Source organism: Andrographis paniculata, unplaced genomic scaffold (genome assembly GCF_009805555.1).
Source record: "Andrographis paniculata isolate CXL003 unplaced genomic scaffold, ASM980555v1 Contig53END, whole genome shotgun sequence".
Classification (NCBI taxonomy): domain Eukaryota; kingdom Viridiplantae; phylum Streptophyta; class Magnoliopsida; order Lamiales; family Acanthaceae; genus Andrographis; species Andrographis paniculata.
Genome location: NW_026137588.1, coordinates 962,993 through 1,075,438, shown reverse-complemented (window position 1 = coordinate 1,075,438; position 112,446 = coordinate 962,993). Strand labels below are relative to the sequence as shown.

The window sequence follows — 112,446 nt, the reverse complement described above, 5'->3', positions numbered from 1 at the left end:
ATCAACAGAAATTAATACAAAAGTAATGCTTATTAGTACGGACAATGACAATATTAAAATACAGTAATGAATACTTTTAATTTTTAATTTTATTTTTCAATCTTACAATAAATCTACACATTAAATGCTCCCTTAAATAACAATTTAGTAATTCTGAAATTAATTAAATTAGCATAACCTAAGCGTTACATTATTTGCAAATCGATTTAACTTTGAAAATCATAGCCACTTTTGATAATAGATCATTTTTAAAATTTAGTTTTCGAAAGTAGAAAAAAAAGATGTATATATATATATATTCATTTTATATTATTTACTACAGTTGTTTCTTTTATAAATTTGTGTAAATAATATGACTGGTGACGATCATTTTATACCCCTCGATCATTTAAATCCGTACTTTTATATGTGGTTGAACATAAATTTTAATATAAATGGATAGTAATTATTATTTTTTATTATTTATAGTAAAAAAATAGAAAAATAGTATATATTTTATTAACCAAAAAAATAAAAAGAAAATGAACATCAATTTGAATAACATAAAGAGTTTTATATTGTTCAATTGTCAATTTAAATTAATTTGAAAAGAATGTTGATTTGAAATTAAAATATTTAATTAAAATAGTATTTAAAAAATATTCTACGAAATGTTTTATGAGAAAAATTAATTTATTTTTATTAAAAAATATATGGTGAACCTATTGACTAAATAATATTAATTTTGATGTAATTATGAATTCTATAATCTTCTAATTTGTTAAATTAAATGCAATTAAAAATATATTGAATCATAACATACCACAACGAACATATATAAATAAAGAAATAAATTGAAATTTGAATTGAATGTATATTTTTAACTGTAGTACTCCCTCCATCCCACATACCATGTCCACGTTGCCGTTTCTGTTCGTCCCGCATGCCATGTCACTTTTATTTTTTTGAAAAATGATTACACACTTTAATTTCATTTTAAACCTTTTAATTTATTTTTTTTTTAAATTTTAATTAAACTAATTAGTTATCTTAATCTTAATTTATAATTATTTATATTATAAGATGATTATTTTTACTAATATATTCTTAATTATCTACTAATTACATCCCTTCTAAAATACCGTGTCTACAGTGTAGCAGACACGGTACGTGGGACGAAGGGAGTATCATATATGTTAAAATAATTTTTTCGTAGAATTTCTAAATTATATTTGAATTTTAAGACATAATTTACAATTGTTGTTTCTTATATAAATTTGTGTAAATGATATATATGGTAACAATCATTTTATGTTATATTTGAACTGTCTATATTGCATAAGAGGCATATTAGTAATTATAGATTTATTAATCTTTGAATTTATTAAATTATATGTGATTAAATATGTTGACTAAAAAATTGACATATTGTAACGAATATATATATATATATATATATTGAACTTTGGATGGATAGTGTTTAACTATATATATTCATGACGTGAAAATCCTGAACAGTTACTCTTTGAATGTGTTTTGGTAAATTCCGATTGAATCTAATAGTTTGCGTGATTAACTATATCTTGTATATGTGAAGTTATAACTTCCTAAAATTTCGAATAATATTTGAATAATAAAGTCACTATTTATTCATAGGTAGGACATAGTGGATATATGAAAATGTATATATTTTTTTTTATTTTTTTATGACGTGGGAATTCGCAGTCGCTACCCAAAAGTGCACACTGGGTAAACCCTCGGTCGAACCCAATACCCTGAAAACCAGGTTCGACGAGAAAGTCACACTAGGCGAACCATGTGTAGCAGGTAACTTGAGGCGTCGGGGTTATGAAAATATTTCTTTTGTTCCAATTCAAAGAGGTTCTTAAGGGTTTTAGAGTAGATTTAAAAATAATAATATTTTATTAATTAATGAAAGCGTATAGATAATTTTGATATTTTTGTCATTTATATTTGATGTATAAATTAATTGTATGTGTAATAATAGTATGCTTGTAATTTATGTAAAAAAATTTTAAAAAAATTTTTATTATTAGTATATGATTACTTTTATTATAATAAGAAAGATACTTTTTGAGTGAAATAAACAAAAAAAAGTTAAAAAGATACTTTAAGTTGGAACAAAGGAAATATACTTATACATCTCAACAAAATTATGGACGGAACATATTAAATTTATGAGACATATGTATTGAATAATGACGAAAGATATATGTTGAAATGAGACCGATAGATTGTTAGTTAGGCTAGTCAACATGAGTAACTACTTTTTAGTAGTACAGTTGGATAAATGAATTATTTTGCTCGTAAATTTGGTTCAGTTCGACTTGGTTTAACTTGGCTTAAACTCATTCGTTAATGTAAACGATTCGAGGCGAACAATATAAATATGTTCATTTTACTAACGAACGAGCTCGAGGTTTGTTCATAAATATTTGTTACAAAGACATATTTTTAATATTATATGAAATTATTAATTGAAAAATAAACAAATAAAATAAAATTGCTTAACGAATCAACACAAACGAGCTTAAATGAGTCGAACACGAACATGAGTTCGAACAATAAAATTGCTTAACGAATGAACACAAATCTTGTTTACGAAGATTAACGAACGATATAAACACCTAAAATTCTGATCAATCTGACTCGTTAATAACTCTAATGTTTAGTGCATGAATTGAATTAAATCAATGTATGTTATATGAATTGTTATTATGTATTGTCAATTCGTATAATGTATTTGTATTGTTGTACTAATGTACATATTGCATTGAAATCAATCATGACATGTATTTTATATATAAATTATTATTATGTATTTTTATACAAAAATTACTTCCTTCGTCCCTTAAAGATCTATCTATTTTTCTATTTTGGTTCGTCCAATAACGAAGTATCAATTTTTTTTAGTAATTGTACTTTCTACTAATATTAAAAATACTCTTGCAACTTACAATATATTACACAAGGGTCATTACTTTTATATAACACAATACTAATAAGGTTATTTTAGTCTTTATTCTATTTTATTCATACTACACCCCAATATAATACTAATATTCATAAAATTTTGTACAAAAAATAAAAGGATACTTAAATAAGGGACGGAGGGAGTATTTAATTTTCTTCTACAAAATATTACATCCAATAATTAAGTAAACAAAAAAAAAAATGAATAAAGAACAAAGGTTGTTTCTTGGAATTTGAATTTTTTATATTAAAATTTTAAAATAAAATAATTATGTTATATGATATCAATAGATATTTATGTGATATTTCTAATATATATATATTTAAGTATAATATAAAATAAAATGATAAGTAGTAATATTTATTTTAAAATAGCTTATTTATTTATTTATTTGGGTCGAGCTACTTTTAAACCCGTGAAAATACAATTATATTAATATATAAATGTACACACAGATATACAACTTCTAATCCTGTTATCTTATCATGAAAATGAAAGTTACATTAAAAAAATAATGGATAAAGAAAACATGTAATAACAATATACCACGTGAAAAAATAATAATTTTTAAAAGTTACAAAAGTAGAATGAATTTCGAAAATATAAAAAGGGCTTTTAAGAATTTATTTTAAGAATGTGGCTCCAATTTTTATTTCTTAGTTTTTTTTTTTGCTTTTAAGAATTTATTTTAAGAATGTGGCTCCAATTTTTATTTCTTAATTTTTTTTTTTTTTTTCTTTAATATTAGGTATGTAAAGAGTTTGTTTGGTTTTGATTTGAAATTAGATACTTACTCCCAGGGATATTAATGGGGCGGGTTTGAAATGAGTTTTGCGGACAGACCCCAGGACCCGTCCCCCTAGAAAATATTAGGACCCAAGACCCGTCCGCCCCGTTTCAACCCGGCCCTAGGACCCGTCTGGCCTCGAACACTCCGGATTCGGGGCCAATTCGACAAACTCGTTTTATTATTAAAAAAAGAATAAAATAATTTTAAAAATAATAATTTAATACTACTAAAAAAAGCATGCGCTAAAGTACCAAAAAATTATAGTTTTAAAAATAAGAATAATCACAATATTGACAATAGTACGTAGTGATGACGGTAAGCAGTAGTCCCGATTATAAAAAGAATTGTAAAAAAACAAATGTGAAGATAAATTTGATTTAGAATTAAGGTTATATTTTATATTTAATTTTTTTTAAATAAATAAATAATAGTATAATTTATATTGTATAAAAATATAACTAAATTATAATAATTATTAACATATCTGTGTTCGAGTCCGGGTCCGGGATAGGACGGATTTCTAGTAAAACCCGTAACCCGCCCTGAACCCGGCCGGGTCTAAAACTCAAAATCCACAACCCGCCCCAAACCAAATTTTTTATACCCGAACCCGCCCCATTAAGGCCGAGTCCGGGGCGGGTCGGGGCTAACCCGCCCCATTTGACATCCCTACTTACTCCGTCCACTTCTAAATGTCATATTTACTTTTTGCGTCATTGTACTTAAAATTAAAAATAGGGTAAACTGTTTTTTTTGTCCTGTAACTGGACCCCTTTATCATTTTAGTCCCGTAAGTGGATCCTGTCGTAAACTAGTCCCATAAATGAAAATTTTTCGCTGTTTTAGTCCTCTGGCGCCGGAGCCGCCCGCGTGGCTCGCGGGTGGTGACGTGTTTATTTATTTATTTTCATTTTTTTAATCTTTTTAATTGGACCAAATAAAAAAATACAAATAAAATTAAAAATAAATTAAAAATAAGTTTTTTAAAAAATATTTAATGAAAAAAAGAAAATAAAAAATCCACGTGTCCGCCAGGTCAGCGACACCTGACGGACACGTCACCTCTGGCGAACCACGCTGGCATCTCCGGCGCCGGAGGACTAAAACAACGAAAAATTTTCACTTATGGGACTAGTTTGCGACATGCTCCACTTATGGGACTAAAATGATAAGGGGGTCCAGTTATGGGACTAAAAAAACAGTTTACCCTTAAAAATATTCTTATATTTGCATAATTTTTTTTGTACAAATGTCTTTCTATTAGTATTATAAGATACTAATGAAAGTATTTTTGCAATTTTTTATTAATTTGTACTACGTTTTGATATAATAATTAATATTTAAAGATCACGCAAAAAGTAAATGGAACCCTTAAATCCGAACGAAAATGTATTTTTTATTTGAATTTTGATTTGAATAATATTTTAATATAATATTTTTTTATAAAATAAAATAGTAATATATTTTATTTAAAATAAAAAAACCACACACACACACACGTATTGTTATTATTATTATTTTAAAAAAATGAACCAAATTTAGGAGACTAATGAAAATCTATCATCGGATACTTTTCTTTCAGGTCAAATGTGTTGCTACATTAATTTCAATCATAAATTGTCTAATTTGAATTATAAATTTATTGACTGCTAAACGAATTCAAATATAATATTCATTGCATGGTCAAATAATCTTCTTCCCTAATACCCTTTTATAATAATACTCACTCCATCCCACCTACTACGTCATATTGCCGTTTATGTCCGTCTCATATCTCATATCACTTTTCTTTTTGGAAAGATGATTACACACTTTAATCTGATTTTAAATTTTTTAATTTATTTTTAAAAATTTTTTAATTAAAGTAATTAGTTATCTTAATCTTAATTTATAATTATTTATATTATATGATAATTAATTTTATTAATATATATTTAATTATCTTTTAATTATACTTATCCTAAATTCTCGTATCTATAGTAATAATAATATAAGCATAACCCAAGGAAAGTGTGTGCTTGTGTTTCAATCTTGTTTTTATATATATAATTTACAAAGAGAAAAGAAAAAGAAATTTTCTACTTTTAAAAATTATTCAATATTTATTCTTCATTAAGAATATTATAGTAAATATATTTCTTTATACATAATATTACATTCAACATCAATTTTTTTTTTTTTTTTTATAAATACAAGCACACCTTTGTATTATATAAAAAATAAAATACAAATGCAAAAATGCATGGAAAACATGAAAATTAAAAATCTAAATAGTCCCTTCATCGTATATCTATATATCAATTTGCTTTTTACACAGAGTTTTAGAAATATTAGTATTATATTGGGATAAAGTAGAAATAAATGTGAAAAGACTAAATTAATCCTATTAGTATTATATGATATAAAGATAATGACATTTGTGTAATATATTGTAAATTAGAAGGGTATTTGTAATGTTAGGTAAATAGTACAATTACTAAAAAATAAAATAGATACAGACGGATCAAAATAAAAAGATAGATAAATTGTTAAGGAACGGAGATAGTATAAAAAGAGATGTGCTTGTATCTTTAATCTCATTCTCGCCCATGGAATCTACACTAAAATATACTTATTACGCAAAAATTATGTAATTATCACAATTCATTTATAATAAAAATATTTATTTACTTATAATTTTATTATTTTTAATTTAACAAATAATCACTTTGTCATTATATTTTCTACTTATTCAACTATTTTTTATCAATCTTTTACTCATTTCTTTTTTCTTTTTTTTTTTTTTTTATAATACTTCTACTTTATTTTATCCACCTTATTATTTTTAGCATTAAAATATCATTATTTTTTAATTTCTATGTCCAATTAAACCTACAGAATTTTACCGGATGAAAACAATATATTTTCTTAAATATTATATCATTTTTTTATTTCTTTTTATCTATAATATAAAATTCAACACATATTTTCTGTTAACAAACAATTGAATTCATATTCTAATTCATTTGCTTTGTTAGAATCTCAACTAACTTTTTATCAAAATATCACGTAAAAATATTATTTAAATTAAACAAACATACAAAATCACAGTCAAAATATATGAAACAAAAAGATTGTTTGCTTTCAATTTTTTATTATACTAATATATAATAAAAATTGTTGATAAAAATTGTTGATGGATTTTTTCAACAAACAAAAAGTAAAATTCAAAGATATGGAAATATCTTCATATTTGATTAATTAGTGCGATTAGGAATCTCTAAACACTGTACGGTACATAAGAAAATTAACTGAAAAATAAAACGCTGAAAATTTAAAGTGGTGATCCCCGAATCTGACTTTGCTTTTGTTGAAGTTGATTGAAGATACATTCTCCAGAAAAATCCAACTCCTTAAATATTCCTTGAAGAAAACGCTTGGAACCGTCGCCTGGTTGGTTACAGCAACCGCCGTCAACCGCCCAAAAGAAACGTTTTGAAACGTCGCATGGTCAGTTATAGCAACCGTCTCGTCAACTGCATAATCCAATCGACTAATCCAGCGACTAACTGGTCGCTAGACCAAAAGACTCCTTGGCCGCCCACCAAGCGACCAAACTACTGTTCACTTAAGTGGGCAATCAAATACCAGACCTTACTTCGCCCGACCTCCGTAGTAGCCGACTTTACTTGGTCCGACTTTAATTGGTCCGACCACGGACCAACCGATTACAGACCATCCGACTGCAAACCATCCGACTTATTGATCCAACCTGCTGACCTTCTGACCTGCGTACCGTCCGACTCGCAGACTATCTGACCTGCGGACCTTCCGACCTGCGGACCTTCCGACCTGCGAACTGTCCGACTCGCAGACTATCCGACCTGGGACCTTCCGACCTGCGGACCTTCCGACCCGCGAACCAACCAACCGAAGACCAACCGACCTGACCAACTGATCTGAGCGCAAATTTTTTTCTCCTTTTCCACCCGACTTCGTGTCTAACTTCCTTTAAGATCCTGCTATCATTATTTTTATTATTATTATTATTTTTTGTGCGTAACAATAAGCCTCCCCCTCAAGACTCCTAAGCGTCACTTTCAGTGATGTTTTAGGAGTTTGCAGGCCGTCATCCGAGACCACATCAGCCTCAGATCTGACCTCCTTCTCTCGAGGCTATGTTGGACCCGACCTCCATTGATCGTAGACTGGCGGTGGCCTGCGCGTTGGTCGACCTTGCACTACCATTTCTTCAATACCTCCCCCCTGACCGAAGCCGCGATCATTCTCTTTAAAAAATGATTCTAACATTCCTGCCTTGGATGCTAAACTAGCCAGATCTCAAACATCGTGGGCTGTCAAAGCCTCCCGAAGGTTGGTGTGCATTTTCCTGACCACCAAAGTGGTCATTTCACTTTATTCAATGATTTTCGGGCAACGTCCCTTCATTAATTGCATCCGTTCTATGAACTGGGAGGCGGTCTCCTCCGGCATCTGCTCGATCTCAAAAAGGTCTGTGAGTGAGACTGTTGGAAGAGGAATAAAGAACCTTGCATGAAAGGCCGCTTCCAAACCTTCTCAGGTTTGTATTTGTCCAGGTGGTAGATCGACAAACCATGAAAAAGTTGTTCTGATAAGAGACAAACCAAATAGTTGCAGTTTATAAAAAAGGGTTGCTACCGATCTCTCCTAACTGTGCTGTGAACCGATCAACATGCTTTATGGTGGAGGATCCGTCTTCTCTTGAGAAAACATAAAAGTCTGGCGGTCGATAATTCCTCGGGAGAGGATACTCATTGATGATTATTTCTGGAAATGGCCTTTGACACACTGGTCAGTTCACCGTTTGCGTGTTTATTCCGAAATGCACCCGCAAAACTTGCGCGATATCTTCTGGATCTATCCTGGGTGGAACAGAATCTTCCCTAGAGAAGGCTGGCTCGGCTGGGATGGGATTATGAATCTGATCTCCCAATCTTTCTTCTCTGGGGACGGTTGGCTCGTCTGGGATAGGATTATGAGCTTGTCCTCCCAAAATCTCTTCCCTTACGATATTCGGCTGAGTATTATCAACTCTTGGTCCCAAAGGAGCATTATCTTGGAAATTTAGAGGAATCTTCCCCATATCTGGTCGGTTGAAAGTTGTGACGCTTGGAAATGTACTGTCAACGTACATTGGCCCTGCGAACGTTGATCCTGGAAAAGTCTCCTGAAAACGAGAAGGTGACACGGCTGGAAGCATGCTTGGATACAAGGTGAATCTGGAGAACGCCTGATCCAACATGTTCTGCATTAGATTTTGTTGTTCACGCAACATGTTCTGTTGCTCACGCAACATATTCTTCATAGCCAAAGTTTGCTGATTGTTCAATTGTTGAACATAAGACAACCAATCGGTAGGTGGTTGGGGAATCTCCCCTGGATTTGACATGCCAGGTGGTGAAATATATTATCCCACCGGTACTGATGATGATTGAGATTGTGAGCCTGCCATAGTGATCTTTCTGATGATTCGGCCAGACCTCAGTTGTATGACATTTTCTGATGATGTAGGATCAACAATCTTGCCTTTCTCCCACTGTGGTCGCCAATTTGTTGATGTATTTTTTCAACAAACAAAAAGTAAAATTCAAAGATATGGAAATATCCTCAAATTTGATTAATTAGTGCCTGAAATTAGGAATCTCTAAATGTTGTACGGTACATAAGAAAATTAACTAGAAAATAAAACGCTGGAAATTTAAAGTGGTGATCCCCAAATCTGACTTTGCTATTGTTGAAGTTGATTGAAGATGTCTTCTCCAGAAAAATCCAACTCCTTAAATATTCCTCGAAGAAAATGCTTGGAACCGTCGCCTAGTTGGTTACAGCAACCGCCGTCAACCGCCCAAAAGAAACGTTTTGAAATGTCGCCTGGTCAGTTACAGCAACCGTCTCGCCAACTGCATAACCCAACCGACTAATCCAGCGGCTAACTGGTCGCTAGACCAAAAGACTCCTTGACCGCCCCCACCAAGCGACCAAACTATTGTTCACTTAAGTGGGCAATCAATTACCATATCTTACTTCGCCCGACCTCCGTAGTAGCCGACTTTACTTGGTCCGACTTTAATTGGTCCGACCACGGACCAACCGACTACAGACCATCCGACTGCAAACCATCCGACTTATTGATCCGACCTGCGTACCGTCCGACTCGCAGACTATCCGACCTGCGGACCTTCCGACCTGCGAACCATCCGACTCGCAGACTATCCGACCTGCGGACCTTCCAACTCGCAGACTATCCGACCTGCGGACCTTCCGACCTGCGAACCAACCGACTGGAGCAATCGACCGAGGACCAACCGACCAGACCAACCAACCGAGGACCAACCGACCTGAGCGTAAATTTTTTTCTTCTTTTCCACCCGACTTCGTGTCTAACTTCCTTTAAGATCCTGCTATCATTATTTTTATTATTATTATTATTTTTTGTGCGTAACAAAAATATAAAAATATTATTTTTTTCTTTAAAAAAAATAAAATTATAAAAATAAATATTTTGATAATATTGTTGCAGTTCTTAGTAATTACAACATAGATTACAAAAACTCCTAAACATTCTAGAAGAACACAATCAAACTTATCAATTTTTTTTTTCAAAAATAAAATAAAATTGCAAAATAGTAAAAATTCATTAGTAGATTATATTACATACAATTCCATTTTAAAAAGAAAAAATATGTAATATTTGAAATGAAAAAAAAAAACCTTTTAACCCTAGCAAGTAAAGTGTGTATTTTATTTTATTCTATTTTTTCAATTTCCCTAGTTTTGTTGCATGAAAAATCTGTCATAAATTTGATGAAACCGATAAGTTCCCCAGCAAATTAAATTCCTTTTATATGTCTCAATAAATACAGACTTAAACCAAAATGTTTAGAGTGACAGACAAAGATTTCTAAGTACCATTTCAATCGACTCTTTGAGAGCTTCCTCAGGTGCTCCAATGGAGTCTGGAAATGTCTATAATGCCCCTGCTCTTCATCCCCTAGGGCTGCTACCCAACCACACTCATCATCAAGAATCTTTGAGTTTTCTTCAACAATTTCCATTGATGAACACTGTTGTACCATCAAAGCCCTTCGATCCCTACTTTTCGATGACCGGATTAGGGTTTCCGGGGCTCGATGATCCGTATGAAGGGATTGCTGTTCATGCTACACCCTTGCAGGGCTTCCATGGGAGTGAGTTCTTGAATTTTTCGAATGCTAAGGATGTTTGGATGGATGTCGGGATGGGTTTGGGCGAGACCGATCTTAAGCCCGATGCGAAGTTTGTTATTCCCGATGAGAGTTCATGTGTGACGAATGCTAAGAACAATGGTGGCGGTGGAAGAAATGGCGTCAAAAGAAGCAAAAGTGTGAATAAGAATAATTTGAGTATTCGGGCGCGATCTTCATTGGCTAGAATGACTAATAGAGGGTCAAAGAAGTCGAAATCGATGAAGGGGCAATGGACTATTGAAGAGGACAAGTGAGAAAAGAAAAATGAGAAAAACCACACACACAAAGATACAAATTTTATTTATTTATTTATTGATTTTTATTTTATGATGTGAGAATAATAGTTGTTACTCTTCGAGTACTGGATAAACCCCTGGTCGAGCGTAATATAGCCTGTAAATCGAAATTTTTTTTATTTTGTTTGCTTTTTAGTTTTGATTTTATGGTTTAAAATGACATATTTTTCGATTCGTAGGCTTTTGATCCGTCTAGTTGAGATATACGGAGTGAGGAAATGGTCGCATATCGCGCAAATGATGAAGGGAAGGATCGGGAAACAATGCCGCGAGCGATGGCATAATCATCTTCGACCCGACATAAAGGTTTGACTCTTCATCGATCTACAATTTCTTTCGAGTACAAAACATTATTTGTGTATTTTTATCTAGTTCTATTTGGCTCTTGATCTAGAACTTCTTTCGAGTACATAACAACATTCTCGTATTTTTATCTAGTTCTATTCAATCTCATTTATTTTGAGATACCATTTAATATTTAGCAAACGCGTTTCTTATAGATCATGTAGGAGATATATGCAACTAAATGAAAAACAAGACTAAAACAATCAAGAAAATTGAAGTTGTTTTGTGTTGTCACAATGATTTAATTTAACCATTGGAAACGTCAAGATTAGGTTTATTTCGAAGAAAAAAAAAAACTTGTGGATCTCTAGAACTATTAGGGTTGTTTAAAGGCATGAGTTATTGTTCTTATTCTGAACCCTAAACCCTAAATCCCGAACCTAAAAAAAATGTACTCATTGATTCGGTACTATATTTCCTTATAGAAAGATCAATGGACCGAGGAAGAGGATCGGATCCTAATCGAGGCTCACTCACAAATCGGAAATAAATGGGCCGAGATTGCGAAGAGACTTGCCGGGAGAACGGAGAATTCAATCAAGAACCATTGGAACGCCACAAAGAGAAGGCAATTTTCGCGGAGAAAATGCCGAACCAAATGGCCAAAACCTAGTTACATTCTCCAAAACTACATCAAAAGCCTCTATTCGGAGAAAGAAGGGGAAAAAAAATTGAAAAATGGCGAAACTCCACCACCGGAGACTGGAGATCTCGAAACCCTAAATGATGCCCTAGCCAATGTCACCGAGTTCGGCTTAACATGTGAGAACGAGTACGATAACCTTGATGATGTCCTCAATTTCACCTTCGACGATTTTCAAGTGTTCGATGGCGCCGGGAGCAGCATTGACTCGTCCTTAGGTGATGCTCCTCGCGGTCTTCTTCCCTCTACCGTCGACGAAAACGATGAAAAATCGTACTTTCTTCTTGAATTCCCTTTCGATGTGGCCTCCATTGTCGATCCTATGTGAAGAAGTAAGAATTTCGAAAATCGACTATATAATATATACATATACATATATATATATATTTATGTTATAGCATGAAGAATGTGAATGTTTGTGTGTTGAGATAAGACCTTGGAACATTGGGATTCATATGATATGATATATATGATGATTGTTTGTTGCAATATATATATATATATATATATATTTCGTTATAATTATGCAGTCTTTGATTCATCACTTTAGTAAATAAAATTATGTATGTATGCATGCGGACACAAGGTCTTGTATAGATTGTTAGTATGAGCTGTTTAGTTTATTTTATATATATAATATGTTAATATACAATATGTTTGAGATCACTTATACTAAGGGCAGTCTTGAAATCTTTTTAAGAGCTGAGCAAAAAAAAATAAATTATAAGTCCTATAAACATATTATTAAATTTATTTTTAAAAGAATATTAACTATAAATATAATAATAAATTCTAAAAAATAAAATTATTTTAATCGTTTATCCAATAAAAGGGCATAAGTACAAAGTCTATCATTAGTGAAAAATAAATAATATATCATGATTATTGTAAAACCATTAGTATAATAATAATAACAACAACACTAATAATAACGGTATGAACTCCAAATATATTTTAATTGCAAAATATTTGTACAAATAAAGACAAATAAAAATAAATTTAAGTTAAATTTTAATGGGTTGGCCATGGAGGTGAGAAAGAATAGAGGTGGAGAGAAAACATAAGTTGTTAAAGTTTAATTTTAGAATTAAAATTAGACAAATGTAAAAAAAAAAATTAATTAAAATATCTAATTTAAAATTTAATTAATCTATTGGTCTAAATTCTAAAATTATGTACCCTCTTACATTAGGGGCCCTGAACACTTGCTCATATTGCTCCCTTAAAGAACCAGACATGACTGTAGTAAATTATAATATATGTTACGTGGACTACTCTCGTGTGCAAGCCTAAATATATATTAAAAGAATATCTGATTAGGACTAATTACCATGGTGCTGATTAGGGTGGATCCATTGGATTAAATTTTAATTTAATGATTAATATTAAATTAAAGAGGTACCATCTAAAATTAACTGTCCGAACGTATTAAGCAAGCGCTTTATGTCCGAATGTGTGAACATGGAAAGAGTGCCCTCGACTTTCAAAATAGGAGCGCCCCGGATTCTTAGAGATAAAATTGTCCCGAATTGTTAGAGCTAAGGGTGCCCTGGATTTTCAAGATAGGAGTGCCCCAGATTCTTAAAGATAAAGATTTTCCCAAATTGTTAAGCTAAATGCGCCCTGGAATTTTCGAAGTAAGGGTGCCCAAACGTGTTGGATGTATTACCGTGATGCATGAGGTATAGTTTAGACTGAGCATCAGACTCAATAAATATGAAAAGTCAAAAGAAATTTGGACGTACTGAGACCAAGAGTAATGTATGCATAGGCGTGTCGAAGAAGGAAGCCCAGACGACCAGAATTCATGTCGGGTAAATTTTTTTTGGCTGCTAGATCAATGAATAGATCCGGAGGATATAGACGAATGACGTATCAGATCAGAAGATCGGCCGCCTAACTTGCTTGATGAACGGTCTCACAAGTTCATTTGTGATTGCCTCTCAAACTTATTTGTGAGACGGCTGTCAAATTTATTTACTTGACCATCAGAAAAAACTTTTAACGGACTGTCGGATAAAATTGGTAGGTTGATCAATCAATGAAAGGGGAGGCGTGCAAGTCCTTATCTTCCGTTGTCGATAAAACTACTGAATCTTGATTTTAGATAAAACATTTGGTTATATTGCCGGTATTTGGATTTGAAAATCTTGATTATTCAATAATAATATTGGATTTGGTTGACAAAATATCAAAATTTGTTACCATGATTAAATATTGTCTAATTTGGGTATTTGAATAAAATCTCAAAATTAGATATATTTAAAGTTAGAAAATAAATGAATTAATTAGCTTTAATTTCTATGAGTTATTATTTTTATGCCGAAGGTTGCATCACTTCAGATTCTTAGTAGATTAGAAACGTCTTGTCGGTTCGCAAGTACCATTTGGATTCTATAAATAAGTTCGTGTAATTGTTGTAAAGGCAGATTTCAACGTCTCAATCAAAGTATTATTATTTTTTCATTCAAAGTAATTTACTTAATTTTATGCACTTCCTTCTTCTCTCTAATTTTTTTGCTATCAAATGTCTTGGCACTGCATTTGATATAAATTTAAGATTTAAGTATTCTAAATTCTCCAAAAGAAGAACTTGCTTATCATCTAATTTGAAAATTTTTAACCAACGTACTATATATATATATATATATATATTGTTTTTGATGAATCATCTTACTTATATAAAAGAAATTAATAAATGCGAAGTCGTCAATTTGCATAATTAGGGTATTAAATATATACTCATTTTGTCTTATTTCAAATGACTAATTTGATTTGGAATACAACATTTAAAATAATATAGTTTAATTAGTTAATAATAATGAGTTATTATATTAATTTATTATATTTCCATATACTTAGTATTGTTAGTAGTTTCAAAATAAAAATGAATACATATGATTAATATAAATTTAAAATATGTGTTTAAATATTTTAAATATGATATTTTAAAAAAATACACTACTCCGTCCCACTCCAAAGGGATCATTTGAGATTTTATAATAGATTAACAAATAATATTTTATTGATCATTGAAAATTGGTAAAAGATTTTGACATTTTTACTCTTATGTATAAAATAATTGTATGTGTAATGATATGCTTGTAATTTAGGTAAAAATTAAAGGTATTTTAGTATTAGTGTATGATTACTTTTTACTTAAATAAAAAATAAATACTTTGAAGTGAAATCGACGAAAATGATAAAATAAATATTTTGAGTTAAGATAAACTATGTTTATATAAAAAAAAAAATTTAATGTAGATAAAAATATTTGTTTATTAACGTAGAAATAAAGGAGTTTGAGTGAATCCTATATGATGTATGATCTTATGAATTTGATTAAGTTAGATTTATATTTGTTAAATATATTTTGATTTAGTAAATTTTACCAAAAAAATATAAATATACCAATTGAAGTAACATGGACAAAAAAGGAAAAAAAAAAAAAGACAATTGAAATGAGACATAGAAAATATTAATCATGTTAGTTTTCTATATAAAGCACTATAATTGCATAATTACAGCATAAAATATATTTTCAAAAAATATCACATTATTGTTGTTATAGACTCTTATTATTATTATTATTATTATTATTATTATTATTATTATTTTTTCTGGTATCAGAAACAATGATCTTGCTTTATAAAATTAATTATGTATAAAAACACTGAGATTGAATAATTAAAACATGAAACCCAAAAAGTAAAACATCACTGCTTCCATATGAGTACCTTGTGTTCTTCTAGTTTGGGACAAATTAATTTACACATTAAAGTGTATAGAATAATTATGAAATTAACCCTGTTTACTATTGACTAGTTGAACCCCGGATACCCGCCGTAACATGGTATAAGAGCCATTGTGTCGTATTGATTTTTGATCCTGTATGAATTTCTGAGATTAGGAAGAACGTTGAATATTGTCCCACATTGGTAAACATGTGAAAATTTCTTTGGCTTACAAGGGTGATGACCACCCCGCCTATCACCAATTAGTTATAGATTAAAAGCCCGAATCACCTATGTTTATCGAAATGGATTACCAAATTATCCTTTGTTTCCTCAATTTCTCTTCCTAGTTCCCCTCATCGCCATTTTCGTCTTCACCATGGTTTGGGCGTAAGTTTACCATCTTCAAAATACTTCACATTCCGTACTTCAACTTCAACGCCAACATTTCCAAGCTCCGGTTGTTCGTCGAGTATTTTTTGAGCCGAATGGACCAATCGAGGATCGCAGGAAATCAATGTTATGGTTCGGAGATTTGGTGCATCTCCAATGCCCCAAGGTATCTCCTTCAAACTGTGTTGGTACTTTATAGTTAGGGCCTCAAGACATGGAAAAATGGTTCCTCTCTACTATCCAATGTTCGAGCTCGACTCCATGAATGCACAAAACTCGTAAGGATTGGAATTTTCCATCGACTAACTTCCACACGATTCCTCGACAAGCACTTGAGGTGTGTCAATGAGCCTATCTTTGTTTTATGCATTCCCATTCAAACCGCGAGTATAAATTCAACTTTACGAGGGGATTCAAGTTTTTGTAGGCGGCTGAGATTGTTGAATTCGATTGAGCTCGGTGGCACCGTAAGAATTTTCAATTTCTTGATGTTGGAATCCTTTTTACGACCTCTTCATCACACTTAAAGCATAGAACTGTCGACAAAGTATGTAAATTCTGCAAAACATATTCATCATCTTGGGGAAGATTTGGGAGCCGAAGAAAATAAACCTTGACATGCCCGAGTCAATACTTCCTCCAAATATCGAATAGGATGCTGGATGAAGTATGTCGAAGGATTAAGGTTTGAAGATTCCAACAGGAGTATGTCCAAGTGGGGGGATTCTTAGATATCTTCTTCCTAAAGAGATCGATAGCGAAGAATCGCATGTTGACTGATTGATCGAAAGACCACTCCATACGATGGGATTGAGAAGGATTGTGAGAAAATCTTAGCACACACCAAGGACTTAAAAGAAGATGTTGACTGTACGGCATCAAGAAATCGACAGCGATGCTCTCCCTTAGTCCTCCCATGACAGCAATCGACAACCGAAGTCCTTTGCAATGCCCTGCAATTTTTCTACCACTTCCCTTCAATTCATCAGGGCAATCTTCTTCCCCGAACACAATATTTCTAAGCAAATCCCAACTTTTGTTTTCATCCAAAAAATCCAAGATAATCTTATCGGTGGACAGCTTCGATGCAACAAAAGATATTCTAGTCGTGACCATTATTCTACTTTGATTGTTGTTGCAGGAAAAGTATTGACTTATCTCATCCCATGCCTCCACGCTCCACATATCATCCATTACAACCAAATATGGCCTACCATATAAAGTCTTATATAGCTTCACTCCTAATTCTTCTTTGCTCATAAGTGCATTACTCTCTTTGTTGTTAAGATCAGTAAGAAATATCGAGAGAATATCACACACGTTATAATCTTGAGAAACAACTACCCAAGAACGGACATCAAAATGTTGCACGACAAGCTCATTTTTATAAGCATTATTGGCAAGTGTAGTCTTACCAATACCACCCATGCCATCGATGGCTATGATGTGGTGAGCCAATCGATCTCCAACGAGCTTGCCCAAGAGTTTCTTTGAGACATCCTCGAACCCCACCATGCCCTTCTTCCTCACAACCAAAGGAGAGCTCTTCGAACCACCATCTATTAAGCATTTGTTCCCAATCCTGTCGCTCATCTCCATAGCTTCCATGGTGATAGAATCCATGACCATTGTTACTTTGTGCATATCCTGATCAAAGTTCTTGATGTCCCCCTCACGACTAGTCGATCCACCCTAGATTTCATCGGCTATATGGGATTCAATCAGATCTGCAGCAGCATAGGCCACATCTGCTATGCCACTTTCCAAGGTATCATCAGCTTTTTCGATAGCTTCGTGGGGTTTCAACTCCAGGAACTCTTGCAAGGAAGTGATGCTCTTGATAATAATTTCGGCGTGCTGTTTGTCGAGAAATTATCGGAGGACGTGGATGACTTTGGATCTGATCTATAAGAGTCATAAGAGACACAAGAGACGCATAAGCTGCCATGATTTTGATTTCTTCCCAAATGTGTTTCTTTCGCCACAGAAATTAATTTCAACAAGACTGATGTATAGAAAATGTTTGGTAGATGAACAAATTAAATGTGTTTTTGAGTTTACTAAAACTATTGGATTGCCTTTACAGCTTGCATTGTGTTCTTCTTTGCTTTTTAGTAATGGTGTTTTATGATACTAGTCTCAAGCTTTTACATACAGACAAGTTTTAATGGCGGACCAGATAAGGACATTTTTTTTTTATTTATTTATTTTTGAAAAACCAGAACAATAAGATTGCCTTCCTTGATCTCTGGATAAGCAACAAATCAATTAAAATAATATTCCATGTAATATGGCCTATTAGGTAAATATGAGAATTTAAATGTAAAGTATAATTAATAAGTAATTTAGAAATATATAAAATATAAAATGTGATTAAAATGTATAATTAGAAAAAGACAAATTATATGGGACGAACGAAAATAAGAAAATAGTGACAAATGATTACGATTTTTGCAACATGGGAAACCATATTTCAGCACCGTATCTAGATTATACTGTTGAATCAATTGTTTGAATTTGAAATTCCATTCACTAATAAAATAAAAATGTAATCTCAACAAATGTTACCATACCTATATATCAATATTACATATATCTATAAATAATTAGTAAAATATCATTACAAATTTTGTTAATAACATTTGAATTAATCAAATGACTAATCCTTACAGGATTTTTCCCCCAATTATAAATATCTTCTAACTCCATGTAATATATTGGTAATGAAAACCACTATCTCGTAACATACATTATGATCGATATAATAGCCAGAAACTTGTTAGTAATTATGGTATTATTTTCTTTAGGGTTTTCAAAATTAATAGACTCGCGTACTTGTATCGTCACAAATAAACATATTGTTTGGATAAATAACAATCTTCCGGATCATCAAAACCTAAAGTATCATTGTAAGTCGGGCGATGATGACCTCGGCGATCATTCAGACAGCTGGCACTGCTCATTTTGCGGTAACTTTCTTAGGAACACATTATACTCGTGCAATTTCAGTTGGGGGTCGAAGCGACGAGCTTTTGAGGTTTTTAATTCCCGATGGTGGGGAGACGAATGTGAATCGAATGGCGATTGCAAATGGTTTGTAAAACCAGACAGGTTTTATTTACAACATACATATAATGGAGTTGGAACGTATCAGGTGAAGAAATACGATTGGGCCTGAGAATAAAGATGGATCTACGCATTTCAATTTTCTGCAAGCAATTTCGTTTCCATGTGATATTTGGAATGATAAAATGCTACTATAATCATTATATATTTGATGTAATAATATATCTTAATCTCTTCGGGTTTTTTTAATGTTATTGATTGCTTGTGTTAGGGTAAACTGTTTTTTTAAGTCCCGTAATTGGACCCCTTTATCATTTTAGTCCTGTAAGTGGAGTCTGTCGCAAACTAGTCCCATAAGTGAAAAATATTTGTTGTTTTAGTCCTCCGGCGCCCGAGACGCCCGCGTGGCTCGCCGGAGGTGACGTGTCCCGCCAGGTCAGCGACACCTGGCGGACACGTGGATTTATTTATTTTTAATTGTAACAAATAAAAAAATAAAAAAAAATACAAATAAAATTAAAAATAAGTTTTAAAAAAATTATAAAAATGAAAAAAAATAAAAAAATCCACGTGTCCGCCAGGTCAGCGACACCTGGCGGACACGTCACCTCCGACGAGCCACGCGGGCATCTCCGGCACCGAAGGACTAAAACAGCGAAAATTCTTCACTTATGGGACTAGTTTGCGACATGCTCCACTTACGGAACTAAAATGATAAGAAGGTCCAGTTACGAGACTAAAAAAACAGTTTACCCATGTATATATATATATATATAGACATATATACATGACCCTAAATGACAATATAAACTTGAAAAATATGGGCTACATTATGCTGGTAAAATAAATATATATATATATATATAATCACTAAAAAAATTTCCTTTTTGTGAGGGAAGTTTGCAAAGGATTCGAAATTCCTCCGCAAATTGCAAGGGATTTTGCGAGGCTTTACAAAGCCCTCCGTCCAAACAATAAGTATACCTTTATTTTTGTCGCGGAGTTTAAAAAATAATAGTATTTTAATTATAGTGGGTATGTAAAAGTAGTGTATCGATATTTTTGCCTTTACTTTTTGATATAAAAGTAATTATGTGATGTAAAATAATAGTATTTGTGGAAAAAAAAAATGAGGTATTTAATGAAATTATTACTTTGTAATTGGACATTTCAAAATAGAAATATGTATACTTTGTAGCTGGATGGAGGGAGTATGATTTAGCGATGGATATTTTGCGACGAATGTTTTTCTCTTGCTAACAATTAGATGGTTTGCGACGGAATTAAAGAGGGATTATTAATCATCGCTAACCCAAATTAAAACCCTATTGTGCCCTTCCCTTCCCCTATTTCACATTCCCCCAACACTCGACGGCAGCGGAAGCTTGCCAAAACATGAAATGTTTTGAGATATATATTGTGTGAATGCGTGTTATATTTTATTTCATATAATGTCAGTTGCGACATATGTCCAAACTTTTTTATTGGGTGAACACATCTTAATTTTTTACTCAAAATTATTTCAAAAATTTATTTTTAGTTAGGGTGAAAAATATTGAATTGTCGAAATACCGCACATATAATATCGAAAAAAATACTATAAATACCAAAACTTTGGTATACCAATTCTTTTATATGGTAGCGATATATAGTTTGGCATTTTTAATATATACGGAAATATCGTTTTAATATTTTTGGTATTCAGTATATTGATACAAAAATAATTACTTTTAATATTTTTCTAAAATTACAAAATTATTTTTAATTTGGGTACGCACCAATCAAGAATGCCCACGGCATTCCAAGAATTTTAAACCTCCCTTATTTCTTTTCTATTGCAATTTCTGGTAGGCCATTATCTCGGCAATAATGAGCCAAGCTAGTATTTGCAGTGAATCCTCTTGTTAAGTAGTCATGCATTATGATAGGCCCGAGTCGGACATCCAATTGCTTCGATTTGAATTATCCGGGATTTTTTTCTATTTCTTGAATTTGAAGGGTCAATTTGATTGTAGAGCGATCGTGGAATTTCTTTCTTTTCGTATTTCCGGAATATGAGTGTGAGACAAAGATAAAAAATCAGATAGAATCATTATATATAAATATTTGTTATACAGAATTTTACAGTATCAGAAAAATACTAAAAGATTCGATACGGTGTACTATATGACTCAACATTTACGTTATAGTGTTTCGAATTATTCCTATTTTTAATTACACAATGGGCATAAATTGAAAAACCGACTCGGGCATAATTCAAAAAATCAGACTCGGGTAGGGTTGGGCCGAGCTGAGTTTTTTTAATATTAATTTTAATCTTAATATCTTAAACAATATGCTTTATAATTAATAATTTCCAACGGTGTGTTTGATTGGGAGTTTTGATTTTAAATAGTAATATTTAAAAATTGAATAGTTAATTGATAATATAATATTTTTTGAATGTAAAATAAAACATAAAAGCTTCATTTTATATTTTTTTAAAAAAATAATAAATAGTAAAAAAAATTTCGAAAAAAAATGGTGAATAGTGAAAGTGTTTTAGGACAATCCAACAGTTCAAATTTTAAATAATTACACTAATAATTTATGACAAATCCAATGTAAGGCTTATATCGGTTAGTTCATTTATGCCTACTCAAAATTCTTTATTTATTTCTCCGCCATAAATAAATATTTTCATCTTTAATTAAAAAAATTCCCATTCTTTTAACAAATTAGTTTATATTAATCATAAATAAATATATATATATTTTATTTATTGTATTATATAAAATTTTATAATATTGTATATATTGTATTAAGATATAATTTTTTAAAATATTTAAATATATATTTTAAATTTGTTTTACTCGTATATATTATTTCTTATTTTAAAATTAGTAACAATATAATTTACATAAAAAATAATATTACCTTTGTCCGGTTGTAAGGGTCTCGTTTACTTTTTTGCGTATTGATATTTTAATATTAACTATTATATGAAAATGCAATACAAATTAAGAAAAAATGATAAAAATACTTTTATTACTGTCTTACAATACTATTAACATTTGTGCAAAAAATATACAAATATAAAAATATTTATCATATTAAGTATAATGATGCAAAAAGTAAATGAGACCTTAGAGCCGCACAAAGTGAGTAAAATAATATTAACATACTATTATTAACTAATTAAATATTATTGCCTTAAAAATCGTATTCCTAATCAAAAAATAATATTAATAAAAAATAATTTTTAAATAAAAGAAAGGCTATATTATACAAAATTCACCTGTTGTTTCACGAAATTACGTCAAATCCATATACTTCTAAAATTGCATCAAACTCCTTTGTGATTTCATAAAATGCATCTAATACCATCGGCGGTCCTTATTTAATGGCATTTTGACCTAAATGCGCTGCAAATAAATTTTAAAATCTCAATTTTTAAATCTTAAAATAATAAATATACTTATTTTTCTTATATTTAGTCTAAAATTGTAGTATATTTACTAATTTTGAGACTAAATATAAGAAAAATAAATATATTTGTAATTTCAGGGGTTTAGAAATTGAAATTTTAAAATTTATTCAGCAGTTTGGACACATTTATGTCAAATACGGCTAAATAAAGATTGTCGAGATATTAGACGCATAGTTTATGAAACGCAATTTTAAAAATTTCAAAAATTTGGGATAATTTCTTGAAATTACATATAAATTTTGTACCATTTCAACAAAAAAAAAAAAAAAACCATTGAATTAACAAACCCAATGTGATACCATCCTAAATAAAGCACCCAAACAACTGAATACGCCCGTAATAAGGAACAACATTTTACTTTGCTTTGCTTTTCTCGATAGAATCGAGAGAAATCAGCCATGGCGGACAAACCACAAGAAAAAGTAAAACGCAAATTCCGCCAGCCAGTTGGGGTTGGGAGAATCGAGAACCAAAAACAAACTCTCCCACTCCGTCTCTCACACAACAACAACAACTGCATCAACAACATCAACAAGCGGTGGGTGAATCAATCAACAAGCATGACGCCACAGTCGCACAAAAATGTCACCCCAAAATATGGGGAGAAGAGAAGACGAGTAAAGATCCCCATTGATTTCTTCAACAACGACATCGAGCTCGCACCCCTTCCCACCAATGGATTCCTTCCTTATTTTTTTCCCCCAAAACAACACTTCCAACTCTCTACAATTCCCCACTTTCATTTTATTCACCCAATTCTCCCTCGTTGTCGTCGCTCCTTCTCCCAATTTCTCGTCCCCTCAATGTGGGTATTAATCGATTCGGAGTAATCGTCGCTATTGGTTATCTGAATCTGAGCCAATTTTTGGTAACTTTCTTCAATCTCGCTAATTAGGGTTTCAATTCAATTGCTCATATGATTTGTGAGTGGCCTTTCAATTAGGGTCAGTTGGTTTTTGGTTGGGGTTTGATGCTTATGGTGATTTCTTTCCTTATAGGCGAAATCTAGAAACTAGTTTAATAGGTAATGTTATAATCGTGGTTTCTGCTCATAGTTTCAGTGCAAGTTTAGGAATCCATGGATTGCTTGGAGGACTTTTGAAGCTTTTTATTTGTGTCTGTATCTGTTAGATTTTGATGTAACTTTCGATGACGATTGTGTTCTATGCTCTGCTTTACCTCTCTGTGTTGATAATCTATAGTTTTTGGTGCATTGAAGATTGAAATTTCTCAATTTGGGATATATGTAGATGATAGATTGGGGATTGTGATTTTCAGGAAGATGCTAGGAGGAGGAACTAATGGAAGTTCGAATTTCCCCGGTTTATCGGAGGCAAACGGTTTCCATTTCGACAATAATTCTATGCCTCAACTCGGATATTCACTCCAAGGTGCGTAAATTCTGCTTTATATGAAGCTCAAGACCTTTTTGTGTGTAGTGATTCTCGGTAGAAAGTTTTCGACGAGTTATGACTTTGATTGTTCATTTTTGGGCTTATCTAGCATGACATTGTGGCGAGGAAATCCAGAAATGAGTTATATATTGATTGATTGATTGATATGTTTGAAGTTTTCATCGATTTTTAAAAACCTTCGATTATAACATATGTTGTTACAATTCGCGAATATATTAACAATGTTGTAGAAAGTAAAGATGCTCATAATAGATTATATTCGGCAAGTCCTGTATTGATTGTTTGTGGATTTACGGATGTAGAAGAACTAGAAAATGGTTGAACAATTTTCTTTTGAATATCGATCATTACTGATCATATGCTGTACTTACTTAGCCATATGAGTGGTCTCGACTTGACCTGTTTGTCGTAATTTTTGTATCTTCCTTCCCTTTTGATCGTACCATTTTAATGTTTCTCATATGATGCCGAACTCTTCTGCAGCGCCGACACAGTGTGTTGTTGATACTGGCGCCGGAAACTACAATGGAAACGGACAAATGCCGTGCAATGGCTTTTTTCGGGACGAAACAGGCGGCCATTTAAAAGAAGTTCTAAATCCAAATCCCGTATCAACAGGACTCAAACTTTCTTGCAACACAGACCACAATTTACCAGTCTCTCTAAATCCGCAACTCAATCTTGGCCCCGAGCTTTCCATTAGTAGAGCTACGCCAACAGAGATTGATCGGCAGGTGCAAGAACTCCTCCACTGCGCTAAAACTCAGGTAGAAAAAATCTTGTACCCTGTTCAGGAATCAATCTATATTTTTCTAGGGGTGTCAATTCGTATTTTTGGGTCGTGTTCGTGTCGGGTTGAGCCATGGGAATAGCAAAAAATCTGTCAATCCGAACCCGAACCCGAAATTTGACCTGAAACCCTAGACCCGAACACGACACGAATTCTTTCAGGTCGGATTCAGGTTGACCTGAAATAGTTTCAGGTCACCCGAAACCAAAACAAACCCGGTACAAAACAGACCCGCAAACTTAAAAAAAAAAATTAAATTAAATTTTAATTTTTTATATTATTTTAATTTATAATATATTTTAAATATAAAATAATAATAATAAAAATTTTAGGTCAACCCGAAATACAAAACCTGATTTTTATATTTCGGGTTATCAGGTCAACTTGAAACACGACAAGAATTTTTTTCGTTTTGGATTCGGTTCGACCCGATTTTTTGCAAACCCGAAATACAAAAACCCGAACCTGGAAATTTTCAGGTCGAACGGGTTCGGTTTTTCGAGTCGGGTTTAATTTTGACACTCCTATATCTTTCGTCGTATTTAATACCTAATTGTATAGCAGGAAGAGAAAATCTTGACGGGCATACGGGAGATAAACCAGCGACACACGATGTCTGTGCTCAAAGGCCTGGAAGAAATCGTCTACAAAAAATTATGCGAGAAAGAGGAGAATATCGAGAGCATTAATAAGAAAAACAAGGAGCTCGAGGAGAGGATAAAGCAGGTCGCCATGGAAGCACAGTCGTGGCGCTTCCGAGCGAAGCAGAGTGAATCTGTGGTGAATGTTCTAAGGAGCAATCTTGAGCAGATTGCGGCGCAGGGGACCTGTCCAGCTCCTGAAGGTTGCGGGGACAGCGAGGTTGATGATGATGCAGTATCGAACTACTCGGGTCGAGCCCTGCCGAAATGCAGGGCGTGCAACGGTAAAGATGTGTCTGTCTTAATCTTGCCTTGCCGGCACTTGAGCCTCTGCTCGGATTGCGAATGCTATGTCGCCGTTTGCCCCGTCTGCCGGCTGGTGAAGACGGATACTGTTAATGTGTCCGTGTAATCGTATCGACGCTGTAATTTTTATTTTTTCTGTTTTATGTGTACTCCCGTGAACCCTTTGTTAAGGTATACATTTTATTATTTTCGTTCGCCGAACACATGTATTTCCTTTTTCAACTTACAACCGATTGCATGGAGTCGTGCTGGTATATACTTATTGCTGGCTGCATGACCCATGAGTTAGCGACTGCGGATTCTCACGTTATTAAAAAATAAAAAATGTCAAAAGCAAAATACATTATAGAGTGTGGGGTGGGGCACACACTTACATATTTTATGGGGATCAAACTTCCACTGAGAGGATTTAACCACTTGAGCTTTATATTCTCGACAACTTATTAGTTATCGAGAATTAGCGACAGTGGATTTTCACATTATAAAAAAAATGCCAAGGAGTGGGCACACACTTACGTATTATGGGGATCAAACTTCTACTTAGAGGATTTTCGATAAATTGTCAGTTATCGAGAGATTATGAATTTAAACTTCACTTGAACTTTATATTCTCGACAAATTGTCAGTTATCGAGAGATTATGAATTTAAACTTCAAATATTTCTGTTTGTCGAAAAATAATGGCTAAAAAGATTCCTACATTACAAAAAAAATATTATAAAGTGAGCAAACCGAAGTTTAAACCTTCTTTAAATTTGTATTATTTTCTATTTATTTATACCTCTATCATTTGTAGAACTTACATAATTTTATACTCAATCTATTTCAATTAACAAAATATGTTACTCCCTCCGTCTGATGGTGCCATTTTTATTTTTTATTTTATTTTTGTCTATTCTAAAATAAGGGCATAAAAACTATGTTGAGGTCACGAAAACTAAAAAATAAAACAGTAGTATTTTAAGATAAAATGGGGTATGTAAAAAGTAAAGTGAGATATTATAAAAACTTATTAAAGAGTTAATCTATAAGTAGAAAAAGTAGTGATAAATTGATTACTCCCTCCAATCCCACTCCAAATAAGTCTTTTGCCGTATCCGTAGTAAATTAAGAAATAATAGTATTTTATTGATAGGTGAAAGTGTGTAACAACTTTTGATATTTTTGTCACTTTATATATAAAGTAATTTATATGTGTAATGATATGTTTGTAATTTAGATAAAAATTAAAGATATTTTGGTATTAATGTACTATTACTTTTACTGCAATAGAAAAAAGATGTTTGAAGTGGTGCAAACAAAAATAATAAAAAAATGCACTTTGAGTTGAAACAGAAATAGTATTATTTATTAAAGTAAAGATAATAAAATTGTAAATAGATAAAATTGTTTATTATAAATAAATTATACACAATTTTACAGAAAAACAAAAAACCGAAATTATCATCACAAACACAAGAAATATCAAATTTTATTGTACATATGCATACAACAAATTCATCAAACAATACTCACAAAGATCAACATATCAAATATAAAAACTATCATTGCATAATATGATTCTCTTCTTTAGGTAACTTTAGCATCCTCCTCCACCTCCATCTCCACCACCGCCGCCGCCGCCGCCGCCACCACAGCCACCCCCAAATCCACCGCCTCCGGAAAACCCGCCTCCACCTCCATATCCACCCAAGCCACCATATCCACCACCACCGCTAGAGTAACTACTTCTGCTGCCACCGCCACCGCTACTACTGATAACTGGTTTATTGGGCACATGAGCGGCAGCCACCGCCGCCCCACCGCTAATTTTTGGCTTCTCGGCAACGGCTGTTGGATTACTTTTAGGCTTTTCGCCTTTCTCGACGTCCCGATTCACCGGCTGGACTGGAGGGGTGGTGATTACTGCCTTTGCTGGCTTCTTTTTCTTGCAACATCTGCAGAGACAGCATTGAAGAAGAGCTTTCATCTTTACTATGTTGTAATGAATAATTCTGATTGTTAGAGCTTCAATATATGCTTTTATATATATATATATATATTTGTAGAATGTTCTTAGAATGTGATAAAGGAAACAAGTTCGAAAATGCTGTGGTGGGCGCTGACTTTGTGATGAAAGACTTTGATACAACTGAAATTTGGAGGAAATGAAGCATGCATTAGGGTTTTTATCTAAGGTTTGATTTTTTTTTCTGTTAAATACGTTTGTGTATTTTGACTTTTTTTTTTCTTTCTAATTTTCTAGATAATATATATATATCAAACATTATATTCAACTTCTAGATAAATAAAAACTTAAAAATTAAAACCCAAAAAAAAAAAAAAAAAAAAAGAAGAAGAAAGAAAGAAAGAAGAAACCTTGAATCTTAAACAGGCCTCTTCCTTTTTTTTTTTTTTTTTTTTTTATTATTTGATTTAGAGTTATTTAATATTTTATGAGAATAGTTGTATTTTTTTATTAAAAATATGAGAATAAAGACCTTTTTGTCTCATCCTTTCAAATCGATACAAGAGACAAAATGGATTAATGGAGTTAGTCAAAGTGATGACACAAATATAAATATGCGCTTCATTCTATTTATGTGCATGCAAAGGGAATTAAATAACCTTCGATTTGCAACCACATATATAGTAAGCACATTTGAGACATAATTTAGAGAAAGAAATGATTGTTTGTTCTCTCACTCATGTCCCATCACTACAAAAAAATAATATATTTGTAACGGAATTCCGTTCTTAAAGTTCACGTAGCTAACGTAATTCCATCCCTGATTCCGTCTCTAATATCATTAGTAACGGAAAAAGTTGATTTAAGAACGAAAAAATCTTGTTACAAAATTTATATTTTTTTGTAGTGCATTTTATTTACATATTTTGAACTTGTATTTGACACAAAAATTCACTGGAGGAGTTGCCAGAGGACGGATTTTTCAGAGGTCCAATAAGAGAATGCGACTAGCTCTGCCTTAGTTTGTGGCTGTTGTCGCTACGAGCTTGTGACAATCAGAACCTATTAAGGTATTCCAAAATTAGCCATTGCAGAGTAAATGAATTGAAAGAGTTTGTGGTTATTTTTGTGCTGTAATCAACACTGATTATGGGTAAACTACTTCTAAATTGAGATCCGCAAATGTAAGTTGCTTTAGAACCGAACTGAGGTAATACATATTTATTTTATATATTGCTTTAGTGTTCCAAAATTTATTCATAAGGTTGTTATTAATGTTAGTTAACTACATTTTTAGAAGTTTTTTAAGTATTGAAATCTTGGGGAATATTAAAAAAATTAATATAATAAGTAAATACAAATATGAATAAAGTTGTATAGTTAAACAAGGATATGTGCATATTGCTAATCTTTTTACTTGGTCAAATAGTTTATAAAATCAACTTAACACACCTTAGATAAGGAGACGTGACATTGAGCAAAAAGAAAAAAAGAAAGAATAAGAAAGAGACGTGTCATTATTATCAAAGAAATAAAAAATGAATAACAAAGCAATTGCCTACCCTTTTCTTCTTCCATATTTTTTTTTCCCATAAAAAACATGTAAATTAATCTGCTAAAAATAATGGATATAATTCATTTTTGTAAATTAAATTTAAAATTTTTCCAAAACTAATTAATCGATGAGTAAAAATACTATGTGTCGATGAAAACCAAAAAGGAATGGTTAAAGTGGGTTAAATAGGGATGGTCTAAGAATAATTAACTAAATTGTTAGTTAATTATCGACTATCGAGCAGTGAAACTTCACACAAATTTGGATGTGTTTATATACAATTAAATTGTATAAAGTGGCATAATAGCATGTCTAGGACATGGATATGCCAATGACTTATTTTGCTCCAAAGCCCAACCAAATCCATGAAATAATCTCGAGTCGAACCCAAAAATATTATAGCCCAAGAAACTACAAAAAGTTTAAAATCAGCCCAACATGCATGCATGTATTTGGATTTTGAAAATTCAAATTAACGTCACACTGATGGCTAGCGCTAGCCATCAACCACTTGATTTACAAGGATTTGACATTGATGGCTGACGTTGATGACCGACAATTTTACCTCAGGGCAGGGGCGGCTCTTAGCCGAAATAAGGTGAGCGACTGCTCAGACCCCTAATTAATAGAGGACTCAAATTTTAAAATATTACCCATTTATTATTATTAAATTTTAACATGTAGTTTATATTTTTTCTCTTTATAATTATCCAAATAAATTTTAAAATTAAATTTTAAATTTCTAATTATATATATTTTTCCTCTATTCTTTCTAGCTAGTCTCATCTCATCATTTCAAATTCAATCGTGGTCTACAATTCTCTACCTCCGCATTGCGCCCACCCACTCAGACCAAACTAGTGTCACCTTTTCTCTTCTCTCTCTTTCGCCATCACTCAGTCATTCTCGCTTTTCAAACCTCCGGACAGTTCGTCTTTCATTTTTTTTTTTCTCAAATCTACCACGCACAAACTGTCACGTTAAAATTCATTATCCAATCGATGTCAATCAGATATTATTTTTAAAATATATTTTAACAATATGTTTATAGGGCCTATAATATATTTTTGCTGGCCCCAAAAAAGTTCGAGACGGCCCTGCCTCAGGGCAATGATTTCCGGAGGTTTCAACTTGAAGAATTGAATTCTCCTATGTTGGAGTTAGCTATAAAAGGGTCACAACACATTCTCTTCTTTTTTCTTCTTCTATAAATTCTTCCATTGAGTTTTCCGGCAATCTCCATCCTTTCTTTTACCTCCTTCTTATTTTATTTATCAGAGCTTTGAAATATTGAGATGTCACCCAATTTAGAGATAAATATTGTTTTATCCTTGAGAATATTGCACCGCTTACCGAAGGCACTATCAAGTCATAATCATTTTGAGAAGAGAAGTTTTTTCTCGACTCGATGTAATGATTGAATTTATTCGATTATAATTTTATTACTTTCATTCTCACAGTTATATTACTAATAATTGAAAACCGATTATCTCTTCAATACTATGATAATATGCCATCCACCGATCAACTTTCCGATGTCATCAATGTTGTCGAAAATTTGATCATGGCTCCAACTAGTGTTGACCTACCCATGAGTCAACCCCAGAGGTTATCCTCGGAGCTAGTAAACTCTACCACACTCCTTATTCTATATCCTTTAGTATTATCCTTATTTATAAATATGTCACAACCATTTACATACTCAATTTTTAAAAAAATTTCTCTTACTTCATTAACTTATTGTACTTTTCAGAATATACCTAGTTTATGTAACAATTAATCAATATAATATTATATTTATTACTTATATTTATCTCAAATGAACGTATATACGGTGGACGGAGAGAATATATATAATATATATATATATACATATAGCAATAATAATAAACAAATCAACAAAATATCATTCTCTCTGATACCCCAGAACTCCACATACCTTATAACCAAAAAAATTATATATAAACTATAAAAACTAAACAAACATTCTTATCTTATGATTCACTCACCTCTAAAAATTTCCTCAACTAACATCACTCTTTCTGCTCAGCTTTCCTCCCTAAACTTTATGGATCAAATTGAAGATTATATGGTCCAAGCCCAATAAATTGTCGAGCGAGCCTGAGCTAAAATGGTCATGAATTTTCACGTCCGGCTTGGATTTCGTTGGACCTAAGCCTATGCAAGCCGGCATGGGCTTGGTCGAGTCTAAAGCTCTACGGGCATGCTTAAACTTAGTTGGGCCTAGATATATTTCGGTTTGTTTTGGCTAGATTGGTACCACGCCCGTCATAATGGGCTAACCAAATCGGGTCTTGAGCGAAATAATTGGCTTTGAATCATTGGTTAGGATCAGCTGAGGGTGTGTAATTTAAGAGGTTGAATTCTCCCTTGGCATGGTTGAAGTTTGAGGTTTGATCCACGGGAAAGTGCGTTAGTAAAAAAAATAAAAAACAAAAAAACCATTTGTTAGGATCATTGGAATTATTTTGTATGGCGAGAAATGTATAGAGGAAAATGAAAGAACTTTGTTAGAACTTATAATTTCTATAGATGAACTCAAAAACTCTAGAATTATTCAAGAAAAACGCAACATTCTTTTTGAAGCACCAATACCATTGGGTTATATAATTATAGATTGTACTTTTCCGTCATCAAAATGTATGTCTATTTGACCGGGGATGCATTCTAAGAAAAAAAAAGTAAAAATAAAAATATTTTCTTTTTAGAGTAAAAAAAAGTATAAAAATATGGTATTTTTTTACTCAAAATGGGGTGGGGGAAAAATAAATTTAGATGACAATTAAAAAAAACAAAAAAAAGAATAAATTTGAATAATGCTACTATTGGTTTGGAAAGATTTAGATATCATAATACTGGAATTTAAATTAATGAATTTGAATTTTTTTGAATTTACAACATTTGGTAATTAAAACTAATTACTTGGTTACAAAAAGTAAGTGAAATGATATATTATAAAGCGTAACTTTTTATTATTATTTTTTTGAAACATTAATGGAAATAAATTTAAAATATTTATTTATTGTTTGAACATTTGTGATATTATACACACAATATATATATAGTTCTATTGGACATTGCAAAAATTAAATAGTCTAAAAAATTGCAAAGTAATATATATATATATATATATTGAGAGGGGGGGGGGGGAGTGGGGGTGGGAGAAGGTTCTACTCAACCATAGCTTTCCAATTCTTTAACTTGAAGCAAAGCATAATGTTATTGTATCATCTCTAACTTATCCACAGTCAGTTTTCCCCAAAGCATTCCATCCTTTCTTTGCTTGCAATTAACAATCTTATTGCCTTTTAATTTCCTCATCATTTTCACATTTATCATTTTACAATATTATTTCATCATCACAATTCATCCTTCATCCTTTCCTCAGATAGACATTGTTTTCTTCCAATTTTTCATACAATTATTATTCTCATATATTATTACCAAGAAATTAATTTATGCATCAATTCATCCTCACTTTGGTATGAATTTCTCTCAAACAACTTCTAATTTTGAGGCTCTTAGAAGGTATCTATTCATCGGCCCGGCCCGCGTTCATAGAGGCGCATATTTCCCGACTTCTAGAAGGATCGGACAACATGAGTCTATTCGAGTTCATTACAGGATCAACGAGGTCGTGGCAGCCAGCCACGACGGTCGACACGACCACCGTGTCTTATTGGATTAATTGGAGGGTTTTGTTGTGCTCCATATGGATTCTTATGCCGATTATCTTCGCCTCTTCTATCATATCAAGACATGAACGACATTGTTGTTCTTTAGGACAACATAAGCACCAATGTTGTGGAGTCTTGTATGAGGATCAAGCGTGGAAGCCGTGCCTTGAAAGTGTCCATCCCGGCTGGCTTCTCGCCTTCCGAGTCTTCGCGGGCTTCATACTTCTTACAATGCTCGTCCTCAACGTTGTCGTAGATGGTTCGAGCATTTTTTACTACTATACTCAGTAAGACATTCTATGAATGAAATTTTGTCATAAAGCTTAAATATTTAGATTAATAATCTTTCCAGACTTAAAAAATATATATTTGATTTAATAGAAATAGATGTTATATATGATGTTTTTAATAGATAATAAATTTTTAATGTAATATTTTAAATGAAATTTAGATATTTGATATAAGATGTTGTTAGAGAGAAATTTTGATGAACAGAGGAAAACAAGTTTTGAAAACATAAAATAAACAAATTAATTAAATTAATTCGCTGGCTTTCGGGGTGTGTTTGTTTGGAGATTTGAATTTTGAGTTGGAATTTGAATAGTAAAAATTTTGAATTCGAATAGCTGTATGATGCGATATAAATAGATATTTATGTAATGTTTTGAATTTAAAATTTGATTTTTAGTATAATATAAAAAATAAATATTTTTAAGAAGAAAATTTTTCAAACCAGAAATAAAATTATAAGTAAATTTCCTATATTTCAAAAGATTGAAACTAAATTTCAAAAGATAAGAATATCAAATGTAACAAGATTTCTTTCGATTAAAATGTTTGGATCATTTTTATATCGATCTCATTGCTAAATGTACTAAAGATGTCACAACGTTGTCCTACAGGTGGACTTTTACGCTTGTAACGATATATTTTGGGGTAAGTTTGTCCGAATTTGAGCAAACACTTCCTTAGTATGTTTCATTTATTTTGACATAGGAATCGATGTTGTAGCTCGGATCCATGTTATCGATGCGCGGATGCTACCGATATAGAAGCCTCGAAAAAGAGCATTTTGACGCCGAGCATGGATCCTACGGATGGACAAAAATCGTGGACCTAAACCAAGAACGTCGCGAAAAGGCCGGATTATTGTCCCGTGTCTACCACATCATTTTTCAGGCAAGTTTTGGAGCTGTCCGAACATTCATTGATTCCTATACTACAAGAAAGTTGAAATTTAGCTACAAAAAAAATTTGTAGCAAAAGGTAATAATTCATAGCAAAAATATTTTTGCGACGAAACTCATTACGTCGCTTATACAGCGTTAGTAAAGATTTTTTGCGACAAATATGACTTTCGTAACAAAAAATAAGTTTTTCTTGCAATAAAACTTCAAAATATTTATATAGCTACGAAAATATGATGTTGTATTTATAACAAAAGAGTTTTAGCAATAAAATATGTTTGATTTTTGTAGACAAATGATTTTAGCTTTGAAAATCATTTTGTAGCTAAAACTTTTTTGCTATGAAGATAGAATTTTTTAGCAAAAAAATTTCAACAGCAAAATTAATTTTATAGTACATACTTTAGTTTTAGCGATAAAATTAATTTTTGTTACTAAATGACACATTTTAACTACAAAAATATTTCATAGTTAAAAATATTGTAGCTAATTAGATATTTTTTTGTAGTGCTACACTCCACTTTTGTAATAGCTCTTTAATCGTCAGATAAGCGCGGGAGCTGTGGTGCTTACGGACATAGTCTTTTGGTTTGTTATAGTTCCCTTTCTTGCAACAAAGGATTATAAACTCAACTTCGTAAGTTGTCTTCGATTTGGAAATTAGTATCGGTTGTGGTTTTTGATTTGGACATAAACGAACACTCCCTTTCGCAGTTGGTAATAAATATGCACTCGACCAACGCTGTTTTCCTACTCATCGACACGGCTTTGAACAGCTTGGTAAGAAGGAAAAATCATTTTTACAATTTTTGTTCGTGTGTATTCATTTGTTTTCTTAAATCCGGCAGACATTCCCGTGGTTTCGAATCGGCTACTTCCTTCTATGGACTTGTTCATACATTCTTTTCCAATGGATTCTCCATGCCAGTGTGTCTATTTGGTACAATTCTTTCTTCACTCTTCTTACATATGAAAATTGTTAAAGATATATTTAGAAAATATATATTGTGTTTATTCACTCAATATTTTATAACGAAACAATTTTTCATAAATATTATTAAAAATGTACAAATATACGCACATTAATATAATATATATCATCCACTCATAAAAATCAATTATTCAAATTAAAATATTATTTTTTATATTACCAACACTGTTCTCATGTCACACACAAAAAAATCAATTCATCATCTAAAAACTTTTGTGAACACACTGATTGTATTTATAGTAGTGGTCTTTAGAGCTGTAAAACAAACAAATAGTTTGCGAGTTTGGCTCGGTTCGGCTCGTTTGAGTCCACTAAGAGCTTGTTCGTTAAGCTAAACAAGCCGAACACAAACATAAATTTTGGCTCGTTATGTCACGAACGAGCTTAAGCTTGCTCCTGAACGTTTGGTAGTATTTATTAAAAAATTAAATTAATAATTTTATATTTAATAAGTATATATATCTTTATAAATATTATATTTCATTCTATTTTTTATTTAAATTATTAATAAAAATTATAATTATTATTAACTAAATTTAAATTTTTTAAAAAATAAATAAATAAATCAAATAAAAATTTTCTTCACGAGCCGAGCTGAACACGAACAAAAAAATTGCTAAACGAACCGAGCTCAAATATGACAAGTTCAATTTTGTTTGGCTCGTTTACAGCTCTAGTTGTCTTATTTAAAATATTTGTGAAATTCTTGACTTATTTAAAGGATGTGTAGTATAAATATCTACAAGTTCTTACGATCAAAATAAAGAATTTCAATTTCATGTTCCAATAGAAAATAATGTTGCTAAAGTTTTGTAAGAGGTGTTTTCGTGTCTGAAAAACAGGTGGCCTTACCCCTTTCTCGATCTATCATCTTCCTACGCTCCATTACTGTAAGCCTCTATTCGATCCGTAGTAAAGGGAAAATATTTTCGATCATATGTAGGTAGGTTAATGAGGGCTTATGTTAATTACGAATGCTGCAGATATTCGAGCATTGCGCTGCTACACATACCGTGCTACGGGATTTTCTTGTTGATCGTGAAGGGGAAGCATGTTTTGTTGTCGAAATGGTATCCTCAATCTTACCTAGGAGTTCAACAATGATTTCTTGTAATAGGCGACGACACTTGTATTATGCGGACATTCTTTTAGAAGCCTGTTTTTTGTGCAATCCGAGAGCTCGATGATTCAAGCTTCTTTCGCGTATGCTCTTGCGAACTAGTCTTAGATTATCATATAGTCGAATGTTTTGGACATGTAGGGCTAAACGCCACCAAACTAAACGTATACCATGTTAGATTATATAAATACCGACTCACCTAAAAGCTTAGGGATACGCATTATTTATTTATTTATTTACAAACGACCTGGTGGGTTTATTTGTGGGATTCTCCCTAAATTTCACTGTTTATCAATTTTTTTTTCCAAAAATATCAAATTATACACCTCTTTTCATTTTTTATATTATACTAAAACTTAATATTATATTTAAAATATCACATCAATATTTTGTATCACATCATACTATTATTACAATTCAAAATTTTTACTATTCAAATCTCAAACCCCCAAAACAAACGCACCCAAACATTATACTTTTAGGTTCTTTTTTAAAAAAATTGTAGTTTTTTTTTTTTTTTAGTTTATGTATTTTGGACTTAGATTTGTAACTCTATAAATAAGTACGTTTAATTTTCTGTTGTTGCAATCAGTTTTCGATTATTAATAAAAAAAAAAAAAAAAAGTTTCAATTTTTTTTTCTACAATTATTCTCTTGTTCGACTATTTCAATTCGTACATCAGCATCGTAAGGTGTTGGCTTGTTTCTTATCCAGAGATCAATTCTTGTTCTGGTTCTTGAAAGATAAATAAATAAATAAAAATGTCCTTATGGCCCGCCATTAAAACTTGTCTGTATGTAAAAGCTTGAGAGTATCATAAAACACCATTACTAAAAAGCAAAGAAGAACACAATGCAAGCTGTAAAGGCAATCCGATAATTGTAGTAAACTCAAAACACATTTAATTTGTTCATCTACCAAACATTTTCTATACATCAGTCTTGTTGAAATTAATTTCTGTGGCGAAAGAAACACATTTGGGAAGAAATCAAAATCATGGCAGCTTATGCATCTCTTGTGTCTCTTATGACTCTTATAGATCAGATCCAAAGTCATCCACGTCCTCCGATTTTTTCTCGACAAACAACACATCGAATCTATTAGCAAGAGCATCACTTCCTTGCAAGAGTTCCTGGAGTTGAAACCCCACGAAGCTATCGAAAAAGCTGATGATACCTTGTAAAGTGGCATAGCAGATGTGGCCTATGCTGCTGCAGATCTGATTGAATCCCATATAGCTGATGAAATCTAGGGTGGATCGACTAGTCGTGAGGGGGACATCAAGAACTTTGATCAGGATATGCACAAAGTAATAGTGGTCATGGATTCTATCACCATGGAAGCTATGGAGATGAGCGACAGGATTGGGAACAAATGCTTAATAGATGGTGGTTCGAAGAGCTCTCCTTTGGTTGTGAGGAAGAAGGGCATGGTGGGGTTCGAGGATGTCTCCAAGAAACTCTTGGGCAAACCTAATACCCCGTAGACCATGTGGCAAGTAACCTGAAGCATCGGGGATTTGAACCCATGACCTTACCGGATGTATTAATATTTTATTTTTTTGATAGAATAGAATATATTTTATATATATATATATATTAAGAAATGTGTCATTAAAAAAAATATTTTTAGTAACAAATCTTAGTTTTATTGAATAATATTTATTTATTTGATAATATTTTTTATTTGAAAAAACACACCTAAATTCTTTCATTTTTAATAAAACAACAATTCTTTGTGTTGATTAGTGTTAAAAGTACATACAACACATAAATGGAATTAAAAATATGTGTGTGGTATTGGATTCTTACAATCTGTTTTCAATTGAAAAATACATACAACACATATTGTATTGTCTTAATATACAACTGAAAATTGCAAAAAATTATGTCTGTATACATTATAACTTTTGTCTTATATTTATTTGTTGACAAAATATATCTCAGATGTTTACAAAATTCTATATTTTTATCATTTGGTCGCACGTGGTGTGAACGTTGCGCAATCAAATGACAGAAATAGTAATTTTTGCAAATATGTAAGTTCATCTTTTTTTTGATTTAGTGAAATTATGTCTGAGTTGGAACCTTCTAAATGTAGGTCTCTTGCAACCAAATTGGGTTCTCAATTTCATGTATTTTATTTTTAAACTCAGAGTCTGCGTATGTTGTTTGATCGTTTCATGAACTGTTTGTGGCTAAATCTGTTTGGATAAATTGTGGTGCTTTTATTTGTTTGTTGTTTGGTTTTGAGCGAATTTGGAGCCAACAGAAATCAATGGCAACAACGATTTATCACGAACACAAGCAATGGATTCGATCTAGACTCGTAATACCTTTGATACCAAAGGAAAAGATTCGGAATCGTTACATCAAGTTCTTGAAATTTTAGCGTATTTTGTTATATGTGTATACGTAGTTTCCGAAACATGAACTAGTACAAATCTCGAATCACCCGAGCATATCGAAGAATCGAGCCTTACGGGCGCTTGCAAGTTCGCGACTCATAGCGATGCGATTTTCGTGTGATTATGCATTACATGTCTCGATGTTCGCCTTCGTAATAATTAAAGTTTCGATCATTCAAACTTTCTTTCTTCATCAGCGCTCGCCACTCTTCGATTGTAGCCATCCGATCGAGCGCCAAAAATGGCAGCTCGAGTTGCTGAACAAGAGCAATAACATCTTCCGTTTCGCCCAAAAGAAAAGCTGCTCGACGAACGCTTCTCTCCCTCTCTTCAATGGCGTTTCGGCGACACTTGTTGGTTATTACATGAGCCATGTTCGTCAGACACGCACCCATTATGTCTGCAACCGTTACGGACAGCTGCTCGAACAATCGCTCGCCTGTTTCGTCGCTGCCCCCGAGTAGAATTGCGCTCGAAATCCTGTACATGGAGTTGGCTGCAATGACCCTTGCAGGCCAGTTAAGAGGATTTCTCATCAGACAGTCTCTAGCTTCTCTTACAAAATCTCGAACAGTCAATTCGGCGTTATTACAGAGCTCGCGTAAGATTTCGACAGCTTCTTTCCCCTTGAGAGACGTTTCGTGAAGATCATTGTCCTGCCATTTATGAAACAGCTCGACTCCTACCCACGCGACGTCCGCAGCCGTTCTGATGTTCAATAAATTGCCTTTTCGATCGAGCGCTTTATCAACAATTTTTAGGAACGAAATCCCTTCGGTGACGCTGTCCAGCAAGCTTCTCGATTTTTTCTTTTCGACGTTCGGGAGAGCGAGGGCGATGCTCGTAAGCGTGATCACAGGTAGAGCCCAGCAGTAAGGAAGTTCTTGAGAATGAAGATTCGAAACTTCCGGATTATCAAATCGCATCACTCCCCCGAAGCTGCTTGATCGATACAAAAGTTTCAATAAATTCTTCGGCTTTTTCGACTTACCTTCACTAATAACGTCGTCCATTTCTTTGCAGATGTTCTCCAGCGTCTCCGCGGGAAGTTTCGATTCCCCTTCGAGAAGTATCACGTAATGATCGACATCAATCTTCGCTGTATCGAACACACATTTTCGAAGCTTCGATCTTCGAATGTAGCTAAGAGTGAGAATAGCCGGGCTCGATAAACAGATCGAGATTGCGAGGAGTACTTTGCTGGTAATAACGAGAAGAAACTGCGCGAAAATGGTGAATCGGAGGACTAATCCTCGAAGATTATGAACGACTTTTCGGAACTTGAGATGTCGAATGTTAACCGATAACGATCGTTGCTTCCAATCGAACATCTTCTGTGTCCAGTAGCTCTCGACTACAAACCCGTTTTTTATTTCGTCGTTTTTGAACCTGAATTTGACGGCAACGAACCATCTCGACGCCGGGGCTACGGTGCCAACGACTACTCCAACCGTCTGCGACAAAAGTATCCATTTTGTCGACCAACCATAGCTCGAATCGTATAAATTGAAGATCTTGTACTTCATCGCCATCCGAAGCTCGAGCAAGACAAAAGCGAGAGCGACGAACAACGAGACGGCGCCGGACGCGGCGCACGTTACGGATCGCGCAATCACGAATTGCGGCGAACTAGTTTTCGCCATTAGCCAATATTTCTTGATCGCGACTCGAAGTTCATTAGTCGAAATTCTCCCTGTACTGACTCCCTCTTCGTCCAAAGCTGATGTATGCATTTCCCGATACTTCGTCTCGAGGTACCATTTCATCGACGGGATCATCAACGCCGATGAGGCAAACATGACTAACAACAGTAGCATCGCGCTGACAGAAAAAATTTCCTCGGCGAACGCCAACCGGCCCCGAAGAAACGACCGGAGCTGAAAAACTTGGATCACGACATTCACGGTGACCGTGACGACAAGAATGCCTAAAGCCGCGACATTCATAAGAATGTCGCGATCGGTCATCGACCCCAACGACGTCAAGAAATTCGCCATGGAAGTCGACATGAACACGAGGCTTCCGATCTTCGCTAGACGATCGGTGACGGTGTACATCCTCGTCGTTAGATCAACCGGCAGCTTCATTGCCACGGCGAGCAGCGTCAAGGATACGGAATTAAGCGAGAAATAGCTCGACGGGATCCAAAATTTCTTCGACCGGATGCCGCGGACAGCGTCGACGGCCATGCCGAGCGAGCATAGAAGAGATGCTCCGGCGATATAGAGGCCTATCCATGGCACAGGAGCTTCGAGCTGTTTATCGACATCACTGTTGGTATAAAATCGATCCCACAACATGGCGGAATAGAAAAAAAATAGTAAAAACTTGTGGAGAAACTCAAAAAAAAAAAAAGAAGAAAAGATTTGGCAAAAAAGAACTGCTAGGATCGAACGTCTGTGTTTTATTCGATGTTTTTTCTCATACATCAAGTCAATTTTTTTTTTTTTTTTTTTTTTGGGTATCTTTTTATTTGTGTGTGATCCATTTGTTTAGACAATTAATTAAGTTAGGAATGAATTAAAATACACATTTGGAGAATTGAAAATTGATGGAGAAGGACAGAATGTGTATTTTAATTACAATCCAGGTCAGAGTTGGGACAACATGTCTACACAAATCATATTAGATCTACAGATTTTTTTCGATTTTTCTTACCACAATAGCAGCAGAAGAAGGTAAGATATGGTAATTCAAAATAATATAGATGAAGTAGTGATAAATTTATGATTAGGAAACAATTCAACGTGATTATAATAAAGAAAAACATATATATTTTTTAAAAATTTTCAAGAAAGCATGTCAATAATGTAAAAAATAAGACTAAACTGTTTTTTTAGTCAGGTAACTGGACCTCCTTATCATTTTAGTCCGTGAGTGGAGCACCTGAGGTGACGTGTCCACCAGATGTCGCTGACCTGGCGGGACACCTGGCGGACACGTCAGGTCCGGCGAGCCACGCGGGCGTCTCCGGTGTCGGAGGACTAAAATAGCGAAAAAAATTTGCGACATGTTCCACTTACAGGACTAAAATAATAAAAGATCCAGTTACGGAACTAAAAAAAACAGTTTACCCAAAAACAAATAATGCTTAACATTGAAATTTTTACTCTTTTTTTTTAAGTTGATTTATTTTTATTTTTTGTGTAATTGTTGAGCTTTTATATAATATATATATAGGATTAAGCAAATGGTGATTAAAAAAATAGGGAAAATTATTTAAGTATGCAAGAAGTCAATTAGAAACCTAATTGTACCAAACACCAATAACCACTAACTCTAAACTTGCAAGATAATACAATCAATCACTTGCCAAATAAATGAAACACCACAAACTTTGTGACAAATCCCATAAAAAATAAATAAATATTTTATCAAGGAAGAAGTACATTACAAATTAAACATGTTTATATATGTTGAAAGACAACAATTACCAAAAATAAAATAAAACCTAAACACTAAAATGCAAAAGTAGATCTAGTGGTAGCGACTCGTGACAGTAAAGTCTTGGTTCAAACTTCGACGCCTTCATGTCCATCTGTCACACATAATTCGCCTAATATGACTTATTTGTCAATAAAAATTTATTGACCTACTCCTCTTTTAAGAAGTCGTAAAACTTAACTCATTTTGACAGCTCTACTCACAATAAACAAAACCCTATTGATCAATGTATTAATACATTTTTCAACAAATCAAACCATATGGTACCGAAAAATAAATAAATAAATAAAAATCGAAATTTATATATAACTATTCTATTAATCAATCAATCCGATTTTTCAAATATATCTTAAAAAAATGATTTAAAAGTAATGCTAAGTATAAAATTAAAATTTATATTTTTTTCCACTCTTAAATGACCACAACTATATATAGTCTCCAAAAACCTCTTAGCAAGAATACACAAGGGTTATGCTAGTAAGTTTGTTTGTGTTTCAATTTTATTTTAATAATATAATATTTATTTTATTCAAAATATCATATTTAAAATACTAGATTTAAAATATATTTTTCCTTCTAAAAAAAAGAATTCAAAACATCCAAAAATACAAACCAACAACACTTAGACCTCATAATAAATCTCCTCAATCAAATCACTTTTTGAAATAATTGTGTTTACTTGTCAGATTTTACCCTGATTTTACTATTCTAACTTTTTTTTCCCTCCAAAACATCAAATTAAATACTCAATTTTTTTTTTTTATTTCATAAAATATTATATAAACAAAATTTAAATTCATAACCAAATAAAACACCCTACTCTTATTAAAAAATAAAAAAGAGGGAGAGGGGGGAGGGGGGGGGGGGTTTCCTTGACCTTTTCTTTGTAAACAAACAATTTGATATACCTTAAAGTCAGTCAAATAACAATAATTCAAAGTATTCTTTTTATCTATTTCACGAACTCATTTACTATTGTACGAAGGATTTTATAAAGAGGAAAAGCACTATTGAATAAATATGTAAAAGATAGATTTTTCTAACCCAGTGAGGGAAATGGATACTCTATCTAAAGCAATTAAACAAAATTTGCAAAATTGCTTATAATACATCTATGCAATATTTTAAAAAAAAAAAAAACTCTGCACAAATTATAAGCGATTCTATTCAAAAATAAATAAATTCTAAGATACATCCTGCAATTTCTAAATCATAAAAAAGTGGTACCGACTTTCTAAATCATGGATAGGTTATAAGCAATTTTGCCAAATTCCATAGTAGATCTCCAAGATGCATATAGAGCTATGCCAAAAGGTAAAATAATCATTAATCATTACAAACGCAAAATTGCTTATAATCAACCTGTGATTCAAAAAGTCGACACCATACTTTTCCGTTATTTAAAAATTGCACAAAGCTCTATGGTGTTTAAGAAAACATTGCACAAATTTCCTAAAAATTGCACGAGAATAATAGAGAGCCAGAGCATGTATCCAAGAATAAAAAAGGGCCAAGGCCCTTACTCATCTCCAGAGGCGGGGACAGCATTGAGCTTGCCATCGCAAGCTTAAGATTTTAGTATTTTACTAATTATTAATAGTTGAACCTTTATTATATTTGGGTTTTTTTTATTTCATTGGGTTTGTGTTCCACCTAGGGTATAAATAAGGCTTAGGATTGTTTTTTTGAAATTCATTGGATTTCAATCAAGTTTTGGATTTTAAGCCGTCTGCTGTTTTGGGCAAACAAAGTTTTCTCGTTTGATTATTCTTGATTCTGTCGGAGAATTCCTAATTTTAAAAAATATTGCATGGAATCCCCTAAAAATGAGATTTTGTGCAATATTTTAAAAACACAAGAAAATCTAATGCAATTTTTAAATAAAAAAAAAATTAAGCGAACTTTTCAAACTACATGTGGATTATAAATAATTTCGACTCATACAGTGTAGGTGCAGTAACTAGTAAGTAGCATAGGATTCTCCTTTTTTAATCAACAACTAACACTTTGGACCTTACCAAAATAGTAAAGTCAAAGTCAAAGTGATAACAGTGTCAAGTGGTCAACCAAAACACTTCAGCAGCCAAAATGGAACAAATCAAACAATAAAGCCTCATCAGACTTAAGATCTCCCTTTTCTGGCAATGAGTTGAAATTCAAATGATCATATTTAAATGGTTGGTTGAAGTTTGAACACAACTGTTTTTTCATTCATTTTTAAACTCGAAAATTATATATGGCACTAGCTATCGAAATCGAAATTCAGACAGATAATAATTCCTTAAGTTGAAGAAAAAAACAGACAAAGCCAGATAGATTAGGTACCTCAAAAGTGATTCTCCACCAATGCCCGGGAACGATACTGCTTTATCTGCAGATGTCGAGAAACAGCTCAATGGTCCAATGCCATGGATAGGGATGTACGTTGCCGGAGCATCGCTGTCTTGCACGCTTGCTATGGCAGCCGATACCTTCCAGGGATTTCGAGGCAAGAAATACTGGTTTCCCAGTAAGTATTTTTCGCTTAACGCCACTTCTTTGACACTACTAGCCGTGGCTATGAAGCTTCCGCTGGACCTCACAACTCGAATGTACGCTGCCACGGATAGATTGGCGAAAGTTAGTAGCATGATCCTCATGTCGACTGCGACAGGAAATTTCATGACATGTTTAGGAGTAATGAATGATAGAGAAATTCTGATGAATGCAACGGCTTTATGCATTCTTGTACTTACCGTCATAGTAAATGTCTCTGTTCAAATCATCCAAATGCGGCATTACCTCAGAAATAGAAAGTTCTTTGCTGAAGAAATTGCGGCAACTGTTTTCATCCTCCTTTCGGTTGTAACAATGGCTTCTTCAGCTGTAATGGTACCAGAAACGAAGCGATACCTGCAGTCCAAGTACAACGAAATGCTGAAGATGGCTTCGGATGAACAGTTCATGGAATCGGTAGAGGATGGAAACTTTTCATTCAACAAACTCAGGCTGATGATTCAGAAACATTGGGTGATGGCAGAAACCAGCAGCCCCCAATTTGTGATTGCTAGATCCGTGACCTGCACAGCCTCGGGAGTTATTTGTATGCTGGCGGCTCTTGCTTTGTTAGAAGCTGAGATCCGATTAGTAGTACAGTACATGAACTGTAAACTTACTGCTTCCAAATACGATTGGTCGATCAAGTGGATTCTTCTTTCGCAGTCCATTGGTGTGGCCGTCGGGAGCATTGCCCCGACACTCAGATTCTTCACAGCAATAAAGCTCAAATGTTGCAAAAATGGCAAATGGAGAACCATGGATGAATTCAAGGTCGAATCTTACTGGACACGAAAGCTTATCAAATGGAAAGAGAGCTCTTTCCCTCTGCAAATCAGAAACCGGAGGTGGAGAAGGATTCTGCACAAGACAAAAGGACTAATTCTGAGCATTCTTGTCCGAGTTCAGATTCTTGTCGTAAGGAGCAGCAAAGTGGTTCAGTTCATTTCTTTCTGCTTCGCAATTCCAATCTTCAAAACACTGAAGCATTTATCCGGCCCGTCACGCGTACATGGGATTCCAGAATCAACATTGGATGTAGATCTCAGTCGGTATGTTCTACTACTAGAAGGCGAATCGAGGCTTCCTCAGAAAGTCCAATCCAGCATTCTTAATGAGGTGGATAAACTGATTGAAACAGGGAAGAAGCAGCAGCCGAAGAACCTGATAAGCCTTCTTCATAAAGTCGGGAATTTTAAAGGGCTGAGAGAAGTCGACAAGAACCAAATCCCAAGCCTGCACTCTCAAGAACCTCCAAAATGTTGGTCATTGCCACTGGTGACCTTAACAAGCGTCGCCATTGCACTTCCGAAAATCCCAAAGCAAGAAATTAACTGGCTTCTGCAGAGCGTCGATGAAGGCCTATATTATGTGAAACTTATTGAGAAAAGCATGGACAACGATAGAAACTTGGCGAACAGCATAAATGCAGCAGATGTAAGTTGGGTTGGAGTTGAATTATACCTGAAGTGGCTGGACAACGACCTCCATGAAACGTCTCTCAAAGGGAAAAACTCGAAGGAGATACTGGAAGAGCTTTCGAGCAAAGCTGAGAAGACTATTGTGGAATTCAAGAAGGATGTTAAAGATTCACTGATGGAAAATCCTCTCAACTGGCCAGTAAACGCCATAGCAGCTAACTCGATGTACAGGACCTGCCAAAGACTTCTGAGAGCATATGATGGCGATCATCTTCGAATGGATGAAGGACTGTTCCAACAGATATGTAACATGATTGCAAATATAATGGCAGCTTGTCTTACCAACGTAACGCACGTCATAATCATGAAGTGCCACCAGAAATCCATGAAAGATAAAGAGGAATCTGTTCGTCAAGCAGCTTTGTTGTTGGGCGAAACTGAAGAAATTCTTCAAATCCTTGAGATACACAGAGGAACAAGATCAGATTCGGATGTATCAGAATTTGTAGATAAATGGTGTAACCTAATAAAGAGGACCCAATCACAATTTTTCCAGTAAACATTGTTCGTCGCACATACTAGAGTGTAAATATGGAAATCAAATTCTTTTCTTCTCTAAATATGTACCTGAAATGAAAAAAGAATCTCCTTTTCATATCCGTCCCCAAATCGTTTTTGCAACAGAGGCCCTCCCCTGCACCAAAAACCATTTTCCGACGTACAGACATATAATAAAGCTGCAAACCCATTGGACCACCGGTCTTAAAATGAAAAATATAACAGCAAAAATTTCATCAGTCGTTAGAAAGTCGTGCAAAGGTCCCAAAATACAACATATCATGATCCTACTTTATCAAGTTGGGTGAAATCAATGAAATAGCTTATCTACCATGATCTGCCAAAAAATGAGAATCTGAAATATGTCAAAACCACCCCCGTGCAAATGGAAAACATTATCCACATGCATGAAGTGCTTCAATATTGATGTAAAATATCGTTGCCATTACAGTGCTATCACCTATGTCCTATTTTTTTAAGTTCCGTTGAAGCTTCTCAGCTCAGCTGCAGGGCCAATATTGCTCTTCTCATGGCCCATGGGCAGTATCACGAACTTTGGCAGTAGACAAATTCCCTTCATTTGCTTTCTCTACAAGCTTCAGCTGAATCCACCCTAAAAAGGAAACAATTTAACAAACGCCGTTTAGATTCAATCATGGTTTGAATTTATGATTTGATCTTGCTTACGGCTTCCCTATTCTCAAATTTACAATGAGGAGAAAAAATTAAGTCCCCTTTTTAAGGGTACAATAAAGATAAATCTTATCATTTTCTATCAGTTCGACTGTAAAATAATAAAGATAGCATATCCTAACAGTGGTACCAGAGAAAAAGACAATTCGGTAGAGGAAGACCTAAAGATTTCGAAAATCAGGCATTAGTAATGGTCGTTCAACAGAGTATTAATCTATTAGGGAACAACAAGGCATAGTTCATAGTTTCATAAACAGAAGCACTTGATAGTTTCGAAACTACCCAAAAAAAATTAGGAATAGTTAATCTTAAAAGTATTACAGCAACACTAAATCATTAATTGCTTAAATCAATCACAAACTCAAGAACAAGAGGCCACCATATATCCTAAATTTTAAATAGTGATGATATTTACCTAGAGGTAAGCAGATTGCAGCACCTAATACCGAGCCCAACATCGCATTTCTCAGGCGCCAACGAAGTGAACCAGGCACTGTAAATGGAAGAAATAACATATGCATAAATATGTACATATATATATATATGTACCATTGCTTCACAAACAGAAGAAATGAATTCTAGAATTGTTCCTCAAAAAATTAGGCCTCTCACATATTAAACCAAATGTAGCAGCCGTGGCAGAACCTGCTCCAACCACATTATACAAATCATATACACCTCGCTTCTCAGCAAGTATGTCTTGCAAACCACAAAAGGCAGCAGTAAACATCCCAAGACGAACTCCGCCAACAATTGAACCACGAGTAACTCGAATAAACCTTTTCTCCATTGCATCTCTCATAAGTCGATATTGTTCACGCTTATCAGGAGTGCTTCCAAGCTTCAGCATTACCTCGGCATCTTTGCTCTGTAATATAGAGGTATAAGGATATTGCTCAGCAAAATCGTCTTACTCATTAATAAAATAGATGACTCCATCACAGAGATCTCAAGATAAGTTCAGAAAGTTTTTCGTGTGCATATTATAAATAAATATATATATATAATTATATACAAACCATACAACTACATCTTCTAACTCAAAGTTACAAATAGAATACTGCACGCAACATTAATTGCAGTCCTAGAAGAAATTGAGTTTTTCCATGACCAAACATCAAAGGCCAAAGATTGTATCAATCAATCAACTTAATCAAAATGAAAACATCATTGAGTATTAATTAAATATATTTCATCACTAGCCATCAAAACTTGATAACAACAACGAAAAATCATTTGCTAATAGTACACTATATACCCAACGAACTACACACAGTAACATCAAAAGTATCTTAACACCATATACAAGTAACATCTATATCCTCGTTCCCACCATTTTCGATGTTGCATAGTCTTCCAGCAGTAAAGCCACATAAAATGAGGATACTCTTCACTTTCCTCTCAATCTATCGAGCTGTTCGTTTACCCTTTTTTTTTTCTAATAAAGCCATAAATCGTAAATCCCTTATTAAATAAAAAGAAAACAAGCATCCCCGGAACACCACGCTGTATGTAAAATAGGATTATTTAAGAGCTTCATAGAATCGAAGGGTGGTTGAAACAAAACTGTTCCACTCCACAAGGGACAGTAAAATTTAGCACATTTTAGGCATGTTTACTTACAACAGAAGCAGAGGCCTCCTTGCTACCTCCATATAACATTCCAGCAAATACTCCAATGACCGTTGCCGTGCCCCAACTAACAGTTCCAGCCATCCTTTCAGTCCCCTAAATCACAAACTACCATATCAATCGATGTCATAGTATCTCTAACAAGAATTTCCATAACTTTATAACTGATTACATCGAATTTATCCCATTTTTGCTTTAAAATTGAAATGCATCATAGACATTGCAAGAATGGACGCATCAGGATGCTAAACCTATAGCAAAATGCCTGTGATAATAGTAAATTTCTAACTTCCAACAGAAAAATTAACCTATTTATAGCATATACAAACCCGAAAAGCAAACAATTTATCACCAAAAAAAAGAAATCGAACAAATGATCTAGCTAGATGAAAACCCTTCATACCCATCGGTTTCAGACAACACAACTCATAAAAAGTGAAAATCACATATTTCAGACTACAGGAACTTACAATACTCGCCGTATCGTCTCGCCTTTCAGGCACTTCCATTGTCAAGAAAAATGATTGAAACCAAAAAAGAAGAAGAGAAACGATGGCTATGGCAAAAACGAGTCTAGTTAAAAGGATTAGCGAGAAATATAAACAAAATCTGTATCGATACACATGCCCAACCGGTTTCGAACCGGCGGTTCGAACCGTGGTTCTGGTTTGAACCGAAATTGTTGTTAAATCAAAATCGATCTTTAGACTATGGAATATGGGTAGCAGAGGGGCAATTTTGAGCCTGGCCGGGCCGGCCCGTTCTGTTTCTATTACATAACCGGACAGGTCCAGGCCTGTTTATATCGGGTGGATAAGATAAAAACTAGTTATTAAATTATGCTTTTATTTTTAATTTAATAACATATTTATAAAATTATTTATTTTAAAATATATTTAATTTTACTAATGGGCCAACACGCCAGACCTTCATAGGCCCAGACCCGATACAATTCATTAGTCGTGTCGGACGGTCCGACCTTAATAGGCCCGAGTTCGTTACGACTTATTAGTATTTATCAGTAGTGTAGGACTAACAACGTTCAAAAAAATTTGATCTTATGATTTTTCGTGCTGGATCCAAATCGAATTTTCAAATTTTTCCTATTTTAGAAAGAAAGATAAAAATGAGGAGTAAATTATATATATTTTTTTTTTTGCATAAATAGATAAATATCTCCAAAATATATAAAATATTTTGTATTTTATTTACGTAGAAAACATTTGTGTTAAATTAAAATAAACAAAAAAAAAAACTGTTTTATTGTAAATGCAAAATTAATTATGTAAAATTAATATCTTAAATCCTATTTTTATAAATAAAATAGAAAACTAGGATACAAAAAATAGTTTGAAAGGTTTTTTTCAGGGTATAAAAAATTATGTAAATAATATAAATATAATGAATGTATATATTAAGTTTTTTGGAAAAATATGTGTTTTAACTTTTCAAATACACTGTAAAAAATATAAAATATCTTAAATTAAATAAATAAATAAATAAATAATTGATCAATCATTATTTTTATTGTTTATAAAAATCAGATATTAATTTGTCTTAAAAACTATAAAATGAAGAATTAATCGATTATTTATTTTTTTATTTTATTTAAAAAATATTTAAAATATTTTGCGTATGTAATTTAGTCTTTATTTAGAATCAAATATACAAATAGAGTGTTTATTATCAACTTTACATTAAAAATTTGAGGGTGTTCATTTATTAACATTAGTAGCTCAAATTGTATTAGTGTATTTTTGTATTTAAATATTTTCGATAGTAAAATCACGTTTGGGTTGGAATCCTCGAGATGTGGACTAGTGGTGCTGAACTGGTTGACAACTTGTTCATATTATTTACTGATCTTGTCATCAGTGTGTATGTTTGTAGTCTGATTGTCCAACCAACGACTCTATGTTGAGAGACTTTTCTGAATTTTGGAGCAGGGTATTTGATCTATTTTGAGACTAACAATATATAGTGTTGAAAAATTTTAGAAATATATATTTAAAATTTTTGTGTGCTTGCACACATAAAACAAGTTTGGTGGAAAAAAATATGAAATATTTCATTCCACCCATCTTTGCATCTGATTTAAGATCTGATTCCTTAAAAGTATACGACAGTACCAAAATATTGTAACTAAAATTGAAATATGCTGACATAAAATTCATGTTCCGGCTAAATATTCCGTTCTTTAAGCACATATATTTGAAGAGAATCAGCAAATGCTCGATGACTACTTTAAGAACTGTTATAAATATTTAAAATATTAATCTATATATTTTTTTTTAGATCATCATATATATACATGTAAAGATCACTCATTATATTTTAAATTTCTTACAAAACAATTTTCTTTTATTTATGTATCTATTCTTGCTACTATTTCTCAATATATATATAATACCGGAGTTGAGTAGAGCATGAGTTGGGCCGTTGTATAAATAAGTCGATACTAAACCATTCGATTGTTAAATAGATAAATTACTCACTTCAATACATTCATTGTCAAAAATATACTTGAAAATCGAAATCGCACAGGCCAACGTGGTCATTACATTCTTTTGTCAAAAATATATTTGAAAAAACTCTAAATTAATCCAAAAATGCATTCTTAAGTCATTACATTCTTAGGTGACGAGAGGATATAATACCACAAAGTTGAGCAGAGAAATAAATTAAACCGGTACTAAATTTAGTTCCTTTGTATGGATAAGCTGGTATTAAATCATCCAATAGTTAAGTAATTTATCAAACTTATCATTATTTATAAGAATCACTCTTAAAAATATCAAATTAAATATTTATTTTTATTTTTATATTCTCTTCGGTCCACTTGAATAATCCCAAACAAAAACCTAGAACAGAACACAACCACGACATAACACAATTTTTTCCCCCTAATTCTACATACTATTGATACACGGCATTTGGCAATCCAATCATTTTTTTTTAATTATTATTATTTTAATTATACATACTAATGTAATTTCCTATAAAAAAAAAAAAAAAGTATTTATTTTTATAAAATATTATGTCCAAATTATTATTCAAATAAAAAACAATCAAACAAACTTAAAATAAAAAATAAAACAAACACACCGTTGTCTTCTAAGGTAAAAGATGAAACACCCTGCTGGAACATTTTTTTTTATTTTTTATAACATGCCGGTTTTCTTCGGATATGTCTTGAATAAACTCCCAACCGAACCTAATAGCCTGTAAACTAGGTCAGCAAAACAGATCACAGTAGGCCAACCATATGCAAATCACACTAATCGAACCATATGTGGCATACAAAACATGGAGATATCAGAAGTTAAACCTATGACCTCACGGAGCACCGGACCACCCCTAAAAAAAATAATGTGATAAAAAACTAAAAAAAGATCTCAAAGATCATTTATATTGCCTCTAAAATTTTACTGCAACACATGAAGTAAGAATCTCAATGATGCAATAAAACCTATTATCCTACATTTATTCTTGCAGCTTGTTTCATGACACATACATATATATATATATATGCACAACTACTATTTCCCTTAATTTATCATACCCTTTAAACGAAAGAAAAGTTCGACTTACTCAGGTGGATTGTTTCTGCGGAGTCGCACCAGCTTCCATTAGTAATGTAACAAGCTGCCCCTGTTGATGTTTCGCCATCACAGCTGCAGTCACAAGAGTAAAAAATGAAAATTACTAACCAAATCCGAGAGTATTTACTAGATAAACTAGCTGAATATTTTCCGGGAAAGCTTTTACCATCGCAGCCGCCGATGTGTTTCCCATTAATGAACACATTTGGGACAGTCCTCTGTCCTGTCCACTCTGCCAGAGCCGTCTGAATTACATTGCCATCGCCTTCGAAAAGATCAAATAAAAATTAATTAGCGAAAACCAGCAGCTAGTCTGAATCGATCAAACAATGGTGCTCGGGTTAGAACTGCTTACTTTCTTCATCGAGTTCTATGAGTTTGTATTTGGCTTCGAGTTGGGACAACAGCTGCTTCACCCTGTTGCAAAATCCACAGTATGTTTTACTGCACAAGGGAAAATGTCGACATCAGGAAATGAAAATGCAGTAAAACAAGACCATTTAAATATTACAAATAAAAGTAAGAACTTTTCATCGAAGCAGAACACCTCCAAATGAAAGATAAAGAAGACAAGAAATTACACTGCACATATTGCTAATGTATCCAGATTGAAAAGAAGAGACAGAACTCCAAACAAGGCATCACAAAATCGTCGAATCAAACAAAAACCCGGCATATTTGGGATTGGGATATGATACACATCAGTAGATCAAGTAGGCTTATACAATATGAAAAATTTAAAACCAAAATTTATAAAGAATGTGCGAAAAATAGGAGTGGTATGTTATTTTGAAATTTGATTTTGTTTTGTTATTTTGGCTTTTTTGTGTAAACACGAGAGAAAAATACTGTTACGAATAGTTTAAATCTATGAATTACAGAAGTGGTTATTTTATTTTCATCATAGATTGATTATTTAATCTTTTCAAATCCAATTTCGCCTTTTTGGTTTGAACACATCTTATTCCTTTGTGACTAAGAACTGAAATGAATAATATGAACATTATTTATTTGGACAATTTTCAATAAAATACACTATTTTTATCTCTACCATCAAAATACTGCTTAAAAACTCTACCACCTCATATTAAATCAATTTCAAACTAAAACGAAACATATAATTTAGAAGAGAATACTAGTTTAAATCCAGGAATTATAAAAATTGCTTATTCTAATTCATAATTGATTGATTATTCAATCTTTTTTCTGCATAGTAAGAAAAGCTAAGATTAAACTCCAAAAATGAAAAACATAATCCTAAACTCTAGAAGTATACAGTCAAATTAAATGATTGAAGTTCAAACACATGCTATTACAGAATTTCCTCTCTACAGCTGAAACATTAGCAATCACGTTTGATTGTGTAAAAATCTATGATCATATCACAGAATTTCTAATACAATTGCTAGCATATGGCCCCCAACTTTCATGGTATTCAACATACAAATTTGAAAGGTTTTTCTACACAAATTCTTAGCCACAATGATCGAGGCAGAATTATAATTTCAGTTCTGACAAAAAGTACTCTGTTCTATTTTAATTTATGTTGAACTTGTACCAAGAACCCTAATTTAGATTGAACATGTAGAAATTATATTCCGAATACTATGCTCCAATCCCCAATTGTCAAATAGATAAGATAAGAGTACAATTTTTCCACTAATTTTACGTTGAACTACACCAACATTATCAATCAACCATTACGAACCCCCAACTCATAAAATACATTCAGAAAATGCAATTCTAATCAGTTAATGGAAGCAAATAACTACGCGGTAGAAAAGAGAATGGCGTACAAAACGGATGATGTCGAGAGTAGGATTTTACCTGAAAACCACAACAGGATTGGAAGAAACAATCTCCTTGGCCTCGGCCAAAGCCCTATCAATATCCTCCCTCTTCATCGAGCTCATAATCGATCCCATCTTCTCAAATTCGGTGCTCTTCGGTTTATATAGATCTGCGAATTCGACAGGTGTTGGACTTCCGATCCCCCTTAGTGTCCTCCTCGACGAACAGATGGCACGGAAATGGACAATTTGCAGTACACGAAGCAATAAGAACACAGCTGATTCAGAGTATAATTATATATCTTTCGGCGTACTCGGTTTTTTTTTTTTTTTTTTTTTTAAATAAAAAACTATATTGGTAGATATATTTGATTCGACTATCCTGAATTGGTCTTCAAGTTATTACAATTATTTCTTTTTCTTGATTTTTACAAACAATTTGCTCAATCATGTTCTCCTCCGTACCGAAAATATAATCTGGTTGTGTTGGTACATAACGGGTAAAAATTACGAGTAAAAGAATATATTAGTGTAAAAAACAGTGACAATTGTGTAATAATAATAATAAAATAAGAATAATTTTACAGTGATATGATTATTTATGAAAAATAAAACTATTATTTTGAAACAAACAAAAATGATAAACAGAACTATTGTATTCGGAACTCAGACGGAGGGAGTATGATAAATTGAACATGAATCTAGAAAGTAAAAATAGGGGTGGTATAAAAATAGGGGTGGTATAGAGTGAACTTATGACAGTAAAATCATTAATTTAAATTTCGAACATTTTTTCGAATGAAATGGCTCAACACAAGTCACCAATATTGTAATAAAAAAAAAAATTATATTGCACAAATACGTAAACTTTTGATATTTTGTATCAACTAGAAGTTAACATTTAAGTTTCACTTATTTTATTAATTGAACGTTTTAGATCAAACATAGTCTTGGTAAATTGCATAAATTCAAGTGATATTAAGAGTGAAGATGATAGTTAGAATTTAGATAAATCAAACATAGTCATGAATTGTGTTAAAATATATTTAGAAATAATATATTATATTTATTATAGTTATATCATTTAAGAGATTCGTAAGATTTTTATCTTATTTAAACAATTTGTATATCATTATAAATATGTACGTGTTCTTGTCATTGAAATAGAGAATTTCAGTTTCATATTCTAATATGGTATCAGAGTTAAATTATCTCCAGGTACCTCCATAATTTGTTATATCTCGTTATATTTTAATATTTTATTAATATATTTGCTTTTATCCACGATCATGATGTTATTTTCATGTCGTCTCCATTTCTACTACTCCATTGAGAGAGTCTACTTTCGACTCTAACGCTGTTGAGAATCCTGTTTTCGACTATAACTCTATTGAGAGCGAGAGAGTCCTATTTCCGACTCTAACTCTGTTGTGAGCGAGCGAGCGAGTTCTTGTTTTCGACTCTAACTCTATTTAGAGTGAGAGAGTCCTGTTTCCGACTCTAACTTTGTTGTGAGCGAACGAGTCATGTTTCCGACTCTAGTTCCGTTGTGAACGAGTGAGTCATATTTTCAACTCTAACGGTGTTCAGTTCTGATTTTGAGTCTTATCCAGTGGACGACTACACCACTTTTCGTCAATGGCAACTTCAAGTTTGTTCGTGGAAGATCTCGGCTATATCTTTTTCAGTCACTTATGGCAAACTCAAATTTGTTCGATCATATCTTGAGTTTGAAGATGAGTGCTAAAATATATTTAGAAGCAATATATTATATTTATGGTAGTTATCTTATTTAAAAGATTCATAAGATTCTTATCTTATTTAGACGATTTGTATATCATTATAAATATGTATGTGTTCTTATAATTGAAATAAAGAATTTTAATTTTATATTCTAACAAATTGTGTAGTTAAATCGGATTAGTTTAGACATGAGACTATTGATCCATGAAACTTAAATTATGCAGTAGAATTAAGTGAAGATTTAAATACTACAAGGAATACAAAGATATGAAAAATAAGTCAAGAAAGCAAAACTCCATTGAAATACGTGTAGAGATTATAACATGAAATTGAAATATAATTTGTAATGTAAAAAATGATGGCATAAATAAAAACTATATAAAAAGTGAAATAAGTGCAGCTTTTCCGTAGGATGCAATCGGATAATGATATTTGCGTAATATATTGTAAGTTGTAAAGGTATTTTTAATATTAATAGAAAATACAGTTACTAAAAAGAAGAATTGAATACTTTGTTGTTACTAGACAGTATGGCTGGCAAACGAATCAGGTCGGGTCGGGTTCGGGTTCGGGTCAGCTTAAACGGGTTACAAAACCCTTGACTTGAACCTAACCCATTTAATTAAATAGGTTGATATTTGCAACCTCAACTTGACCTTTTATTAATCGGGTCAACCTGAATATGACTCATATAACCCATTTAAATCTAAAATTTTTAAATTTTAATTTAAAATTACAATTTATACTAACAAAAAATTTTAATGCATAATATATATATACATATTAAAGCAAAAAATTTATTTATTCATATCATAAAACCGATATTAAGAATTGAATTAACAAACACTACATAATAGTACATATTATTATCCTTTATTTTTTATTGTTTATTTTTATAAAATTGGCCATAAATATTGAATTGTATTGATAAAATTTAAAAAATATATTTGAATTTAAAATAATATTAATTAAACAGATTAGACAACTTATTTTCAAGTCGAAAATATAGACCTTAACCTGACTTATTTAATTAAATTGGTTAAACGGATTTGACCAAATTATTAATTGGATCGAAAATCTCAACCCAAACCCAACTATTTCAGGTCAGGTTCGAATCGAGTTAATTTTAGCCTGCCCTAGTAGACAGACAAAAAAAAAAAAAATTGTTAAAAAACAAAGAGAATATATAATTTATTATAAAATATTATATTTACCTTTCAATTATATCTCCAGATATTAATTTATTAATGACTGAGATTAATCTCAGGATTGCTGAATTTTGTTAGTCCCATGGCATCCCAGTTCAATGTAAATAACGGTTGGAACCAAATTTCAATTTTTTAAGGCCCTTAGTCCCTTTTGATGTTTTTCCCTCTAGAATCAAGCGATGTTGTTGGCTATATAATATAAAATAAATATTTTATATACATATTTGATAATCAATTATATAATTTTATGTAACATAATATATTATTAATTTTTAGTATAATAAGTTATTTATACATCAATAAATAAATTGCACAGCACATACTTCTATGTTATTTTATACTATATAAAACTATGCATTATCTATCATATATATATGTATATAACTGAGTCAAATTACTATAGTGCTAATTTAATTCGATCAGCACTCTAACTGTTGTTAGTATTTTAACTGTTATCTTTTCTACGTCGGACATAGAACATAGGATGTGTTTCTTTTTATTGAGTTTGAGAAAAATTGGTTTGAGTTTGATATTAAAATAATGTTTAATAAAATATTTTGTAAAAATATATATATATTTTTTTTCAAAAAACGCATAATTCAAATAGTGAAATTCGAATAAATTTGATTAAATAAACATACAAAGAGTCTAATCTAAACTAAATTCAACTCTATTTACCCCAACAAAACACAAGCAAAGCATATCAAAACAACAAAAGATATACAAAATACAAGAGTAAAAATTATTTTTGTTCTCATTCAAAAGAAATTATCAATTTTGGTCACATGCAAATAAAAATTTATCAATTTTAGTCTCAAGATGGTTGACTATGACTGAACACGGTCGTATTTGATGACTCAGAAGGTGACTGGGCATCCCAGGCAGCCAGCACGGCCGTGTTAGTCTCAATATGGCCGTGTTGATTACCCTGCACTTCTGAACACGGCCGTGTTCCTGCCCGTGTTTTAGGCTATGTTCACGACCATGTTTTCAATATAATCATATTGTAGGTCATATTTATTATTATTTTCACTTTTTGATAAAAATTATTTGATATATATATTTATAATTCAACAAAAATATTTTTTACAATTATTTCATAATATAAAAAATAATTAATTTTTAATATTTTAAAAATATATAAAAATAATAATATATTAATATATATTTTTAATAATCATCATTATATATATTTTAAAAAATTTATAGTAAAATTTTTTAAATATTATTTTAAATTAATTATTTCAATAAATTATAAATTAAATTTATTATTCAAAATAATATTTTAAAATAATACTCCTCCGTCCCACGCTGGATGTCTGGGTCACTGTAGACGCGAGAATTTAGGATAAGTATAATTAGTAGATAATTAAAAATGTATTAGTGAAAATAATTATTATATAATATAAATAATTATAAATTAAAATTAAGACAACTCATTACTTTAATTAAAATTAAAAAATAGTGTGTAATTATTTTTCAAAAAAAAAGTGACTTGAAATGTAGGACAGACAGAAGGCAATATGGACATGTAAGTGGGACGGGGGAGTATTATTAAAAATATATATTAATATATTATTATTTTTATATATTTTTAAAATATTAAAAATTGATTATTTTTTATATTATAAAATAATTGTAAAAAATATTTTTGTTGAATTATAAATATATATATCAAATAATTTTAACCAAAAAGTGAAAATAATAATAAATATGACCTACAATATGATTATATTAAAAACCATGGTCGTGAACATGGCTGTCTTGAAAACATTGGCAGAGGAACATGGCTGTGTTGAGAACATGAGCATAAACATGGTTGTGTTCAGAATACGGACAAGAACACGGGTAATCAACACGGCCGTGTTGGCTGTCTGGGATGCCCAGTCACCTTCTGAGTTATCCAACACGGCCGTGTTTAGTCCCAGTCAACCATTTTGGGACTAAAATTGATAAATTTTTATTTGAGTGAGACCAAAATTGATAATTTTTTTTAATAAAACTAAAATTGATAATTATGATATTGAATGGGACAAAAATGATTTTTTGCTCAAAATACAAACACACAACTATATATATAACCATGAGGAAGTGTTCCAAAATATGTCAAGAAACTTTAACACAACAAACTATTTTCATACAAACTTATCTTTTCACTTGGACGCAAAAATGTCCTCCAGCTCCTTGTACAATCCCCTCGGCTTCGCCGCCGCCGCCGTCGACGACGTCGCCGCCGACGAGCTGCTGCCGCTCCTCTTCCCCCGCCAAAACTCGCTCCATCTCAGCCTATTCGTCGACGCGTCGCTTTGCGCCGATCCTCTCCCATCCCGACTGAAGCTCGACCTCGCCATTTCCCGTATCTGCTTCAGCCACGGCTTGTCGCCGGAGCTCCGGCTTCCCGAGCTCCGAATTGCCGACGTCGTGTCCGTTTCACCCGTGTTGTTTATGGGATACCGGTTCTCGAACTTCTCGGCCATGCAACGAGGGCATACGAGCAAGGCGAACCCAATCGAGGCTATTTCGAGGCCGCGCATCAACGAGTTTGCCGCGGGGTCGAGCTGCTTTATATAGCGATACAATGCGTACCACTCGTTGACGATTTGGACGACGAAGGCGAGTATGAATATTGAAAGCATCGTGATCCCGAGTTTTCTCTCGTCTTTGGGTTCGAACTCGCGCTCTAAGAGAACGTAACAAAAGGCGAAAATCGCGAGCTCAGAGGACACCGAGAGTAGTTCGACGAATTGTACCTATTACCGATATAAAGGTTAAGTATCGTAATTCCGATAAACGATCCTTTCACCTAAAAGTTTTATGGATTTACTCTAACACTGGCCTCTTGATCCGATATTTTTTAGGTGAAATGGTCATTTAACTGATTCAGTTCAATTTGATATAAATTTTTGAATCGAATCTCACTAATACGGTAAAAGATCAAGTCGAAGTACCTTTTTCTTGATGAACGGCTTCTTCAAAAGCATGAAGAAGAGTTGAAACAACGAGATGACGAGCAAGACGAGCGTAGGCGTTTTCAAAGACCACGTTTTCGAGTACGCTCCCGCCACAATCCCTAAGGCGATGCGCTTGATCCATTCGATCAACGTGTAGTATATCCTCAAAATGCCGAATAGCTTTTGTATGCACGGCGCTTCTGCATCCTCGGTCTCGTCGTCTGAGGCAATTATACGATCCCGAGGCTTGCTCGCGCTCCCTCCGGAAATTTGAGAAACCATGTACTTAGGTGGCCCTCGTAGATCCTCGAACAATGGTCCTAACGCCGTAAGATAAATCGAGCGCTGATCGCTCTTCCACGTCCATTGGCCGCGTTTTCCCGGGCCTAGAGTCACTCGAATTAGCTCGTCGTACCAATAGAACTCCTCGCCCATACGGTGAACTTCCTTGTATTGAAGCAACTTCCCGAGAGTGATACCGTAGGATAGAAACGATAGAAGACATAGCACCATGAAAGCTACTAAGCTAACGATGAGAACTCCGACTATCAATCCGGACGTTGTCCCTCCTTGCGACAAAAATACGTTTTTTTCATCAATACATAGGGCTTTTAACTTCGAAAAAGTTGAAAACGATTATTCTAGGTACCTTGAATTACCGATGCCGATGCTTCGCATAGGCAAGGTAGCGAAAGCAAGAGAAGAAGAATCTCGAACCGTGGAAAAATTAGCGCACCGTAACTTTGTTTTTCTTTGCTCTTGTTTTTAAGTTTCAAAACGGCGAGGAGTAAAGCGTGGAATAGTACCAAACTCCCGGCGATCACGGCTAGCCAAAACATGCTTCGACTAAAGTCTCGCCACCTAGAAGAAACAAAGTTAAGTCGCCTCGACTCATCAAAAAAAAAAAAAAAAATCGTAACAAAGACAAATTGTACCCGTGCGACGATTGAGGATCTAAGATGTGCTCGGCTTCTGGCAACATTGTCAAGCTCTGCTCCGGAAATGACAACGATCAGAATATAAAAGTTAATAACGAAGCTCTAGTGAGTTTAGTCGCTTCTTTTGAGGTTCTATTCAATTCTTTACTATTTGAACTCTACGTTTTCTCTCGCAAGATATCACATCAAACATTAAATTTAATAAAAGATCTCAAGAAATAGAGATTAAATCGCCTAACCTCAAAATACGATGTATACTCCATTGGAGTGAGAGGCAACCCGTAAACCTTCCCGGGCGACCCCGAGCTTCCGGAAGGTTGAAGGTCCTCGAATATTATCGAATCATGAACCTCCATGGCACGGTTGAGTCGATCCTTCGGAGACATCGAGCCCACCATGAGCGAAGGAATGTCTTCTTTCTCCCATGGAAGATTGAAATAGGGAATGCTCCATTGTAAGCCTCTTGCAAGCTCGTAGAACTCGACAGGTAACGTGACCGCCAACCATTTCGACAATGCGAAGACTTGAATGTGCGAAGCGATTCTCTGAATGTAAGGAAAGAGCATTACCATACGATCGAATCGAGCAAAGAAAATGTAGCTTTCAATTCGATAGAAGAAATGAGAATTACGAAAAGATTTCTAGCAGGGTAGGTGATCAGGACAGCATTTGGTCGGGAGAATGCTCCGACTGAAAGAAGGCTAGCAGTCGAGATTGTAAGAAATCCCGAGATCAAAGCTGTCACCGCAAAAGCAGCCGTTGCAAGGGATGAAATAACAAAGGATTCTAAAGGTACCGAATCTGCGATAGAGTAACGAGAACTAAATCAAATATCCAGACAAGGCGAGAATTGGACAAGACAGATAGAAAGAATCCTTACAGTGCATCACTTGGAGAGTATTCGACGCTCGGTTTCCATTCCCGGAGACATCAGTTGTAATGTTTTCGGGAACACTAACAGATATTGTGCCCGAAACTGCTTGTACGTGCGCGACGTAGTTGCTCCAGCTTACCTTCTCGAAGCTACAGCAAATCGTAAAGCATAAACATCAGTCGACATACGAGAAAACTTGTCTGAATCGAACAAAATTTGGACTACCTCTGCAAATGCCCCCCGGAAATCGACAAATGAGATGAGTTAAAACCGAGCACGGGCTTTATGAACTTGATCAGTACAACAATGTTCTTTTCCTTCGTCCTATTATTACACGTTGTGCTCAGCTTCACCGTAGGTCGCTGAGAATCTACAAGAAAATCGAATCCCCGTAAGGAAAACGACTGATCTGTAAATTAGAAGGTCGAATAGTCGTCTGCATACCGTACAGAAATGTCACGGGAGCTACTGGAGAAACGGGACTTCCTTGTCGAGTTATTACCAAGTTCGACTGCACGCTTAAAGTGACGACTGCTAAGTCTGATACATTGGTGAGCTGTTAGATCATCGAAAAAAAACAGAGGTAAGGAAGAATTCAGACAATGTAACTCGATCAACTCGTTTTGCAAGAAAAGGACCTGATAGCCGAATCTACGCTGTCCGAATGTACTCCCTCCGATCGAGACGAATGATCCTTGATTTGTGTCGAGAGAGCTCAGAATATCCGCCGACGAGTTCATTACAGGACCGGAGAAATATAGGTACACCTTCAAGTTCTTGTTTTTGTTCGTCGCTAATACTGTTCGTGTTTCGTTGTTTATCTGAAGCAGCCTCTCGGGTATGTGAGTCCTCAAATTCGCGAATACGCTTCGTCTATCTGCATCGCGAAATGATCGAAATGTCACGTTTAATGTTAATCGATTGTAAGAATATCGGGGAGTGAACTCACCAAAATGTACAAACAGGCTCGAATTCTCTGTCCGGACGAATTCATTTCCTGCATAGTCGGCGCAGAAGTTTCGATCCATTACAAGGATCAGTCGACCGTATCGAACTTTTTCAGACACACGGACAGCGATCGAGTACTTCATGTTCGGCTCTAAGACATTGAGTGTCTCCGGCAGGACCTCGCCGGAGCCATAAACGAGTAGCTGGTAATAAGAACATATTCATCGATCGACAATTCGAAATGAGTCGTAGTCTTCTCACAAATCATTACATCAAACACTATTTAAATCAAAAGCTAAAATCTTCGAGCTCAATCCAGACAAAAGAAACACACTGACGTACTCACGTTGCAAGAATCTACGGAAGAACATCGAAATCCGCCTCGAGAGCCACAGGGTTCGCTGAAAGAAATATTGATCGAAACAATGGGAGCGCTCGTGAAGAGCGCATCCGCCGTAATATATGCTGTGGGACTAACCGTATCTACAAAAGACGGATAAGAAAAGATCAAGAAAAGTCGAAAACAGCAATTTTCAGACAAGATAACACAATTCATCTACTTTCAATGATCCTCATATGCGCCTTAGTCGAACGACAATTTACCATAAAAAAAAAAGGGATGTCTTAATCCTAAAGTCCTTTTGCGATGCAAATTAAGCACGAATTTGTCGAGCTCAACTAGGCCTATGCAATAATTCATTCGACAACGAAGCACATAATCAAAAGATAACACAATTCATCTACTTTCGATGTTCTTCCTATGCGCATTATTCGAACAACAATGTACATAAAAAAAACGGATATCCTAATCCTAAAGTCCTTTTTCAATACATATTAAGCACAAATTACTCGAATTCGACTACTCCTAACAGAAAATTCATTCGAAAACGAACACATAAGCAAAAGGTGAATGATCAAACCAACAATCCAACTATAATTTGCGCAGCCGATGCGTATAGTTCCATTGGCGCACGCCTCGAATGAATGATTCCCGTCGGCAAGTCCCGTGTAGGAGACGTTCCCGCCTTCGCAAGCCGAGAATTCTGCGCCATCTAGCTGCATTTGGATGAAGTTTTCAGGCAGTGTGTCAAACAGGATTGAGCTCAAAGTTCTTACAGAGGATACACACACACACATATATATATATATATCTATAAAGAGTGTTCATCGATCTTATTTCATCACAAACATAGGGATTGACACTACATTGTTGAAATCCTACCAATAAAACCATATAATCCAACATTAACTCTAAGCATAATCCCAAATATGAACAAGATAGCAACAAATATGCCTAAATATATATACATATATGTATGTATGTAATTTACCAGTTAACCTAAAAAGCACAAATCAAAATTACAAACTGAGAAATTCTATGGAGATGACAAAATACATCCAAGCAAATGAAATACATACAAAAATTTTGCTAAAATGGAGAAAATTAAGAGAGAGAGAGAGAGAGATTACCTTGCAAATGGCGGAGCAATGATTGCAGAGCGTGCGATTGAGGAAAGCTTGGAAGGCAAAAATGGCGGAATTTTTATTGGAGAAAGGGGGAGGGGCAGTGAGGAGTTTGAGAGCAATTTGGGAGGGAGGGGAAGAGGAAACCGTGGGGAAACTGATGAGAAGAAGCCATGAATGAAGGAGGAGGAAGAAGCACGGAGAAATTCTCAAGGCCATTGATGTATTGCTACTATGTACATATTCTGGATTTGAAGAGGTAATCAGTGTAGAAGTTGTACTAGTACGCCATGGTAGGACTGTGCAGCAGTAGTAGTAGTAGTCCACCTAGTAATGAAGAGAGAGAAAGAGATAGAGATAGAGAGAGAAAGCAGTAGAACTCAGTGGTGGATGGAAGATGGAGGGGATGATAAAACTACTCTGACATGGCAATGCTGCAGGCAAGGAGGGACTGTGTGACTGCTGTATGTAAGCCAGTAGAGATAAGAGAGAGAGAGAGACTGAGGAGAGAGAGAGAGAGCATGTATATATATGTATACATGTATGTATATATATTTAAGGGCCGGTCAGATCAACGTATCAGTGAATCGGTTAGGTGAGAGATTCTTGAACCGAAGATACAGTAACGATATAGTTTTATATTCTTATGTGTCGCTGCTACCAAATTTATTTTTATTATTTTCTTTAGCCATTCCACTAAATTTATTTCGTTACTCTCCCACTCATAATAAAAACAAAGTATTCAATTTTTTTTATTTTAGTCCGTCCCATATCTATTTTCCTTTTTAGTAACTGTATTATTTACGTAACATTACAAATATCCTTACAATTTACAATATATTACACAAATGTCATTATCTTTATATAACACAATGCAAATAAAGTTATTTTAGTCATTTCTACTTTATTCTTACTACATCCCAATATAATACTAATATTTCTAAAATTACTTGCAAAAAAACAAATAGATATTTAGTTCCGGGACAGAGGGAGTATTAATTTTAGCAAAATTATCAAATTAATATTTAATTATTACCCTCAATTCAACACTTATTTACAGCAAATACCACTAATTTTATTATATATTTTCTCTTTATTGACTTTACTTTTTAATTAATTTTCAAAAGTATCTTATTTTTTCAATAAAATATTTATTTTTTTAATTCATGTGCCGGCTCAAATAGGCTAATTTTAATGGTAGGGGAAGAATTTTGTACTATCTCTGTTCCGTTCCGCTTTGAGAGTCTTATTTATTTTTTTTACGTGTTTATCTTTAAATATTAATTATTATATAAAAACTTAGTACAAATTAAGAAAAAATTACAAAAATATTTTTTATTATTGTCTTATAATACTAATAAAAGGATATTTATAAAAAAATTATACAAATATAAAAATATTTTTAATGTTATGTACAATTACGCAAAAGATAAACGTGACTTGCGCGGACTGAGGGAGTATCATTTTGGCATGTTTCATTCAATTCTCTTTTTATTTAAAGTAAAAAGTAAATAAATATTTTTTACTTTTATTTAAATTACAAATATATTATCACACGAACAATTAATTTATACCGAAGTAAAAGTCAAAGGTTTCTTATACACTTTTACTAATTTATAAATTATTGTTATTTTTAAATTTACTACATAATCCCAAAAAGATACAAATGGGATGGAGGGATTATTTGCTATATATATAAAAGATATTGTCCCGTAAAAAATAGAGAGGTGATCGTGCGATCATGAGTTCAAATTTCGACGTCTTCAGATTTTGTTGTCACACATTGTTAGCATAATGTGACTTGTTTTATTAGGTTCGGCCTGAATGATAGCGGCTGCGGGTTCACACAAATATATATTGCATATTGTTTTAATATTTTGGTATTTTATATGTATACATAATTTGATATATTTGATATAAAAATTATTTTTAAGTTTTTATTTTTTAAATTATAAAATTATATTTAATTTCGGTATGAAATAATATATGTGGATATTGTACGAACGATTTGGTATACTGAATTATAGTCATGGTATTAGTATATATGTATATCGTATCGAATTTTCAAAATAGAATTATTTTTTTAAAAAGAAAAAAGAAAAAAGAAAAAGTAGTACTCCATCCGTTCTAATACAATAGTTTTGTTTACTATTTTTGTCCGTCTCAAAACAATAGTCTCATTTTTATAAATAATCATATCACTATATAATTACCCTTACTTTTTCATTATTATTACACAATTGTCATTACTTTTTACACTAATACATTCAAAAGGGCAAAAAAATCTTTTATCCGTACTTTTTACCCACTATCAATATAATATTAATATTCTTAAATCTGGTGTCAAACACAACCCAAACTATAATTTTGGGTCGAATGGAGTATTATCCAATATTATTTTTATTTTTGTACCATGTGTGCACCAAATTCATTAATAAGGACATTTATCAATTCATCCACCCACAAGTAGATTTAAGTATGGGCCAAACTGATTATTCTGTAAATTAAGGCTCTATTATTATTTTTCTTTAATTTAATTTTAATAATTTTTTATTATAAAATAATATTATACTTTTTTTTATAAAAATATATATATTATTTTTAATAAAAAAAATTACATACAAAATCATTTCTCAAAGCAAAAATGAAATTTGATATAAATTCCAACTCCAAAATAATAGACCCTTATAAGTAGTGAGCACAATTCATAAATCATATAAATATAAATAAATAAATAAAATAAAAATTATAAATTATAAATTATAAATCAACTCCCTCCCTCTCATATACTATGTCTACGTTGCCGTTTTTGTCCGTCCCACATACCATGTCACTTTTTTTTTTGGAAAATAATTAGTTATCTTAATCTTAATTTATAATTATTTATATTATAGAATAATTATTTTCACTAATACATTCTTAATTCTCTATTAATTATACCCCTCCTAAAATACCGTGTCTACAGTGTAGCAGACACGGTATCTGAGACGCAGGGAGTATATCATATGACATCCAAAGTCTTAAATGAGGTTCGTTCATGGTATTATAAGCTATCAATAAATGAGAAAGGGACATACCAATGTTATATGTAAAATATTGGTTTTATTTAGTTTCAAATTGATTTGAAATATTTTATTGATTTAAATTTTTATTTAAAATAATATTTTTTATGTAATATTTTATAATAATGAATAATAATTTTTTCGTCCCGCATTAACGTATCAATCTTTATATTTTTGTTCGTCTTGTTTTAATATATATATTTCAATTTTTTAGTAGCTATTAGATCTTTTTTTTTTTTTACTAATACTTTTATTTTACCGTCAAATCATTATTTTTACATTAAAAAATAAAAGTAGAATAATTTTTACATTATTTTTAACTGTCCATTACAATTATAATATTTTTTTAAAAAAAAATTCGCACCAAAAACAATTTTATATCTTACACCGAGACAAAAAAAAAATATTTTTATTGAAAATCGTACATATTAAATAGTGAAATTTTTTTATTTAAATAAAATAAAAAAAAAAAACCAAAAAGAAAACAAACACGCCCCATTCTTGTTAGTCTTCTAATATAATATTTCCTCTTGCCGGAATAATTATAATATTTTTTATTATTATTATCCGCTAAATTTATAATAAATAATTTCACTGCTTATTTTACTATTTTATTTTCAACTATTTAATAAATTCTATAATACTCATCTTTTTCTTTTTACCTAATTCATTACATTAAAATATTATGATTTTATATTATTATTTTTTAGTTTTCGTGTTCGTACACTACCGGCGTAAATAGCTCGGATAGAAGGAGTACTCCATCGTCTCTTTTGAAATGGGCTCTTTGGAGTTTTGTAATAAATTAAAAAAATAATAATATTTGATTGTTTAGTGGAAGTGTGCAAGTGATTTTGATATTTTTGTCCTTTGATTTTTTGTACAAAGTAATTATATGTGTAATAGTATATTTGTAATTTAAGTATAAATTAAGGATATTTTGGTATTAGCAAAAGATTACATAGATATTTTGAAATGAAATAGACGAAAATAGTAAAAAAATATACTTTGAATTGAGACGAATGGAATATATATTAGAAGTTAGATATCATATTTTATATTTTGCACATAAATTATTTTCAGTAAAAAATTAGTGTTGTTATACAAATTCAAACCAACAAACTCAGTGCCTTTGATTGGATTAACATGGTTCTTAAAAGTATTTTCAGCTTATGATCATTGCCAAATATGCATATATCTTGTAAATGAACCGTGCTAAATTTTAAAATTCAGCATTACGTTGGCATTACATGTGTATTAGTATAAATATATAATATAAATATATTAAATTAATTAATAATATATGATATAATTTTATACAACATATGCAGTTTTAGCGCATAATATACTTCTATCCAGTACAAGTTATAAATATAAAAATATACTCCCTCCGTCTCATATCTATATATCCATTTGCTTTTTGCACGGAGTTTTAGAAATATTAGTATTATATTAAAATAAAGTAGAAATAAAGGTAAAATGACTAAATTAACCCTATTGGTATTGTATGATATAAAGGTAATGACATTTGTGTAATATATTGTAAATTAGAAAGATATTTAGATAAATAGTACAATTACTAAAAAAAAAAATGGATATTTTGTTATGGGACGGACCAAAATGAGAAAATGAATAGATTGTTAAGGGACGGATGAACTATAATATATATATATATCTTTATTTCATACTAACATATATTGTGTAAAATATATACATGGTATATATATATATATATTTTATCTATACTGTTTAGGAAAATCAGCTCAAAGAGAAACATGTTATTAATGCAAAGCCCCTTCTTTGTTTTCTCCTAATTGGAAACTGCAAAAATATTTGTGTTTGTGGCTCCATTAATTTACTAATACAACTTCATGTGCTCACACAACAAACTTCTTTAATTTGTAGGACATCATATATATATATATATATATATACATACTCCCTCCGTCCAAAAAGTATAATTTTATTGTATTGGATACGAGATTAAAAAAATATTAATATTATATTAGTGGTCGGTAAAAAGTATAGATACATAACTTTTCTGTCCTTGTGAATATATTAGTGTAAAAAGTAGTGACAATTGTGTAATAATAATAAAAAAGTAGGAATAATTTTATGGTGATATAATTATTTATGAAAATAAGACATTGTTTTAAGATGGACAAAAATGGTAAATAAGACTATTGTATTGGGACGGAAAGAGTACATAATATATATATATATAGAGAGAGAGAGAGAGAGAGTGAGAGATATTGAGATTGGATCTCTACCAAATGTGTGTATCTATATTATACATATATATATATATATATAAGATGTGGTTAGTTGGAACATTTCTGCAAATTATGGTCCACAAATCCAGCTCATGCATGCAATCTTCATTTAAATCTGTTTCTTTGGTTAAATTTTCCAGAATTTTATTATTTGGACTCTGTATTTTTTCAAAAAAAATTATAATTTTTTTTAACATAAAATATCTTATTAAATATTATTTTAATATTAAACTTAAAATTAAATTTCTCCAAACTCAATCAAAAGATATGGGTGTGTTTCTATACCCACAAAATCAATATTATAAAAATCCATCCAATTTGATATGATTTGCTGTCCTGTAAGAATCTATACCCACAAAATCAATATTATAAAATTTCAAGTATTAAATAATTAGATAAATAAATAAATAAACCGCTAAATTTTCAAGATCCTGTCAAACTCTTCATTTTAAATTTATCTTTAGGGCGTGTTTGTTTGGGGGTTTGGATTTTGAGTTGGGATTTGAATAGTAAAAATTTTGAATTTGAATAATTTTATGATGTGATATAAATAGGTGTTGATGTGATATTTTGAATGTAAAATTAATTTTTAGTATAATATAAAAAATAAAAAATAGGTATTTATTTGATTTTTTTGGGGGAAAAAATTGAATGAATAGTGTAAATTCAATCAAATCCCCCAGACAAACACACCCTCAATTTATTAGTACTTTTTCTTTTAATATAAACACTAAAATATTACTTGAATTACTAAGGGTGTGTTCTCTTTAATTTTTTCTTTTTTTTAACACATTTTTTCAAAAAAATACATATATTTAATTTTTATACTATCTAAATAATTTTCTATATCTTATATGAAAAATATTTCTTTAAAATTATTTTACAAAACAAACACAGCCTAAATGATTCTTCAAATTATTATATTTTATGAATTTTCACTCTCTTCAACTTTATTTACTCCTTCACTGCTTAAATTGTAGTTTGTTGGTTTTTATTTGAAATTGAACTTTTTGTTTGAAAGGTATTTTAATGCAGTAATATTTTGTAAAATAAAAAATATACTCCCTCCGTCCAGAACTATAGCTTGGGTTATGTTGGATACGAGATTTAAGGAATATTGATATTATATTAGTAGTGGGTAAAAAGTACCGGTAAAAAACTTTTTTGCCCTTATGAGTGTATTAGTGAAAAAAATAGTGACAATTGTGTAATAATAATGAAAAAGTAAGGGTAGTTTTATAATGATATGATTATTTATAGAAATGAGACTATTATTTTGAAATGGACAAAAATGGTAAACAAGACTATTGTATTAGGAGGGAGAGAGTATATTTTTATCCAAAATTGTATAAACTTAATACTCCATCCGTCCCAAAAGTATTATCTTATTGTGTTGAGCACGAGATTTACGGAATATTGATATTATATTGGTAGTTGGTAAAAAATAAGAATAAATGACTTTTTTGCCCTTGTGAATATATTAGTATAAAAAGTAGTGACAATTGTGTAATAATAATAATAAAAAAGTATTGATAGTTTTATAGTAATATGATTATTTATGGAAATGAAACTATTATTTTAGAACGAACAAAAATGCTAAATAAGACTATTGTATTTGGACGGAGGGAGTAGTATTAATTTGTATTTAAAATAAAAACAAATACATAGTCTTTGTTGAAAAATAGCATAGATTGTCACACCTCATCTCAATTGCGGGTCATTTTTGCATTTAAAAATATTTGAAAATTATTTAATTTACTTTTTCCATGGTTTCAGAGTTGACAAAAATTAACATGATACGACAATTCGACATAAATTATGTAGACGGGTTAAACTTGAATCCAATACGATAGTCCAACTATAATATACTAATATAGGCACATTGTTGATTTTATATACATAGTGCAAATATATGAATTTTTAAAATGTTTAAGGTATGCTTGTTTTTTTACTTGAAATTAAAATTTTTATTTAAATTGATTTAAATAGTATTTTAATGATATATTTTTATTAGAATTATTATAATTGAATAATTATATTAAAATATGTTTGAAATAAAATAAAATAAAAACAGACCCTAGTGGTTTATTCATGAAATTAATGTAATTTGCTTTTATTTATTTAAACATTGATCGATTAAACATGATAAAAATGCAATTTCCGCATATTCAAATAGTTTGTTTCGTTGCGGTTGAAAATTAATTTGAATTTTTGTTTAAATGATATTGAAGTATGATATTTTTTATAAAAAGTAATAATAATATATTTTATTGAAAATAGTACAATATAAATAATGATAATTCTAAATTGAAATCACAATTAAACATAATGTTTAGATAACTAAATTCACTTGAAGTAGTTATATGAAAACAAAAATACTTTCTCCGTCCCATAACAAAATATTCATTTTTTCATTTTAATCCGTCTCATAACAAAGTATCAATTTCTTTTGTTAGTAACTGTACTATCTACCTAACATTACAAATACCCTTACAACTTACAATATATTACACAAACGTCATTACATTTATATCACACAATACTAATAAGGTTATTTTAGTCATTTCTACTTTATTCCTACTTGCATTTCAATATAATACTAATACTTATAAAACTCTGTGCAAAAAGCAAATGAATATCTAGTTATGGAACGAATAGAGTAATTAAGATGGAAGATTATGTAAAATTTGATTTTGGTCAAAAGTATTTTAAAAAAATAAAATAAAATAGAAATGTGAAATGTGATATATATATACAATATAGAATTTTAATTTTAGATTTGAAACATCCCCCTATTAATATTTACTACAAAATACATTTAGCTTTTTTTTAAAAAATAAAAAAATAAATCAAGAACAACAAAATCTCAAACAAAACAAAACCAAAGTAATCAACAATGAAAATGATACATATGGATGAAGAGATGGATAGAATTGTAGTATTAAAAGATAGATAAGACATTTGGGGCCAAGTTTTTATTTTAATGTTTTCGATTTTTGTAAGAAATTTGGGGCAAGAATCTTCAAATATAATATAGGTACATCCACATATTTCCAAATTTATAAATTCTTACACCACAAATATTTCTTGTCCTATAAGATCTTTTATTTAATTCATTTTGGGAAAGAATTTTGTTATTATTGATAAATTGGATTTTTATCATTTCTATTTTAATATATATATATATATATACACAGGGGCGTTTCGGACTTTTTTTAGGCTCTGAGAAAAAATAAATTATAAGTCCTATAAATACATTATTAAAATGTGTTTTTAGTAATATTACTGATAGAGTTGATTGGACAAGACGTTGAACGTGACCGTCTGGACAATATCAATTTGAGAAAAGAAGATGAAAGATGGTCTGTCTGAAAGTTCGAAAAACAACAAGGATTGAAGGAGGGTGAAAGATATAAGAGAAAAAAATAAGGCAAGTTTGATTGAGTTGCTGGGGGCAGTGTGATAGAGTGTAAGGTAAAGAATGGTAGACTGATTAGAATAAATAAATATATATATATGTGATTAAAAATTAAAATTTAATTTTAAAATTAAATAAGATAATTATAAAGAAAAAAATATAAATTAAAAGTTAAAATTTAATTTTAAATTTTAATAATAATAATAGATAATATTTAAAATATAGGCCCTCTATTAATTAGGGGTCTCAGCAGTTGCTCAACTTACTATTTTGCTGTGAGCCGCCATATATATATATATATATAAAATATCGTGTAAATTTTTGCAGTGTAATTCATTCATTTACTAGCTAAAATGTGCATAATATTCTCTTATTTATCACAAAATCATGAAAAAAAATAAATAAATAATAATGATTAGGCATTGCATGCAAATGTGTTAAAATACAAGTATTTACTTCCTTCGTCTTGACTACCGTGTATCATTTACTGGACATACGAAAATTTAGAAGTGATATAATTAGTAAATAATTAAAAATATATTAATAAAAATAATTATCGTATAATAAAAAATAATTTAGATTAAAATTAAGACAACTAATTAATCTAATTAAAATTAAAAATAAAATAAAATTAAAGTGTATAATTTTTTTCAAAAAAAAAATGACAAGTAAATAAAGAGACAAAAATACAAAAATAAACATAATAAGTGAGACGAAGATATTATTATTATTATTATTTCAAGTCATATTCATCGAAACAAGAATTTGGTTATCTTGCCTTGGATTTGGTAAAGTAAAGTTAACTCTGATTTTTTGTTAAATTCTGTGATGATTTTTTGGTGATTAAATTTTTGATTTTCGATTCTATTTAAATTGTGCGACATTACTATCACCTAATTGTTTGTTCTTGCCAATAACCTTATACTATCGATTTGAAAATAAATTGGCAGAATAATATGTATTAATTGATACTCTCTCCGTCCATAATGCCTATTTGGGCTTGGCACGGGAATTTAAAAAAAATAAATAAATACTTTATTAAAAAAGTGATAAATAGTTAAAAATATTTTTGAAAATTTAGTTAAAAAGTAAAGTAAATGAAGAGAGAAAATGTAATAAAGTTAACGATATTTGTTGTAAATAAGTGTTGACTTGAAGATAATAATTAAATATTGACTTTGTCAAAATTAGTAATGAGATAAATTTAATAGACGTATAAAAAGAAAAAGTGAGAATAAATTTAGCAGACAGAGAGAGTATTATTTTGTAAAACAAAATTGCTGAAATTATATAAAAAATTTGTTCAAATTAAGCTAACAGATGTGTTCTTTTTATATATATATATATATTTTCAATATTTATCCTATCTAATTTTTGTAATTTTTTTGTAAAAATATGTAGTAGTATTATTTTTCATACAAAATGTTAGGATAAATTATTATTTAAAAAATAAATAAAAAATCCAAAAGGAACAAAGCCAATGTATGTATAGTGTTTGGGTCTCAAACTCAATTTTACATTGTTCTATTGGCATAATCTTACATAAAAATATATTATTTTTTTATAAAATATTATTTAAATTAAATATCAAATCAAAACCAAACACACCCCAAAATATGATGATAAATGATATCACTAGAAAATTAAATTTAATTAAGGTTAACCATTCTTGTTTTCCTCTTATACATAGCTTTTAATCAATTACTAAATTAATTGTCCTAATTTTATTTTATGTTGCGAAAATTAAGAAAAGCCTAGAACAACACGAAATTTTTTGATCAGTTCGATCAGAACAATCTATATCTAAAGCGCTCAAGTTAAATATTTTTATTAGTAATTTCAAATGTAAGTTACAGAAAAAAATACATAAGATATATATATATATAAGTGCGGTTCAAAACCGTCACATACAACTAGGGACGGAGAAATTTACCGAACATACCGAAATACCGACTTATCGTATCATATCGTGTCGAAAATATAAAAAATTTCGGTACAGTATGGATATCGTACCGAAGTTTTCGGTACGGTATCGGTATGAATTTTTGGAAAATTCGGTATTTCAGTATGATACCGTACCGATATTATTTTTATTAAATAATTTAATTATTAATATTTTTAAAAAATCATAACAAAAAAATACGTAAACTATTGAAAACTTATTTATTTTTTCATAATATTTTTTGGTGGAGAATAGTGATATTTATTAATTTTTTTAATTATTTTGAAATTTAAAATTATATTTTCGGTATAATCGGTATATAACAGTATCTACCGAAATCAAAATTTTCGATATAAGCGGTATACACCGGTATCGTACCGAAATTAAAATTTTCGGTATAAACGGTATATATAAGTACCGTACCGAAAATTCGATATATTGAAACTTTCGGTATGGTACCAGTATGTATTTTAGTCATACAAAAAAATTCGATACGATATCGGTATCGAGCGGTATTTTCGATACAGTACGGTATGTCATCCCTACGTACGACCAAGTACACTGTTCAAAAGGCCCAAAATTGTAATGCCATGAATTTTGCTAAATTTGGAAATTTGGCCATAATTTGTTCATTTTAAGAACTTGAAATGTTTAGTTAATCTTATCACATTATCGTAGTGTTGATTTGATTTAATCAGTACATATAATATAATTATTACAAAATATATGATCTAACATAGCATATATTGTATTTCGTAGAAATGTATAATGTTTACTTATATATATATTTCTTCACTATTACTTATAAAATTATATATATTTTTCCTTATTAAAAGCTAAAAAAAAATATTTTTTCTAAGACAATTTATTATGGACTCAAATAGTTTGGACAATTTATTGATTTTATTATTTGTGAAAAGTGAGTACGCATTAAATGAGTAACGGGAAATAAAGAAATAAATGCAAATAGCATTAATAAAGTCCAAGCCCCACACCTAACCTATCTTGCCGTTAACGAATTAATTTTCTATTACATTTCTCGATTCTCAATCTTAGGATGCGTTCGGTACAGAGAAATAGAAATATATCATTTATTTTGTTTGTTTGAGTTAGAAAAATAAAATTTGAGAAATAAATTATTTTTATTTATCTGTTTTCATTTATCTCTCGTATGCAGAGAAATTGAGAGAAACGATGTTTCAGTATATTTTTAAATTTTTTTTTAGAATTTCTTTTGTACTATCTAATTTCTATAATTTTTTAAAATCATATTATTTCAATTTTACAAAAAACAAATTTAAGTTATTGTTAAAGTATTTAATTTTTACGATCTATTAAGAAATTGTACTAAAATATAATTTTAAAAAATATCGTATATAATTTATAACTTTTTTTAAAAGTCACCAAAAATATTTTTCATCAATTCTCATTCGTTAAATATCTTTTTTTTATCCGGTTAATCATTTATTCTTATTTGATCATTCGTATAACTGCATTTCTTTTTTATATTTCTCTGTTCAATTGCATTTATCTCAACATTTGATATTATTCATATATTGTCTATTTTTGTATTGCCTGTATACAAGCTCTTTCTTACGATGATCAATAAGACAATTTCATTATTTTTCCCATTTATCTGCAATTTTATTCTCTGTACCAAACGCCCCCTTAGGGTGTGTTTTAATTTTTTTGGTTTGAAAAAAAATTGATTTGAATTTAGTATTAAAATAATATTTGAGATGTTTCTGTGAGAGAAAAAAATATACTCTATCCGTGATCCCTTAAGGATATATTTGTTTACTTTTTATACAAAATTTAAGGTATATTAATATTATATTCATATACGGTAAAAATAAATATCATTACAAATACCGACGGATCCAATGGTCGAATCCTTTGCGGTTAAGCCTGAAATCGACCCGTTGGGAGCGATTTAAGAGGCACAATACCAACGTGCTCTTCCAATCTTGTTATAGCTCGGAGTTTTGTCACATTATTGACGCCGGCCGAGCCTTCAGGTTAGATAAGGCCTAATAACCCGTAGCCAGCCAGATCGATCCAAACTGATCTCGATCCTTCGACTCAATTAATTTTGCGCAACAACTCACCTATATAATAGTTATAAATACAGAAAATATACACCTTCTACTTATATTAACTTTAATAAAAAAAAAAAGCTTTCGAAATTAGATTCAAGATCAAAGTTGAGACAATAAACTTGCCCAATTCCTCGTACAAAAAATGGCTACGCAACCGGAGAAATCAAGCGTAGTCGGGCATTACTCTTTTAAGGAATCTGATTGGTTGGGAATCCTCGGGGGCGAGCTTGTCGAAAGCAATGTAGTTTTGCTCCTTGTTGTAGATATGACACATTGTCAATATCGTCTTCATCAGTCGCCAGTTCCAGTTGGCCTCATTCAGATACTATCGAATATTATCAATATTTGCACGAAGAAAAAATCAACTTGAAGTCAGAAACACGGAAAGAAAAAATCGAAAAAGATAGATGATATTGGGTGTTACCTTTCCCCAGTTTTCTTGGAGAGATTTGTGAGCTGCTCGTAAATTGTAGCTTGGTATTCTCGGCGATATGTGATGAGGAATGTGTACGTTGATATCATGGCAAAGAACCTCGACCCTGTCGAGGCAAAGTAGATTTATTTTCACGTTGAAAACAATGAATCAGTTTCTTTGAGATCTAGTTTTAGTTTGGCGGTATTCAACGATCAAATCAAACACTTATTTTTTATTTAATTATATTAAACAGAAAAAATCTAAGCCTAAAAGAAACACAATGTTTAGATCTTCACGATGTTTCCTAATGTAATAAAAGAGATAAATGACACCAATTTTCCTGTCCACGATGAAAAAAATTACGAATGTAAAGCTTTAATGAATTTGTCCCGAAATCAAAGAGCAAAGAAATGGATTTTACCAATTCGGATAGTCACAATGAACGGTGCCATTGAGCTGGGCTTGCGCTGCATTCCACTCATCCGAAGATTTAAAGGGTATATGAGGCGCCGTGTGGTGGACCATCGTAAAAGTACTCATCTGCAAGTTTTTCGGGAGAAGCATGTCAATTGCTAAGTAACTAGTTCTCTGGAAATGCATCGAATAACCCAAAAATTATGAATATATTGGATGAGGCGCGATCATAATTGTTAATTGACCATCACACAGAAAGCTAAACTCAAGTAGATATGGCAACGTATCGTAAAATATTTTTTCTGTTCATTCAACACAATCCCATCATTCTTTCTACTTCACAACACCCTTCTCCTATCATAGGCGACTTAGGAGATTCGAGAAAATGAACATCCCTATTTCGATACCATATTAAATGATCATATCATATAAATAAATAAATAAATAAATAAGAGCCGACCTACGAACAAAAGTGTCGAAGGAGTGATAAAATGAGCTAGGCAAGCATATGAAACCCAACAAACTATTCATTACTCGACAATTTTAAGATCTTAATCCCGTAAAAAATTAAAAAAGATCATATGCAATATATAAAGCTCGAGAGAACGTAAAATACCCAAAAGTGATACCCCAACCAAGGCATCAACCAGAACTTGATCCACCCCATTATCCCAGTTTTGTAGATTATCAACGGCCATCCGATTGCAATGAAACCAAACACACAAGCCAAGCTTATCTTCACTCTGTTAACTTCACTCGGTCTGAACTTTTTCAAATCAAAATGCCAAATTAACCTACGAAAAATGTCAACATATCAAAACATAAGCTATAGAAATCCACCAAAACCCAATCCTTCAGTCATATCCACAATGAGCGTCGCTTTATAGCATTTTATTTTTTTACCAGTGTGCTATGGACATCAATGGTCTAATCGGCCCATATCCGTAAATAATTGCTTTTCGAAGAAGCGGGGAGGACTCGAATTCCTCTATCTTGACAGGGTGCCAAGCTGTATCCTCTTCCAACCTGCAATAAATGTCGGCTGGTGAATCTTCAAGATTGTATTTCAATTGAAGAAAGACAACAAGAAAGATGTACTAACATATTTGTTTTCGCATGATGCTTTTCATGCTTAAAACGCCATGGTTCGTAAGGGTATATTAGTGGCATAAAAGCCAGAGTTCCGACAATGTCTTCCACCAATTTGTTTCGTGAGAATGACTTATGAGCGCAGTCATGTCCTATGACAAAGAACTTCACAATAGAGGGGAGAAAATTAAAGAAAAGTTGTTAGGCATACACAAAGTAAAACGTAAAATGGAACAAAATCGCGCAAAATAGTCAAAAGTAATAACTACACAAGCAATAAAGTTGTCAACATTTGACAATTTCCCATTTGAAGCATTTTTTGTTAAGAAAATTAATTATTTGTTTACAAATTATATCTGTCTACTTATGTTTTCAACCTTCGTTTCGCGCAATTCATCACAATTTTTCATTCTTTAGAAAATATCATACCGACGTCAATTTCTTCATTTAATATGTTACATGAAAAGAAAAAAGAACTTATTCTCTCTATATGCTAAACTTATTCCCACTTTTCTTTTTCGTCTGTAAGTTAATGTTTAACTATTTTACCCTTATGCAACATTTATTTACTACAATTGTCCCTATCATTATTACACACCGCTCTCTTTAATCACTAATTGAATTTTCATAAACACCATCAACTACCGTTTATACTTTTCTCATTTTATCAATAAAAGATAGTATATTTTTCTTAATATACGCACTAGATCCAATGGGTGTATATTACTAGACGAGTGAGTATTTTTTATTCAAAATATCAAATCCAACATTTATTTACATCACAGTCATATATTTATTTTTAATTCAAACTATGTTTTCAAGACAGCTTAAAACACCGTAATACTTTCAAAACATATCTAAACACACATTTTTTTCCTCATTTCAGCATATCTATAAGAAGCAAATCATCGATATTTAAGTAAGTAAACCAACCCCGGTGATGGCCGTTCCCGTCCAAGCCCAAGCTAGCGGAAGTAAATACCACGGGGATTTGGAAATCATGAAGATCCCTAAAGCATAAGAAGTGACGGATATCAACACCGATTTCCAAGCTTTTACATTGTTGATCTCAAATACCTTTTCACATAAACATAGATAAACTACGTTAGGAGGATGGTTAATCACAAAAAATTAGGTCAAAGCAAAAAAGGAAAAAAACAAACATGGAAAGTACCTTTTTAGGGAGTGAATCAACTATATCTCTCAACGTCACATTATCCGGGAGTGCTTCGCCAATCTGTCGAAAACCATACTCCTTACATAATTTCTGTCTCTCCTCCGCATCGGCTTCTGCAGATGGCGCCACTGAGACAGCTACAGCCCTCACGATCTTCGATTTTCTGAAGGATATACGACATTGCGATTGCTTGCTTTCTTTCGCCGACAGACTTTCCCACTTCAGAATATGTGTTGCTGTTCAGGGTAATATTTTATAAGTGAAGACAATCATAAGATCCCCAAAGCACAACCACATGATATATTTCGAAGTCAAATCCATTTTAATACTAATATCGAAAGACAAATCTAATTCTTTATTAAATTTTTTGATCTCTTTTACATATGATCCAATGTTCGAAATCTCAAATAAGTGTAAGAGACTAATTTCAATAGAGGCGTAATTCCCAAATCCATCGACATCTCTAATTAAGCTCTGGCCAGATTGTAATTCCTATTTTAAACAATACTAGAACGACGCGGGCTCTTCCATAAGTAGCACTAAAATGCACATACACAAGTCTTGAACTTCACAAAAACGAAAAATTAGGCCCCGTTTGATTGAAGTATTTGGGATAAAAATACTTCAAATGACTCCATCAAATTCATTAGTTTTATTTAATAATGCTGTAGAATTTTCAAATCTCCAAAGCTCGTTGTCGATTTCAAATCCATCCCTCGAAGAATTTAATTATGAACTATTTCAAATTCGAATAATTCAAACATTTAAAAATCCACTCTCGAATCCAAATCTATCCATCCAAACAGCGCCTAAGAGGCTAAATGTAGATGCAAAAATGGCAGAGAAACACCATGAACCATTTCTAAAGATCATCTTAAAACTACATGGAACAATTCAAGCAGAATAAAAACAACATCAGAACAAAAATCAATTAAGTAGTAGTAATACTCTGAACCCTCAAAATCCACAGACAGTTAAAAAAACACTTTCGAAAAAAAAAGAGAAAAATCAAAATCAAAATCAAAACCTAGTGAAAGAGAACTCTGGGGGAAAACTACGTTCGCCTCTACCGGCCTCTTCGGGGAACCCTAGAAAATTCGAACAAGGGAATTCATTAGAATTGCGCGATGAAACAGCCAATATGCAGAGCAGAGAGAGAGTTCCATTTCCATACCAAGAAAAGGAAGCTCGAGTGTGGGACTCTGCACGCCATTTTGAGCCCAGAGAATCCCAATTGAGTCCGTCGATGTCTTCAAGGGCACACTGCCTGCGTGGCTGGGTCCAACAATTGCCGTAAAAATGTGGAGCTGAGATTGGGAGGAGAAGAGAAGGAATGGTTTCTGGTGTGGACGGAAATTGTTTGGGCCCCCACGACACAACGGCGCCCAATCACAATTCCCCTCCTCCACAGCTCCTCCGCTGAAGATGATGGCTGCTGCTACTTGCCTAGTTCTCGTTCATATGTCATCCGCACGCCAAAAAGATTGAAAATTTTTGGATTAAGAATGAAACTAACAACGCGTGTTTGTTTGTTTTGCATTATTTTAGATTAGGTAAAAATGCACTCTTAATTAGAGCATTTGGTCGGTTCAAACCGAAAAAAAGGAAAAAAAATTTTATTATGTTTGGACTGTTAAAATTCAAATTGTTTTGTTTGGACTGTTCGACTAATTAGTTTGATTCAGTCCAAAACTGAATTTATAAATTTATGATTTCGATTTGATTATGATTTTCTATTTTTAATTTCAACTATCCATAAAAAACCAAAATTTTTAAAATTATATATAATTATATATTAATAAGAATGTATTATAATTTTAAGTATTTGTATTTGACTGTATATTGAAAATATATATTAATAAATAAAAATTCAATTTCTTCGGTTTTAAATCCAATCGAACCAAACTAGTTTGGTTTTGTTTATTTGATTTTGAAAATTTTCGGTTCGATTTCAGTTTCAATTTTTATAAACTAAGACAGATCAAAATTGAAAATTCGGCTGACCGAATACACACAAATACCCGAGGCTAACTTTATTGGAATCAGAATTTTTAGTTAATCAAAAATATTTGTAAATAATTTAAATCAAACTGAAATTAAAAAATAATATTAAAAAATAATTAAAACTCAATTAAATAAAAATATTTGTAAATATTCCGAACAGTCAAACCAAATATAATTATTAATATATATTTTAAGATATAATAATATAAATATATTCACTTCGATTAATCGAACCCAAAAAAATCTAAAAAATCGAACCGAATAAATATCAAATATTATATAATATTTATATTCGACTCAAATTTATTCGATTAACCAAAAATCAGTTCGAATCAGCGGTTCGACGGTTTGATTTGATCTTTTTGTCCACCCCTTCACTTTTATTACATTCATGATTTGTAAAGCTTTACAATATTCAATTATCTTCATTAATCTAACTAAGGGCTATCTTACTATTTGATTCGCTTTCGTCCCAAATACCATATCCACGTTGCCGTTTCTGTCCGTCTCTACCATATCCTTTCCTTTTTTGAAAAATGATTACACACTTTAATCTCATTTTAAATTTTTTAATTTTTTTTAATTTTAATTAAACTAATTACTTATCTTAATCTTAATTTATAATTATTTTTATTATAGGATAATTATTTTCACTAATACATTCTTAATTATTTACTAATTACATCATTTTTAAAATACCGTGTCTACCGTGTAACATACACGGTTTCTGAGACGGAGGAAGGATATAACAAATTAAATTAAATTGCAAAATGTCTCAAAAATAAAATAATACGAAAAATTGTGGGCTGTTTTCGAAAAATTTCTTTCATTATAAAGTATTAATACTACTTTTTTGCAAATTAATTTACTGTTTGTAAATTAATTTTTGAATATTAATTATTACTCCCTCCGTCTCAAAACAATAGTCTCATTTTCATTATAACTATATCACTATAAAACTACCCTTACTTTTTCATTATTATTACACAATTGCTACTACTTTTTACACTAATACACTCACAAAGGCAAAAAAAGTCTTTTATCCGTACTTTTTACCCAATATCAATATAATATTAATATTTCTTAAATCTCGTGCCAAACACAACCGAAACTATAGTTCTGGGACGGAGGGAGTATATCAAAACGTAATACAAATTAAAGAAAAACGACAAAAATATTGATATTGGTGTCTTGTAATACTAATGTAATGATATTTGTAAAAAAAAAAATTATACAAATATAAAGATATTTTTAATATTAAAAACAATGACGCCAAATACAAATGGATAAATTGGCGGTGTAAGGAGGTAGTATAATTTTTTAAATTTAATACTTCCCTTCATCTCAAAGTATTCATTTCACTATTTTCGTTTATCTCATTTCTTCTAGCATGAAAAAAAAAATATATATATATAAATAAATAAATAAATAAAACACATCTCAATTTGTGATCAAATTAGTGATTTAAGTGGAGATTAACATAGTAGGATATTGATATTTTGTAAATACAATCATTTAATAGTATTGAAATCAAACAAAAACAAATATTTTAAATTATAAATTATATTTGAACCAATTTCTTTTTTTTTTATTAAATAAAAACCATTTGCGTTATTTTTAAATAATAAATACTTTAAACCGAATCGAATCTAAATAAATACGTCAAACAAATAATCAAAATTCAAATAAATTAATAAAAAATATTTACAAATATTTCAAATTGAATCAAATTAAACTACACTTATGTATACATTAAATTGTGCAAATAAATTACTAATATTTATTTGAATAATATTCAATTTATATACCATAACTATAAATATAAAATTTTTAAGTATTCCCTATAAGCTCATCATCTTTAAGAACAATCTATTTTTAGATATCTTCCATCACTAGGCAGTCGCATCTTTCTCTAAAAAATTCTCTTTTGGTCACTGTGTAATTTTTATTTTTTTTTTGGTAAATTTATTTTTTAGTCTCATGTACAACCATTTCTTATTTTAGAATTTTAATTGAACCCTCTCTAAAAATAAAAATAATTCTGTAAGTAAAATTTTTTCGCTAAAATGATCCTTCGGGTGCCGAACTCGTCACGTTGGCCGCTCTTGCTGACGTGGCGCTGACGCGAATGATATGTCATCGCCACCTAAATGCCACGTCGAAAGACCATTTTAGCGAAAAAAATTTTACTTGCATAACTATTTTGAAACAAAGTCCACTTAATCCTAAGAATGATATACGAGACTTAAAAAATAGTTTATCAAGACATTTTGTAAAAAAAAAATAAAAATCCACGAGTCGCTGACGTGGCATTTACGTGATGATAACATGTTAGCCGCATTAGCGCCACGTCAGTAATGCGGGCCAACGTGGCGAGTCCGACACCAAAGAACCATTTTAGCAAAAAAAAAAAATTACTTATGAGAGACAAAACTAAAAAACAGTTTACCATCTTAATTTTTTTTTTCCCCCTTTTTTATTCTTGAAAATTTTGCTTTGACACTTTATAATTTCTATGTGAAAAGAAATTTTTATCCTCTTTGCCCACTGTGAATGCTCTAAAAGGGTATTTATTTTCCTTTTGGGTGTAATATTATAAATATTAATATTTATGCAATATATTATAAATTATAAGAATATTATTAATATTAAATAGACAATACAATAACTAAAACAAAAAAAACAAATACTTTTGATTTAGGACACATCAAAAGAAAGATACAAATACCTTATTAAAGTACGAATAAAATTAATATTAAATAGACAATACAATAACTAAAACAAAAAACAAATACTTTGATTTAGGACACATTAAAAGAAAATTACAAATACCTTATTAAAGTACCAATAAAGTATAGTAATATAAATAAACTTGATTTGATTCGTTTAATACTCCTATTTTTTTTTATATATATTTTTATTACGTAAGCACACTACTTCATCGGTCTCATAAACAGATACTATTTTTCATAAAAAGAATATCATTTTTTATTTTTTATTTTCGTTCGTTATAAAAAAAAAATATTATTTCATAATTGTACTACCTATCTAACATAATTAATACCCTCACAACTTTCAATATATTACAAAAATATCATTATTTTTCTATTATACAATCTAACATGGGCATTTTTATCTTTTCAGCAATACAACTATAGACCAATATAATACTAATATTAAAAAATCTACGTGAAAAAAAAAACGGATATTTGCCGGCCCTTATTGCTGAGCAATATTTTCAAATGTTAGGGTTAAGAAAAACCATTACCCACTCAGCAAGTAACACACTACGGGTGTGTTCGTTTGTAGAATTCTAACAAAATTCTACTATTCATCCAATTTTTTTCCCCCAAAAACATCAAATAAAATACTTATTTTTCATTTTTTATATTATACTAAAAATCAATTTTACATTCAAAACATCACATCATCACCTATTTATATCACATCATATAACTATTCAAATTCAAAATTTTACTATTCAAATTCCAACCCAAAATCCAAACCCCCAAACAAACACACCCGTACATATAAATGGTTAGTAAAGAAGACAAACATTTCTTAAGGAACAAAGAAAAAAATGAAGGAAAGAAAAAGACAACATACACCAAATATGCATATGTATATATAATGCATTCTTTCATACCTCAACAGAAGCAAAATCTTGCCTTGACAATGTTAAGATCCTCCGAGGGCCAACGCCGACAACGATGGATCGCTCACACGATTAATGAGATGCTTTTCTGAGATCCGAGTGCCTGCGGCCTTATCTCCCACGACTCCATCTCTTCTGTTTCCTCCGGGCGGATGAATGGCAGGGATATCTCCCGGATCATCAGGTCACCACAAAACGGGCACTCACTAGCTATGGCGTCGTCCAATTGTGATCGAATCTGCAAGAAAGTTTGGTGTTTGTTTAAGTTTCCGAGAACACATCAGAAATTCAGTTGTGTTAAAGAATCAAAGCTAAATTTGCTCGTGTATAGCCTTGTCGCGGAATTTTGGAAAGAATATCAGACCTTGTCTAAAGGAGACGGGCCTGCGATTGGTTCCTCTTCCAATAAGCTTCCGTTGATTTCCCTCCGGGATTCATTCCCCAGTAAAGTCAGTTGCTTTTGCAAGTCCAATATGTACTCAGCCTGTTGAAAATCATTAGGACAGAGAATTGAGGGCGAATGAAATCCCGGTTAAAATAAATTTGAATTATCGCACATGCATTCATAAAATAGGCGGATCAAACACCCGTAGAACTAGCAATTTTCTAACGATATATCTCAGTTCATACTATCCAACAGAGGCAGAGGCAGAGCCGGCTATTAGCATGTGCTTCATAAGCGACTGCACATGGCCCCTAATTTGTGGGAGCACATTAATATACTACTTCTGTCCAACACTAAACTTTTCATTTACATTTGGTCGTTATTTTTTGTACAAATGTTATTATATTAGTATTATAAAACACTAATAAAAGTATTTTTGTAAGTTTAGTCTTGGACGGAGGGAGTATATGTTAACAATAGGTAAGTCAGCAATTTTTTTATTCTTACACTTACTCTTTATAAATTTATTTTTTATAAAACATGTTATGACTTCTAACACAACATTATATTTATGATTTAAAATAAAATTTTTAAAATATATCTTTTAATTTTATAGGACCTATTTTTTATTTCTGCACAGGACCTCAAAATAGCACGAGATGGCTCTGAACAGGGAATAGCTTAACACCTGGAGTGGACATGTTGGTTTAAGGCGTTGTCAATTATACGAGACATGTGATTGAACTTTCAGACTCCGGGATAAAAAGTTTCAAGGCAAAGTTGTTTAATTTAGATAGAGGGATGAACGATAAATTGCATATCTAAAGAACTTACTTGAGCTTCGGTAGTGCATCGAGTCACATGTGCAATCAGGCAGTGAGCGTGGAAAGAGTGTCCGCACGGGAAGACATAGAAAGGTGCCATGGATCCAACGGTAGAATACACTCTCGCCATACGGTAATCATCAGCTGTGTTTAATATTTTCTTACGACAGGCCTGTTGAGTCATGGAGATTAAAGTCTTAATTTCCGAGCTGGGAAAATGGGGAGTCAAAATGTCTGTGGCTTAGGTATGGAAGATTTAAAGAAGTGCCGAAAAATACTCGACAAAAAAAGGAGAGATCATTACCCCACATTCCTCGTCGCGTTTAATGACAGCATATCGCTGCGTAAGAGCACTGATGTCATTCCTTATGTTATCTGCACCGTGTGTAGCATCGTTCATCTCTTGTTTGAGCTTTTCGATTTGCTCATTGTAATCCTCCAGAGATGAACAGATTGCCTCCTGCAGTTGCATTGAAAAAAAAAAAAGGCTATCAATTATGGATTGAAGTATGAAATAATACAATGTTTGAATGAGCAAAGGAAGCAATATAACGTACTTTGAAATCGTCAATCAGTGCAAAATCTGGGAAAAAGGGCAAGATGTCTTCGATTTTCAAAAGTCCATCAGTCTCCTTGAGAAATGCAATAGCCTTTCGAATGTTCTCCCTCTTTGTTCCCTTCTCCTGTTCAACGACATGTTTGGCAACCATAAGCCAAAGTTTCTTCCTCAAGTCTACATCATCTTCAACCTTATCAGCTTCCGCCATAGCCAGCTCCGGATCCACCTATCAGTAGAAATAAGGAGCTTTCAGATATAAGAACAGTGTTAAAAAGATATCAATGGCTCTATTTTACGGTCAAGGGAATTCGAAGATCAAACATAATAGATAACATAAAGTATGACCCTAATTGTAACATAATGAACATTTTCACCTGTAGAGCAAGAGCAACTGCTTCTTCATGCATAGACATCATACTGTATATATGAACACAGGCACGCATCCGTTTTTGTTTGAGACAAAGACGTAAGGCATATTTTGGATCATAAAAGAAATCAGGGCTACTTGGTCGCCCCCTTCCAAAGTTGCATTGCAGGAATCGAAGAAGAGCACTCTCATCCTCCTAAAGCCAATATCAAGACAGCTAACCATTAGATAGGTATGCTGACTCATCAGTCAGCACAAAAATCTTCTATGCCATAAACAATGCAGGACATTAATTAATTTAGATTAATTTTATTTCCCGAAGCTACTAATTGAGCACAAATTTTTAGACACGTACAGTTTAACTGAATGAATATAAGCAGAAGAACATCCTATAAATGAGAAATAATTGATGCAAGCCCCTTAGTTGAAGTCTTTATCTGTGCTATAAAATATGTATCTAGAAAATTGGAGACTGCAGTAGAAAATAAAATGATGCAATTATACTCGAATACATTTTCTTATCAAGTAGGAATTGACAATAATAGGTGAGTCACTTTGGTGGTGTTATATAGGAATTATTTAAACAATTAAATTGAGCAAACCAACCTGTTTGGCATATAATGAGAGCAGCAAATTATGAATACCAGGGTCTTCATTTTGCAATCGGTGAACACAGTACTCCAAGTATTTAATCACCTCGTGAGTTTCATTCCTGCATGCACAAAATACTTAAGATTGATTACAAACATCTGCCGGAGGTGCCAACAAAAATTTAGAGTGTGTTTGTTTAGTGTCTATAACATACACGATTCCCCAAAAGTATTACCCAAAAAATACAATATAAACATAACAATAAAAGTCGACAAACCCACACAAAACATAATTCTCTATAATACCTTCACAATTCTCCATACCTTAACAACAAAAATACCCAAAACTATAAATACTAAAGAAACACTCTTAGGGTCTCTACTCCGCATTGCCGTGAGCCCTGCAGCTCCCTCCTAGCCCATGCCAAAGGTGGGTTTGGTTCGGTATAGCTTACATAAATGTGCACTCTGTTCCTCCTAAGTCATATTATAACTCGTCACAAAATCCCTCCAATCACACTAAAATTAACATATGCTGCATAAAACCAGGCCTTCATCAAACCTAATCTTCACTGTATCAGGAAATTATTAAGAATCGTAATATTGTGGACCTGAATAATTATTTTTAGATGGTCGCTTTTATGATTATTATTTATTATTGCTATGTTTCCACTACAAAGAATCATCTTGGTTGGACAAGAAGCATATGAAACTCTCGCTCACAAATAAATAAAAAAAAAGCATCATGCAACTTAAAAAAGAGATAAATTACTTTGCATGTGGTTCGCTCGAATATCGCATCATCGCAGGAATGAACTTCCTTGGGTTCAGGTCTTTGGTAGTCATCCATGATTCAACAGTTTCATAAGCATCGAGCATGATAAGATCTGGTGCAAATTTGTACTGCACAATAAGATAATGTCCATTGGTAAAATAAACTAAGAACAAATCTTTGTGAGAGAAATTTCATTTAGTTTGACCAAAATATGAACAATGACAGTATTCTTCAGGTACATGGATCACATGATAAAATTATACCTGAAGTTCTATAGGAACATTCGGTTTCTGAAGAACTCTCAGTGCTTTCTTAGCTTCTCCTACCTGTGTAAAATAAAGAGTACATCATAAAGGTCAATCAGATAGAACTCATCAAGTTCTTCTCATACAAGAATAACTAAGTACCTTTTCTAAAATCCACAGACAAACCATATGTTGTTATATTTACTACTTAAACTTTAGACCTTGAAATTTTTATTTATTTTTCAGTTAACAGCCGAAAAACAACCAATGTACCAAAGTTCTATACAGGAAGATCTCCATTGACTTTTATGTAGGAGTATTTTCATGAAAAGTTAAACTCCAATTTCATTACACATCAACAAGAATATTATTTTATGGATGTAGAAAATAAAGCATACACCATCTGCAAACCATAAATGCAACTAACAAAATTGTAGTAGACTATTTGGGATGATTTCCTTACTAGTTACACATTGCTCATTTTCCAAAAACAATAAATAAATAAATATAAATGCACCACAACAGTAAGGCATCTTTGTAGGAAAAAAGTGAATCAAGGGGATGATATTGACACAAGAGAAAAACTAGACAAATAAAAGAAGGAAAGTTCTTGAATTCCACCATCTCATTAAAATCCAAAAGAGACGAGTATTGATTAGAAGGTCTCAAGAATCACCTCAATGATCAAAGAGATTGATATTATCAACATTGGCAATAATTGTAAAAGAATTTACATAGAACATAACTGTAAATAAATATATTCAACAAAAAGGAGTTCTCAGTGTTGATATGAGTTTAGACTCAATTCTAATTCTACAGGAAAGTAAAGGATGATGAGAGAGTAAGAACTTGAGCTAGCCAACATTGGAGTCCCTCAACCTTGCTTCTACTTGTACTTAACACATATTGTGGAGAAACAAGATCTGAGACTCTGAGGGACTAACAGATCGTAATGGCCCTAAATCTACAATCATAGTTACCTTAAATGGTGTAACAAAAGAAAAGGTACCTGAATATAATGATGAATCACAATCTCATGTTTCTCTTTAAGACTTGCAAAGAACACCAATTCATCAACTCTACCATAGCTGGAAGATCATAATAGCAAGCAGTGATGTGAAGTGAGCATATTAAACATAAACAGCTACATCTCCTACCTAAGGAGGTGCAAACAAAACAATGCTGATCTTTCAGTTTGGTTGTGAGCAGATCTAGGCTAAACCCCCCAGAATTCCACCTTAGCTTGGTTTTCTCTATGTACTACTTAATTATAAGATTAATAAAATATCTGTTCTCTTCTAGTAAAGATGAACAATATTTGAACAAAACATTTAGAATATCTTAAAAATGAATTAAGTAAAAGAATAAGGATATAAACATCTCTTTACTTGGCAGATTGTATGATAACATTTAACAAGCTAAAGAAAAGAAAAGAAATGTTAAATACATGGCAAAGCACCTTTCAAGAAGTTTCATTGTGGTAGCCTCATCCAAAACATCCTTGCAATCACTCAAAAAGGCACGGAATTCTGTAATTATTGATTGATACTCTGAACTAACATTCTCTGACATAGCATCATCTTCCAATAGTATTCGGTTAATCTGATAGAAACACATGAAAACATGCTAAAGACAGAATAAAACCTAAATAATCCTAATTAACCCAAAAAGTATAAATATGCAGCAGAAGAATAGTGTCTTGCGCAATTATCATGAGTCCGTGGCAATCCACTTACAACTATATCAAGCCTAATTCCTAGGAGTTTATTTCTATACTACACTAAGCATGGAAGTAATTTAGCATAATAGCAACTTAAAATTTCCCAATTAGAGGTGCAACCAGTCAGCATGAAGAATATAGTATTTAGTACCTTAGCGGTGCCTTTTGCAATTCAAATTGAGGAAGTGTAAAAGGGTTACTCAGGGAATACCAAATGTTATGGTTTTCAAGAACTAGGACATGGGAGCATATGGACATAGACATCATTAAAGGCATAGAGAAAATATCTAACAGTTCAAGATTATATGTGGTCAATTGTATTAGTCATCTAAAGCTCTATCCTGACAACTAGCCAGCAATTTAGAACCACCACAAAACTTTTCCTGAAAGTAAAAAATAAGAAATTGCAACAAACCTTATCCAAATACAACTCAGTTGCCCATGTAGAAATCATGGTTATTTGGCATTTGTCATCCTTTGTGATATTATCAAGCTTCCGCAACAAAAATGTTCTTAATGCATCCTGCTAATGATGGAACACATTACTATAACAACAAGCAAGCATCTGATAAGATTCTGTAAGAATGTGAAGAAAACTGTAATATACCTGCTCGCCTATGCTAATAAATTTCAAAGTGATCTCTTCAAATGACAATGCAAAGTTGATCTGCAGCAATATGCGGTTTGCTAAGTAAATAAATTTCAATGGATACATTCCCATTCACTATTTCAGAAGATCGTACCATTGACCCAGAGTAACAAATGCCAAGAGAATGTTAAACAGAAAGCACAAATATAAAAATAAGTTCTTTATCAAGCTGTACACAGAAGAAAGGTCAGCTTATTACATCCCTTTAGTTTTTTTACAAGGTATTTGAGCATTAAAATAAGTGGATGTACAATGCTTAGATAATCAATAAATAATTCCACAACCACAGCATATCATTATTAAGTTTTCCATTAACATCCATCTTATTTAACTTGCCAATGATTATAATTTAAAATAAACTTCTGTCTACACCTTGTTTGGATTGATTTCGATGTGGATTGTATTACAAGCTAGGTTACCACATTTACTATCATAGATTACTTGTTCTAGCAACTAACTTCCAACCAAAAATCGCAGGATGATTTGATTACATGGCTACTTTAAGCACATAAGGAGATTCGGCAGACGATTATGCTAGATACAAGATGTTGAGTTCAAGTTACTAAAAATAGATATACAAAAACACAATGTAACTGATGATACTTTATTAAAGACATGTTATGACGACGTTGTAATGGTGGAGGTTTTTTGTGACACATGTTGGTGCAAGTGGGCAGATTAGGAATCAAATTAACAATTGGCCAACAAGAAACAAAGTTCATAACTCGTAGATAATAGGAAAAAATAATTACAACCACTCTTTAATGGAATATAAAAACTCTTGAATTTTTCTCTAGAAAGTATGGCTGTTGACCACTTATACCAAGGTGGTGGCTAGTCCATTGCATATTTCAAAATTCATAATATATTAATCCTGATCACATTTCATATTATCATATAAATCTAAAGAGCATGCACACACACATAATAATAATAATAATAATAATAATAAAAAGAAGGAAAGAAACAGGCATGCTCATATATGCATGTGAAGAAGTTTAGTTTACATATAATAAAATTATACAGTCTAATCTAAATAAAGGTTTCCAGTATATTGTTCTTCTGAAATTTTAGGCTTCAACAAACAAACAATCAATAGTTCCCATCTTTAAAGCAAAGTCATGAATAGATTACCTTCGCATAAAAGGAGGCTGCTCTAAGAAAATCTTTGGAAGAAAAAGCAGCTTCAGCCTAAATTGCAATAATTATTCATAAAGCTACAAATATTAGCAAACAGTAGATGTAAAGTTGCAATGATTTATAGAATGGAGTGATAGATGAAATTCAAAATATCAAAATATTTGCAATAACCATCAGACCTGCACCACATAAACTTGGTCTCTTTGCAGAGCATCACGACAATTTGCCAAAGCGGCAGTATATTCCTTCAAGTCTAAATACACTTTCCACATGTCTCTACCTTCATCATTCACAGATATCTGCGGATGAATTCAGATAGGAAATTACTAAGTAAAAGTAAACCCAAAAGCATGTTGTATGACGCTATAATTGATGTTTTACTTGAAAGCAAGGTGAAAAAAAGCATCACCAATACTGCACCTGAAAGATGGAGTTCTGATCATATGCATAGAAAAGTCCAGCAGATGCATCACTGCATAGACCTAGAACACCCCTTGAGACTGTGTCATAAGCTTGATCAAAACTCAGCTCCTCTACAATCTGTTCACTGATTCTATTTACAACCTATAAAATAATTCAGAAAGAACAGAACTATTGATCCAATAGACAGAAAAATGAAGAGAAGCATGACAATATGTACATTCAAAACTATAAAATTCCAATTATAAACGCTACATGTTGTGGGGACAGCCAAAAGAAAAAAAAACAACTAAATAATTTTACCACTCCAAACTCAATATGTAAAGAAGGACTCGAAGAAGCAATAGCACGGAGATCTTACCTGACTAGGGGTGGCACAGTTCAGTATACCAAAATTTTACATCATAATGTATACCATACTGTAAATACCGGTATGGGAAAATGTCACACTTATATTGTACCGAACCATTCGCCATACTAACTTACAATATACTGAGAATTACGATATAAAATTTTTTATACCGATACCATACCCATTTTTTGTCATATCTTATTAAGTTTTTGGTTTATTGATATACTGTATATCATGCCGAAATTAACGATATAACATTAAATTACAGATATATCAAAAACAAAAAATAACTAAAAATATTGAAAATTATCATAGTTAAAAATAACAATATAAAAATATCAATACTTTTTATTTAATTTTGATTTGGTTTGTTTTAGTATTTTAGTTTCAAATATTTTGGAATCGTATTATAATACTACCTCCGTCCGGCTCCAAAAATCTCATTTACTTTTTGTGATATTTGAATATTAATTATTATATCAAAATATAATACAAATTAAGAAAAAATTACAAAAATACTTCAATTAGTGTCTTATAATACTAATAGAAGAACATTTGTACAAAAAATTATACAAATATAATGATATCTTTAATGTTAAGTATGCAAAAGATAAATGTGACCCCTAGAGGCGGACAGAGGGAGTATTAAAGATAATATTTTGTTTTAAATTGTTGACTTTTGTTAGAGAATAAAATATAAATAGTATATATAATGGGAATTGTGTCATAAAAATTTTTGATTGAGTGAACAAACCGAAAATTTTATTAGGTATGTTGGTATATATTCTGATACCTATATATATTAAATGTTGAACACAATGATATTGTGGTATAGCTGTAAATGTGTACCACGGTATGTAAAATTTCATACTGTTATCATACTGAAAATTTACGGTAGGGCATCATATTCTACCAAAATCTACTATATACCAAAAATACTTTACAGTACGACAGGAATGGTGTCCGTTTTTTTATTTATTCATTTTTTTTTTCCTACCCCTATGCCTGACCATTTCCATATGCAGGCCTTGACTTTCTGAGGGAAGTTTTTCTCCTAGATAATCAGTCCTAATGCACCAGAGAGAATTCCCAGGACCCCTAAACCAAGGGAAAACCCAGAAACAAAATAAGCCACTCATCACGGGCTTCCGAATTAGCCTGTCAAAGCTTGAATGGTGTAAGGTGGATAAGGATAAGAGCTCAACAAATCGTTCCGCAATTCAATTTCCCAGTCAAAGAGCTCTAATGGAGCTTAATATCCCACACTAACTTTCCTTAGACCAACACCCGAAATCCTGATTGGCAAACTTCACAAATGTTTGTCATGGACAGAACCTAGTCGCACACGACACTAGAATTTCAACACATATTTTGCTTTTTAACTCATCAAATGAATAGAAAGTAACAGTCTTAATAGCAATATCACTTTTAATGAACACACCTTAACTCTGTTTCCAATCAGTAGAAGAAAATGGAATTCAGACACGGCCAAGGAACTAGGTTTGATGAGCACGCCTTCACCGAGTTTTGAGTAATCCAACAGAGCCTTGTTTTCCACAAAGTTTTCATCCCCATTTGGTGAACTAACAACAGCGTTCCAAAATGTTTGTTATAACACATAGGAATAACAAGATTGGCAAGTAAATCACCTCAAAGAAACAGAAATCAAGGATTGGATATTCTACCTTCGCTGTCCTCCGAAAATAAGGCCACCATGATATATTCCTGCTCCAGAAAGCCATGCAAAATGTATAGCTCTTCTTTGTTTGATGAAAAAATGGAGTTCACTGCAAGAAAGTAATTTAAACTTTTTTATTCAATTTAATACCAGAGTGCACATGCTCATATTGGATTGATGAAATTGATATTAAATATATCAAATTCATAACATAAGCATTGAGTTAGCCAGAGTTACTTTGATTTTACAAAAAATTTTGAATCCCTGAGTCCCCCACTCTGATCTATCTATTTGAGTAGTATGTGAATAATTTGGTAACAACACTCATATTAGATCTATTCCTGCCTTCATGGAAGTTAACCACAGTAAAAATTATACCTTCTGTAGGTCTTTCCATAAAGTAAGTACTAAGATATTTATTGTTCAGGGAAGCAAAACAACCAAAAGGAAGATATTTCAAATGCCCCATGAGAGGAGGCTTCCTCAGCAATTCTAAATTCCAATTAAGTAACATCTATGAATAATCCAAGACAGCAAAAACTATATAATGACAAAAAGCTTAAGGTTAAAATACCACTACAGAATCACAAAAGGATTTCACTTCAAAACTAGCGTAGAATCCCACAAAAATCTTAATATCTTATAATTCCATGCTTATCATCCTTTCTCTATATAGCACGTACCTTAATTTAAATATGTCATTGGAAATGAAGCAGGCTGCAATGATGGTTTTTCAGATGCAAATATTAATCTGAATCTGATATACAAGGAATAGTTCTACTTCATATGGAAAACAATATTAATGTTTAGGGGCAAATAAGGTAATGAACATCTGGAGAAACTTGTATTTGTATTTGTGTTCAATCTTGTTTTTGCATTATGCGGTCTACAGTAATGTAACGTGCCCCTAAAATACATCACACCCGACACTTATTTTTCATTCAAAACATTAAATCCAATACCTATTCTATATTCAAAACATCATATCCAAACCTTTTTACTAATGTAGAAATTTTGGCAACCAAATTCCACATACATAATGAAATGAATTATTCAATCAGAATGTTAATAAAACTTCAAAGTGATTACATGAGCTTGCCTGTTTGGGATATCCCCAGGAAGTTCCATGAAGTGAACTGCGCGCTCTGCATAGCTAGCAAAAACAGTCTGCGGAAAGGAATTTAGCAAAATGTCAAAAGTGATGATCTTCAAAATTTTTGGAATCATTTATAAACACATAACTTCAGAGAAGATAAGAGATCAAATCAGGTTTGGGACAAGGGACTAAAAAAGCAGCTAATATTTGACAGCTTACAAATGCTGTGGTAAATTTAGGAAGATTACTGAGAAAACTAAGAATTTCTATATCATGGCACTCTGGCTACTAGATCACGTCCCAAGTTCTCCACTATCTTTTTCTAAACATTAAAATATGCATACAGTTCCAAGAGGAGGCAATAATGTATCATGTATCGATGGGGTTTATGTAAAAAAGCTTCAAAAGAATGACAGCAATTTAATGGCATCTAGAAGAACCAGAGGCTCCATTAATAATTGCGTGACAAAACTAGTGGTGTGTTCTTTTGTGGGTTTTTAACCAAGATTTTACCATTCATCAATTTTTTTCGCCCCAAAAACATCAAATCAAATACCTCTTTTTTTATTTTATATATTATACTAAAAATTAATTCTACATTCAAAACATCACATCAAAAGGATCAAAAGAACCACACCCAGGGAAAAAAAAAAACACCGACACACAGAGATGATAACACAGTATATAAAAAGCAAGATATCACATCCAATCATTCATTATTAATCTTGACAAGGATCAAGCTAATGAGATAGTGCATGTTGCATCATTATGGAAGTCATGTTCTACCAAAAATCTCGCCTGCAGAATTTTTAGAGTTCTAGTTGTAGAATGGAAAGGCCAAATAACATAGGAGCATCATGATAGCAACAAGATGTACACTTCCAAAAGAAGAATATCCACAAGATTAAAACTTTAATAAAGTAAGTTGCAACTTACCTCCAGAGAGCCTACTCCTGTAAAAGAATAAAGTCGCGTAGGAGTAACAGCCATGACATAATATCTAGTTCCATTGTTTGTGCTTGCTGTTTCCATCTACAAGACAAGGATAGTATAATATGCTAAGGACATGACATGTATAATGAGAACAAAGTATTCGGTGTGTGCCGATAGATTATGGAGAAACAGAGAGCAAAGAGATTGTCTAGATGGAAGTTGAATGTGAGATAAAACCATTATTGTTTAATTTCAGGAAAAGGCCTACAATCTGCATTGGAACATGAAGAAGAGCCAAGTACCAATAGAAGAAATGAGAAAACATCAAGAAGACATTGAACTATGTTCCTTTAAATTTTAATGCCAAAAAATAGAACAAAACTGCGCCCATTGTTTCCTACTATTCTTGTCTAGCACGTATCTATCCTTAATCTTGCCACCCAGACATTCAAACTTGAAAAATTCACCTAAAACTCTTGACATCATTTTCAAAAGAATTAATTTATAGGTGGCAGCAAACTTCACCACTTTAATAAACTAACTGGCTTTACAAGGTTCAAAGAACTTCAGTATTTCACAAGGAATATAGATTTGCACTTAATGTTTCCAGAATCCAGATACACTAATATTTCACTTAAGAACACCTATCAAACTTCCATATAGGACATAATTTAACAAAAACGACAAAAGAAAAATGCAAGAACTGAACTCCATCCAACCTGTAATCCTGTGAAAGCCTCAGGAAGTTCACTGAGTTCAAATAAAAATTTGATGTACTTTTCCCTCTTATCCTTTTCATCCACAGCAACTTCATAAAGTTGGCCATTGTCGGTGCCAAGAATAATTTCCCTTGTTGAAGCTGTAGAATTCACCAAATACCCAAGATCTTAGAGATATCTCCAACCATGTTGACATAAAAAAGAAGTAAAAATGATCTACGAGCACCACTTATTTACCCTCTGTAATATGCTGCCTATTCCATGCAACAGCATTCACAACAAGACCTTTCAATTTGGGCAAAATGCGAGGCTTAGCCCACTTTGCATGTGTGTAAAAAGTATCCGAAGTTCCCCCACCAACTACCGTGGCAATACAATGGCTGCCTCCAGGATCAACAAAAACCCTATGGATTGACTGTTCTCCAGTTCTACCCGCAGAGAGATCAATATCTAATCAATAGATTCAAAAATTGAAGAAAACAATCATAAAGCTCTTCAAACGTTAAACAAAAAGGAATTCAACTACAGCAAACAAACGACAAAGAAATTCAATCACAGCAAACAGTAAAAGCAATTTCAATTCTATTACAAAATGTAGAAAGAAATCAATCAAGTAATCAAGCTTCAAAACTAGTTTCAAGTTAATTATTCCATTCAATCAATGAAATCACGATCAACTCATCTTTTTCAAGAAATAGGAGAATCAAAGGACTTTTTCAAAAAATCTAGATAGATGAACAACACGCAGAAGAAGTAGAGTTAATCGAAAACAGACCAAAGGAATCTCCAACCCCAAAATCATGGCGAATCACCCAGCCCTTGCTCGTCCCCAGCACAATGACGTCATTCCCAGCAGCCATACATGTAATCACTCCACGCCCCTTCGCAGCGTACCTCTCGAGCAGGTCCACCGAGAATACCTGCCGCCGATCCATCCGTACTCCCAAGATCGGCCCTAATTCAACAACCTTCACTTAACTCAAATACACCTTCAAATGAACATCTTCAGCTACCATGATGCGATTCTTGAAGACGACTGGAATTTGCACAGGTGATTGAAGTCCGGTTTGGAACCCACCCATCCGGTTCGAGCCGGCTGTCATCAAACCGAAACCAAACCGATTTTTTCGCGGTTCAGAATGATGGAAATAAAAAAAAAAAGGAAAGAAATGTGGCTTTGACTGTGTAGTCTCTCTCCCATATTTATATTAACGTGAACACAAATTAATTAATTAACTGTGATTTTATTTTATTTTAATTTTTTGATAAATTGAATATCTAAGTAAAATTGATATATTTGTAAAAAAATATTATTGTTTTTTTTTTTTTTTTTTTTTTTTTTGTGTTTTTGAATATATAGTTAGACATGAAGAATTAGACCATCCGCAACGGAGATATTCGCTTTTGGGTATCTCTACTACTTTTTCTTATCTACGTCACATTTTCTCTGCCAAGCGGAGATACTCTCTTCTATTTTATATTCACAACAAAGATACTCATCCTAATTTTTTAATAAATTTTTATTTTCATATTATATATATTATTTTTTAACTATAATTTTAATTTGTAGTATTAATTATTTATTTAATTGCTTTAAAATTTATAATTATATTTTATTTAATAAATTAAATTAAATTTACTAATATTGATTTGTTCAATAGAATTATACAATATTTGTATTTATATATTTTAAATTTCAAATTGATAAAATATATTCAATATTGGTATCATTTTGTAGAATACAAAATATATAAATTATAAAAATACTACAAAATTTAAATATAACAATAAATTTAATATAAATTACAAATACAAAACATATATAATATATATTATATATATACATATATATATATAAGTGTCATGGACACATGGCAATAGAATCACATCTTCCAGCATCTCTGCGGAAATGCTGGGAAGCACCATTCTATTTTTTTTTTTTTTAAAAAAATGATGATGTGGCCGATCTCCGATCTCCTCCAGAGGAGATGCGCCGTTGCAGGTGCCCTTATATTACTAATATAAAAAAATATTTATTTTATATAAAATTGTTAATATAGATAAAATATATATTATATTAATATTTATGAAATATTTTTTATTCAAAATAAACATAATAAATTAAAAAAAAAAAAACCATACTTCGATTTTATGGAAAGTGAGTATTACTCCTTGTCGAATTTGTTCTCATTGAGCACAAATTTTAAAAAAATAAAATAAAAAATAAAAAGTAAAAAATAAAAATAAAAATAGAATATTTTTTCCTTTGAATAGTAAAGAAAAAAATTAATAATCTTTTTTTAAAAAAAATTAAATTGAAATAAATAAAAATAAATTTAAATGACAGAGCAAATATATTTTTATTATAAAAAATTATACTCCATCCGTCTCAAAAGAAGAATTGTCTTTGTTTTTTATAATAGTTGCACTTTATAACAAAATTATTTATATTTTTTCAAACTATCGTTAATTATTATTCTGACTTACCTTTTAAAATTTTAAGGACATTTTAATCTTTTATGTATCTTTGACAAAGTTCATGAAAAGTAAGTAATTTTTAGTAATATATATATATATAATGTACATAAATACATATTTAAAAATATTTATAATATTTAATAGGATTTATGTTTCTTTAAAATATTTATACTTAGTATTTAAATAAATTAAAATAGACAAATATATATTTTTTATAATAAAAAATAAAAAAAATACAAATACCAATAAGTTTGAGAATTTTTTCTAATATGTTGAATCATTCTACTTTATCCTAATGTTCTATACATAAAAAACACAAAACGTTCATCGATCAATGGAAGACACAAAAAAATCGAACAAAAAATCCTCAAACTATCCTACTATACATCGTTGTTCTTACTTCTGCTCGAGCTCAACTTGAACTTGTAATGAAAAATCCGCGTCGAATCCGAGACGACGAGTCTCGTCTCGGACGGCACGAGCGCCGTCGAGTTCTCGTTCCAGAACCGATGATCGCTGCTCTTGAACGCCTCGTCTCCGCAAACCCATTCCTCGTCGTCGACAATTTTGTCGATCTTATTCTCGCAAGAAACCGCGACGTTTCGCCAATTCCACCACATCCTAAGCATCACGTACATCATGAACATGCATAGCAAAGTCGATGTGAATACGATAGCCACGACGATCCCGGCCACTTGCGACTCCGACATCCATTTCCCAGGACGTCCTAACGACCCCGAGCAAGAAACGAGCGGCGCGCCGCAAAGCTCGTTGTTAAGGAAAGAATTCCGCGGAAAGTTCGCCAATGTCGACGGGATTTCGCCCTCGAAACGATTCCCCGATAGGTTGAGTCGATGGAGGCTTGACAACTTTTGTATCGATCCCGGGATTTTCCCGCTCAAATCGTTGAACGAAAGGTTGAGTCTTTCGAGCTTCACGAGTTCTCCGATCGACGTTGGGATTTCGCCAGAGAGGTCGTTGAAGCTTAGGTCGAGAATCACTTGGAGTTCAGTCATTACGCCGATTCCCGTCGGGATTGCGCCGGTTAGGTTGTTTTCGGAGAGACGGAGATCGTATAGCTTCTTGCATTTTTGTATCGCGGCGGGGATGTGGCCGGAGAGATCGTTGCGTTGTAGGTTCAAGACGTTTAGCATGTCGAGATTGCCGATCTCCGACGGGATCGAGCCCGAGAGGCGGTTGTTATGAAGTGAAAGCTTGAGTAATCTCGAGCAGTTTCCGAGTTCTGATGGGATTTTTCCGGTGAAATTGTTCGACGAGAGGTCGAGCTCGCCTAATTCTTTGATTCTTCCCAACCACGCGGGGATTGAGCCGGAGAGTCGGTTATTACTTAAAAGAAGGTGTCCGAGCTTCGTAAATCCCGAAAATTCTTCGTTCACGAGCTCCCCTGTCATGTCGTTATACGACAAGTCGAGGAATTCGAGGTTCTTCATCTGGCTAAACTCGGGCGGGACGCTCCCGGAGATACGATTATGCGCGAGGCGGAGGCGTCTAAGGTTTTCCGACATAGAAAGCCGTGACGGGATGGCATCGGAGAAGCTATTGTTCGTCAAGTCCAATATGGTTAGTGATTTCGATCCCGTGAGCGGCGCGACGCTACCGTGCAACCGGTTATGCGAGAAGTTCACAATGCTTAGGTTTTTGAGGTGGAAGAACGAGTCGGGGAGCGAGCCAGAAAGCGAGTTGTTGTAAAGAGTTACGAGGAAAAGCTCGGTAAGAAAACCGAGCGTCGGCGGCAGTGACCCGGACAGGACATTATCGGCTAAGACGAGACGTTCGAGCCTCCGGCATTGTCCTAACGACGACGGAATTTCGCCCGAAAGCTCGTTTTGCCTTAGCTGGAGGATCTTCAAGTTCGAGAGCTTTCCGATGGATCGAGGAATCGATCCCGAGAAATGGTTACCGAAGAAATCGATCTCTTCCAGCGCCGTGCAGTTAGTTAACTCTCGCGGGATACTTCCCGACATCCGATTGTCATAAAGGTATAGATAAACTAAGCTCCGGAGCTTCCCGATTTCGCGCGGGATCGAACCCGTAATCATGTTATCGAAGAGGAACAAGCTCCGAAGGTTCGTCACGTTCCCGATTTCCGGCGGGATCGTCCCGATGAAGCTGTTGTTGTTAAGCAGGAGATCGGTGAGGTTCGTCAGCCGGTCGAGGGTCCTCGGCAGGGTGCCGCCGAAGTTATTTCCGGACAGGTCTAACTGCTGCAGCGATGTGCAGTTCAATATCTCGACCGGAAAGTCGCCTGATATGTCGTTTCGAGCTAAGAAAAGTTGCGTTAACGTTGCGTGTTCGACGCATAAGCTGCCGGGAACAATCGCCGTGAGTCGATTATCCGAAAGGTCCAATGATTCGAGGTTCTTCAAATTGCGAAGCGCGATTTTCCCCGAAAAGTTGTTTCTCGACAGGTCGAGAACCCGAAGCTCGACCATGTCGTTAATCTGCGTCGGGATTTCGCCACCGAGCTGGTTCCCTTGCAAGTTAAGGTACTGAAGATTCGCCAATCGGGTCGTCTCGACAGGGATCGGTCCAGAAAGCGTGTTGTTGGCTAAATTCAGAATCCGAAGCGATTCGAGATTTCCGATCGAGCCTGGAATGTTCCCATCGAGCTTATTGTTCGACGCAGCAACGTTCTGAAGCTCGACGCAGCCGCCGATCGCGTCGGGGATCTCGCCGCAGAAGCTATTCTCTTGCAAGTCTAAAAACACAAGTTTCTTTAGCTTCCCGATTTCCTCCGGTATGCTTCCGTTGAGTTCGCAATATCCGAGTCCCAACACCGTCAATTCGGCGAGGTTCCCGACGCTCGCAGGGATGTTTCCCGTGAGAAAATTATCGCCGATCCGGAGCACTCGGAGACTCTTCAGAAGCCCGATTTCATCGGGGATGGTTCCGGATAAAGAGTTCGAGAAAAGAAGCAATTCTTTAAGGTTTCGGAGCCAGCCGATTTGCGGCGGGACGGGGCCTGTTAATGAGTTGGAGGACAAATCGAACGTTTCAAGAAACGGCAAACGGAAGATTTCTCGAGGGATCTTCCCGGAGAGTCCTAATCCAGACAAGTTTAGTCCTAAAACATGATTCTTGTCAAGTGTGCAAGAAACTCCATACCAAGATGTACACATGGTGTCTTCTTGGCGCCATGTTTCGAGGGCTCCGGTCGGGTCGACGAGTCCCGATTTCGCCGTCGAAAGAAGGCGGGACTCGGGGGGGCTGCCTGGGGCAGCCATGGATGGAAGAATTGAGATGAAAAGAATGATCAAATGGCAAGAATGGATGAAGATGATTGCCATTGAAGATTCTAAGACAAAGATTGATGTAAGAGGAAGAACATAGGAAGAAATGATCTCTTATGGTTGTTTGTCATATGAAAGAAAAAGTTTGTGCAAAAAGTTTGGATATTCTCTGTGTTTTATAGTTAGTTTGTGTGTGTGTGTGAAAAAGTGATGATTGTTTTGGTTGGGTAGTTTTGAGATTGAAATTAGAAAATGTTTAAAATTTATATTCTGTCTGTTGTTCAAATTTATACTCACTTTTCTTTTTGAGTTATCATCGAAAAATATTATTGTTTTTTTTAAATAAAAAATTACAATTTTTTGTATTTTTTTTACTATAAAAAGAAAAAATAATAATTATTACTTATTTTATTAAAACTCGTGTTGGATCAACTTACCACATATTTGCACGGCGGCGGGAGTATTACGGTAAAGAAGATAAGATTTTGTGAAGAGAAGTGGGCAAGAAAGAAGAGGCCACTAGAGGTTGTTTGTAAGATTGATTATTACATTGGAATAAAGAAAGAAAGAAACATGTGTGTATAGGTGGGGATCCTATGAATGAGATTTGAGTGTTTGTTTGAAAACGGCTCTTTTGGAATTTGAATTTCTTTTTTTATTTTTTAATTATTAAATTTATCATAATTTTTTATAAATATATACTCCGCGAAAATATGTAAGAAATTTTATGTGTAATAATATATTTTGATGCAGATTAAAAAAATAATATTTTATTAGTAAGTGAAAGTGCGTAAGAAATTTGATATTTTTGTCCTTTAATTATGAAGTAATATATTTGTAATTTAAATAAAAGTTAAAAGTATATTTTGGTATTAGTGAATATTTACTTTGTTAAAAATAGAAAGAAAGATACTTTTAACGAGACAGATGAAAATAGTAAAAAATAGTATTTTAAATTGAAACGTGGGAAATAATTTTTTTCGCCATTTATATTTATGATAACTTTTTATTGTTATAAAAATATTTTTATATTTTTTGTAAAAAATATGTATAACTCTTTTTTTGTATTTTATATTATAAAAAATAAAAAATAATAATTATTATTTACTTTTATTTTAAAAAATTATATTCATCTATTTTAGAATAAATTGATATGATGGAAAATGAATTATCTTTTTTATAAAATATTATACTCCCTCCGTCAATCGTTGGGTCACATTTATTTTTTGTGTAATTGTGTTTAACATTAAAAATATTTGTATATTTGTATAATTTTTTGTACAAATGTGTATTATAAGACACTAATGAAAGTATTTTTACAATTTTTTGTTAATTTATACTATATTTTGATATAATAATTAATATTCATACATTACGACGCAAAAAAATAAATGCTGACATCATTTGATGTTTTTAAATCAAGTAGTATTAGTTGTGGTTTTATATTAATTTAAAATAAAATATTTAATTTGAGTTTTTTTTTTTTAATATTTTGATACAATGTTTTATAAGAAAACATAAACTATCTTCGTTTCACTCTAAGGGTCTCATTTACTTTTTTTCACGTTGATATTTGAATATGAATTATTATATCAAAACGTAGTACAAATTAAAAAAAATTGTAAAATTATTTTCATTAGTGTCTTATAATACTAATAGAAGGATATTTTTACAAAAAAATTATACAAATATAAGGATATTTGTAATGTTAAATACAATGATGCAAAAAATAAATGTAACAGTTAGAGACGAACGTATATTTTTATTAAAAATTGTATGAAGTGAATAATATTGATTTATATTTGACATTGCAATCAAATAAAAGGGTTTGTTTGGTTTTTATTTGAAATAGAGTTGGTGATTTGAATTTACATTTAAGTAATATTTTGATTTGATATTTTGTAAAATAAAATAGTACTCCCTCCGTTTAACTAGAAAATATACAGTTGTTTTTCATTATTATACTCAATATTAAAAATATTCCTATATTTATATAATTTACTTAAAAAGTATCATTGTATTTATATGATAATAAACTAATAGAGGTAATTTTGTCATTTTTTTACTTTGTACTATATTTCAATATAATAATTAATATTGCATCCGTCCTATTGAAAGGTTGTCATTTTTCATTTCCTTTCGTTCCAAAGGTTATCATTTCCTAACTTAGTAATTGTACTACCTAATTAACATAATAAATACCCTTCTAATTTACACTATATTACACAGATGTCATTATTTTTATATTACACAATACTAATAGGAGCATTTTTGTCTTTTTCACTACAACCCATTATAATACTAATATTAAAAAATTTACGTGCAAAAAATAAGCGACAATCTTGCATTGGGACATAGGGAGTATTTAAATATTAACACAAAAAAAATACTATATACTTTTTGGCAGGACAAATGTAATACTTCTTCCGTCCCACTTAAATTGTCCACTCTAGGTTATACATAGAGTTTTAGGTATTGAATAATTAGTAAGTAATTAAGAAATATATTAGTAAAAATAATTATATATTAAAATTAAAATGACTAAATAATTTAATTAAAATAAAAAAATTGTATATTATATATTTTAAAATATGATTATAGTGTATAATTATATTTTTTAAAAAAATAAAATTTATATAGAACATACATAAATAAATAAAAAAATGAACAAATTAAATAGAATAAACATAATATATTTTATTGAAAACCGTATATAAATAGTAAAAATTTTGTTTTGAAAAATACAAAAAAAACTCAAAACTTTAAAAAATATACACAAATTAGCAATTGGAAATTTGAGATGGGTATGGGGCATCATCCATTTGCCTACTAAACTGGTATAAATCCAACATGGGTGGGGTGGGGTAGGGTAGGGGTAGGGGGGTCATTGTCTCAACAAGATTCCCGTTGAAATTTTTCAAAGTGTGAAGTCTACAATGATATTTTTCCAAAATATATCCTTAGCTCATGAAAAGGTATTCATGCACTATATTAATATTAATATTCATTTCGTCTCGTATCTATATATTCATTGGTTGTTTGCCCGGAGTTTTAGAAATATTAATATTATATTGAGATAAAATAAAAATAAAAATAAAAATAAAAAGACTAAATTAACTCTATTAGTATTGTATGATATAAATGTAATGATATTTGTATAATATATTGTAAATTGGAAGAGTATTTGTAATATTATGTATATAGTACGATTACTGAAAAAGTAATTGATACTTTGTTATGAGACGGACCAAAATAAAAAAATAAATAAATTGTTAAGAGACGGATGAAGTATTAATATTTGGAGTGTAATATATGCAACACTTTATTAGAGTTGACATTTCTTGATTTAATAAAGTTCAAAATATATCTATGAATATAAAATGTCAATTAGGCATGGATGTTACTAGTGCCAATAATTATTAGTTCATGTCTTAATTTTATAATTGTTGACACTGATTTATACTAAATATTCTTTCTGTTCCAATATAATTGATATTTTTCATTAATAATATACTCCATTCGTTCCACGTACCGTGTCTGCTGCACTGTAGACACAGTATTTTAGGAGGGATGTAATTAGTAGATAATTAAGAATGTATTAGTGAAAATAATTATCCTATAATATAAATAATTATAAATTAAGATTAAGATAACTAATTAGTTTAATTAAAATTAAAAAAATAAAATTAAAAAGTTAAAAATGAGATTAAAGTGTGTAATCATTTTCAAAAAAAAAAAAATGACATGGTACGTGGGATGGAGAAATGACAACGTGGACATGGTATGTGGGACGGAAAGAGTAGTATTTAAAATAATTATATATCATTGATATTTTTCATTAATAATATAGTATTTAAGATAATTATATTTAATTAGTTAATAATAATAGATTGCGATATTATTTTATTATTTTTTATATAATTAATAATATTAATAATTTTAAAATAAAATAAATATTATATATTATTAAAAAATTATAAAATATATTTAAATATTTAAAAGTAATATCACTATAAAAATTATATGCAATATAAATATCATTTTGTTAGAGAATAATATTTTTTATAATACAAGTAAATAAAAAAATATGTTTATTTGTTCATAATTAATATAGAATAATTTTATAAAAGGAGTGAAATTTAAATATAGATAAAATATTTATTTTATAGGACATGCAAAAATATAAATTGTATCAATTAAAATTGGATGAAGAAAGTATTTATTTATTTTATTTAATATTTTCTCCGTCCCATACGAAAGTATACATTTGAATATTTGTAATAAATTAAAAAATAATAGTATTTTATTAATTAGTAAAAGTGTGTTTTTAATAATTTTTATTATTTGTATTTTATGTATATATATGCGTAATTATATATTTGTATTTATGTAAAAATTAAAAGTATTTTTGTATTATTGTTTGATTATTATTATAATAAAAAATACTATATACTTTTTAATGAGATAGATATAAATAGCAAAAGAAAATATACTTTTAGTTGACACGAAGAAAGTATATTAGTATATAAAATTATAGTTTTTATTTAAAATATTATGAGGGTATTTGACAATGTTATTATTTTAATTGTTAGCTGATTTTATTAGATATTAATTATTAATTACTTTAATTAATTTGTTTGACTAACTGAATATATTAACTACATGTACTATAGTATTTTGTAAATAATAGTTGATTTATTAAATATGCTTAAAATAAATAAATTTGTCATCAGTTATGGGACGAATAAAAAAAAATGGATCATCTATGACTGAATGAAGAGACTATGACTTAACGATACGTTGTCTTTTTGTTTTTACATTTTTTTTTTCATTTGTTTAATGTATAAATTATACTCCATCAATTACTAAAATATATATTTACTTTTGACGCGATATTTAAAAAATAATAGTATTTTAATTATCATAAATAATAACAAGTAGTGTAAAGATAATTTTGTCATTTCTTTTAGATATAAATATAATTATGTGATGGTAAAGTAGAGATTATTGTTAAAAATAAAATAAAATATTTTTTAAATAGTTACTTTGTAACTGAACAATCCAAAATAAAAAGTATATATATTTCTATATAACAATTTCATTAAACACCGTACTTTCTTTCACAAATACTCTACTTTACCATAATGCTATTACTTTTACACAAAAAGTAGGGACAAAATTGTCTTTACATTATTTTTAACTATATATTATAATTAAAATATTATTCTATCCGTCCCATACTTATATATATCAATTTGCTTTTTATACGGAGTTTTAGAAATATTAGTATTATATTGGGATAAAGTAGAAATAAAAGTAAAAAGACTAAATTAGACATTTGTGTAATATATTGTAAATGGAAGGATATTTGTAATGTTAGGTAGGTAGTACAATTACTAAAAAAAAATAGATATTTTGTTATGAGACGGACCAAAATAGAAAAATAGATAAATTATTAATGAACGGAGGGAGTATTATTTTTTAAATTATGCGCCACAAGTAAATATCTACTTTCTCGCCGGACGGAGAAAGTATATAAATTTTTTTCTTTTATAAAATATCATGTTTAAATTATTATTTAACTATGCGCCAAAAATAGATGTATACTTTGTCTCCAGACAAAGAAAATATATTTTTTTCATAAAATATCACATTCAATTACTATTTATATTAAAAACAAAAACACTAAATTACATATACTCCCCCGGGCCATTGTGAAAATAGTAGAGACTTACAGGGGGCAGAATGCAATTAGTTGGTCTGATGATGAGTGGAAAGAAATCAAGTAGAGAAGAGGACACACTGTGGTCCAAATGCATGAGGTGATAACATAATAATAATAATAATAATAATAATAATAATAATAATAGGAAAGACAAAATGGATTTTTTTTTTTTTTTTGTTGGAAATAGTAAAAATTTGATTTATAATATTTGCTTAGTGGTATCTAAGGATCATATTTACCTTCTGTGTTATTATATTTAAATTAAAAATATTTTTATATTTGTAGAATTTTTTATACAAATGTCTTTTTATTAGTATTATAAGACACAACAAAAGTATTTTTACAGTTTTTTTTCTTAATTTATACTATATTTTGATATAATAATTAATATTTAAAGATCAATACGTAAAAAATAAATAAGATCTTTATAACTGAACGAAGATATTAATTGTTTCATCTCATGTTATTTACATGAAAATAAATATTTGATATAATATTTTTATATTCTAGAAAGAAGAAAAGTCACGGTAAAAAAACAATGTTAAAAATATATGCAAAGCTAAAAGTGTGCGTGGTTTCATATTGTGTTTGTTTGGGGGTTTGGATTTTAAGTTGGGATTTGAATCGTAAAAATTTTGAATTTGAATAGTTGTATCATGTGATATAAATAGGTGTTGATGTGATGTTTTGAATGTAAAATTGATTTTTAGTATAATATAAAAAATAAAAAATAGGTGTTTGATTTGATGTTTTTGGGGAAAAAAATTGAATGAATAGTATAAATCCAATCTAATCCCCCAAACAAACACACCCTTAATTTAAACAGTAATTTGAATATGAGAAATTGTCCTATTGGTTATTTATTTTTTTAAATATTATTCTACCGTTACCCATGATTCAATATAAATACAAAGTATAATATCGACAAAAATACTTATAACTCACATATGATTTGAAAAGTATGTATAATTTTCTCCCATTATTTATAAATTTAAATGTAACTATTTTATATTTTCAAAATATTTTTATAAGATCCATTTTTTAAGAAATTAAGTGCAATATTTTTTGAAAATACGAACGAGTTTTATGCAATTTTTAAGAGATTTGTGCAATATGTTTTAAAATACGAGGGAATCTCATACAATTTTTAAACTATACAAAAATATAATACAAAATTTTCAAACCACAAATGAATTATAAATAATTTTACTTATAATTTCTCATAAAATATCACATTCTATCAAACTAAAATTGAAATAAAAGAATTTAACCAAAATATTTTTTGAAAAATTAAATATATATATATATATATATATAGAGAGAGAGAGAGAGAGGGAGAGGGAGAGGGAGTAGTTGTAGCTTTGTATAGAGTATGGACTACAAATCAACTCCCATCAAATGAAATTATACTTAAAAGATACACCACAACAATAGTGAAAGCTAATTTGGATATTTGTTTGTCTTCACTCTCCATGTTGTGTTGTGAAAGCTAATTTGGATATTTGTTTGTCTTCACTCTCCATGTTGTGTTGTGATATGTCTACTCTTGTTTCTCTTAATATTATTTCTTGCCCATTATTTTTGCTTGTTTCAATATTCTAATATTCACCAGTCCATCGAAATTGAACCCTTTAATTAGAGACACAGTATTTAAAGTGAGAATATTTAATTAGTTAATAATAATTAGTTATAATATTATTATATTATTTTTTGTATAATTAATAATATTTATATTTTTAAAGTAAATTTGATATACATGATTAAAAAATTTAAAATATATGTTTAAATATTTAAAAATTATATAGCAATTAAAAAATATATATAATATAGATATCATTTTGTAGAGAATAAAATTTTCTATAATACAAATAAATAAAAAAATATTTTTGTTTATTTATAATTAACATAAATCAATTTTAAAAGATGTGTAGTTTTAAATATAGATAAAAAAATTATTTTTTTGAAGAGAGAGGCAGAAATAAAGGGGTTTTAAGTAAATCTTACGGATATTGTATGTTATGTAGTTAATTAAGTTGATTTATATTTGTTAAATATGTTTTGATTTAATAATTTTTACCAAAAATAAAAAGGTGTTAATTGTTATGAGACACACAAAAATGGAAATAGTGTCAATTGTGGTGGAACGAATGGAGTATAATTTTTTAAGGCAAAGTTA

At 31.7% G+C, this 112,446-nt stretch overlaps 12 protein-coding genes across 23 annotated transcripts; 4 read left to right on the top strand and 8 right to left on the bottom strand.

The window, feature by feature from the left end:
• The first annotated feature begins 10,734 nt into the window (after positions 1–10,734).
• LOC127255150 (transcription repressor MYB5-like) lies at positions 10,735–12,623 on the top strand. The gene is made up of 3 exons (XM_051280544.1): positions 10,735–11,261; positions 11,487–11,613; positions 12,078–12,623. The coding sequence occupies exons 1-3, from the start codon at positions 10,735–10,737 to the stop codon at positions 12,621–12,623; spliced, it is 1,200 nt and encodes a 399-aa protein (XP_051136501.1).
• A 10,686-nt stretch (positions 12,624–23,309) lies between these two features.
• LOC127255097 (probable BOI-related E3 ubiquitin-protein ligase 2) lies at positions 23,310–26,312 on the top strand. Of its 2 annotated transcripts, none has more exons than XM_051280474.1 (4): positions 23,310–23,825; positions 24,236–24,348; positions 24,856–25,139; positions 25,727–26,312. In XM_051280474.1, exons 2-4 carry the CDS (start codon positions 24,240–24,242, stop codon positions 26,213–26,215), a joined length of 882 nt encoding a protein of 293 aa, XP_051136431.1. In that variant the 5' UTR covers positions 23,310–23,825; positions 24,236–24,239; the 3' UTR covers positions 26,216–26,312. The 2 variants fall into 2 exon arrangements, with proteins under 2 accessions (XP_051136431.1, XP_051136430.1); XM_051280473.1 differs by having other exon boundaries at positions 25,724–26,312.
• Positions 26,313–27,687: 1,375 nt separating this feature from the next.
• On the bottom strand, positions 27,688–28,077 carry LOC127255149 (uncharacterized). The gene has a single exon (XM_051280543.1). It carries the CDS (start codon positions 28,075–28,077, stop codon positions 27,688–27,690), a length of 390 nt encoding a protein of 129 aa, XP_051136500.1.
• Positions 28,078–32,973: 4,896 nt separating this feature from the next.
• LOC127255297 (uncharacterized) lies at positions 32,974–36,866 on the top strand. Its single transcript, XM_051280780.1, has 8 exons — positions 32,974–33,596; positions 34,212–34,245; positions 34,321–34,488; positions 35,044–35,133; positions 35,211–35,276; positions 35,345–35,436; positions 36,330–36,377; positions 36,471–36,866. Exons 1-8 carry the CDS (start codon positions 33,232–33,234, stop codon positions 36,589–36,591), a joined length of 984 nt encoding a protein of 327 aa, XP_051136737.1. The 5' UTR covers positions 32,974–33,231; the 3' UTR covers positions 36,592–36,866.
• Positions 36,867–38,938: 2,072 nt separating this feature from the next.
• LOC127255231 (uncharacterized) lies at positions 38,939–47,166 on the bottom strand. 8 transcript variants are annotated; one of them, XM_051280686.1, is made up of 4 exons: positions 47,043–47,166; positions 45,195–46,872; positions 44,785–45,103; positions 38,939–41,286 (listed from the first exon to the last, which is right to left on the bottom strand). In XM_051280686.1, the coding sequence occupies exons 2-4, from the start codon at positions 45,235–45,237 to the stop codon at positions 39,144–39,146; spliced, it is 2,505 nt and encodes an 834-aa protein (XP_051136643.1). In that variant the 5' UTR covers positions 45,238–46,872; positions 47,043–47,166; the 3' UTR covers positions 38,939–39,143. The 8 variants fall into 8 exon arrangements, with proteins under 8 accessions (XP_051136643.1, XP_051136644.1, XP_051136637.1 ...); XM_051280687.1 differs by having other exon boundaries at positions 44,785–45,055; XM_051280680.1 differs by having other exon boundaries at positions 44,785–45,518; positions 45,615–46,872.
• LOC127255148 (uncharacterized) lies at positions 45,310–46,974 on the top strand. The gene has a single exon (XM_051280541.1). The coding sequence runs from the start codon at positions 45,310–45,312 to the stop codon at positions 46,972–46,974; it is 1,665 nt and encodes a 554-aa protein (XP_051136498.1).
• An 11-nt stretch (positions 47,167–47,177) lies between the features above and the next one.
• LOC127255232 (uncharacterized) lies at positions 47,178–49,885 on the bottom strand. Its single transcript, XM_051280689.1, has 5 exons — positions 49,769–49,885; positions 49,290–49,394; positions 48,279–48,534; positions 48,082–48,159; positions 47,178–47,586 (listed from the first exon to the last, which is right to left on the bottom strand). The coding sequence occupies exons 1-5, from the start codon at positions 49,805–49,807 to the stop codon at positions 47,501–47,503; spliced, it is 564 nt and encodes a 187-aa protein (XP_051136646.1). The 5' UTR covers positions 49,808–49,885; the 3' UTR covers positions 47,178–47,500.
• Positions 49,886–52,320: 2,435 nt separating this feature from the next.
• LOC127255364 (glutaredoxin-like) lies at positions 52,321–54,950 on the bottom strand. Of its 3 annotated transcripts, none has more exons than XM_051280868.1 (5): positions 54,728–54,939; positions 53,256–53,344; positions 53,067–53,165; positions 52,890–52,972; positions 52,321–52,527 (listed from the first exon to the last, which is right to left on the bottom strand). In XM_051280868.1, the coding sequence occupies exons 1-4, from the start codon at positions 54,823–54,825 to the stop codon at positions 52,890–52,892; spliced, it is 369 nt and encodes a 122-aa protein (XP_051136825.1). In that variant the 5' UTR covers positions 54,826–54,939; the 3' UTR covers positions 52,321–52,527. The 3 variants fall into 3 exon arrangements, with proteins under 3 accessions (XP_051136825.1, XP_051136824.1, XP_051136826.1); XM_051280867.1 differs by having other exon boundaries at positions 52,321–52,520; positions 54,728–54,938; XM_051280869.1 differs by lacking the exon at positions 52,321–52,527 and having other exon boundaries at positions 52,671–52,972; positions 53,256–53,317; positions 54,728–54,950.
• A 4,725-nt stretch (positions 54,951–59,675) lies between these two features.
• Positions 59,676–65,322, bottom strand: LOC127255339 (uncharacterized). 2 transcript variants are annotated; one of them, XM_051280833.1, is made up of 14 exons: positions 64,823–65,322; positions 64,273–64,408; positions 63,699–63,835; positions 63,354–63,555; positions 63,043–63,281; positions 62,849–62,960; positions 62,630–62,774; positions 62,411–62,553; positions 62,162–62,331; positions 61,770–62,075; positions 61,528–61,583; positions 61,242–61,453; positions 60,590–61,158; positions 59,676–60,391 (listed from the first exon to the last, which is right to left on the bottom strand). In XM_051280833.1, the coding sequence occupies exons 1-14, from the start codon at positions 65,033–65,035 to the stop codon at positions 59,795–59,797; spliced, it is 3,237 nt and encodes a 1,078-aa protein (XP_051136790.1). In that variant the 5' UTR covers positions 65,036–65,322; the 3' UTR covers positions 59,676–59,794. The 2 variants fall into 2 exon arrangements, with proteins under 2 accessions (XP_051136790.1, XP_051136789.1); XM_051280832.1 differs by having other exon boundaries at positions 60,590–61,161; positions 64,823–65,321.
• Positions 65,323–77,660: 12,338 nt separating this feature from the next.
• On the bottom strand, positions 77,661–82,188 carry LOC127255350 (omega-6 fatty acid desaturase, chloroplastic). Its single transcript, XM_051280850.1, has 10 exons — positions 81,880–82,188; positions 81,733–81,793; positions 80,703–80,941; positions 80,462–80,605; positions 79,542–79,693; positions 79,343–79,465; positions 79,056–79,233; positions 78,447–78,565; positions 78,035–78,149; positions 77,661–77,935 (listed from the first exon to the last, which is right to left on the bottom strand). The coding sequence occupies exons 1-10, from the start codon at positions 81,916–81,918 to the stop codon at positions 77,774–77,776; spliced, it is 1,332 nt and encodes a 443-aa protein (XP_051136807.1). The 5' UTR covers positions 81,919–82,188; the 3' UTR covers positions 77,661–77,773.
• Positions 82,189–86,162: 3,974 nt separating this feature from the next.
• Positions 86,163–99,843, bottom strand: LOC127255318 (vacuolar sorting protein 18). Its single transcript, XM_051280808.1, has 23 exons — positions 99,592–99,843; positions 99,054–99,266; positions 98,817–98,956; positions 98,101–98,196; positions 97,168–97,235; positions 96,076–96,177; positions 95,832–95,973; positions 94,039–94,182; positions 93,798–93,917; positions 93,613–93,669; positions 92,437–92,496; positions 92,245–92,352; positions 91,569–91,711; positions 91,119–91,197; positions 90,128–90,190; positions 89,862–89,992; positions 89,106–89,211; positions 88,507–88,695; positions 88,131–88,358; positions 87,878–88,033; positions 87,584–87,745; positions 86,729–86,848; positions 86,163–86,602 (listed from the first exon to the last, which is right to left on the bottom strand). The coding sequence occupies exons 1-23, from the start codon at positions 99,749–99,751 to the stop codon at positions 86,429–86,431; spliced, it is 2,961 nt and encodes a 986-aa protein (XP_051136765.1). The 5' UTR covers positions 99,752–99,843; the 3' UTR covers positions 86,163–86,428.
• A 1,699-nt stretch (positions 99,844–101,542) lies between these two features.
• On the bottom strand, positions 101,543–104,841 carry LOC127255090 (LRR receptor-like serine/threonine-protein kinase GSO1). The gene has a single exon (XM_051280466.1). The coding sequence runs from the start codon at positions 104,600–104,602 to the stop codon at positions 101,675–101,677; it is 2,928 nt and encodes a 975-aa protein (XP_051136423.1). The 5' UTR covers positions 104,603–104,841; the 3' UTR covers positions 101,543–101,674.
• Between the last annotated feature and the right edge of the window lie 7,605 nt (positions 104,842–112,446).

What these genes read in the sequence shown, in the direction of transcription:
- LOC127255150 (XM_051280544.1), top strand. Translation starts at nt 10,735, where the DNA reads ATGGAGTCTGGAAATGTCTATAATGCCCCTGCTCTTCATCCCCTAGGG. An exon ending in TGGACTATTGAAGAGGACAA is followed by an intron (nt 11,262 to 11,486) that starts GTGAGAAAAGAA and finishes TTCGATTCGTAG; the next exon opens with GCTTTTGATCCGTCTAGTTG. An exon ending in ATCTTCGACCCGACATAAAG is followed by an intron (nt 11,614 to 12,077) that starts GTTTGACTCTTC and finishes ATTTCCTTATAG; the next exon opens with AAAGATCAATGGACCGAGGA.
- LOC127255097 (XM_051280473.1), top strand. Translation starts at nt 24,240, where the DNA reads ATGCTAGGAGGAGGAACTAATGGAAGTTCGAATTTCCCCGGTTTATCG. An exon ending in ACTCGGATATTCACTCCAAG is followed by an intron (nt 24,349 to 24,855) that starts GTGCGTAAATTC and finishes ACTCTTCTGCAG; the next exon opens with CGCCGACACAGTGTGTTGTT. An exon ending in TCCACTGCGCTAAAACTCAG is followed by an intron (nt 25,140 to 25,723) that starts GTAGAAAAAATC and finishes CTAATTGTATAG; the next exon opens with CAGGAAGAGAAAATCTTGAC.
- LOC127255149 (XM_051280543.1), bottom strand. Translation starts at nt 28,077, where the DNA reads ATGAAAGCTCTTCTTCAATGCTGTCTCTGCAGATGTTGCAAGAAAAAG.
- LOC127255297 (XM_051280780.1), top strand. Translation starts at nt 33,232, where the DNA reads ATGAGTCTATTCGAGTTCATTACAGGATCAACGAGGTCGTGGCAGCCA. An exon ending in TTGTAACGATATATTTTGGG is followed by an intron (nt 34,246 to 34,320) that starts GTAAGTTTGTCC and finishes TCGATGTTGTAG; the next exon opens with CTCGGATCCATGTTATCGAT. An exon ending in ACACGGCTTTGAACAGCTTG is followed by an intron (nt 35,277 to 35,344) that starts GTAAGAAGGAAA and finishes TAAATCCGGCAG; the next exon opens with ACATTCCCGTGGTTTCGAAT.
- LOC127255231 (XM_051280680.1), bottom strand. Translation starts at nt 45,200, where the DNA reads ATGACGGTAAGTACAAGAATGCATAAAGCCGTTGCATTCATCAGAATT. An exon ending in GGTGGAGAATCACTTTTGAG is followed by an intron (nt 41,287 to 44,784) that starts GTACCTAATCTA and finishes TTATACCAACAG; the next exon opens with TGATGTCGATAAACAGCTCG.
- LOC127255148 (XM_051280541.1), top strand. Translation starts at nt 45,310, where the DNA reads ATGGCTTCTTCAGCTGTAATGGTACCAGAAACGAAGCGATACCTGCAG.
- LOC127255232 (XM_051280689.1), bottom strand. Translation starts at nt 49,807, where the DNA reads ATGGAAGTGCCTGAAAGGCGAGACGATACGGCGAGTATT. An exon ending in GAGACGATACGGCGAGTATT is followed by an intron (nt 49,395 to 49,768) that starts GTAAGTTCCTGT and finishes TTTGTGATTTAG; the next exon opens with GGGACTGAAAGGATGGCTGG. An exon ending in TGCTACATTTGGTTTAATAT is followed by an intron (nt 48,160 to 48,278) that starts GTGAGAGGCCTA and finishes TTCCATTTACAG; the next exon opens with TGCCTGGTTCACTTCGTTGG.
- LOC127255364 (XM_051280868.1), bottom strand. Translation starts at nt 54,825, where the DNA reads ATGGGATCGATTATGAGCTCGATGAAGAGGGAGGATATTGATAGGGCT. An exon ending in AATCCTGTTGTGGTTTTCAG is followed by an intron (nt 53,345 to 54,727) that starts GTAAAATCCTAC and finishes TCCCTTGTGCAG; the next exon opens with TAAAACATACTGTGGATTTT. An exon ending in CATAGAACTCGATGAAGAAA is followed by an intron (nt 53,166 to 53,255) that starts GTAAGCAGTTCT and finishes ATCTTTTCGAAG; the next exon opens with GCGATGGCAATGTAATTCAG.
- LOC127255339 (XM_051280832.1), bottom strand. Translation starts at nt 65,035, where the DNA reads ATGGCCTTGAGAATTTCTCCGTGCTTCTTCCTCCTCCTTCATTCATGG. An exon ending in TCCCGTGACATTTCTGTACG is followed by an intron (nt 62,775 to 62,848) that starts GTATGCAGACGA and finishes ATTTTCTTGTAG; the next exon opens with ATTCTCAGCGACCTACGGTG. An exon ending in ACCCTGCTAGAAATCTTTTC is followed by an intron (nt 62,076 to 62,161) that starts GTAATTCTCATT and finishes CCTTACATTCAG; the next exon opens with AGAATCGCTTCGCACATTCA.
- LOC127255350 (XM_051280850.1), bottom strand. Translation starts at nt 81,918, where the DNA reads ATGGCGTGCAGAGTCCCACACTCGAGCTTCCTTTTCTTG. An exon ending in CATCATGCGAAAACAAATAT is followed by an intron (nt 79,466 to 79,541) that starts GTTAGTACATCT and finishes CATTTATTGCAG; the next exon opens with GTTGGAAGAGGATACAGCTT. An exon ending in GGTTGGGGTATCACTTTTGG is followed by an intron (nt 78,566 to 79,055) that starts GTATTTTACGTT and finishes AAAAACTTGCAG; the next exon opens with ATGAGTACTTTTACGATGGT.
- LOC127255318 (XM_051280808.1), bottom strand. Translation starts at nt 99,751, where the DNA reads ATGGATCGGCGGCAGGTATTCTCGGTGGACCTGCTCGAGAGGTACGCT. An exon ending in TGATTCATCATTATATTCAG is followed by an intron (nt 90,191 to 91,118) that starts GTACCTTTTCTT and finishes TATTTTACACAG; the next exon opens with GTAGGAGAAGCTAAGAAAGC. An exon ending in CACTGATTGACGATTTCAAA is followed by an intron (nt 88,034 to 88,130) that starts GTACGTTATATT and finishes ATGCAACTGCAG; the next exon opens with GAGGCAATCTGTTCATCTCT.
- LOC127255090 (XM_051280466.1), bottom strand. Translation starts at nt 104,602, where the DNA reads ATGGCAATCATCTTCATCCATTCTTGCCATTTGATCATTCTTTTCATC.